Here is a 122,689-nt window from a genome sequence, read left to right as displayed (position 1 = left end):
TGCTGCTTACACATTGATGCATCAGTGTATAAATTAATAACGGAGGACTTTCGTTTTGGTACTTTGAGCACATTCATAACACTTCTTACCTAATTGGTGAGTAATCCTCAATCTGAGAAGGAAGAACCCTGCAGATACAGTTAAACGATGTGAAGCTTATTCAGCACAAATCTACACACAAGTGAGTCTGCAGACTCAGTTCTTACAGTTTTACAGTCATTTTGCGTGGCTGAATAATAGAAATTACTTTAGTTTCAAAATGTGGCTGAAAGTGCGACAATATCCGATGTATTAGTTTAGGAAAAAGAACATAAAGTCATGGTTTTACATCTAGGATTTAATGTATAAATTAGCAATTAGGAATTAAGTGATCTTATATCTTTAAAAAAAAAAAAAATACAGTGGACATTGAAAGAGTGTTTGCAGTTGATGTTTAAATAAAAATCCACAAATTTAAGCACGATTGTCACTTACCCCAAATAAAAATGAATTTCCAACTCCAGTCCATGGTCTGTTTTTAATTTCCCATCACAGCATAACACACAGCATGTTTTAAAACCTCTATTAGAAATGACCTTAAGCACAAAACGTGTTTATGATGTCTAGACTTTAATTTACAAAACGGCTTAAGTTGCTGATGTCCGGAGTTCCTGATCCTTCCTGTGATGTGCATTTGAATTGACCTGTAGACAAATAAATGCAAACTCTGTTTACATTATAATATGCATGAGTGTGGCCCTGGTAAACCTAATGATTTGGGTGGCGGCAGCTTGCCTGTGGATGTGTGCTGCCCCGCTCAGCACAATCAGTATGCAGACTAAGATGCACTAAATGTTCTAAAATGATGTACAATCTCTTCCCATAATCCAGTGCACAAAAGAAACAGTGCTGCTCACTGTGGGAAAACAGTTGTAATAACAGTGGAAGGTGGTGAAAAAACACCAGTAGCTCTTAAACAAAAGAGGCATTTTAATTAGAATTGCAGTTGTGTCGGGGTAACGTGTCACTAAAGTAACTGGTCACAGTAATAAATTACTTTTTTGATGTAACATTATCACTTTTACTGCAGTGTTACTCCTCCAACAGAAGTGTTCATCAGCTCTAAACGAGTGCAGCCTTTTAATCACATTTCAAATTAACACAAAAATCTCCAACAAATCCTAAAAAACTGCAGTAAAAATTTTAAATACATCACGATACCATGAGGACAGACCAGGATTGGTTCATTTCTTCTTTCATGTGTGTATGTGTGTGTCAGAGATCTGTGATGGTATGTTTGGTTTTGTTCGACCTTTTCATGAAATGCTTTCAGGTCAGTTTGTGTTTTTAGGACATGACGTGTGCCTGAACTGGTCTGTCTGTCGTACAATATGTGTTATACATTTAATGCATGCGTCATGGATTTGGCTGTCAGCTCAGGTGACAGATGACACGACGTTTGGTCCGTGATTTGATTCTCTTGCCGTGAGGACACTGGATTTTCTCGGCCGGATGTCCTTCATCTTGACTTTTCTGCTCAGAAGGTCGAATTTGGTTAATTCATTTGATTAACCAAATTTGCTCATGAACGTCAAATTAATTGGAAGCAAATTAATGGGCGGGTGTCTTGATGTGTGCATACCGACACACACCAGCTTGGACAAATGGAGCAATGAGAGAAGCAGATCATCATGCGGCAGTGGAATGTAACTTAAGTACAAATTCAAGGTATTTGTAGAGGCAAGTACTGCGTTTGACTGACATTACATTTCAGATTAAAAAATTCACACCCTTCCTGTCCAGTGAAAACCATGTATCTCCAAATTTGTGGATTTTTTTGGGTGAATGTGTCATAACCTGAAAGATGAAGTGTTCCTTTATAGGTTAAGAAACCTCTCCTGCTTCTTCAGCTGAATAAACTGTTTAAAAGGCCTCTTAGATCAGGTGGAAAATGCATCGCCTGCAAACTTTTTGGAGGTTATGGATATGATGATCTTATAGATTATGATGCATTGCTGAAGATTGAACCAGCCAACAGTATATAAAGTAGATCAAATGAGCTCAACCTGAAACATCTACAGCAGTAAAATGCAACATACACATTAATGCAGCAGTAATTGTCACAGTTCATTCAGCCTCCTACCTGCTGCCATTGTCCTCTCATCTGTTCACCTGTTCAGTCAGTACTTTTCCACACTCAGCCACGCCTACCTGCCCACTCACTTGATCACACACCTGAGACTCATCCCAGTCAGTCCAGTACTTAGGCTGCTCTCCCACACTCAATCAGTGCCAGATTGTTCTTTGCACCACGCAAGACTTCGCAGCCTTTATTATCGGATTGGTCTCTCGTTACCGGACCTGCCTGCCTTTGACTTTGCGTCAGTGTGTGTCGCCCTGCACATCCTGGATCTAATCCTGTTTGTGAGTGTTAAATGTTTGGTTCGGCAAACATTTCCTGAGGCATTTGCTATCCACATCCCGCCGTCCGGAAATCACCACGAGACCATCCAGTTTCACATCCTGAGATCCTACATTCCTCTCGTCCTGGGGTACCCCTGGTTCCGTCGTCATAACCCCCACATTGTCTGGACTACAGGTTCATGCTAGGATGGAGTGCTTCATGTCACCAAACCTTCCTCAAACAAGCCACAGCCCCACAGCAGTCCCCTATCCCGGGCTTCGTTCCTGGCCTGTCAGCAGTTCTGCCAGAGTATCACAACTACAGGGAGGTTTTCAGTAAGGTGAAGGCCACCTCTCTGCCTCCATACTGCACCATCAACCTGCAGCCCAGCATGTCCCCAACTAAGGGACGCTTGTACTCGCTGTCAGCTCCTGAGAGAGAGGCCATGGAAATAGGTTAATAGTCAAGCAGGCAGCGATTAAGGTTATGGTTAGGGTAAGTCTCCATGAAATGAATGTAAAGTCCTCTGAAGTGATGGAAATATGGCTGTGTGGAATGTTCTTATGTTATTTCTTCTATTAAACTGTATGTTTCTTGTCAGCAAGGCAAATTTCCCAGGAAATCAATTATGCTGTGAGCGCCATAAATGTAATTCCATTGACCTCCACTGTATTCTCGTCAGGGTGCACATGACCAGGTCGAAGTGCTTGGCATTAAAGGTTAAAGGTAGGTTAAATGGACCAAAATAGACACAAAGGTAATTATTATAACATTAATCGTTCCTGCATCACATTGAAAACCTCATTGGAGCATCATTCAGTCATCATTTCTGGTATCAGTTCCACGGACTATGAGCCTAATCAATTTGGGAGCGATAAGCTGTGATGCTTCAGCAAGGTTAAGACTCAGTCACTCACATTTACCTTTAACCTGACGTGTTCCCCACGTTAAATTTCATGCGGTTCCCAAACATAAAAATACACATACTGGAATACAGCTACGACACATCGTGACACGCTGCGCTCAACTGTACACTTTCATTCAAATCTTTATTATTGTTGGAAGCAGACACTTCAAAATTTCTTGTTGTGTCATCTCTGTACTGCACATTGGATTTAAAATTAAACAATGAGAGTGAGGTTGCTGACTATTCACCAAGCACCATAGTAACTGTCGCTGCGCCTGTCAATCTTGCCAATTTATGCATTTTACTGTGATGACAGTAGATTTAGCCTTTATTCTTCAAACAAAGGGTCTAGACAGATGCAGACACATGTCGGTGGAGGTAACAAACGTCAGTTTTTTCCCGCTGAAATGACGATTGCCACTGGTAGAGTTTGTAGCTTAATGAACTAGCTAGCTGTACCTAGTTGCTAATTAAGCTAATGCTAGCTCCATGAGTTGATTGAAAAAGCTGTCTCTGGGTGACTTTTTTCATGCTTCCAGGTGACTCATTTTAAAACTTAAAACACTTGATGGCCGCATACATGTTACAGAGGCAGTGGCTAAAGCTAACTGGACATGGAAGATAACAACACTGTGTTTAGCTAGTCAGACCGACAATTATAAATCTCACAAACTAAAATGAAACAGATGTTTAGTTTAAATAGACAAGCAAGACAGTCAGATTTATTCTTTGTTATTTGTATTTTCTAACAATATGTTTGACGGTAGAAGAGAAAAAGCTTTTGATGAGATGTGTTTGTTATCATGGATAACAGGTTTTGGATGGGATTGTTGGACTGTGCGCTCTCCCAAATCTAAAGCAGGACAGAGCCACTGATGTTTGCTTTGCCAACTAACGGCTGCTTAGCTGATGATTGGAAACACGCTGTTCGGGTTCAGGGCTAAGCAAATGTTCAATTATAGACAAAAAACAAAACATTAAAATAAGTTAAAATTCAATGAAAGTGATGCCAATATTTATAAAATATAGACATTGTTTTTTCGTCTTGAAGACAAGAATCCATCATTTGCAATTGTGATGTAAAATCATAACAATTTTCATGATGGTTCACGCAAATATTTCAGATTAGGTTTTTACATTTACAACAGTATCATAGCTTGGGGGGGGGTCCAAACTCTGCTGTAGTTGTAGTTGTAGTTGTAGTTGTAGTTGTAGTTGTTGTTGTTCTTGTTCTTGTGGTTGTTGTTCCTCTCCAACAGGCAGCCTCAGGATAAAATGCCACAGGAGCGCATCCAAAACGACATTGAAGTTTGTGCAAAACAGAACATTTGTGTAAATTATGAAATAGATATCATTTGAGTCCCCATAGTTGCTTAAACTCATCACTAAGCACTGAAGAACAAAAGTAGGGACATAAGTAGTTAAGAATGTGATCATGGCGACAAGAACAATTCGTTTCTTCCAAAGAGCAGTGGAGGGCAACGCGGTTGGTGTTGTACATTTCACAATGATGGCCAAAGCTAATCCAAAGATCATAGCTGCCAGCATGACTACCCCAAGGATGCTGATGAATACATAAAGAGGTAGAGACACGATAGCCAACGCAATCAGCACCGTGACAATACAGCGCATTTTGTTTCCCCATTGTAGGTGGCAAAGGAAAAGGACAGACCACAGGGCCACTAGGAGATGAAGAAATATTCCAATGTGTCTCAATAGGAACCATATCACGACAACAGTGACACATGTGGATACGTAGGTGCAAGTGGAAGTAAGTAACATGATTGCCAAAAAGACTGCTGTGAATAAAACCGCACCATCTACCAAGATCACGACAGGAAGAAGGTTGTACATGTTTTGAACACTAGTGTGGCCCTGCTGGCCTGAACTGCAGAAGCCGATGCTTTCTTTTAAATCTTTAATCCTGCTTTGATGGAGCCGTAAGACCCCCATGAAGCTGGCAAGCCCCAGCAGGGAGTAGCCCAGAAGAAGACCTGCAGTCAAATTAGGGTCTCCAGCAACACCTGCTGACATGAGGAAGTCTGTGTTGTTCTCCATGATATGGTGGTCTGACTACTTTTGTCCACCTGTTGAAGGAGAGAGAGAAGACTTGATTTAATCTTGTCACTCGGAGAACACCTTCCATATCAACACAGTCTATGACAACTATAATTTCAATTCACAATTAGATTGATTGGATTATGTTCACACATCCTACAAAGGTGGTAATGGAGGATGTTGGCCAGACATACGGCAGGACATGCAAAGCTCCACAGTGAATTCGATAAAGGTTAACGGCGGCGGTGAACACGTGATGTGCTTCAACTCACTGCAGACCTTTTCAGTAATTCATCAAGACCACGTTTCCCTTACCTGAACCAACTGCTTTGAGTGCTTAAACAGAACCACATCCCTTTTCAGATACCATAAAATGGATCTAACATTGAGGGAGTCACTGAATTTAAATATATTGACATTTGGCTTGGTGAAATTTACATTTAAATATCATATAAACAGTTTCGTCAGCAAACTGCATCCAAAAATTTACCTCAAACAGAAACAGAACCAGCTTCCTTATGTTGATAGATGATTGTTTATCAGTTGTGGACTATGGACATGTCGTTTATATAAATGGTACTCCTTCCACCTTGAATGCCATGAGATTGGTTATTCTGCATTCAGATTTATTACTGGTGATAGCTATGGTCCTCACCAGTGTATCTTGCATGAGGCATAATAAAATGGTATTTGTTGATTAATAAAGACCTTGGTGGAAAGATAGCACCCTACATGTTAACGATACTGACTGAAATATTGAACCCTATCAAACTCGCTCAATAGACTGGCTTATGCTTAAGGTTCCCTTCAGGTCCATGGTCTGAATTTGGAGTCAGCCTTTTCCTTCACGTCAACAAATTGTTGAATGACCTTCAGCACAGAATAAAAATCAATCCTCTACTAACCTATGGACAACTTCAAACCATGATCACGAACCTCCCTGCTTCACTTCAACATGGTAAATGGTGACAGTGGTTCTTCAAGTTTAAATAAAGGTTTGAATGAAATGACATAAAACGTTGTCCTTCTTGGAAGATGCAGCCAAAGATGCCAAGTCTGTCCCTCCAGTCTACACGTCTGTGATGGAACAAATGCACAAATGGTTTGATGTTTTTGGGGCCCAAGGAAGAAGAAACAAGGTTCAGTTTTGAGAAGGCTGCCATGATGGGATCACTGTTGAATTTCTGGAGAAAATAAGGCTGGAAATTCTGGGATCTCACTTCCCAGGGGGGCTTGTCATTGACCAGACACATCACACTCAGGCCCACATTAACATAACAGCGAGGGCTATCATGATCCAACACGCTCTCTGGACTTTATCAACAAGCTGTGACTACCTGACCATGCACTTGGCGAGCGGAACTGAAGATTTTAACGATCTTTTCAGGAGAAATATAATGGTCAAACCATGTGTCTTACCTGTGTAGTCTGAATCCTCAGAAGAGGTGAGTTGAAAACGTCCAGGTGCGTCTCTCTGTTTCTGAACTTGGATTTATACGAGCAGCACCTCACCCCCATCACCCATGCGTCTGTCCTTGTTTCATCTCTTCCAGAGGGGGCAGGGCTGCCTGTGTGTTTGATGCGACGCCCTCAATTAACCATTAAACAGATCATTGTGCAACTTTATTGCACAGCATTGTACTTTATGATCATTGCTCTGAGCTATTCCAGCCTCTCTTTTTCCTATTGGTGTGCTGATACTGATGCCAGTGTCGGGTCGGATACTGTACTCATAATTGTAACATAAAACTGCTCCAATACAACCACACCTGATTTCACTTTACGGCAATGTGGTGTCCAGATAACCATGGCAGGAGCATGGCATCAAAACAGTGAAGTGGATCTTAACTGCAGCTGAGATACACTTCACAGACACAGACTGCAAGTGTTCATGATCTGAGGTAAAACGTTTATGTGCGTGTGCCTGAATCCCACTCACAGTATGGAGTCTGACAACTTCATGGGAACGAAAATGACTGACCCCATCACATAAATCATTACATTTGAATGTAAAACTTATATTAGGGTAAGGGTGGGGGTTAGGCAAGAAGAGGTAATGGACTATGAACCTAATTAATTTGGGAGCGATAAGGAAACAAGTGTTAAGTGTGCAAACACACTCACAGTGATGGGCTCAGAGAGAACACAGGAGGACAGGCAGGTTGAAAAAAATCAAAAGGTTTATTAATCAAGGATGTCCACAAAAACTGGAAACAAAAGGCGAGAGCAAAAAACACTCTAGCAGGTTGCGAACAAACTCCTCTCACAGGCGAGGCTGGGCTGGGATGAGGGCTTACCGACAGGTGGAAGCTCCTGAAAAAATAAGAGTCTAAGTCAGCATGGACACAAAATACAGGAGAGCAGAGAATAGGTAGAGGGACGACAGGTGTACCACTGAGACAAGCAGACGATCGGACGAATACTGGTGGACTGAGCTGGGGTTAAACTGCTGATTAGGTCGTAGATGAGGTGATGACTTGCAGGTGTGAGAGGAGGCAGAGCTGGAGGAGCTGGGCAGGCAGGCAAAAATAAACATTTACACATACTGGAATACAAGTACGACTACAACTTCATTAAAATCTTTATTATTGTTGTTTAACCAGACACTTTAAAATTACTTTCCAACAAGGAAGAGGAAACTAAGCAGAAAATGTTGACAGTAGATTTAGCCTTTATTTTGGAAAGAAATGGTCCTGACAGATGCAGACACAATCAGGCTTCTCATGCCGACGGAGGTAACAAACGTCAGTTTTGCCCGCTGAAATGACGACTGCCACTGGCAGATTTTGTAGCTTAACAAATTAGCTAGCTGTACCTAATTAAGCTAATTTAGCTAGCTCCATGAGTTGGTTGAAAAAGCTGTCTCTGGCTGACTGTTTTAGTGTTTCCAGCTGACTCGTTTTAAAACTTAAAATACGCTCTTCATGGCCACATACATGTTACAAAGGCAAAGGCTAACATACTTGATGATCCATGTAGAAGACATGTGTCTGTGTAGAGCAAGTTAGACATAGTATTATAAATGTCATACGTTAGATGCTCAGCTTACCTGGACAAGCAAGACAGAGGTCAGGTTTCTTTTTTGTTATTTGTATTTTCAAATGTGTTCAACAGCAGAAGAGAAAAGGTACGTAATGCATCTTACTACTCTCTGTCCCTTGAGACCAATTCACCTTTGCAGACCCTACTAGGAGTCACTGCCCTCGTGTACATAGATTTGAGGGTTTCAGGGACACACAGACCCCTCCACCAACACAAGGTGGTGATTCTCTTTCTATACAGAGTGTAGGTCTTAATACAGCACGAAGAGGAAATCCAAAGCTTGACTGGCTCCTTGTGCGTACTTGCAGTTGTTTAGCTGATGATTGGATACATGCTGTCCGGGTCCTGGGTGAAGCAAATGGGCAATTGAAGGGGGCCACAAGTTAAAAAAAAAGTGATGCTAATATTCAACAGTTACACATTGTTTTGTCATTGAAGACAAGAATCCATTATTTGTATCAAATAATGACAATTTTCATATTGTTACACACAAATATTTCAGGTTAGGTTTTTATATTTATAGAAATATCATAGCTTGGGGGATCCAAACTCTCTTATCGATGTTGTCGCTGCTGTCGTTGTAGTTGTTGTTGTTCCTCTCCAGCAGGCAGCTTCAGGATAAAAAAACACAGGAGTGCATCCAAAACGACATTTAAGTTTGTGCCAAGGAGAATATTTGCGTAAATTACGGAATAGATATCATTTTGACCTCCGAGGCTGCCGAAATTCAATATTAGGCACTGAAGAACAAAAGTAGGGATGAAGGTAATAAACAATGTGAGCATGGCCACGAGAACAATCAGTTTCTTCCAAAGAGCAGTAGAGGGTATCACGGTTGGCATTGCGCATTTTACAATGATGCCCAAAGACAATGCAAAGATGAAAACTGCCACCACGAATATCGAAATCATACCGATTACTACAGAAAGAGAGAGAAACACTATAACCAAAACAATCAGCACTGTGGGCGCAATGCGCAGTTTGTTAGCCCATTGTGGGGGGCTCAGGAACACGATGGAGCACAGGGCCACTAGGAGATGGAAAACAATTCCTAAGTATCTCAACAGGAACCATATCATGAAGACAATGACACAGCTGAGTTCAGGGCTGCAGGTGGAAGTAAGGCCCTGGATTGCCATGACAACTGCTGTGATTACAATCAGAGCATCGGTGAAGATCAGAGCACAAAGGACGTCGTGCGTGTTTTTTACATAGTAGCGAAAGCAGGACGAGATGATGCTTTCTTGTAAAACACTGAGCCTGCTGCGCTGGAACCAGAAGACCAAGCTGAAGCTGACGAGCCCCAGCAGGGAGTAGCCCAGGAGAAGACCTGCAAACAAATTAGGGTCTCCAGCAACACCTGCTGACTTGAGACGGCCCGCTTGCCGGATGTAGGGCCAGCTGTTGTCGAGATCGATGTTGTTGTCCATGATGTGGTGGTCTGACTACTTTTGTCACCTGTTGAAGGAAACAGAGAAGACTTGTTTTAATCTTGGCACTCAGAGACCACCTTCTATACCAACATAGTCTACTACAAGTACGATTTCAACTCACAATTAGATTGTTGCAAGAAACACAGTTCCCGCCTGGATTATGTTCACACATCCTACAAAGGTGGTCATGGAGGATGTTGGGCAGACACGTGGCAGGACATGCGAAGTCCCACAGTGAATTCGGTAAAAGTTAACGGCCAGGAATGAATGTATTTTCAATTAAAAGTTAGGAAAGTGAACACATCATGTGCTTCAACTCACTGCAGACCTTTTCAGTATTTCATCAAGACCACGTTTCCCTTACCTAAACCAACTGCTTTGAGTGCTTAGACAGAACCACATCCCTTTTCAGATACCATACAATGGATCTAACATTGAGGGAGTTACTGAATTTGAATATATCTCAGGGCTATCGTTTCAAAGTTCCTGTGTTTTGAAGATCTCTCTGATCCAACACGCTCTCTGGACTTTATCAACAAGCTGTGGCTACCTGACCATGCACTTGGCGATTTGAAGATTTGAACGATCTTTTCAGGAAAAATATAAGGGTCAAACCATTATTGGGACAGGGCAGTACAAGTGATGCTTAGTTTTATTTTCCTTTTCATATATTTAATTGAAACTAAATTCATAGCGCAGCATTATTTCAGTTTAAAAACCAGTGGTTGAAAGTAAGTACATTGACTCAAGTCCTGTGTTTTCTTCCGTTTTATGTTGCGTTATACATCTTCTCCACTACATTTCAGAGACAAACATTCCACTTTTTACTCCAGTTATGTGATAACATTAGTTAGCAGTGACTTTGCAGATTCAGATTATCTATAAAACATGTAATCAACAGAGCAATTATGGGTTAAGATAAGTTAAAGTAGGTTTGGGCAAGTATAAAAGAATAAAGTCTGATGTTTTGTCTTACCTGTGTAGTCTGAATCCTCAGCAGAGGTGAGCTGAAAACGTCCAGGTGCGTCTCTCTGTTTCTGAACTTGGATTTATACCAGCAGCACCTCACACCTGTTTCTGCGTCTGTCCTTGTTTTCATCTCTTCCAGAGGGGGCAGGGCTGCCTGTGTGTTTAATGTGACGTCTTCATTTAACCATTAAACAGATCATTGTGCAAATTTATTGCACAGCATTGTACTTTATGATCATTGCTCTGAGCTATTCCAGCCTCTCTGTTTCCTATTGGTGCGCTGATACTGATGCCAGTGTCGGGTCGGATACTGTGCTTATGTACTCACAATGGTAACATAAAACTACTCCAATACAACCGCACCTGATTTCGCTTTACAGCAACGTGGTGTCCAGATAACCATGGCAGGAGCACGGCATCAAAACAGTGAAGTGAATCTTAACTGCAGCTGAGATACACTTCACGGACACAGACTGCAAGTGTTCATGATCTGAGGTAAAACGTTTGTGTGCGTGTGCCTGAATCCCACTCACAGTATGGAGTCTGACAACTTCATGGGAACGAAAATGATTGACCCCATCACATAAATCATTACATTTCAGTGTAAAACTTACATTAGGGTAAGGGTGGGGGTTAGGCAAGAAGAGGTCATGGACTATGAACCTAATTCATTTGGGAGTGCTGTGATGCGACTGCAAGGTTAAGACTCACACATTTACTGTCAATTTTAACCTGTTTCTTTCCCAACGTGAAGTTTCATCTGGGCCCCAAACATAAAAAATAAACATTTACAGATACTGGAATACAAGTATGTCATTTCATGACACGCTACACTCAACTGTACACTTTCATTAAAATCTGTATTATAGTTGTTTAATCAGACACTGTTTAAAATTTCTTTCCAACAAGGAAGAGGAAAGTAAGTAGAAAATGTTGACAGTAGATTTAGCCTTTATTCTTCGAACAGAGGGTCCAGACAGATGCAGACACAATCAGGCTTCTCATGTCGACAGAGGTAACAAACAGCAGTTTTTCCCGCTGAAATCATGACTGCCACTGGCAGAGTTTGTAGCTTAATGAACTAGCTAGCTGTACCTATGTGCTAATTCCTAAACCTTAAAATTTGCACTTGATGGCCACATACATGTTACAGAGACAGAGACAGAAACTAACATAGACAAGCAAGACAGAGGTCTCATTTAGTCTTTGTATTTTCAAACAATAGAGGAGAAAAAGCTTTTGATGAGATGTGTTTGTTATCACAGATGACAAGTTTGTCTTTGTTGGACCGACACTTTCCCAAATCTAAAGCAGGACAGAGCCACTGATGTTACTCCAAACTCTGATCCCATCCAGGTGCAGCTTTCACACAATGGGGGAAACTAAACTGTGGATACACAATCAGGAGTTTGTGATTTTCTCATGAAACGAACAAATGCATGTTGCGACGCTGCATGATGTAAAATCATGACAATTTTCATGTTGTTACACACAAATATTTCTGATTACAGTTTTACATTTACAGCACTATCATAGCTTGGGGGTTCCAAACTCTGTTGTAGTTGTTGTAGTTGCAGTTGCTGTTGTACTTGTAGCTGTAGTTGTAGTTGTGGTGGTTGTGACGGCTCTAGTTGCTGTTGTTGTCGCTGTAGTTGTTGTTGTGGTGATTGCAAAGGTTGTAGTTGTTGTAGTTGTTGTAGTTGCTGTTGTTGTGGTTGTTGTTGCTGTTGTAGCTGTTGTTGTTGCAGTTGTTGTAGTTGTTGCTTTTATTGTAGTTGTAGTTGTTGCAGTTGTTGTAGTTGTAGTTCTTGTAGTTGTAGTACCCCTGCAGCAGGCAGCTTCAGGATAATTAAACACAGGACTGCATCCAAAATAACATTTAGGTTTGTGCCAAGCAGAACGTACATGTGCATAGTGACATAGACGTCATGTGGAGCTGCAAGGCTGCCTGAACTCATCAACATGCACTGAAGAACAAAAGTAGGCATGAAGGGAATAAACAATGTGAGCGTGGCGACAAGAACAGTCAGTTTCTTCCAAAGAGCAGTAGAGGGCATCATGGTTGGCGTTGCACATTTTTCAATGATGGCCAAAGACAATCCAAAGATGAAAACTGAGACCACGAATATCGAAATCATACCGATTACTATAAAAAGAGAGAAACACTGCGACCAAGATAATTAGCACTGTGGACGCAATGCGCAGTTTGTTACCCAGTTGTGGGGGGCTCAGGAACACGATGGAGCACAGGGCCGCTAGGAGATGGAAAACAATTCCTAAGTATCTCAACAGGAACCATATCATGAAGACAATGACACAGATGAGTTCAGGGCTGCAGGTGAAAGTAAGGCCCTGGATTGCCATGACAACTGCAGTGATTACAATCAGAGCATCGGTGAAGATCAGAGCACAAAGGACGTCGTACACGTTTTTTACATAGTTGCGAAAGCAGGACGAGATGATGCTTTCTTGTAAAACACTGAGCCTGCTGCGCTGGAACCAGAAGACCAAGCTGAAGCTGACGAGCCCCAGCAGGGAGTAGCCCAGGAGAAGACCTGCAGACGAATAAGTTTGTCCAGCAAAACCTGTTGACATGAGAGGGTTTGTTTGCGGGATGTGGGGCCAGCTGCTGCCGTGATCGTTGTGGTTCTCCTTGATGTAGTGGTCTGACTACTTTTGTCGACCTGTTGAAGGAGAGAAAAAAGACTTGATTTAATCTGGGTTCCTCTTTTACATGACATGACATTCACATGATGTGACAGAACCACCACTGATAAAAATATAAAGAATTTTACTCACCAGTCATGGGTCTTGATTGGTCCACATGTGGGGTTGAATGCCGTTCAGATGAGGTCATCTCTGTATTGGCATGACCAGTGGTTGATTTTATCTCAGTGGGGGTTCTGCTTGTGGGGGTCACTGCGGTGGTGGACATGTACGAGTTGCTGGGAGTTTCTTTTGTAAAACAAAGACATTGATAATAAACATGTATGTATAAAAGGTTTGGGGACAATTGTTCGTTGGACTAATTTCATATATGACTCCTATAAACTGGATAAACTAGGTAACCTGGCTGGTTTCATATGGGAAATGCAGATACAGAATTTGCAAGGCCTGAAATTACCACCACCAAATAAACATAAAAGTAATTAAACTCACTGGACATGGGTTTTGTTTGGTCAACCTCTGGTTCTTTTATTTGGAGTTGTTGTGATGGTGGACAAGAACAAGAGGAAAAACAATGGATACAGCAGTATCAAAATGTTGGTAAGCTGATTTTTCTTGTGTTTTATCTGTTGGCTGTATCTAAACACACATGCTAAAAACTGTTAGCCAATGTTATCCTGCCAAGTTGCATTCATGTGACATGCTAACAGGACATTTTAGATGTTTTGGAGGTATTGATGAAGAAAGATCCAGCAAACTTTAGCTGGTTTCTTTTATGGCTCCCAACAACATACTGGAGGTGATCTCTGAAGTGGCTGAATGTCCCTCAGGGGTGGTTACAGGCAGTTGGTTAAATGATGATTGGATACATGCCGTTCGGGTTCAGGGTGAAGCAAATGTTCAACTGAAGGGGACCACAATTAAAAAAGCATTCAAATAAATGTAACGATAGTGAAAGCGATGCTAAGATTCACATTTACACATTCTTTTGTCCTTGAAGAAAGAAACCATCATTTGCAATTGTGATGTAAAATCATGACAATTTTTTTTCATGTTGTTACGCACAAACATTTCAGATTAGTCTTTTGCATTCACGGCACTTTCATAGCTTGGGGGTTCCACAGCCTGTTGTAGTTGTTGTAGTTGTTGTTGTTGTTGTTGTAGTTGTAGTTGTTGTAGTTGTAGTTGTAGTTGTAGTTGTTGTTGTTGTTGTGGTTGTGGTTGTGGTTGTTGTTGTAGCTGTAGTTGCAGTTGTTGTGGTGGTTGCGATGGTTGCAGTTGTAGTTGTTGTTGTAGTTGTTGTAGTTGTTGTAGTTGTAGTTGTTGTATTTGTTGTAGTTGTAGTTGTCGTTGTTGTCGTTCCTCTGAAGCAGGCAGCTTCAGGATAATTAAACACAGTAGTGCATCCAAAATAACATTCATGTTTGTGCCAAGCAGAACGTACATGTGTATAGTGACATCTGCAGCTGCAAGGCTGCCTGAACTAATTATCATGCACTGAATAACAAAAGTAGGGAAGAAGGTAATAAAAAATGTGAGCGCGGCGACAAGAACAGTCAGTTTCTTCCAAAGATCAGCAGAGGGCATCGTTTTTGTCGTTGTAAATTTTACAATGATGGCCAAAGCCAATAGAAAGATGAAAGCTGAGACCACGAATATCGAAATCAAACCAAGCACCACAAAAAGAGGGAGAAACACTATAACTATCATAATCAGCACTGTGCACGCAATGCGCAGTTTGTTAGCCAGTTGTGTGCTCAGGAACACGATGGACCACAGGGCCGCTAGGAGATGTAAAAAAATTCCGAAGTATTTCAACAAGAACCATATCGCAACGACAGGGACACAAACGAGTGTAGAGTCGCAGGTGGCAGTAAACAGCATGATTGCCACGGCGACTGCTGCGAGTACAATCAGAGCATCGGTGAAGACCAGAGCACAAAAGACGTCGTACACGTTTTTTTCATTGTAGCGAATCCAGGACAACATGAGGCTTTCTTTAACAACTCTGAGCCTGCTGCGCTGGAACCAGAAGACCAAGATGAAGATGAAGAGCCCCAGCAGGGAGTAGCCCAGGAGAAGACCTGCAGACAAATTAGGGCTTATAATAATATCTGTTGACATGTCTGTGTCCGGGACGTGAGGCCCGCTGCTGCCGTGATGGTTGTGGTTCTCCATGATGTGGTGGTCTGACTACTTTTGTCGACCTGTTGAAGGAGAGAAAAAAGACTTGATTTAATGTGGGTTCCTCTTTTGCAGAAACAGAACCAGCTTCCCTGTGTTAATAGAAAGAGGACTGTCCATCAGGTGGACTATGGACAGTCAGTTGTATAAACACTACTCTTTCCACCTTTAATGCCCTGGGCTTTGTCACTCTGACCTCAGATTTATTACTGGTGATAACAATGATACTCACCAGTGAATCTAATCACGTTGACTTATAAAGGCCTTGGTGGAAAGGTACCGCCCCACATATGGATTATACTGACTGGAACTTTGGACCCTGTCAAACTCGCTCAATAAACTGGCTTATGCTTCAGGTTCCCTTCAGGTGCATGATCTAAATTAGGAAAGTCAGCCTTTTCTTTTACTTCCCTAAATTCTTGACCTTCAACGCACAATAAAAATCAGTTCTCTACTAACCTATGGACAATTTAAAACCATGATCACAAACCTCCCTGCTTCAGCGTGTAACTGTTTTAACTGGATTCTGAAGTTCTTTGCTGTGTTTTGCCCCAAATCTTTTGTCTGTAACTGACAACTTGGTAAATGTGGGCAGTGGTTCTTCAAGTTTAAATAAAGGTTTGAATGAAATGACATGAAACGTTGTCTTTCTTGGACGACGAGGCCAACGATGCCAAGGCTGACCCTCCAGTCCATACGTCTCAAGTGGAACAAATGCATAAATGGTTTGATGTTGACTTTACAGTTTCAGATCATTTATAAAAATATAATCAACAAATTAGTTATGGGTTAAGATAAGTTAAGGCAGGTTGAGATCTGAGAAAATGAAACTACAGAGATAAGTCTGAGGTTTTGTCTTACCTGTGTGGTCTGAATCCTGAGAAGACGTGAGCTGAAAACGTCCAGATGTGTCTCTCTGTTTCTGAACTTGGATTTATACCAGCAGCACCTCACACCTGTCTCTGCCACCCTCGTCACCCAAGCGTCTGTCCTTGTTTTCGTCACTTCCACAGGGGGCAGGGCTGCCTGTGTGTTTAATGTGACGTCTTCATGTAAGCATTAAACAAATCATTGTGCAAAATTTATTGCACAGCGGTTTATGATCATGATTTGCCCACATGGATATTCCAGCCTCTGTCCTTTCAAGAGATGTACTGATACTGATGCCAGTGTCGGGTCAGATACACGTGCTCGTAATTGTGAGGTAAAATTACTCTGATACAACCGCACTCAGTATCACTTTGCGGCAATGTGGTGTTAACCTCTCGTCGGTTGAACAGGTAGGCGGTAAAGCAATGGGGAAATTTAGGATAACTGACAAAAAGTGATGACAAATGTTGGAATGTGTGCCATTAGTCAACTAGTTGTTCTAGCTAATCTCACTAGCTGGCACCAGAAGTATGAGTTGGTTACACATTACAGGACAATGTATTCAGTTTCTGTTGTCTAGTAATTACTGTTACACCTTTACCAGGGAAATCTGTTGAAGACTGACATATTTAAATGGCAGCGGTTGAGTTAATGTGAAAATATGTTGGCACGCTGTTTTCCCGATGCTTCTCTGATGTCCACCCACTCTCTCGCTTTTCTCCCAATTCAGTGAATTAAGGGTTTACTTCAAGCAAACCAGAGTTCATGATGATTGCCGCAACAGTGGAAAGACAGACCAAGAAGGTTTTGGTGAATTTTATTTTGTTTCTGTTGAGTTTGAATGAAGTGTGTGATCAACCTCCTCCTAGAGCCTCATAGCAAACAAACTGACCTCAATAACTCTCTTCACGTCACCAAGTCCTGAACGACTGCAAACTTTCTTCAGCTCAGTGAGAACAAAACTGAGTGAACATTTATTGATTACTGAACTCCTGTACCCACATCACGCCATCAGAGAACCGAGACCACAGATTTCTGTCTCTCCTGAGAACCAGGACTGTTATGGGGATAAGAATTTCAACATTGTTGCCCCAAAACTACAGAATTCTCTTCTCCCCACCATCCGCCAGCTGGAAAGATTATATCATATCACCTGACTAGGAAACACCTCAAGGCACTTGAAGAATGCAATTTTACATTCTTGGTATTTATTATAAGGTTGATGCAACATCTAACTGGCTATCTGCATTTCTGCTCCATTCCTCTCTTGGCTATGCTTGCTGTAAGATGTTCAGACACATTAGACTGTAAGTAGCCCTGTAAAATATCATCTACCAGTCAGTGGCAATAATTACCTTCATTTTAAAAAGGTATAATCAACATAAAAATGGTAAAGATTGATTATTACCTGATTTAGGTGTTGACGTCTTGCTGCAAGGAGAAATCTGCTGAGTGACTAAATTCCTCTCTTTGGGCTCCACATTTATGGCCATACAATATCTTGTAAAACTACTGCATTCCACATGCCCTCTTTTATGTTCTACTATCAAACAATCCTAACCTCATTTGACAGAGCACAAGACAAACCGTCACAATCCATGAAAAGACGCGGTTTGTTCGACTCTGATTCTACTTTAATTGCAAATGTACTGTGGGTGCAAGGTAGAAAGATGTTGTCTGTTTAAATCATCATCATTTATTTACGCCCTCATTTAGCCCATTCAGCAAGGCTGTATTAGTATTACCAGTGGTCCCTTGGCAAAATATTCCATCGCAGAGGGTCCTTTGGTGCTCAGGTTGCCCATATGGTAAATCCACCATGTACTGCATTTGTGTTATTTTAAGTCAAATATCATTTGGAGCCGTGATGGATGATGTGAATCATTTGAAGCAATCAAACTTGTTTATTGTTTTATTAAAGATAATAACAGTCTGCTGACACATTATGAGAGGAAAAGTACAGCTGGGTTTTATTCAAGATTAATCTGACCTGTGTTTAACCCTTCGCTCACAGTGTTTACTCGTTTACAGTCAGTAAACGGGTAAACACACTCTTAATGTACTGCAAGTCATTGGTGGTCCTGCACATGAGCCTCCATAAACTTCAAGTCTTCAAGGCAGATTAATCAAAAGGAGGTAGAACGTGTTTAGTTAGTTATGGCAGGTGTAATTTCTTATGTTTGGAAAGAGACAGACAAGCTGTTTCCACCTGTTTCCACTCATTATGCTAAGCTAAGCTAACCGGCTGCTAGCTGCAACTACAGTGCATATTGACTGTACAGGTGTGAGCATTGCATCAATCATCTTTTCTAATTCTCTGCAAGAAAGCAAAGAGGTGGTTTTATAAAATGCTGAACTATTTCTATAATGTTTTAACTGCAACTGTTTTGTACTTTACATACAAAAATACAAGGCCAACACTGTAATGTTGAGCACAGAAGGCATGGAGAGCAATAACAGTAAAACGTGTTGTTTATACTAACTTAGTACAATAAAAAAAATCAGTTGTGTTTTCTGGAGAGAAATAACCAGCAGAGTAATTTTCAGGTTCTTAAATCAAAAGGTGAAACTGGCTGAAACCTCAGAAAAAGCATGTACACACATGGGGAAATTGAAAACGTTCATCGTGCTGCACTCAACTGTACACTTACATTAAAATCTTTATTATTGTTGTTTAATCAGACACTGTTTAAAATTTCTTTCCATCAAGGAAGAGGACACTAAGCAGAAAATGTTGATAGTAGATTTAGCCTTTATTTTTAAAACAGAGGGTCCAGACAGATGCAGACACAATCAGGCTTCTCATGTCGACAGAGGTAACAAACAGCAGTTTTTCCCGCCGAAATGATGACTGCCACTGGCAGAGTTTGTAGTTTAATGAACTAGCTAGCTGTACCTAGTTGCTAATTAAGCTAATGCTAGCTAAACTTTAAAATTTGCACTTGATGGCCACATACATGTTGCAGAGACAGAGACAGGACATGGAAAATAACACTGTGTTAAGCTAGTCAGATCAGCTATTGTATATGTCAGAAATTAATATGAAACAGATGTGTAGCTCAAATAGACAAGCAAGACAGATTTAGTCTTTGTATTTTCAAACAACATGTCTGACGGTAGAGGAGAAAAAGCTTTTGATGAGATGTGTTTGTTATCACGGATAACAGGTTTGACTGGGGTTGTTAGACTGACACTTTCCCAAATCTAAAGCAGGACAGAGACACTGATGTTACTCCAAACTCTGATCCCATCCAGGTGCAGCTTTCACACAATGGGGGAAACTACACTGTGGATACACGATCGGGAGTTTGTGATTTTCTCATGAAACAAAGAAATGTATGTTGTGACTCTCTGTTCCTTTGGACGAGTTCACCTTTGCAGACCCTACCAGGAGTTACTGCCCTCAGGGACACAAAAAAACCCTCCACCAACACAAGGTGGTGATTCTCTTTCTATACAGAGTGTAGGTTTTAATACAGCCTGAAGGGGAAATCCAAAGCTTGACTGGCTCCTTGTGCCTACTTGCAGTTGTTTAGCTGGTGATTGGATACATGCTGTTTGGTTTCAGGGTGAAGCAAATGTTCAACTGAAGGGGACCACAATTAAAAAAGCATTCAAATAAATGTAACGATAGTGAAAGCGATGCTAAGATTCACAGTTACAACATTGTTTTGTCCTTGAAGACAAGAAACCATCATTTGCAATTGTGATGTAAAATCATGACAATTTTCATGTTGTTACACACAAACATTTCAGATTAGAGTTTGACATTTAAAGCACTATCATAGCTTGGGGGTTCCAAACTCTGTTGTAGCTGTTGTAGTTGTTGTAATTGTAGCTGTAGTTGTTGTTGTAGTTGTTGTACTTGTAGCTGTAGTTGTAGTTGTTGTTGTTGTGGCAGTTGTGATGGTTGTAGTTGTTGTAGTTGCTGTTGTTGTTGTTGTAGTTGTAGTTGTTGTTGTTGCAGTTGTAGTTGTAGTTGTTGCTGTAGTTGTAGTTGTCGTAGTTGTTGGTCCTCTGCAGCAGGCAGCTTTAGGATGACTGAACACAGGAGTGCATCCAAAAAAACATTTAGGTTTGTACAAAGTAGAATGTACAAGTGTGTATCGTCATAGAAGTTATCTGGAGCTGCAAGGCTGCCTGAACTTATCATTTTGCACTGAATAACAAAAGTAGGCATGAAGGTAATAAAAAATGTGAGCGTGGCGACAAGAACAGTCAGTTTCTTCCAAAGAGCAGCAGAGGGCATGGTTCTTGTCGTTGTAAATTTTACAATGATGGCCAAAGCCAATACAAAGATGAAAGCTGAGACCACGAGTATCGAAATCATACCGAGCACCATAAGAACAAGGAGAAACACTGCAACCAACATAATCAGCACTGTGGACGCATGGCGCAGTTTGTTACCCAGTTGCTGGGGGCTCAGGAACATGATGGACCACAGGGCCGCTAGGAGATGTAAAACAATTCCGAAGTATCTCAAAAGGAACCATATCATGAAGAAAATGACACAAACGAGTTCAGAGTTGCAGGTGGAAGTAAGGAGCATGATTGCCACGGCGACTGCTGTGATTACAATCAGAGCATCAGTGAAGATCAGAGCACAAAGGACATCATACACGTTTTTTTCATAGTAGCGAAAGCAGGACGAGATGATGCTTTGTTTAACAACTCTGAGCCTGCTGCTCTGCAAGCAGAAGACCAAGCTGAAGCTGACCAACCCCAGCAGGGAGTAGCCCAGGAGAAAACCTTCCGTCACAAAAGGGTATATATCAAAACCACTTGACAGGAGAAAGTCTATGTTCTTCTCCATGATGTGGTGGCCTGAATACTTTTGTCAACCTGTTAAAGGAGAGAAAAAAGACTTGATTTAATCTGGGTTCCTCTTTTGCAGATACAGAACCAGCTTCCCTGTGTTGATAGAAAGAGGACTGTCCGTCAGGTGTGGACTATGGACAGTCAGTTGAATAAACGCTACTCTTTCTCTTTTAATGCCCTGGGCTTTGTCATTCTGACCTCAGATTTATTACTGGTGATAACAATGATACTCAACAGTGTATCTTACCATGTTGACTTGTAAAGGCCTTGGTGGAAAGGTACCGCCCCACATATGGATTATACTGACTGGAACATTGGACCCTGTCAAACTCGCTCAATAAACTGGCTTATGCTTCAGGTTCCCTTCAGGTGCATGATCTGAATTTGGAAAATCAGCCTTTTCTTTTACTTCCCTAAATTCTTGACCTTCAACGCACAATAAAAATCAGTTCTCTACTAACCTATGGACAATTTAAAACCATGATCACAAACCTCCCTGCTTCAGCGTGTAACTGTTTTAACTGGATTCTGAAGTTCTTTGCTGTGTTTTGTCCCAAATCTTTTGTCTGTAACTGACAACTTGGTAAATGAGGGCAGTGGTTCTTCAAGTTTAAATAAAGGTTTGAATGAAATGACATGAAACGTTGTCTTTCTTGGAAAATGCAGCCGGAGATGCCGAGACTGACCCTCCAGTCCACACGTCTCAAGTGGAACAAATGCAAATAAAACTACAGAGATAAGTCTGAGGTTTTGTCTTACCTGTGTAGTCTGAATCCTGAGAAGACGTGAGCTGAAAATGTCCAGATGTGTCTCTCTGTTTCTGAACTTGGATTTATACCAGCAGCACCTCACACCTGTCTCTGCCACCCTCGTCACCCAAGCGTCTGTCCTTGTTTTCGTCACTTCCACAGGGGGCAGGGCTGCCTGTGTGCTTGATGTGACATCTTCATGTAACCATTAAACAGATCATTGTGCAACTTTATTGCACAGCAGTTTATGATCATGATTTGCCCACATGGATATTCCAGCCTCTCTCCTTTCAAAAGATGTACTGACACTGATGCCAGTGTCGGGTCAGACACACATACTCATAATTGTGAGGTAAAGTTACTCTGATACAACCACACTCAGTATCACTTTGCAGCAATGTGGTGTTAACCTCTCGTCAGTTGAACAGGTAGGCGGTAAAGCAATGGGGAAATTTAGAATAACTGACAAAAAGTGATGACAAATGTTGGAATGTGTGCCATTAGTCAACTAGTTGTTTAAGCATTGCTAACCTCGCTAGCTGGCACCAGAAGTATGAGTTGGTTACACATTACAGGACAATGTATTCAGTTTCTGTTCAGAAATCAGAATCAGAAATCAGAAAAAGCTTTATTGCCAAGTACGATTTTACACATACGAGGAATTTGTTTTGGTGAAGTTGGTGCATGACACATCTACTAAAAATAAGCCATTAAGGAAGTAAAAAATTTAACAATATAAATGTAGTCTGTTTGGGGTTTTTTTGTTTTGTTTTGGTTTTTTTTTTCAAAAACACAGTCTGTTTTTTCAGAAAGAAGTCCAAGCTGAGCATTAATGTAACACATAGAGTTATGTCAATGTCATTGTGACAAGATGAGGCAGAGGTGGAGTGTGAGGAGTGTCAGGGGGGGTTCCGGGCCTTGTTGATAAGGCTGACAGCAGATGGGAAAAAACTGTTCTTGTGGCGTGAGGTTTTGGTCCTGATGGACCGCAGCCTCCTGCCAGAGGGGAGTGTCTCAAAGAGTTTGTGTCCGGGGTGAGAGGGATCAGCCACAATCTTTTCTGCACGCCTCAGGGTCCTGGAGGTGTACAGGTCCTGGAGAGACGGGAGATTACAGCCAATCACCTTCTCTGCAGACCAGATGACACGCTGCAGTCTGCCCTTGTCCTTGGCGGTGGCAGCAACGTACCAGATGGTGATGGAGGAGATGAGGATGGACTCAATGATGGCTGTGTAGAAGTGCACCATCATTGTCTTTGGCAGGCTGAATTTCTTCAGCTGCCGTAGGAAGTACATCCTCTGCTGTGCTTTCTTGATGAGGGAGCTGATGTTCGGCTCCCACTTGAGGTCCTGGGAGATGATAGTTCCCAGGAAGCAGAAAGACTCCACAGTGTCAATAGTGGAGTCACAGAGGGTGATGGGGGCGGGTGAGGCTGAGTTCTTCCTGTAGTCCACAACCATCTCCACTGTCTTTAGAGCATTGAGCTCCAGGTTGTTCTGGTAGCACCAGGTCACCAGATGGTCAACCTCCCACCTGTAGGCGGACTCGTCGCCATCAGAGATGAGTCCGATGAGGGTGGTGTCGTCCGCAAACTTCAGGAGCTTGACGGACTGGTGACTGGAGGTGCAACTGTTTGTATACAGGAAGAAGAGCAGAGGAGAAAGAACACAGCCCTGGGGGGATCCGGTGCCGATGGTCTTTGCGTCTGAGACGTGTTTCCCAAGCTTCACACACTGTTTCCTGTCAGACAGGAAGTCTGTAATCCACCTGCAGGTGGAGTCAGGCACGCTCAGCTGGGAGAGCTTTTACTGTTTCTGTAAAAGGAGTCTGGTGGTTTTAGCTATAGCAATGTAGCACCTGTTTCTGGTTAAACAAAACCAGATCTACCTCCTCCTAGAGCCTCATAACAAACAAACTGACCTCAATTACTGTCTTCATGTCACCAAGTCCTGAATGACGGCAAACTTTCTACAGCTCAGTGAGAACAAAACTGAGTGAACATTGATTGAGGGATCAATCGCTTACATTACTGAACTCCTGTACCCACATCACGCCATCAGAGAACCGAGACCACAGATTTCTGTCTCTCCTGAGAACCAGGACTAAGTGTTATGGGGATAGGACCTTCTCCATTGTTGCCCCAAAACTACAGAATTCTCTTCTTCCCACCATCCGCCAGCTGGAAAGATTGTATAATCTCACCTGACTAGGAAACACCTCAGGACACTTGAAGAATGCAATATTACATTCTTGGTATTTATTCTAAGGTTGATGCAACATCTAACTGGCTATCTGCATTTCTGCTCCATTCCTCTCTTGGCTATGCTTGCTGTAGATGTTCAGACACATTAGACTGTAAGTAGCCCTGTAAAATATCATCTACCAGTCAGTGGCAATAATTACCTTCATTTTAAAAAGGTATAATCAACATAAAAATGGTAAAGATTGGTTATTACCTGATTTAGGTGTTGACGTCTTGCTGCAAGGAGAAATCTGCTGAGTGACTAACGTTGAAATGTACTGTGGGTGCAAGGTTTGAAAGATGTTGTCTGTTTAAATCGTTGGGCAAACTAACCAAATCTGATTGAATTCACACGGGATGATTTCCTAATCAAGTCAAGCTAAATCCATCTTTATTGCCACAAGAAGTCAACTCTGTTCACCAGTTCAAACCTTTAATGGATTTAAGTGCTGACTGTTTAAATAGATGCAAAAAAGGCACTTCACTATTTACCCTCATTTAGCCCATTCAGCAAGGCTGTATTGGTATTACCAGGGGCCCCTTGGCAAAATATTCCATCGCAGAGGGTCCTTTGGTGCTCAGGTTGCCCAGATGGTAGATCCAGCATGTACTGCATTTGTGTTATTTTAACTCAAATATCATTTGGAGCCATGATGATGTGAATCATTTGAAGCAATCAAACTTGTTTATTGTTTTATTAAAGATTATAACAATCTGCTGACACATTATGAGAGGAAAAGTACAGCTGGGTTTTATTCAAGATTAATCTGACCTGTGTTTAACCCTTCGCTCACAGTGTTTACTCGTTTACAGTCAGTAAATGGGTAAACACACTCTTAATGTACTGCAAGTCATTGGTGGTCCTGCACATGAGCCTCCATAAACTTCAAGTCTTCAAGGCAGATTAATCAAAAGGAGGTATAACGTGTTTAGTTAGTTATGGCAGGTGTAATTACTTATGTTTGGACAAAGACAGACTAGCTGTTTCCACCTGTTTCCACTCATTATGCTAAGCTAAGCTTAAGCTTAATGCATAAGCATTGCATCAATCATCTTTTCTAATTCTCTGCAAGAAAGCAAAGAGGTGGTTTTATAAAATGTTGAACTATTTTCTATAATGTTTTAACTGTAACTGTTTGGTACTTTACATACAAAAATACAAGGCCAACACAGTAATGTTGAGCACAGAGGATAAAGGCCATAAAACACCCTCAACTACAAGAATGTAACCTGCAGCATACAGCAGTGTCAACGCCATTGAGTCCTGCATCTGACTAAGCTGCAAGCAACAAGGAACAGCAGCAACAGTAAAACCTGTTGCTTATACTAACATAGCACAATAAAAATATTTATTGTGTTTTATGGAGAGTAAAAACCAGCAGAGTAATTTTCAAGTCCTTAAATCAAAAGTGAAACTGGCTGAAACCTCAGAAAAAGCATGTACACACATGGGGAAATTGAAAATACCTTCATCGCCGTTAGGTCGCAGAAATTCCATCAATCTGTTGTTAAACGGGGAGCAATGCTGTCTTGAATCAACTTCTGCGCTGCCAAAGTAGAACAATACAAAAGCTCAACTTCAACACCCTTTCAGGACTTCAGCCTCTCCCTTCTTCATCTCTTCAGTGGTCCTTCATATACCCCCCCGTCTCGTATCATTTCAGTGGTGTCTTCAAGCCCACTTTGATGCTCGTAGGAAGTCCCATTTCTATCAGTAGATTGTGAAGCTGGCAAAGTAAATTTTCAATTAGTGATTTTAGTGCATTTTCGTAACAAATGCCACAAAATCCTACACACTGGACCTTTAAGGGAGAGGTCATCTTTATACATTTGCTCACAAAATATTAGAATTTTGAATAAAGAATGAAATTGGACATTTAGTGTTTTGGACACATATCTCACCTGCACTAACACCAGCTCATTGACGTCGTCTTCACTGAGATCTGTCTCAGAGGTGAATTTCACTCGCAGGGCAATCACGTGTTCTGCTCGGAACAAACAACGTTAATTGCATTGACTTTGAAAACACACGTACATACACTTTAACTGTGAAGTGTGACGTCGCACGAAGGTTTGTGATGAAGGTTTGGAGCCTGGAAGTGAGTTTACGTTTGACAACCTTTGCAAGATACCAGAATCACAGCATTAACACAATAACTCTCAATATCACCACCAGACACATGGAAGAAAAAGTCATATCAGGGGTGGATGTGAGCGTTTCTTGATGTAGCCTATTGAATCGTAAATTCCCTCACCAGGAACACTCCCTGGATCCACTGTTGGAGTTGAATACTGCTGAGACGAAACCTCTGTACTGGTTGGACCACCCTCAATGGTGGTCATTGTGGTGGTAGACAGAGTTGGCTGGTTTGACGTTTCAGCTGCAAAACAGAGACATGACATTCACATGATGTGACAGAACCACCACTGATAAAAATATAAAGAATTTTACTCACCAGTCATGGGTCTTGATTGGTCCACATGTTGGGTTGAATGCCGTTCAGATGAGGTCATCTCTGTATTGGCATGACCAGTGGTTGATTTTATCTCAGTGGGGGTTCTGCTTGTGGGGGTCACTGCGGTGGTGGACATGTACGAGTTGTTGGGAGTTTCTTTTGTAAAACAAAGACATTGATAATAAACATGTATGTATAAAAGGTTTGGGGACAATTGTTCGTTGAACTAATTTCATATATGACTCCTATAAACTGGATAAACTAGGTAACCTGGCTGATTTCATATGGGAAATGCAGATACAGAATTTGTATGGGCTGAAATTACCACCACCAAATAAACATAAAAGTACTTAAACTCACTGGACATGGGTTTTGTTTGGTAAACCTCTGCAGTTGACGGCTGCTCAGATGAGGTCATCCCTGCAGTGAGATAACCGCTGGTTGATTCGGTGTTGGTGGTGGTTCTTTTATTTGGGGTCACTGTGATCGTGGACAAAAGAGGAAAAACAATGGATACAGCAGTATCAAAATGTTGGTAAGTTGATTTTTCTTGTTTTATCTGTTGACTGTATCTAAACACACATGCTAAATAATGTTAGCCAATGTTAGCCTGCCAAGTTTCATTCATGTGAAATGCCAACAGGACATTTTAGATGTCTTGAAGGTATTGATGAAGAAAGATCCAGCAAACTTTAGCTGGTTTCTTTTATGGCTCCCAACAACATACTGGAGGTGAGCTCTGAAGTGGTTGAATGTCCCTCAGGGGTGGTTATTTTGTTTGGGGTCATTGTGGTGGTGGTGGACACAACTGGCTTGCCTGGAGCTTCGTCTGCAACGTAGAAAAAAGACCTTTCTGTGAACAGATTTCATTGGAACAACTTCTTAAGGGCAAACTATCCCCCCAGAAACCTGTTAGCAATGTGGATTATTCAGAGTAACACGCCTCTTTAAAGATCTTGAACTCTGTCATAGTTGAGCCTCTCTTAGTGGTGGTGCTGGTGGACAAACCTGGCTGGTTACATTTCGAAAATGCAGATACAGAATTTGTACGGGCTGAAATTACCACCACCAAATAAAAAAAGTAATTAAACTCACTGGACATGGGTTTTGTTTGGTAAACCTCTGCAGTTGACAGCTCCTCAGATGAGGTCATCCCTGCAGTGAGATAACCGCTGGTTGATTCAGAGTTGGTGGTGGTTCTTTTATTTGGGGTCGCTGTGATGGCGGATGAGAACAAGAGGAAGAACAATGGATGCAGCAGTATAAAAATGTTGGTAAGCTGATTTTTCTTGTGTTTTATCTGTTGACTGTATCTAAACACACGTGCCAAAAAATGTTAGCCAATGTTAGCCTGCCAAGTTGCATTCATGTGAAATGCTAACAGGACATTTTAGATGTCTTGGAGGCACTGATGAAGAAAGATCCAGCAAACGTTAGCTGGTTTCTTTTATGGCTCCCAACAACATACTGGAGGTGATCTCTGAAGTGGTTGAATGTCCCTCAGGGGTGGTTATTTTGTTTGGAGTCATTGTGGTGGTGGTGGACACAACTGGCTCGCCTGGAGCTTCGTCTGCAACGTAGAAAAAAGAAAAACAAACCTTGCTGTGAACAGATTTCATTGGAACAACTTCTTAAAATCCCCAAAAATTCATCCATTATCCAGATTATCCAGAGTAGCACAAGCCTTTAAAGATCTTGAACTCACTGATCGTCTCCACTCATGAAAAATCTATCCACCGATTTTGTCAACATTATTTATGTGGTTTGTGTAGAATAAAATGAAGAATAGCTTAGCATGAGCAGTGGTCGCCACCAAGGCTTTCGCCAAAACTGAGAAGGACCTGCTCACTTTTTTCTCCATAGCAAATAAAAACAAGCTCCCTTCCACAGACTTCATCTGACCAAAGGCCGGCGTTGCCCAGATCAGTGGCAGTGCAGTGCTGCTCCCCTCCGACATTGTCAGGCTGTCCTTGCTTCCAGTAGCGGTAGCTGGAGACACTTTGATCTGACCATTCCCGCGTCCTGCACAGAATCACATTTTGTTATTTTCACAATCTAAAACGGGATGAATAAAAATATGATGTGAGGATTGTTGGGTGGTTCTCTTATGAGGCCAAGTAAGTAACCATCCATCAACCATACTCCAGACCTGTAGAGGCCAATCCAGACGCCCCTGTTTTTGGCCAAATGCTGGACTTCCTGGTTCTCTTTCTCATCTCTAATACTGGCCAGGTCTGTGTAGTGCTTCCTGCAATACAGCTGAGCGTCAGACCACTTCAACTCCTCCTCAACAAAAATGAAAGGCTGATTGGTGCCGGTTGTCCCTGATGAAGAAAAGAAAGAGAGATCGGGAACGACCATTACGAATCTTGTTTGATATCTGTCACTGTGGAGGGGCAATTTATGTGTCCCTCTACAAATCTATTTAGAAAATCTGAACTGAGACCATCATAGCAGATGAAGGGGTTTCTCAGGAAGCACCGTGAGTCCTCCCACACTCCTCCACTCCACATCTTCACACACATCTGGTCTCCAAGGAAATTATCAGGCTGTCCAACATCCCAGTTCCCAGTGTAGTTGCCCTCTAGTCGTCTGTCTGAGAAAGACCACCTCCAGCTGGTGAGGTTATCGTGCAGCCCGATCCAGGCCTTCCCCGTAAAGCCTCCAGTGGAGTCCTGAGCAGTGTTCACCAGCCGGTTCATGTCCTCTATGTTGAAGACGGTGGCCAGGTCAGTGTACTGCTCTCTGCAGTACCTCTGGGCCTTCAACCAGGGCAAGGTGGTACCAATGAAGTGGTACTGACGAGGAAGGCAGTAGGTATGAGAACAAAGTCCTGTGGATGGAGGACATAAACCACTTTCAGAAGAGGTCCCAAGATCAGGCTGAGGGTTCATCAAGAAACATGACAAAAAGGTCCCATACTGAGAAAGTATAAAGTAGGTCTAGATGATACATAAACACAGTGAAAGGATCAAAATGTCCAATCCACTAAGAAATGCACAAGCCTGTATTCAGACACTGCGCCTTTAAATGAGATTGTAAAAACACCAGCAGAGCTAATAGGGAAACATGGTCAGGGGTGCCTGCTCAGGCCTGTGAGAGCTGACCAATCAGAGCAGACGAGGCCTCTCAGCAGGAACCTGAAAATGTGCATAATATGGGACCATTTCTCAAGTCCTAGTGAAATCAACATATTGTTTGAATGTATCATTAACAGTTTCTTCATTATTATAAAGATTCAATTGGGTCTTTAGGGAAATATCAGAAATGCTTTTTCATGCTTCAGCCCACTGGAGAGGCCTGTCACTGTTTGACTGACAGCAGACTGCCGGAGGACCAGTGGTATACTATGGGAAAGACGAACCGGTGCTTTAGTCTACATGTCCTCGGCAGACAGCTTGTTGTTTGCGGTATTTGAGACTAAGGACCACACCTGTATCTAACCTGAACCAAGTGACAGTTGCAGGCACGTTTGCAGCTCAGCAGCTAATTACCCCGGAGCTAATTAGCTGGTATCTAGTAGTTAAACTGACATTAGCAGTGCACTTTTCCCCCGTCAACATTTGTTTGGTCGCTTGTTCAACAAGCTAAAGTGCTGGATGAGACGTCTGTCCATGTGTGTAAGTTGGCTACAAAGGAGACTTTTTTTTTAACCACTTTGTGACAATAAAAATTCTTTGAATTAAAAAAAGGCTTGTGGTGACCTCTCACAGGTCACCACAAGTAGAAATGATGTTCAGAGGCTGACAGCTCAAAAAGCCCCAACCCTGTTCTAGTCCTCCTCTACCTGAGGCCTAAAAGCCAAAGAACCAGCAGGACAACATCTGTGAGTGACGACGATGCTCAAGTCAGTGAGTTCACACGTAATCCAGCAGGGGAGAAAGAACACTATCAAATGTTCCTGTTATCGTTTCATTTTAATGTTGATACATGAACATTTCAAGGCCGAAGTGGCTCATTGTCAGATACATCCTGTAGTTCACTGATGTCATGAATACCAATAAATTCACTGTGAGTCTTTTGAAAGACATAACTAATACTCACCTGTGAGGAACAGGACAGCCAGCTTCCACATCATGCCCGGTCAGCTTTCGTCACTTTTTGTTTTCCTGCACACACACATCAACATTTAGCTTGTTTCCAGACATGAAACATAATTTTAATACAATATAATCTAAGCAAACTTAGATTTCTGGAAGAAGATAAAAGATTTTAGTTGGAATTTGAGCAGATAGTATCTATAATAATTGATAGTAGGAATTGTAAGAATGAACTTGTATCGATGTATCACTAAAGCACATGCGTAAAGCTTATTAGACTTAAACTGAGCAAACGTCTTCACTTACCCAGAGCTGCGTCTTTGTGTTGTCCTCGTCTCGGGATTTTTTACTCTTCTATCTCTCCGATCACAAAGACGCGCTGTCGTCACTAAACAGTGTTTACGCGAGCAGTATGGAACGCCAGAGAAGGTATTTTTTGCTAAAGTGGGAGACACATTCTTACCAGACAAGTTTCCCTGAGTGACACGATGACGACTTACCAGAGAAGAACAGGTTTTGGTTGTATGGCACAAGCTCTGGAGTTCATAAAGACTCAGGTCACTTCGAACACTCAGAGGATGAGCTAGAATCTGAAATAACTCACATTAAAAGCAGCTTTTTCTGCAAAGGTATTTGGTGTCAAAAGGTCAAATCCACCCGTGCAGTGACTCAAGTGAATAATGAGTTTATGGCTTTGAGCTTCTCCACCAAGGCTCATCTCATACTGCAAATTATGCACATGGCTGTTATTGCTATAAATACAATACAAAGCTTCTGTTGAGCAATATGTAATACAGATTTCAAACCGTAAAACTCAACTGAAAAACATACGAACAAGCACAAGAGTGATGACATTCCCCACTGGTGAGGTGTCCCGAAGCTTATTATCCAATATTTGGGCAGCAGGATGTTTACTATTGATTGTGATTGCTAGACGTCTCCTGACAGTCGTTGGCGGCATCAGACAGCATTTGGGCCAGACTGAGGCCGGCAGGACTGTTCAGCTGCCGGAGGTGAAGGGGTTCAGGTGGTAGCTCGCTGCGTCTCCAAGTGTGGTCAGCCGACTATGGAGGCCACCAAGAGGCTGGTCAGGGCAGCTGGAAACAAGGTCAAGGTCGCTCGCACAGCTCGAGCCTCGTAGGTTGACTTCCAGTTGACTTCCATGCAACTGGACTGTTGGGACGCCATGACAGATGACCGGTCATGAGCCCTGTTGTCTGCAGAACAAGACCAAGCTTTGCACACAAACACGAGACTGGAGACCGTTGAACACGTGCAGAGCGGGTTTAAGATGGAGCCTGCTGTCAGACTGTTAGCAGGTGCTGCTGGTGATGATTTCCCCTTGATGCAAGACAACACCTGCAAAGTTAGGAAAAGCCTGTCGCTGCCCGATCGTAGCGGAAACCCGATACGCTCTATGCACATTTGAACATGTGGCCTAAGAACACAGCCGGTTGCAGAACGGTCTGCAATCGAAACATGTCCCGGCCGCGTCCGTCGATTTTTATCATCCGCGCTGCCTGCAGCTCCTAAAGTCTCCGGAGGTTTACGTGAACACAAGTTTAACTGAAAACGGCGTGACGACGTCCGAATGTGCAGACAGAAGAAGAAAAGACACCATTCAAAACAAACTACAGTTCCTTTTAATTTTATTACAAAAACAGGATTTTCAGAATTAACAATACAACAACGTATCTACTCAGAATGAACAAAAAAAGGGAACAGAGAGGAGAGGTGTGTTCGTGTGTGTGTGTGCATTTACAAACCCCGTTTTAAAAAAAGAAATCGTCAGAAAATGTATCTCGCCCGCCCCCCCCTCAAAAAAGACAAACGCTCCATCTTATTAGCACAATTGAACAAACAAGGAGGAAAACATGAGGGGAAAGAGAAACGCAGGAGAGGACAGACGATCGGCGTCAATCAGAAGGTTTTATATAAAACTCTTGGCAGAGCACGTGTCAAGACTTTTATTATCCATTAGTTAAGAAACTCTTGTTTGTTTTTTTTTAACAGAAAATAAACAATGCTTGCAATAAAAACTCATCTAAACACACATGCACACACACACAGACACAAACGTGAAACCCTGATGGATGGATGGAGGTGGAAACAGAAGAGAATGAGGAAGGAAAAGAGGAAAAACAGCTAATGAATGAAGTGTGTGTGCGTGTGTGTGTGTGTGTGTGTGTGTGTGTGACCGTCCTGCTGGTTCTTTCTTAGCATTCAACATGACACTTCACTGACCAACACCAAAATAAGGGGCTTCTACATCTATATACACAGTGTGTATGTGTGTGTGTGTGTGTGTTTGTGTTTGTGTGACACGAGTCAAAAGAGCCAGTTGGGGTAGGAGGAGAGGTCAAGGGTCAACTAGGTTCGGCAGTGTGTGTGTGTGTGTGTGTGTGTGTGTGTGTGTGTGTGAGAGACATTTAGGACCGTCGCTTCTTCTTGCTGGGCGGGGCTACTGACCGGACCTTTCTCTTCTTGGAGGAGGTGTCCTCGTCCTCGTAGTGGCTCTCTCTGTCAGCTAGAGGGCGACAGAGGAGGAAATTAAACCTTTCATGTTCTGCCTCACAGGATGCATTTGCAGAATATAATAAAATCTGCTGAAACCACACAGACGATACGAAGCAGGAACTAAAGTTTAGGTCGACTTGAGGAAAATTAGGGTTCTGAATCACTGAGTTTGGTTAAAAAACGCACTTGTGGATTGGTAACGTGCAGCAGACCCCAGTGAATTTTGGGATACATGAAGCTGTGAAGCGAAGTGTGCATCAAGTGCAGGTTCAGTGTGTCCCGGCTGGCATGTGTTTCAAGCACACCCTGTCCTGAAAGCCGTTAAAGTCAATATTAGGACCCACAGAACTTACATGTGGACCTCATTACAGCTGAAATTTGACTTTCATTCACACGGTGTCCTTATTATTTTGTAAAGTTGCAGCACTATTCAAACATAAAGCGTTACTTTTGCCATAAATCTGACTGCTCCTCCTCTGGATGTGCACCAGCTCCAGATACAAACCTTTCCTGGCTTCCTCCTCCAGCTCGTCCCAGTCTTTGCCGCTCTCCTCCTCGCTGCCCACCGATGCGCTGTAATCTACCAAACACAGGACGACAGGCCGTGAGAGCGGTGTGTGCACGAGAGGAGAAGCTAGACAAAAAAAAAAAAAGCAGCAAAATGGCTAAAATCGTACCAGAGTCCTCCGTCTCCGAGTCGTAGTCCTCATCACTGTCCTCCTCCTCCTCCTCCTCTTCATCTGCAGACGGGTTGAACGTTTCGTCCTCCATTTCGGACTCCGAATCCTCCTCGGCGCCGCTTCCCTGAGACAAAAACAAGACAGCTGATTGTTTAAGCTACGGCTGAGAGGAACTTCTTCTTTAGCGAGAACACAGAGAGCAGAAACTGGGTCCACTTCGCTGAACGTGCCTCGCTCTCCGGGTCCAAGAAAGACCAGCCCCCCTGCTCGAAGAAGCCCTCGGGATCGTCGACGATGGTCTTCATGATCTTGGTCCAGTTCAGGGACTGGACTCCCTCTGTGTACTTGATGTCGCACGAGCTGGGAGAAGAAACAGAGCATTTTGACACACGAGAAACCAGCATGGTGTTATTTGTAAAGAAGCACTTCGACCTCAGACTCTGAATCCACGTAACATCAGGAAGCTGATTGTCTTACTTCAGCCACTCCTTGATGGGGTCGAGGGAGTTGACGGGCACGGCGTTGATCATGGTGACCTTCTTGTTGTAGTCCTTGTAGACGATGACAACGTCGAAGTTCTTCAGGTGGAACTGGACACGCTCGAAGTGGACCAACTCCACCTCGTCCAGAGTCACCACAAACGGCGGCTGCAGACAAAGACGACAAAAGAAACGTTCAGGGCGACTACAAAGCCGAGGACACGGAGAGAGTTTGGATGGAAAAACGTTCATGAATGAAGTCATGTTTAATATTTTAAGACATCGACCGATGGGCTCTGCGGGTTCACTCACCCACTCAGTAACATTGACAAGGGAACTGGACGTGGGTTGTAGAAGGCAGGTGCTCCTGTAGGGGGCGCCCTGGAACCTGTAAACAAAGCCACAGCAGTCAGTCCACCTGCTCATAGAGCTTTCCAGACTGGATCTCACCGGCTCGAAGCGCAGCGGGATCTGCTCACCCCAGGTCTCTGAAGGGCACCTCGAACTCCAGCTCCTCCTTAGTCAGCGTCTCCACCTTCTCGATGAAGTTCTTGAAGGCCGACTTGAGCTTGTGCCTCATCTCGCGCTCCATCTGCTCGGCGTACAGGTCGTCCCGGTCGTGCATGTGTTGGTGTTTGCCCAAGTCTGTGGTGATCTCCCCGACCTCGGTGTAGAACTGGACGTCTGTGTGGCGCCGCTTACCGAACATGATGGCGTTCTGGGGGGAAAGAGCGAAGCAGGAAATGAAACGCTGACTTAAGTTATAACTGACTGCTGTATTTTCCTTATACGAAGTTTCTGCGGGGTTCAGGATTAAACTTAAGACTTTAAGATCTTTTTAAAACCACAATGAATACAATTTAATACCCGTTTGATGATCGCACTGACCAAAATAAAATCAAAGTCAAACAAACCGGGTCAAAGAGGCGAATTTCCCAAAAAGCGTACCTTGAGGTGGAAGTGCAGGACGATGATCATCTCCCCGTCACACGGCTGGAAGATGGCGTGTTTGATGTTGTTGTAAAGAATGTCCACTTTATCGCCGCGGACTGATGTGAAGCGGAAACCTGTGAAGAACCAGCAGCGAGATTTAGGCGTCGCACTCGTATCTATCGCAGTAAAAACTTCAATCCCGCCTTCTCACCATTAGTATGTGCCTCCAGCGAGCCCTGCATCCTCTTCTGTGCGATGTTGGGTCTGATGTAGAGGTCTTTCAGCTTGGGGTTGCTGCGGTTGAGGTTGATGACCAGCGAGTCTTGCTTGACGATGCCCTCCTTCTCCTTCTCCTCGGCCTCTCGCGTCTTGTAGCGCTTCTGTACCTCCTTGATGATGCGGAAGGCGTTCTGCAGGTTGGTGGAGGGCACCGACGTGTCGCCGGGGGCTTTCAGGTTGGACGCTCGGTACGTGCTGACGGGGGTTCAGGGAGGTTCAGAGGGTACGATTGTGAGTGAGGAGGAAGAGGGAAAAAACAAGCTTTAACATAAAGACTCAAACAGAAAATCTTTACTGATCACGTCAGGAATCGTTAAGACTCACATTTCTTTAACGAACGTGGCGTCGGGGTTGGGGAAGATGTTTCCCTCCTGCCGTCCCAGAGAGCTGCCGGGGACGTAGAAGTTGATCCTCAGGTAGGTGTAGTCTCCTTCTACAGACATACTGATGTTCTAGCCAGGTGGAGGCAAGAAAGGCCAAAAACATCAGTCAACGTGAAGAGACGAGCCGGGAATAAACCAACAAACCAGGATTTTAAAGACGGCGGACAGTCAAGTTGACCCCGGCGTACCTTGATGGTGGCGATGTGGAACGGTGTGGCGATCCCGAAAACGGGCATGACGACGGTCTCGTACTTCTTGTCGATGAAGATCTTCATATCTCTGATGTCCTTTTCTCTGGGCATCTGAGAGACGTTCTTATAGGACACGTTGGATTTTCTGGCCCTGAGGGGGGAAAAAAAAAAGAAGAAGAATGGACTCAATTAACGAGCACAAATTTAACTACATGTGTGAATCCACGGCTTTGTAGCCAGAAACAGTCGGGCGCTCGTTAAATCATTTACAATTCAGGAATATTGACTTGAATCTAGAGCAGGATTACAGACAGAAACGCTGGAAGTGTTTCCACTCACTTCTGAATCTGCTGCTCTCCTTTCTGCTCCGTCAGACGACGCCGGGCTTCCTCGTTCAGGTGATTGGCCAGCTCCTTCTGGTGGGCTCGCCTCTTCTCCTCCGCCGTCATCTCGTTCTGCGTTCAACAAAAAACACAACTGAGTGATCACGCAGAGACACCAGAGCGGAGGAGACAAAGCATGTGGAGGGCGGGCGGGCGGGGGGGGATAAAACACATGCAGATATGGATGTGTGTCACATGGCTCTGGATGGTCCAAAGAACAAAAAGCAACTGAAAACACACACAAAAAAAAAAAAAAATCACTGAAATTAAACAAAAAGGACGACAACTTTTTCCCATCAGCAAGTGGATTTTAACAACTGAACCAGTTCAGCCGATGAGATTTTAGAAGAAACGATGAATACTTACCTTCCCAAGTAGCTGGTAGAGCACAAAAACATTCACACTCTTAGTTATTAACACTCTGTGAAGGTGCAAATTAACACTGATCACCAGTCACATATTTAACCCCACACACACACACACACGTCTGTACACACTCACTCTGGTTCTGTCGGCCAGCAGGGCGGCGCTGCGAGCTCCCTTCCCCAGCAGCTCCTCGGCGTCGTCCCCTTCCTCCTCGTCATCCTCCTCGTCGTCGTTCTGGGAAACACGAAGATGAAGAAAGGTTAAAAAAAAGAGTCGTGTTGACTTCACCGAGCAGAGAGGACAGCGAGAGCTGACACTGAAGCGCTAAACGTGGTCGCGCACGGCGGCGGTGGCGGCGGCTGCTGCTCGGGTGCCGCTGGACAACCTCGCCTCACATTCGGCGAGATGATTCCTCTTCTGTGTTCTCCTCATTGAGGGCACAAGTATCGACATGCGAACGGCTGTTTAAGGGCTGTAAAATTACTTAAGAGCAGAGACGCCTACCTTCAAGAAGATTCCCACATTTTTGATCTTTTTCTTGACCGGTGTGAGTATCGTGGCAGCTTCTTCCTGTTACACAAACATTTCAGGTTGTAATGAGATGAAATGAAGTAGGCACTTCTTTCTGCTGCATCAATCACATTATGTGATGGAGAATATGCAAAATAAAATCCTGTTTCTGTTCGACTCTCTGCACACAAAGCAGGAGCCCTGTGAGCGGCTCTGATTTAGGAGGCAATGCATTCAAGTGTCTTAGCTGTGTGGCGTCTTCAGCAGGGGGGGGCGGCGTCTTACCTCGTTGATCTGTACTGTGTCACCGATGAACAAGGCGTACTTCTTCTGCTCGTCCTTCTTGCCGTCTTTATTGACGAGGTCAGAAAAACCCAAACTGATACTGAGCACCATGCCTGGAGGAGGCGCACACAAGCTTTGGTTATTCTCTATGAGATGTGTTTCGGAGCTGTGATGGCAAAGCAGCACTGATTATTGCCAGTAATGTCACAAATGCAGAGAAATCCGCACCTTTTTTCAGTTTGTACTGGTTTTTAGCGTTCAAAACCAAGGAGCCTTCTCTGAACTCGATCCCCATCGCAAAGCTACAAAAGAAAAACAAAACATATGAGCCATGTGTGTAAATGCATCAGAGAGGAATAAAAAAAAAAAAAAACAGATGGCACTTGTGCACATTTACCCGAGGTTTTTGGTCAGCTTGGCCACGAGGTCAGCCTTCTCTTTCTTCACGTACTCCAGGACAGTGCTGTAGGCGTCGCTGATTTTTACGCCTGTGGAGGACAGAGGAGACGTTTAGAAACCCTGACAAGCACCCGATGCTCCCACGCTCCCGGCGTGCTCCTGAACCCACCGTGTTTGAGCTGTTTGAGAAGCTCCTCTTCCACCTGCAGCAGGAAGTTGTAGTTGTCCTGCATCTCCTGAGGGGGGTCCACCATGAGGGTGCGCACCAGGTTCGAGCAGTACGACTTGTAGCGGATCCCCATGGCGCACGTGATGGCGCCGAAGTGCATGTGGTTCTTATCGCTGGGACGGAAAAGGAAGAGCGTCAGTAACAGTGACGCTCAGGGTAAAAAAAAGTATGATTGTCTGAGACTGTCTTGTCTCTTTGATTGCTTCATGTCTTCATGCTAAGCTAAGCTAAGCTCTCCGCCTTGTGGCTGCAGCTTCACGTTCAACGGGCAGACATGACAGCAGCATCGATCTCATCTTAATCACATTTCTCCAAATTGTTTTGCAGCATTTCATGAGCTTTTCAGAAAACTTTCATCAAGCTGTGTAAAGCTGAAATGGTTATTATTTGATTAAGCAATTAGTGGATGCGCCGCAAAAACTACCAAAAATGAACCAGTTCTACATTCAGCGTGAAACTTTCATGCTTTTCATCTAAAGAAATAATAAACTGAATATGTTTGAATGGACGTCCGCTACCTGACGACGCTGAACTTGAGGTTGTAGTTCCCTCCGCTCTGGATGATGGGAGGGTAACACATCTCCACCGTGGAGGGATCCGCACCGCCCAGGTACTTCTTCTCCTCAATGGCCTTCTCCACCGACTCCGCCAGCTTGCTGTGACGCACTTTCTGTTGGGCGGAGGAGGAACGAGACGGGGACAGGTCAGCGCAAGAGGAGACCAAAAAACAAAACAAAACAAAAAAAAAACAGGAAATCCTCCCATTATCCTGAGTTAGATGGCTAACCCGCTGTTAAGCTTGTAGTCCTGCAAGAACGAGGACGCATGTTTTATGTCAAGCATGTGAAGTAAAATGGATCATTTAAGGAATTGCTGCTATTGAGGCTGACGTGGACTGTTTGTCCAACTCCGGCTGCTCGTGTTTACGTCTAAATGAACGGACTTAATGCAGCGAAAGAGTAATCTAACAGTGTGAAGGTGACCAGACGCGCAACATTTAGCACAAAGGTCGGTGCAGCAGCAGTACAGACGAGAGGCACATGCAGATCAGGCCATAAAAACATGAATGCACGTCCCACCTCGTCTGCGTCAACGATCTCCATGACGCGCTCCTTGAAGAACTTGGAGTAAACCTCGCTGGTGATGGCCGCTGCCTTCTTCATCAGGCCCAGCTCTCCGTCTTCCTTCACCGCCATCGTGTACGCGACCACGGCGCTGATGTCCACCTGCAGACGGGACGCAATGCAAAGGGACGGGTGTTACAAGACGCCTGCTCTTCATTCCAGCTTTCAGGTCTTAAAAACTCTGGGCTGCGTCTTACTTTCTCCAGGCCCTCGGCGGTGATCGTGTCGTTCCAGCTCTTCATGTACTCTCCGGGGAACTTGTCCTTGCTGAACACTCCCACCGTCTTGCCTTCTCGGCTGCCTCTGATGGCCTCGATCATCTTGTCAAAGTTGGCCTTGTTGCTTTCATTCTGAGACACAGCAAAGACGAGAAATCTGCGTTTAATTCTGGAACATTTAACAGCTCAGTATAGCATGCCAAGTGCATGATGGGAAACGGTGGCCGTTACTAACAACGCCACGCAAGGTATGCACACCTGTCCTGGAGACGCAGACAGTGTCTCTACGTCTGCGGCTGCTAGCTGAGGATGCTAATGCTAAACTGGCTACATAATCAGATTAAATAATGGTCATTCATACCCAACATGCAGACTTTTTTTTAACTTTATTGACAACACAGTAATGCTGCATGTACAAGGATTACATTTTAATGGTAATTCCTGTTAATTCTTTTTTTTACCAAAGTGTAATTATTTTAATAATAATTAACAGTTCCGTAAAGTTTATCTCTGTATTTATTTATTACATTGTGTTAAAGTGAAGCCTGGTGTTAACTTCAACATCACAGAATAATTATAATAATACAGATAATTGTACCAGTGTATTCAGCCATCACGTCCGTCTTTACGCCGCTTACCTTTTCTCTGGTGAGCAGAGTGATGGGCGGCACACCGTTGGCGTTCTCGTTGCCTTTCGTTACAGCCACCTGCTTGAGGAAATCCACCTTCTTCTTGCTGGCGAGGAAGATGATTTTGGTGTCGCAAAACACCATGATGGTGTCCGTCAACTCGTAGCCAAACAGCCATGTCTGCGAGAAAAGGAAGGGGGAAAACAAAGAGGCGAATTCAACCAAAACCGGCGCACGGTGAATAATTCATCCTGAGCATCTCCACAGATGTTTAGTTTTGAGAGCAATAGAGTCATACTGCTTGCAAAATAAATGCCAGTCAGTTGACTGTGCATTGAACATGAAGTGCTGTTATGAAAAATCAATCAGCCTGTGCTCGGGCATCCTCGGTCATCCCCCCACGCCGCTGCGGCTCGGATGTGGCCCTACCTGTATGGCTGTGGATTTGGCATACACGATTTCCTCGTCCACTCCCACAGACACCACAATGGCATCGACTCTGCCAAACTCATCTTCTCCTTTCTGGAAAGCACAGAAAAAACAAGCACGCATAATTTACTGTTCATGCACGAGAGAACAAATTACAACACCAGGCTGAGGTGCTCCTCTTCAGGAAGATTCTGGTAGTTAGACAAAGAGTGCTGGTCTCAGTTGCTGCATGCTTAAACCTGCTGAGTGAAGACAGGCAGCTAGTTTTGTTAGCATCACAGAAAAGTTGATTTGTAACACTCATGGCTTCGTCAGCCACATCAGCACCTGATGCTGTATCACTTGGCAGCACGTAGGAGGAGGCTGCCAGTCTAAAAGCTGTTTTAAAGTCTTTTAATGTCAGTTAAAACGCACATGAAGCGGTCTTTCGTAGCAGTTAACGCTGCTTTACCGTTAATGGGAACCATTTCTCGGGCTGCTGAGTGACTGGGCTGCAACAGCAAGAGTGGGAAAAACTCACCAAGCAACACCAAAATAAAATTTCTGATACTGAGTTAAGACATAAAAACTTGCCACGAGGTTGTGCAAAGCACTCTGAAAAATGTAAGACTTCATATGAAGTAATTTCCAGAAGCTGCGGGCATCCTGCACATGTTACTGGGATGCTTGCGTTATTCTGATGCTAATTAGCAAGCTAAGATTAGCATATAGCGAACGTTACAAGTGCAAACTGACAGTAACGTTTAACAGCTTGGCAGGCAAATGTCAAGCAAACATACGTGGTAAAATATGCTTCTGTGATCACTTTTAAGACGACTTTTTTAGTCAAAGTAGCAGACGCTGGTCCACTACACGTTTAGCTACTTGGCTAGTAAGTTAGCTCGGTAGCAAACTTACTAGCTAACAGGCTCGCTAACGTGGTGAATGGGATGGCTGGTGCGCTAACGGGAGTTAGCTAGCTTGTTTGTTTGATGCGATATACTAGTGATACATACGAGTGGACCAAACAAGTCCAGCTGGAAAAGAGTTTCAGAGCAACAACAGCAGCCACATCGTGGCGACTGAGGCCTGTCCTCCGCCTCGTTGTCGGCGCTGGAAGCAGGCATGGACACATCACCGCTCACGCCGACAACAGAGCCAACTCGCTCGGCAGAAAAACGCGGCTAACTCAGCGGCTGGCATCTTCCAGCAGCCCACTTTCTCCACATTAAAATACGCTGCAGTGCTCGTGTTAACTCCAAAACTCGCTTCATATCCCCCAAATTTTACCTTCCAGTTGCTGTATAATCTCTTGATCCGGCGGTAGTACGCTTCCTTGTCCAGGTTTACCGCCATGGTGAGTCCTGCGATGCAAACTCCAGCTCCCGGCTTCGCTTCTCAGCAGGCCGGAAGATGATGATGATCAGTGTCAACTAACAATAACGCACTTTTCTTTCCACGCCTGCTGGGATCTACAAACCACTACGAGATGCTGCTGCCTCTCTTATGTCACCACAGAGGCCTTTTCCACTGAGGAGTCATGTAAAAACAAACCACGCAATAATCCCAATAAACAATTACTCGATTAAAATACGCTGTATTTTTAAAATGTAATGTAATTTGGCCACACTCACAACCACGCACACACCAATCTGTTATAATTAAGTCCTGAGCACCCCCCCTCCTTTCCTTCCTCCTGTGCTTCTTTTTCCTCTCCCTCCCCCTCCGTGTCTTCACATGCAGCTTTTATAATAAACAAACGTTATTTAAAACCATTGGTGCAGAACACAACCGTCTTACTCGACGTTGATAAAAATGTTTGACGGAAAAGAGAAATAAATCAGCGGTTTAATGTTTGGTGACTTCCTGTTTACCTTTTTTTGTTACTTTATAGCTAATTTTATTTGATGGCTTGTGGCGCATTTTAGTGGATTTATAGCGCTGCACCGCGGAACAGCGCCCCCTGTCTTATGTCGAACACGCTGCCTTTTCCCGCCATGGTGGGTTTTCCCGCCACCGTCATCAAACGTTTGGACTGACGTCAATCTCGCGATAGAAATTGCAGCAATGAGATCACCCGTGTAAACTCGCGTTTTTCTGCCTCTTAGTGACACTTTCTCGTGAAACTTTAATGTTTTTATCAACAGCCGTACTGATGGACATTTATTATTATTATTATTATTATTATTATTATTATTATATTTTTTACTATTTGGCATCTCAGACCATAACACATACTCGAATTTGAAACTATTTCTAATCTTACTAAATGCATTCATCAATGCAAATTTACAAAAAATTATAATACATATATACATAGTAGTGTGATTTGTTCTGTTCCTGTTCTGAGGGAAAAAAGAAATAAATGGTAACATCGTGAGATTAATCAAATAAATATCACTTCAGCTGTAAACTATGAGGCCAAAATGTGCGTCACCAAATGTATAATAAAACATAAAATATTTTATTTCACCATTAAAAACATTTCCAGGATATCTACAATAAACCAGTTCGACCACTGCATCGTTTCATCCAACTGGGAACAGTTTTTCTTTTTTTTGGAAGCCGCCTTTGATTTTCCAACAGACCTGAAAGCAATTTGTTAAATGTAACACTGATGTTAAAAAGTAAAGCTTTTATACTGTTTTCCCTTTCCCCTTACAGTAGTGCTGTCAGAGCTGGTGTGTTTATTTCATTCCAATACATTCCCTCAAACACCAAATTTCACCATAAATGCTCATAAAAAAAAAAGGTACCACGTATTTAAAAAGCTCTTATGTTACCAGGATTTCAGCAGGAGAGGAGAACAGAACACTAGAGCCATCTTTTCCTGAATTTTAGCACCTGTTTTGAACGTTTGAAGTTAAATCCTTTGCGTGATGTTTTTTTTCCCCCTTGACAAACGACATTCGGCAGGTGGCAGATTCGCTGCCGCCTTGTCTAAAAATGGCTTCTCACACACATTTTAACCTCCTGCCTGACTTCAAACTACCTTTAAGACTGTTTGTGCTTTGCCCAGTTGTTGCTCGTTTGCACATTAAATCTCTAAAGTCGCCGCTGGGGCCCGAAACGCCAAAGCGCCTGCACTTTTTTGGGAAAAACAACTGAGTAAAAACCACTTCTGATTCCATTTGCATCGATCTGTCCTCAGTGTAACAGTAAAGGGAAGAGCATACACATAGAAAGTGGGATTTTTTGAAATGAACTGAATTCGTCTGCAGGATCATGATTTCCTTCCTGCACTTTTTTTTCTCTTTTCAAAACAATTAAAAACATCATGAGTCCATATAAAATGTTCTTTTATCACGTCCATATTTCAGATTCACAAGAGATGACCAAGAGCGAAGTCTTTAGTTTCTTCTTCTGTGTTTCATCCATCCGTCCTCACCGCTGGCCGTCACTCCTGCTGCAGGGTTTGAGTTTTATTCTGCCGGAGAGCCGTGATGTCGATCACAGAAAAACAGACCGTACCCGCTTTCAAACGCTTTCCTGCGCCTGTCTCGTCTTTGTTCTTGCCATTGAGATGACGTGATGAAACAGACTGTGATACCTGAGCCTATCGTGCAGTCATTCATTCCTCTGTTCGTTTGCATTTCGTGTGTTTATCCTTTGTCCTTTTCTCTTTGTGGAGCCCCCTCCTCCCCCTCCGTCAGATGGGTCCTATGTGACGGTGGTGGAGTTCTGCCCTCGGATGGCGCACCAGGCCATGAACACGTCCCTGTGGAGGAGGAAAGATGGAAGAAAAAGATCATTTTCACTCTATTTTAGGCCATTTGTGATATGAGGGTGTAACATCCAGACAAGATGCTCTTAAATTGAGCTCTGCAGTAAGTTTGTTAATTGTCTTTGTGTGTAGATCCTTGTTTTTACTCTTTATTTTGCTCGGATGATCTAAAAAAAATATATCTGCAGGTCTTTTGTTGGTTTTTGTACACACCTGCAGTGTGTGGCGACACACTCGTTACTACAGTACTCCTTGTCCCAGTCTTTGCTCTCCACAGCCGGGTTGGTGCAGCCGGCACGTACGCATATGTTGGGGCTGGCGGCGGGGGTCACGCTCGGGACAGAGGCGACGTTCACCTCGACCTCCATCTGAGAGACAAACATTTCCATTTCAAAGTATTCATTGAATGTCAGCAAGTCAAAATATGCAACAAACACTGAGCGAGCGAGCGAGCAGCGTGAGTTTACCCCTTCCTCTCCCTCGGCCACTTCCTCTCCGCCCGTCACCACTTCGGCCGACTGTCCCACCTCCACCGTCAGACCGGAGGAGGAGGACACCGAGGTGGGCGTCTCGCCGCCTGACGTCACGATGATCGGCGCGCTCGAGTCCGACTGCCGGGACGAAGGGACAACCTTGATCTGCAGCGGAGGTGGAGCGGTGGCGGCACCTCGTGGTTTGGCCTGCAGCGGCGGGGGGGCCTGGGCGTGCACCATCTGTTGCAGCCGAGGCGGAGGAGGGGTGCTCTGCATCTGCTGCAGCGGTGGCGGCTGGCGCGGCGAGGAGGCGGCCGTCGCCGTGACAGACACGCCACCGGATGGCAGCGGCGTCTGCTTGATGATGATCTTTGTGACGGTGGGTGGGTTCGGAGAGGTGGTGGCGGGCGGAGGTTGCGGCTTGATGGCGCCGGTGCGGGAGCGCGTGGTGACCTGAGGCAGGTCCAGGATGATGTTGGAGGTACAGATGTTGGTGATGGTGTTCTCCTCGGGGTTGTAATGCTGTGACCTGGTGGAGCGAGAGGCTGCGGTGGCGGTGAGCGTGGCTGTGACAGCGGGAGCCGGGGCTGGAGGCGGGGGTGACGGGGCGGTGTCCATGACTTCAATAGGAGCCTGAAGAGAGCATGTTTGGACGGTTACATAGAAATGGTTACATAGAACATAATTACATACTAACTGATGATGTGTCATGAATGTTTGCCTGGTGCAGATGGTGACAGCCAATCACAGCCCAGTAATGAAGCTATTTCCAACCAATCAATCACAATCTTTTAGGAGAGCACTTGCCAAAAACAGGCCAAAGGGCTGGTTGCATTCACTAAACACACCTCAGGAGAGGCGCTCCTGTCACGCTGTGCAGCGGTCAGCTGTTACAAACCGAGGACGTCTCGTCAATCGGAGGCTCTCACCTGAGAAATGTGGCCGGCTCTGTACTCTGCCAGCGCCTTCAAATAATCCTTCTTCGCAGCTTCGTTTTTCCTCTTGTACACCTGAAAACAGGCAGAAATTAAGCGCCGAAGTCTGCTTTCATACAGCTGACTGATGGAGGACACCGTCAGTCAGGCACAGTAAACAAATCACCAGTTCACAAACTGGAAACTCCCTGACTGCAGGAAAGACTTTCCTCCGTCCTCGTCTCACCTGTTTCTGCTCCTCCCCCAGGCTGTCCCACATGGACGCCACAATCTTCGAAACTTCCCCAAATGTGGCGTTGGGATTTTGTCCCTTAATAGCTGCCTGCGTGTCCCTGAAGAACAGAGCGTAGGCCGACACGGGCTTCTGAGGCTCGTTGGGGTCTTTCTTCTTCTTCCCCTTCTTTCCTCCTCCGGCTCCTCCTTTCCGTCCAACGGCCGGAGAGATGCTGGAGGCGGGGGCCGAGAGCGGGGACTCGGACAGGGAGGGATCCAGGGAGATGACGCCGGGAGAGACGGCCAGGGACACCGGAGATTCCACCAGCACGCTCTGATTGGACGAGAACAGAGTAAGAATAAAGACATCAGGTATTTCTCTCAGTCTGCGTCGTTTTGATCGTGTGGCTGCACTTCCTGCTTCAAACCAGCGAGAAGAGCACAGACTCACCCTCCTGAAGTCGTCCATGTCGTCGTCCTGGAGCGAGCTGGTGGGCGACGCCGTGGCTGACAGCGGGTGTTCGGGCGACTGGGGGCGTTGCAGAATGTTCCCGCCTCCCAAGCCGAGCCCCAGTTGCGCGCTGAGCTCTGACTGGTCGATGGTGGTCAGCTGGTTGGACCCCAGCAGGCCCTGGCTCATGTCGCCCAGCGGGACGTCGATGGTGACCGGGGACGAGCTGCTGAACTGAGAGCCGATGGGATGGCCGAGGTCCTGGAGGACGGAAAGAAGACGAGAGCAGAGAAGGTGAGTGAATGACATCTGATCTGGAGACAACTTGAGACAAACGTCCCGCAGTCCTCACCATTCCCAGAGACGACCCCAACAGAGCACTTCCTCCTGACTGGTTGATGACGCCCAGACTCAGGTGCTCCAGCCCCTGCGAGGGGGCGTTGACGAAAGTGGAGGCGAACGAGGGGTCGTCCCCTTCCACCACAGCGTTCCCGGGCACCACCACGCTGTCGGAGGGGCCCGTGTCCGACAGCTCCCCGAAATGGGACACCACATCGGACACGGTGAGCGCAGAGTCTGGATCCAGAGAGATGGGAGGGATCTCGAACTCCTCATCGCCGAGGCTGGGAGTGTGGAACGTCTGGAGAGCAGATGGAGACAGAAAAGAGGGAAAAGAAGAAGGAATAAAAGAATGGAGGAGGACAAAAGAAAACAAGTTTGTCAGAAATCAGGGTGGAGAGGAGTAAACAACAATTTGGAAAGGAAGGAAAGAGAGCCACAAGGAGGTCGAGAGAAGATGAAGCAGTGAGTACAGCTTTATTTTAAAACATCAGAAGAGTCATTTTCTAAAATCCTAAATGCTGATAAGTATTAAAATACTCCAAAGGGGTCGAGTCAGGTGTGGAAAACTGTTTTCAGTGTTCAGGAGTCTGCGTCCCAAAGCGAGCTTAGCGGGTTAGCGAGCGATCGTTGAGCTTCACTCTGGTTTTCTGGCTCGCTTTTCGACCACCACGGTATCCTACGCTGTACAGTTAGCAGGTTAGCAGCCCAACTACTGACCAATCAGATCACTGGGGAAAAAAACTGTTTCTACAGGATCCTGACAAGGACAAAAAGCAGGGATGACCATTTCATCTCGTGTCATATTCATCCTTCCATTATTAGCATCTTTCACACGAACACGCTCACAGCTGGACAGGAAAACCCGAGTGACTGAAGCCAGTTGATGAACAGGCTTCACGATACCAAGGATCACGGGTGGCTTGGCGAGGCGAGGCGAGGCGGCTCAAAGAGGGCAAGAGCGTGTTGATTTGTGCTACAGGCCCCAAAAAAACAGCTTGAAACTGTCAAAGCACGTCATCGCTTGCAGCCGAAGGCAGCAAGACAAAAGCACACCGAAAACACGCATGTGATGCTTCTCTCTGGCCAATCAGTGGCTTCCGCTCCACCGATTCTGGAACCTCAGCTGAGGCGTTACCGAAAAACAAATACCAGGTATCAGGTCGTACGCACAACTTTTGCCAATGAAAAACCAAATGAATAACGTTTCAAGCTCTGGCTGGTGGGTGATGTTAGACTGCTGTCATGCACCGCGTGGCCTGATATCCCCCTCTTCATAGAAAACGACCCACCAGCGATCCAGTGCACCTGCACCATGAGAGTCTGGGTCGGTGAACGCTCTCAAACCTGATCAGGCCTGCTTGTGTTTGTGTTTTGCTCCTACATTTCTATCACGAACATTCCTCTGCAGCTGATTCACTCCTCTTTGTTAGCACTTTGCTCGTCCTTGTCTAATGTTTCTGTTGTTCCTGATGGCCAAACAGCTCCTGCAAGCAACAGGTTGGCCACAAAAACGCAGCGTCTCCATGTGCACGTCACGCGTCTGCAGCTGCTTCACATTAAATCCATCAGACCGACTGACTATGAAAAGTTTGCTTCCTCGGCCTTGTTTGAAAAAGAGGCTGCCTGGATTTAAGCAGGAGGGGTGTAAAATATAAAGTATTTATAAATAATTCATACTCCACCAGCAGATCCAGCGAGGTTGAAGAGGTCAATGGGTTTAGTGGCACACTAAAAAATGCGAGTATGTCAGTAAGTGCACGTTGAAGTAGATTATAAATGTCATTCGTGGCAGTAAAACTGTTTCTATATGCACTCATGGCACTGGCATTAAAGGGCTCATACACACAGTACAAAGGCCTGACTTTGTGTGACTCACACATCATACACCCTCAGCGTGGCTGCAGTGAGGTTAATGCTGATTTGTGCCTCTAATGCGCACCATTACCCTGAAGTCACAGAGCTAAGCGTCCAATTTCCTGGGAGATAAAAGACCTGGTGATGATTGAAAAAGCTGAAAGGGTCATTTAACAACACTTTGAAGCTATTTCCAGAAACTCTTTTAACATCTGGATCAAAGAATATTCAGTCCGCTGCACAAAAGCCACAAGTTGAGACTTTCTTCCGAACCCCCGAAGCCAGAAATACCCTGAAGTTTCTTTGGATTAGGAAATAAGAGTCGCAATTTAGGAAAATGGTTAAATAGATTTTCATTTTGCAGCAGGTGTAACTTTTCCAATATCATGAAAGATTCAGGGAGCATCTTCGGAGCGACAGCGAGTGTTGTTGAACAACTTTCTGGGTTTTTATCTCTCAGGAAAAACAAACGTTTAGGACACGTTCACGCCATCGAGACGATTTAAGAGTTGAGCAAATTTATGATAAAATTTGGGTTTGAACAATGGACTTGGGCTTACGTCGGGGATCCATAGCTGGAAACAATGGAGCACTAATGAAAATCTGAGTTTCAAAGCTGTAATCATGGCTCGGATGTTGGCGCGAGGCCTGTCAGAAACTCCCAGCACTGTGACTCAGACGTGACTTTGAAAGCAGCATCAGCTCTGTGACTGCATTGCATGGTGAGTGTAAGACAAAACATCTGTCCACTGAGGGGGAAATACCTGGCAGGCAGCAATTCAATGGCACACAAATCAAAGTGTGAAGGCCTACCTCTGAGGAGGACAGGAAGGGATGGCCGGACCCTGATATCGTCAGGTAGTTGTCGCTGCCTCCAGGGAACTGAAACATAAAGGTGGGAAAAGGACGATTGACAACAGTGATACAGAGAGGAGACAAACCCCAACAATTACTCGGTATCCACACACTGAGACGCGTTCACTGACAGCCTTCAGTCAGTGCAAACACAAAGCTTATGCAAACGAGCAGCACTGAGACGAGTCACCTTGTTGTCCGAGTCAAATCCATTGAAGGACTGCGGATCCAGGAACTCTGGATCACCGTCGTGCTGCCCGGCGCCGTCCGTTAAATCCGAGTAAAAATTCAGATCCATCTTCTCAACCGAGCCTCATATGTTAGCTATGAGGCCCTTCTTCGGTTCAAGATGCCACGCAGTTAACCGAGATTTCCTTTATCGCAGCAAAGCTTGAAAACGTGTAGTTAAAGTCGTTTCTGAGTGAACCGAGATGAGCTGCGGCGTTGTGTCTTTTGTATCCGCCGACACTGACAGCTCCTCCACAGATGTGAGGCTAGCACGCACGACTGACGTTAGCTAACACCCGAGCATGTGTACGCCGGCGACCGTGCCAAAAATAACCTGTCTGCCGGCCGGCTGGCTAGCTACCGAGGTAACGTGGCTGGTACCGGTCTTTAATGCTGACTTGTCCTACCGCGGTTTAGCTTTAGCTGGCTTTGACGCAAGGCTGCAGCGCTCCTCGCTCCACGGCCAGCCTGGCGCCCGTTAGTCTGTCGGACCTCGAACGTGACATCCAGTCAATGGTGGCGGTTAGCAGACACGGCTACATTTAACGGACTGTTAACGCTGCCCGAGAGGTCCGGAAACAGACGGTGAACGTTTTCAAGGTGTCTGACAGGGAAGGGAGGCTGAGCGAGTCCCCCGTTTTTCGCTTTCCTTCGTGTTGGCCCGGGCCAGGCTGTTCAATGGAACCCGAGCCACGGATCGCGGATGAGACAAGCGGAAAGCGTCAAGCTACACGAGTTGATCGCCGGATGTTGAGCAATAAGGGTTTCAAAATAAGCTAACTTGGTATTTGTTGCTACTGAATGCAGTAAAAAAAAACACAAAATGATTGGAAAACAGTAAAATACTTCCTGTAAGACGAAACCCACCACAAAATGAGTATCAGGTCCCACGACCTGATAAACCTGTTAGGGGACCAGCCCACACACACTCACACCCCCAATAAAAGTGAGCGATACTTAAAACTAGGTTTTGATCTGACAAGTAACACCAGGACCGCCAACTACAACAATACCACTATGTTTTATTGCTAAAGCAGCGAGTGTTTTGTCATGTACTGAAGAACCAAATGTCCTATTTATGAAGTGTGAGCATTTGTACTGAACGAGCTTAAAGTATTTCAAGGTGACAGGTGTTGGCCTCACAGTTGAGTTGCTCTTTATACTAAGTGTTGGAGTTTTGACCCTTAAAGACTCGCTCATTTCCTGTCGCTATGCACTTTAGAAGTATTATTATTCGCCCAGAGACGCGGATCTCCTATGCTGGAATAACACTAAATGACACCTGCTTTTCCGTGTCAGTTAATTTGGTTTAATTTGACTACACGCAAATTTAGGAAAAGACACCATAGGAGCACAATATCAACTGAAGTCTTACGACTAGATTTTTTCCACAAAGGGCTCGAGTACCTTAACGTATAGCTGACGTGTGACCTGAGGTTTGTTGAGGCCCTCAGAGTTCTGGGGGCCTGGGGCTGTTTCCTGCTTTTTGCGGATGCTAATGCTGCCATAAGCAAAGCCTAATCAATACATCAGGAGGACTTTGTATAGCAATTAATTTCCAGATTTTAATTCCAGTCCTGATTTTATTTTGAAAGCCTTAATAGGAAGCCGATTGTCATTATGTTCTCAACAAATCAGTCACATTTGCTTCAGTAATTATTGTACCTTAAGCAAGATATGTCGTGTCTGACGTGGTGTACAGCTGCGAAAAAACACAAAATATATATCGTCGAACAGATTGTGTGTAATGTTTTAGCGAATAAAAACTTATTATTTTAGCTTTTAACGGCCGCCTGGCAGCTTATCTTCTTATTTTACCCCTCTACTTTTCAAATGGTTCGGTCCAGTTCAATCCTCTTTCTAATCGGAGGAACACACAACGTTATTACTAAAGAACAAATTTACCGATAAAACTACAAACTTTAAAACGTGTTGGCTAATGTTTAACGTCTAAACAAGCTGCTTGAAAGCCGGGTGCTAACTTTAAACATTTTACATTAGCGTATGATTATAAACTTAAACATCCGAAGCAGTAAGTTTGACTCACAAACCAGGCTTATAGGATTAAACGCCTCAAAAAAAGTGGAAATGGGTGTTAGATTAATCGCTTTTAAGGGATGATAGATGAGACAACCGGGTAGTGCGCTCGTAACAAGGCCATCATTGTTGTGTTTGTGACAACCAGAAATCGTGTGCTGTAGTTGATCGACATATGAAGACAAAGGTGACTCTTTTATTATGTCACAAGTTTCTAAAACCAACTACTCTTACCTCCATGGTCACCCCCGAAATCTGATTATTGTTTTGTTTTTATCCCACTTTTGCAAGTGAACTTCGCCCAGAATTGATTTCCTGAAATATTACAAGGTACGGCTTCCGGATTGTACGTACAAGTGGAAGTGACCTCATCACGCTGAAACGGAACTTCGGCGAACCTTCCAAAATAAGAGCCAGTTAATTTGACATAGCTCTCCTCCCTGAGTTATTAAATTAAATATGTTTGGACTATTGGTCAGACAACATAAATAATTTGTGGATGTTACCTATAGGAGGCATTCACTATTTTCTGTCATTTTCAAGATTTAACAACTAATAAAAGATCAACAATAAGTCCACGTTTTGTTCTCTTTGGTTAATGTTCTGAGACGCGTTTCTCTGAAAGTTAAAGATTTTTTGGGGGTATACTTACAGTCCCATTTTCAGACACACTTCGTCATTATCATGACATAAAACAAAAGGGACCACGAGTATTGTAACTTTTCCTTCAAAATTGCTTTATTTATTTCCATATTTTTTCCAAGCAAAGTTTTTTTTTTTTAGAATTCCTTTTTATATTAATGTAATTAAAAAAAGATAAAACTTGGAATCTTTTTTTGTCTTTATGAACAAGCAAGAAAACAATGTTTAGGAAATAACAACGAACATAAAAGAATCCCTGCACGATAACACTGTAAAAAAAAAAAAAAAAAAAAACCAAAGCATTAGAGTGGAATCAAACACCTCTAGTTTACAGCTCCGCACTTAAGCAACAAGCTCGCTCTCTCTCGCTCTCTCTCTCTCTCACACTCTCACACACACACACACACACACACACACACACACACACACACACACACACACACACACACACACAGAGCAGGGTGTCATCAGGTTTAATTTAGGTGTGAGGTGAGGTGGAGAGTTTCAGGGTGTAAGCTCACACTACACGGCGCAGCCAATATTCTCATTTGAAGGAATGGGAAACACCATATAGTGTGCCATTCATACATCTCACACATACACACACAGATTTCATTCAAAGTGACGTTTTGACAGCATGCAGTGCAGTGGTCCTCTCCACGACGGTCCAGTGTGTCAACAATACTGATTTCCAAATTCCTCCACTCGTTCCAGTCAAACAGATGTTTCATCTACGCCGCCATCGTCTGCTCTGACACACTAACATGACGACTCAGAGAAGATCTCTCTCCTCGAGTAATTCCCACTGGCGTTTCACTGGTTAGCAGATATGTGTCAGTAGGTCGTCGTAAATAATTTGTGTTCGTATGGAAGCCCATTTTACTAAGAAAGACAAAAAGATGATGGCTTAAAATAAAAAGTCATACTTAATATTCCATACTATTACTTAAAAAACGTGACTTTTTATGTCATGTTTTGCTCATAATTTTGATCATTTAAATTTGCCTTAGTAAGTTAAAAACAACTTTATCTAATGATAAGTTCAACTTAGCAGGTCAAATTTGAGATATTTGACCTACTAATCACTCACTATCTCATATTTTTGACTTTTTCTGCCATAATTTTAACTTTGGAAATCAAAATTAGCGTCAAAACTAAGAGATCAGGCAGAATTAAAAGCAACAGCAGCAGTGAGTAAAACGTTTGAGCATTTTTATTTTGATCACCACCGACTTTTCATTTATCTTTTTTTTTTTACTTTGCCTGGCGCAAATGGGCCTCCGTACAGAAGAGCAGATTCTGAGAAACAGCAGCACGTTCGGACAAACACACGAGAATTCGCAAACAATACGGTGTCGCGTTGAACTTCACTGTGGATGAAACAAATTCTGAGGTCAGAAAGGAGACCGATATTGATATGCAATTAAAAGAAAGCCATGTTTTTTCCTTTCATCTCAGCGCAGGAACCGAAAGTCACTTCCTCTGATGCCGCGCTACTTTTCCAGTTTTCATGGAGTGTTGGAATAAACTTAACTGCGTCTTCAAGGACAAACAACAACAATAAAAGCACTGGACTCAGACATTCAGCCGCCTCTCAGACACTCACACCTGCTTCCAGAATACATTCTGTACAAAAAGCAACCCTGAGTCTCGTCAGTGGAACTGCTCACAGCCTCTCCTGCTCTGTGTGGGATCTTCGCTCTCATTCGCTGGTCCACCGCCCAAACACACAACACTGGTCCCTTTCTCCAACAAACTCCTTCAGGTGGATGACTTTCACACACACACACACACACAAACACACACACACACAGGTGATCACTCTTTTTTTTTTGTTTTTTTGCTTATTCGTGGAATCGTGTTGGCGTTTCTGTAGCTTGACATAAGGAAGGTGGAATGGAAACCCTCGTCATGACAGAAGAGCGTAAAGATGAAAGGAAGGGGGCTGAAGCGGGGGGTGTTGGGCGTGACGACTGACGCTGCAGCCAATGATAGTCTCTCTCGTTTTGGGGCCCGTGTCCCCCCCCCCCCCGCAGAGCTCACAGGTCCCCCCACCCGCCGCCGCCGTCTCCCTTCACTTCTGCATGATCAGTTGCGTCTTTAACGCTGCGCTTGTCCCATCAGGAGTAGATGGTGATGACTTCGCTTCCTCCACCTCTGACCAACAGGACGCGCTCCAATCCTTCAGTCAGAACCTCGAGGAACTCCATGTCTGGACGGCACGTTCAGGAGGTTTCTTTATGCAAACGTATCGTCGCTACATGTGATCGTCGTGTCTGTTTGCTGCTGTGTTGTTGCAGAATGAGAGTTTGAATGAAGCGTGTTTTATGATGGTAAAATTACTGTTTTTTAAATGGAGTCTGGTGGCTTTGCCGAGAGCGATGCAGCAGCTGTTTCTGGTTAAATACAAAGGATCTTACCCTTAAACAAAAAGGTTTATCTCTGTATGGAACCTTTCCACAATGATGTGAAACATTTATTTTATCTGAGTCTCAGAGGCAAAAACAAGCGAGGCGCAAAGTGCCACAGATTTCAGCAGCATTTAAGATGGTTATCAATGAACATGATTAACAGTTTAAAACAGCTCTTAATTGCAATATTTTGATTAAACTGTGCTCATTTTTGACTTTTTCTGACTCTTAAACTCGTCGACTAGTCGAACTTTAAACTGTAATTTTCTGTTTTGTGTCTAATTGCTCTTGTACAGTATATTTTATTCTACTCGACTCTTAATTTGATGTCATACACGTGTTTTCTTTGAGTTTATCTGTACTTCTTTCTGTTCTTGCGCTGCTGTAACCTCGTGTTTCTAAAGCTATCCGAGCATCAGACGAGCACTTCTGCTGACGCACGCTGGCAGAATTTGGTGGAACCGAGTGAAAAAGCGAAGTGAAGGATACAGTTCTCGTCTCCCTCCGTGTTCCTGGGGGGTCCGGGCATGTTGAGCAGGACGAGCCGGGCGTCGTGGGACTTGTTGACGATGACCTCGTTGAGCTTGACGGCGGTGTGCATCCGCCTGACGTTGGAGTGGTCCCTGGAGGAAAACGAGACGTATTTAAAAAAAACCAAAAAAAGACCAATCAGAGAGGACCCCGCCCTCCCCCACGTGAGTGTTGTTTCCGCTCACGGCCTGATGCTGAGCATGTCTCTGAAGCCTTCGGGCGTGGAGCAGCCGGAGTGCGTGGCTCTGTACTGCGACGTCTTCTCTTTGGTCCAGGTCATCTGAACTCGTCGGTGGTGCTCCGAGCTGCCGCCGCCGCCGCTGCTGCTCACCGCCCTGTCTCGCTCTCCGGCGTCAGTGTCGTCGTCATCGTCGGAGCCGATGCTCGTCAGCCGCAGCATGGAGTTGCGGTCTTTCACCAGCTGGGCCTGGTTTGATACAAAAGCAAAGGAAGCATGTTCTTTCTCATCTCACCCTGTTTTCTACTGTATTTCGAGGCCTCCCTCTTCTACACCACTGCTCTCCCTTCCCAGACTCCTTCCTCCTGTCCCTCCTGTCCCTCTTTCTCTCTGTACCTGTCTGTCTCTGTTCCCTTTGGAGGAGTTGGAAGTGTGGACTCCGGTACTCCTGTACCTGGGGGAAAGATACACCTACAGACAACACAAGGTCACCTGACCTGCTAATACAAACACAGGCTGCATCTACGCTAGCAGAAGCACTGGAGGTGAACTAGAGGGGCACGACGCCATTAGTGGTTAAGTTCCTGGAGGGGACCCGAGTCAAATGGCAACAGAAAAGCCAGTTTCATGATTGAAAAACAGCACATTTGACCCAGATCAGCATGGATTAACTTGATTACTGGACAAACTCTTAACTGAATCCCTCAGATAAAGAACAGACGTCTTCAGATAAGAGTGAGTGTCAGATCTGAACTTCTTGATCCTTTAGCTCGTCCTTTTCGCCAGAAAGGTCAAAGGTCAGCTACTATTTGAAGAGCACTGCCTGGCGACAGTGAAGATTCTCCCTGTTCGCTGCACTCATTCATTGAAGTTTAAAATCTGTCTTTTTCTGAAGGATTCAGGAGTTACTCACTGATCTACGGTCACTATGTCTAAGCCACTCTACATCAGACCGCTGATGCTTTACTACTGTGCACCCAGTAAACTTACATCATCAAAACTCCAGCGTACCCGCTGAGGAGACCGGTGGGAGAGGAGAAGACAAGGAACTCAACAACAAAACAAAGCTGAACGAGGTTCATGTCTTCTCAGGTTCCACTTGGGTGTAAATTCTGAGCATTAATGGCCAATTTCATCATGGACTCTTGTCCTGGACACTCTGAAATCTACCATCTGGTTTCATGTCTGAAGGATCTTTAAAGACAGATCATCTCCAGTTCGCTCACACTTCTGATTCCAGACCACCTCGGTCGTTTCTCCACTCGCACAATTTGCCCAAAACAAGAGTTCGATGATTTCTTTTCCTTTGATTTTCAGGAACTTTTAGCCACATTGTTTTTGTACATACATCTGAGACAACAGTGCAATTTGCATAAAACAGATGAACACACAGAACTTTGCACAGCTATCTTTAAAACGGTCTCAACAACATCGTCCACAGTTTAAATCAAACTCATGAACTTACAGCTGGCCATAACCACTGACCTCACCTGAGACCTTGTAGCTCCACCTGTCTGTGGCCTACTGCTGCTGCTACCAGGGTTTCCCTGATAAAATGACGCATGACAATCATAAGCAGATCAGACGGGTAATGTCACGGCTGACTTTGTACACAGCTGATGTTAATGATGACCCAAATACTGCAGGCGGATCGCTTAAAGCAACATTATGCAATATTTTTGCGACTTCTCAAGTCCTGACAGGCCTTTGAAAAGAAGTTAAAATAGTTACATATTGTTGCTTTAACACCACTTTTAATCCAGACTAGGAATATTAAACATCAAGTGGAAGCTTAAAAGTGATTTTAGGTCTCTGACGGTCTACATGCAACTCTACGCCCTGCCTTCAAACACCACCTGAGCTCACCTCTCTCTCCCGGTCTGATTTAGAGAGTCGCATCTGTCTGAGCATCTGAGACCTCTGCTCCATCATCAGGGTCCTTTCGTAGGTGTACGCGCTGATATCGCTGTCGTGCTGAGAGGAGACGAGAGAGACGTGTTCAGAGAGCAGACAAGAAACACAAAGATGAGCATAAAGAGGATCAGCTACAGAGAATGTCAGCGTGAATGTGAACGCAGCGTACCATCTCGACCACTTCCACCTCGGCTTCGATGCGCAGGTGATAGAGGAAGGTTGCCAGATCTTTCTTCATCTGGATGGAATTATCCTCCATCTGGGCCACCGTGAAGATTCGCATCCCACACTTGCGCCACACCTGAGCAGGAGAGCATATTCAGGCAAAGCAATTAGCGATGCAGCGATGAGGGAGAGACATTAAAAACTGGGCTGAAATGCAGGAAAAAGCCTGCCCGTGCCTTGTGTTGGCGCAGCAGGAAGGGCAGCAGCATGAGCATCCCTCCGTCGTGGACGATCCACCAGACGTCGATGTAGCCCTCTGTGCAGGGCTCACTGTTGCTGGGGAACAGAGAGATGTTTTTGGGCACCAGCAGGGCCAGGTGGGCCGCCGTGGTCACCCGCACTGTGTCTGGAAGGAAGAGAGGGGGCGCCGTTAGCCTGCGAGCTCTGAACTCATGCGATCAGGGAAAGAAAACATTTCCGCTCTCTAACAAATTTGACAGTTCTTGGACTCACTGATGAAGGTCTTCCAGGCCTGGGGGTCCTCGCTTTGCCTCCAGGCGTGAGGCCAGCCCATCACCACGGTGTTGGGTTTCATTCCTCCGAGGCCGCTGGACTGGATCATGTGGCTGATACCTTCACGCGGCTTCTGAGCCACGATACACTGACAGAAGCCCTTCACACGCTCCTTATCCATCAGGTGCTTCAGAGTCTGAAATGGGACAAACAGGGCAGTAATCTGTGAGTAATGCCTGGGCCAAGACACTGCAAACACACGTGAACTGGGCCTGACAGCATGTCCTGTCATCACTGACACTGCTCCAAAACCTGGAGCCTCCACACGAAACACAAACTCATCCGTTTGCACAAAAACGCTGCCAAGACAGAAGCTCCCACCTGCTCGGCAGCGAGGGCCTCGCCGTAGCTTTGCAGGAAGTTGCCCGAGACGACCGTGCCAACGATGGTCAGGCCCTTTCCCGCCTTCAGCTGGCTGGCGAATGTCAGCAGGCGAGGAGACTTGACGTGGGCGTCCTCGTCCAGCTTTAGTAAGACCAACACCTGGGGCCTGGAGAGGAGCGGGCGAGAAGAATCATATGAAAGAATCAGATTTTATACATGTTTACAGTCTTTGGCTGTATAATAAGGCCATTAAAATAAAAGAAGTAGTAGGAGTCGTTGTAGCTAACGAATGGCATGTGTGCTGAGGTTTATCATGGCGGTGCAGTCATGATGAATTTGGTGGCAGAGGCAGGCTTCAGCACCGTACCTCCAGTTTTTGGTGTGTGGTGGTCCCTCCTCCAACCTGAGGAGGGCATAGCGGGCAGCGCTGAGCGAGAGACCGCGGATCCCATCCCCCCACTCCTTCTCCGCTCTGATACACACATACACACACATGGAAACATGGACTATATAAAGATATATACTGTGCACAGTGTGGCCTCCCTAACACACACACACACACACACACACACACACACACCCAAAACACAGATGACTCACACCAAAAATAGACGCAGATGCTTGCAAAAATACTAAACACACACTTTTACACACATCACTCTTGACCATGCTGTACATGTAAGGCATGCGGGGGGAATACATCTCCATGGCAACATACCCGTGGTACTCAATGTACTTGTAGATCATGCCGGCGATCACCATGGCAACGATTGCGTAGTACCAAGAGGATATGAACATGAGCGCCAGGCAGATAGTCATCCCCAAAAATGACAAGGTCCTGGACACACCAGAGGCAAAGATCAGGGTTTATACACGTGTGTGTGTGGGTGTGTGTGCGTGCGTGCATGCATGTGCGTGTGTGTGGTGGTACCAGTGGTAGTAGGAGAAGCGCGGCCTCCAGTTGGGCGTCCTCAGGAGGGTCTGCAGGGCACAGGCCAGGTTCACAAACAGATAACACATCAGGAAGAACCTAAAGACAGGAAGTGAATTAAAACTGGAGTCCAGCACAAATTCCAACAGTGAGATATGCCCTAAACACACACACACACACACACACACACACACACACACACACACACACACACACACACACAGGTTGCTATGTCTCACATTGTGAGGATGGGGGCCACCAGGTCCAGAGAGGCGATGAGAATCCCGAGCTCGGCTATCAGCGCCGTCAGCAGCAGGGCCCAGGTGGGCTCCCCGTTATCCTTCCCGTGGCCGAACACCTGGCAGAAACACACACACACACACACACACACACAGAGGAGGGTAAAAATAAATACAGAACTTAAACAGTGTGTATGACGTCAAATGTTTCTCACTCTAAACTAAAAGCAGGCACAGTTCCAATCCAGTTATGGATCGTTTGTAAGTTCTTTTGTCAGTTTGAGTCCCTGTGATCAAAATGTGTGCAGCTCTAACCCGCAGGAAGGGGATGATGTTGTCCTTGGCGATGGCCTGCAGCAGCCGAGGAGCGCCGGTCAGCGACTGGAGGCCTGCGCCACATGTTGAGAAGAAGGAGCCAATCACGATGACCCAGGGGGAGGGCCAAGCCAGAGTCCCCACCACCAGATTCCCTTTGACGGAGTCTCCAAACCTGCAGGAGGCAAAAATATGAAGACTCAGAGCTTTAACTACTCCCTTTCTCTCACACACAACACACGTATGTAGAGTCAGACAGGGCAGAGGTACTGACTTGTCTCTGAGGACCACCCCGTCGATGCAGGCGCCGAACAGAACGACGCTGCTCAGGTCTGGATGGACGGCACTCAGGAAAACAACACACAGCAGCCCAGTCAAATCAAATCAGACGCGTCCTCAGTAACTTTCAGGGAAAAAAATGAGCAAACAAATCATAAAACGAGGCCAAAAAAAAAAAACGAAATTAACTCCCCAACACTTTGTTTGGCAGATAGTTTGGAACACTGTGGTGAGATCATAAACCCGTGTGGGACAAAAATGTGCGAACGGTCCTTTGAGCTGAATTCGAGCGGCTGGAAACTGAATCGCGAACATATCGCGGAAGGATACAGACGATGGAGGTGGTGAGGATGGCGAGAATGGTTCCAATTGGGATGGAGCGCTGGGCGTCTTTCAGATCTCCCGACCGGTTGGAGCCAGCCATGATTCCTGAGGAGAAGAAGAAAATCAGATTATAACAGAAGCATCACCAGGAGTATTATAGCGGTGTTGTTATTTGTTATTTACATATCTAACCAGTGCTTAGACGTGACAATATTCTTCAAATCTTGTAGGAGAATCCACCTGTTTTGAAGTGAAATCAAACCAAATTGTGCAGAGCTTCATGTCTTTGTACTGAGCTATGATGCAGCGGATCCAGAAGCCACAGCTCGAACATGAGCAGGAATCAATATCACTGTGCTCCTGCTATGTTTACGTTTCTTACGTGTTCCTATTTCTGAGCCGGAGCGCTCCAGGGAGGGCCAAAAATAAGTGCGTACCTGTGACAGAGGGGAAGAAGATGCCCACCAGCAGCGTGAAGGAGGTGGTGATGTCAGCGAACACATAAGGCTGATGAGTGGACGCCGGATGTGCAACGAGAGACGAGTTCAGGGAGCCTTTCTCCACCACGTCCCCTTTGCTGAGGTAGGCGCTCCACAGGTTCTCTGTGAGGAGGAGATCCAACGAGTGAGCGAGTGAACATAGGGCTCTACTTCACGATGGTCATACATAGGAGTATCACACGCTCCACTGGGGTTGAGCAATGTGTTAAAATCGCCCGGACAGCCACCATGTTAGGCCGCTGAACGAGAGTCTGCTGCCAATGGACTCCATGTCCAGTCGACAACTCTCTGCCCACATCACACCAACACACGCTCTACCTGAAATGATCCCGCTGGCCAGGCCGGGAATCCCTTGAATCCGGGAAAAATTGTTGGATGCGAAGTATTTGTCGCAGGAGGCGTTGAGTTCAGGGCCCTCGCAGAACTGCTTCCAAAGATATGTGGTCTTCTCCACCAGAGCAGGAGCAAGGCTGGGGTCAAAGGTCGGGCCCACGGTGACGTTCTCTAACGGGAGGAATGCGGTTTGTTAAGAAAAGCGAGCGGGTGGAACCGAGAAGGCCGACGGGAGCAGAGTACACTCCTACCGTAAACAATCGTGAGGTTGGCGTCGGCGCTCTCCGCCGGCTCTTTGATCTGCAGCAGGACGGTTTTCGCGCACTGGTCGTTGTCGTCAATTTCATGGCCGCTGATGGTTCTGTTTCCCAGCATGCACACGCTGCGGAAGGAAAAGCCCATCAGTCAGTTGAAAGCGCCACAGTTAAAAGGATCGGGATCGGAAACGCTCGATCGGCACTCACGGGAAATTCGGCGGCTTGAAGGCGGAGACGAGCGCTCCGATGTAGATGGAGATGATGGAGACGATGACGCAGGCCAAGAATATGGAGGCCAGCTTGTTGACGTACTTCACGCCCACGAAGACCAGCAAGGACATCAGGAGGAGGCAGATGGAGCCGTAGACCCGCATGTTGTTCAACATGGCCGCCCCTTCGCCTTCAGGCTGCTTGGACTCAAAAATGGCTGCCTTGGGTGCGATGTACATCTGGAGAGGGGAGGGAGACGTGAGACAAAATGCGACAGAGACGATGGAAAGATTTTGGTTTGATTTTTGACCTGCAGACATGTAACAGGCCTGATTTCATATATCACGATATATATACATATATATGAAAGAAAGAGGCGAAAATAAACCCACCAGAAGGATCTCGATGGCTCCCAGGATGTACATGGCTCCGGCGAAGGTGGTGCCCAAGTAGAAACACAGGCCCACCGCCCCCCCAAACTCCGGACCCAGAGAGCGACTGATCATGAAGTAGGCGCCTCCCGCTGGAGGGGGAGGAGAGGGAAGGAGGAGGAGGAGAGAGAGAGAGAGAGAGAGAGAGAGAGAGAGCGGGGCGGGTTGTATATCAGGGGAAGAAGTGGAAATGGAGAAGGAAGGAGGGGAAAGTGGAAGAATAACAAAGGGGGAAAATTAAGGACAGATCGTAAAGGATGGAGGAAGAGACAGATGATGGACAACAAGAGGAGATGGGACACAAAAAGGGGGGGGGGGTGGATGTTAGTAACATGTTAGGAGGTAAAGAGAGAGAAAAGAGGACAGATGATGAGAGAAGTCATCCTATGCTTGAAGGAATAAGCATATTGTTCTACACGACACACTGGAGCAAGAAGACAGAGGCAGTATCTGCAAATGACTCGCTGCTGTTTCCCGCCTCACTCGAAGTACAAGTACTGCATCCCAGGGAAAGCCTGGACTGTCTTTGGGGTTGGAATCAGAGCTCAGCACGAGCTTCAAACGCCCGAATGCTGCAATTTTTAAGAGGTTTTATTCAGGCAAAGTTCTGCAGCAGCTGCTTGTGTTTCGGCGCCATTTAACATTTAAGAACTTTGGCTTCTTTTGTCTTAAATATAGATCAAAAAAGTCAGTAAGGTATCAACGAAAAAGCCAGATAAATAGACCGAATTAAGTACAAGCTGCAGCAGCTGGTGGCACAAGAAGTTAACTTATTAATCAAAGAAATCTGTCGATTTATGGGCTGTTAAATCAACCCGTGTCTCATCAATGCGTGCTGCTGTTCTTCTGCTGCTGCAGGAAAATGAAATGAGACAAACAGCCCGAAATGCGCTGGACTTCCCGGTGCACACGGCTCGTTCTCCGAGTGAGCTTCAAACAAACAGTGAACTCTCTTTGCTGATACAGTTTGAACCCGGTTTTAAACAGAGCACATGAGGGAATCACACAGTGAAGAAACTACGAATTCACTACCGACGGTGAGCTCAGGACTCAGTGTTTGGTTTCCAAAATGCAACCCGTTTAACAAAATCAAGGTTAATTATGCAGAAAAATGGCCGTATGAATGTGATGTTGCAGGTTTAAACACATGTAAAACTGCTGTGGAAAGCTTTCTACACGTCACAAACAGTTCTTCTGAGCTGTATTCAGGAAGCCAAACACTTCTGATTACTCCTTCACGTCAACTACATCCAGACAGTATCCACTACCATCTGAGGCTAGATGGTGAGAGAGCACGAGAGCTCGAAGCTGCTCGGGTGAGAAAAAGACAGCATGGAATGAAATGTCTGATGCCAAACAAGACGTGTTAGCTTAACTCTCTATGTTACCGAGGGTTTTTCATTCTACGCTCAGCTACCGAAATGTCACATGCCGGTGGAGAAGCCACACTACTTTGACATTTGGGATAATCGTCAAGAGGCGCTCCAGTGAAAGGTAAAGTCAATGGTGGATAAATATCCTGGGTTTTTTTTTTAAAATGCGTGTACAGACAGACAGGGAGAGGTGGACAGAGGGGGAGACAGGACAAACAGAAATGACACTCATTAGAAAAACATGGATTTTATCAGAGCTGCCGCAGCTGGAAGGTGAGCAGGACAAACTACGGGGAGAACGACCTGGAAACTCACATGAACGGGCTACAGAGCGACATCTGGAGCGACAGACAGAGCCGGACTCTGGCGTGCTCTTTGCCACCGAAATCAAGCACTGAACCAGTCATTTCATATCTGAGCAGAGTCAAAATGTGCTCTGCACGCCGTTTTCCTCTCACACCTAAATCTGTGAATTAAAGGTTCATTTCGACCAAACCAGAGTCGATCGTTGGAACAGTGGAAAGACAAAACCAGGAGGTTCCGGTGACTTTTATTTTGTTTCTGTGGAGTTTGAATAAAGCTCGTTTTACAGTGCTAAAATTATCGTTTCTGTGAATGGAGTCTGGTGGCTTTGCTAGAGCGATACGGTGACAAATAGGTCCATCTATGTGGGGATGCTCTCAGACTCCTTCAGTGGCTGTTCACTGAGAGCGATGGGAAACATGGGAAGCTAGGGTCCATAAACACAGATAACATTTGACCGGGACGCGTGGACAGGCACCGGAAACTCCACTTCAGCTCAGCAACAAAATGCTGCTCTGCTGCATGTTCACCTACACTTTGCACACCTGCACAAACGTCGGATTTATCACATTTAAGAAAAGGCCTAGCGTGGCTCCCTCACTCCCTGCGTCACTGACAGCATCGCCGGCAGGTGCGTTTATCACAGTGATGATAACTTCTAACCGATAGCTCACAGTCTGCAGCACTGAGAGACAACTAGAACGTCGATCAATCAGGATCGGTGTGATGACAGTCAGCGTGATGACATCCTGTCATTTGTCAGCTATTTATTTCAGCGCAGTAACCAAAAACACACATCGCCCTCCGCTGACTCTCCTCTGTGCAGTTAACTACTGCAGAATGAGCAACACTGGATTTCTTAATTTAAAGCTGAAGATAAACTAATAACTAACTTCAACCATCGACTAATCCATCTTGTTTGGATTATTTGATCAAATTAAAAATAAAGACAAACGTCACCACAGAATCTTTTGCTCAGTATGTTCAGCGACCAGAAAAGAAAATGACAAAATATTAATTTAATGAAGACATGAAGCAAAGAAAAGCAGCCAGAAGTTGCTTGATAGGTTGATAATAAACCTAATAGTCCATTAAATATCAGTTAGCTCTCTAATCCTTTGCTCATAATTACTTACTCCCAAGCTATTACACTGAGGGTACCTACTCCAGCTGTGTTCAGCAGCTGATGTTTAAGATTATTTTTTAGATTATTATTATTTAATCCACCTGTGTGGAAAGAATACACAGGAACGAGTGAAGGTGAATACCTGGTACAACTCCATTAGTGGCGATAGCACTCATGGATATTGCCGTCAACATGGTCTGCAGAGAGACAGACAGACAGATTTTAGTCAGTTTCATCGTTTCACTCATAGCGTCATCGTGTCTGTCTGCTAACGGAGCCGGCCAATCAAATACTCACACAGCAGCAGCATATGAAGACGATGCAGAGGCCCTGCAGGATCCCAGCACTTCCCACCACCCAGGTCAACCGCAGGAAGAGGATGACGCCGAAGATGTTCTGGAGGCAGGGCAGGTAGACGCCCATGAACGTGCCCATCTGTGGCGACTGGAGGGCAGAAGGAGCAAAGATTCAACCGACGATCAGCGGACGACAGCAGCGCCGTCCACACCACCACCACCACCACCACCACCATCATCATCATCCACGTTAATCTGCACCGATTTTAAACTGAATTCATTCACAGAAAAGTGTGAGTGAAACAGCTTTCAATACAACTGAGTTATGTCACACTTATAAGCTGCTGACTGTATTTAAATAACTGTTAAATTACATTTAATTATCTGTAGCAACCTTGTATCCATTAAACTAATTATTTCAATCACTTTAAGCAAACTAACCTCCTGTCTAATCCAACCAATTACTCATTACCTTCAAATGACTTTCAGCTACGCTTTTCAGCGGTTCACTGAAAACCATTTTAACACTGTTTATAATCACCTGTGGCTAATTACACCTGCTCTTTAAAAATCATCCATTAGCTTCTGCAGACTGGTTGACTTCTCTGTTTGCCTGCAGCTTAATTCCACCTCCACTCTCACACTGTCCACTGAGCTCAGAGCGCATCAGCTGTGGTCTGACAAGGATTTAGCCTCTGGGGACCAAGGCCAGTGTTTCTGGGCTTCCAGTGATATCTGGACCAACACTTCCCTTCCATGCAGCAGTCAACGCTTACAGTCCAGTTAGCAACTTCAGACGACATGTTGGCTAATTTCTACAGGCAGATATGTGCATATGAATGCAGACACATTTTTAAAAAAGGACTATAAAAAGCTGAATCATCATCAGCCGGTGGGGTTTTGATCTTTCATTTCGGGCAAAGCGTTACGCCTCTTACTCTCCACGCTGACTGTTAGCATGCAACCAAAGCCTGCTTGAACGTGATTGGTCAATAACAGAACAGAACAATGCCGCATTCTTGTCCCTTGCCTCCAGATTACGCATTCATATCTGTTTATAGAGATTATCTGTGGTGTTACAGGTGCTTCAGGGTGTAAGGCCATTTCCTTAACAGAAAAATGTAAAAACGTCTGTTTAAATATACATTTTTTCAATTTAGACGAGCTACTCCACACACACACACCCCCCCCCGCCGCTGCAGATGCACCTCGGATGGGAATCGCTGCACTTCACCACCCTGAGGCACCACACTTATGCTAATGCTTACACCGCGTGGCCAGAAGGGAAGATTAAAAATGTTTTGGTTTCCCGGCCGTCTGCTGGCAAATGTGTCCGATCCTGCAAGCGTGCACTCGGAGCGGGGAGGAAATGGTGAATTACTCTGAACCACCGCAACAGACTGTCTTATCTAGGCCAGCTGGCTCCTTATCAGCGAGGATTGCAGGGCAGATCGGGGTCACATTCCACTGTACGTTCACTTCCAGACACTGAGTCAAGAGGAGGACAGCGCGAGATAAAATGTGTCTATGACAGTTAGAGGATTTGTTAAAAGGATGGATGATGAATGAAAGCGCCCGTTTCTTTCATCCCTTTTTATTCCTTCATGAAAACACGCCCACTGGTAACCATTTAGAAGTCACACAGAGGCATTTCTTACAGCGATCATGCTGAGCGTGCAGCTGTTACGCCACCATTGTACCCGCAATCACCATCTCAGCTATGATTGCTATGGAATAAGAACAGTGAACAACAAGACAAAGTGCATTTGGGATCGTGTACTGTGCTACATATGGGAGCTGTCAAATGACTGCATGTTTCAGCTTTGTGCAGGCGGCTCGAGGAGGCTTCTTCTAGAGAAGTATTTAATTTCACCGGAAAGGATCATTGTGAGTTCTGAGAGTTGGATCAGCAAAGATTCTTATGTAACAGACGCTGTGGGGGGGCCCTCTGTGTGTTATGTGCTGCTTCTTTTTACACCAAAACCCCTTTCATCACTTCCTAAAGAGACAGCCTGGCGTACCTTGCTGGCTTTCTTCTTCTCGCCGATGCTCTCGGCCTCCTCGTGTTCCTTCGCCCCCTGCGTCAGGTTGGTGTAGTTGGCCAGGCGGCTGAGCAGAGACGACACCTTCGGCCGAGTGTCCATCTCCTCCTGTGGTACGAAAAGAAGGGAGGAACGGGGTGGAAAGAGATAAAGAATAGAGGCGGACAGTAGGCGAAGGAAAGCGGAGGAACGAGATAGCCAGGGGATATGGAGGGAGGGGGTAATTAGAGGGGAACAGAGAGAAGGACGGGAGCAAAGAAGAGAAAGAACAGGGACAGGGTATAGAAACGACAAGGAGGAATAAAGACGGGAGAGTAAGTGGAGCGAAGAAGAGCAGAGATGGAGGAAAAAAGGGACGGCAAGCACAGAGCAAGGAAGATAAAACATAAAAGAGGAGGAAAATGAAGGCAGAGAGAGGCATTTTGAATGACTCGTTGAAGAAGTGGGAGAAGACAGGGGACTTAAAAACCTATAAAAAACTGAAATGATCTGCACCCACCAGCCAAGCGCTGGTTTATTTCTGGCTCTGGTTTAGCAGACACCATTTGGAGGGTCTGTTTTTAGCCTTGCACAATACAAAATGAGAAAAGCTGCAAATATGGCCACAAGTGATTTCCACCTTTGATGGAGCGTCTTTCTAATGAACAACAGTTTCGAAAAACTACTTTGAGTTTCGAACCTCAAACAAAGCCAAGTTTCTGTCGTAGAAGTCATCGTCGTCCACCCCGTGAGTGTTGTTGATGTACACGCTGGAGATTTTGGAGTTTCCATCACCTAGACACAGAGGAAGGGATAATTAATGAGCGTGAAAGCTGGAAATCGTCTTTAAAGAACGGCTTCACAGGTTTTCCCATTTGGGCCAAGGGAATGAACCCTGAAGCCATCAGTCCTGCTCAGCGAGCCTCTCTTAACGCACCTCATTGTTCCCCACACACAGACTTCACTTGGGCGCGCAGCCCGGGCACATGAACGCCCGCCAAAGTCTATCTGGCAACACATTTTAGCATTTTTTATTTTTATCATCTTATCTATCCGAGAGAGCGACACCACCCGCGGACAGCCTCCCCTCGCGCTGCCTCTCCCGTCCACTGACAATTTGGCATTCCCTCCTGTAAACGCACTCATTGTGTCTGCCGTTTAACGCAGAACCTACTTTGTAAAGAAACAGAGAAGGGGAGCAGAAAGAGGCGAGACACGTCGGCGTGGATGCAGCGCGAGGGAAAAGCAAGGTGAGCAGATTAAAGCAGTTTGGGAGGAAACACTGGAGTAAGGTGGAAAACCAGGAAGTGCTAAAATGCTGACATGAGAAACAACCTGCGACAAATACAGTAACACAACTCAAAGCTCATACAGGCACCTGACTGTTTAAGGCACCAAGTTTTGTCTCACTCACACACACACACACACACACACACACACACAGTTTGATGTCACGGCCACCGTGTCGCCAGCTCAGTTCCGCTTCAGTCAGCACAGAGCACTGCATCAGCAGCCCCTGAGTCAGCAACATCGCTTCCCTCCTGCTCCGCCGCCCTCACACCGACAGCAGCAAAGGGCCACATGCGGCGTCACGCTCGGCGCAAGGACACTTCTAACACGGCAGGACTGGACCCACACGAAGCACGGCTCGTTTTCTTAAAAGAATATTTATATGTGTATATGTGATATGGATAGATTGGCACAACAATCCTGCAATGCTGTTAAAATCAAACCCTTTGTTGCAGTGCTATCTCATCTAAAGCCATTAAAAGTGAAAATTAGCCTCATGCAGTGCAAAGACAGACTGACTCCTTTTTCATTTCACTGCTGCAAGCCTGTAAAAAATGAGTTGAACTGCTCTACAACCTGTGCTGACAGGGGACAAGCGTGCTTTTTCTTATACGTTTCAAGCCTCTGGGAAAGCTGGTAAATCCCAAACTGCATCGGCCAACTTTCAGGATCTCAGCAGCAAACAGCGGCCGGTTACACCCTGAAAAAAGTCAACAGCCACGTAAAGAAGAAAAGAAATAAATAACAGCATTCGGCTCGTGGGTGGCAACGTCCCGTCCTGTTTGCAGTCCTTCGTTTGGCCAAAGATAGCGAGTGTGAAACTGACTCCACACCAGAGAAAACGACGTGCCTGTTAATATTCAGAGGCTGAAGCTGCCGTGGTGGGAAAAGATTAACTCACAAGCTACCTTTGCTAATTTGTTCTTCAAAACTTTGTGACTGGCTGATCTGACGACATGTTTACCGCCTGTCCTTCGTCAACACATGCTCCATTAACGCTTACCGTAATACCAACAGAGCTCTTTGCACATTAAAAACCAAAAAACAAAGGTGTTTTGGGGTAAACACAGATACACATCACTGCATGTAAACAAGCAGATAAACACATGGGATCTCCCACAGCTACGTTCAAGGCCTACTCTGCTGATCAGGACGGCCAGGAATCAGACAGATGACGACAGCATTTTAAGGATGTCAGCAGTTAGTAACTGCTCAGACTGTCTGCGCTCAGCCGGTCTGACCGGACGGCTGCCTGGTCACACCGGCTTCCCCACCACGCCGTGCAGGCTGAGAGCTGACGCATTGGCCTCTGAGCTAAATTTGCCGACTTGAAGCAGAGCTCTGGTCGCAGCACAGGTCTTGAAAATACCCGGGACACTACCCACAGTCGACTCTGAGTCGTTACTGCAGAGGAAATGAGCGTCCTGTCCTCTGTAAATACCTCAGCTTTAACTCAGGGGAGCGCAGCTGTCTGTTTGTGTTTGTGTTCCCTGAGAGAAGCCCCCCACCTGAGATTACCACAGCTGAGCACGATGCCTTTTTATGAGTGTGTGAGCGACCAGTGAAGCAGAAAGCTACTGGAACCAGGTGTGTGTGTGGACTATAAACTGTAAGCACATCAAATTCAATATCTAACTTTATTGGTGTCCAAAAAATGACGGATCACAGAGCATTCGACCTTTCTGAAAATAACCCTCCACTCTTCCGGCCTCCTTTTTCCACCTCATCGCCTTTTGGGATCTTGACTCATTCACTTCAACAGCAGCACTTCTCCTGTCAGCGGGCTGTTCTTCTATTTCAGCTGAGGCGACGGCTGTGCGGTCGTGTCTCTGCATAAACAGCCGCAGTATCACACGGCCTGATCGAAACTCAATCGGATTAACCGGCTCCATTTCTATTTATGGAGGCTTATTAAACAACATGGGGCATCCTCACTACTATGCAAGCACTTGAGTGGATCAGCGTAGCTAATGCAGTTACATCTCTCCACGGTTATATCCCCCTTGTTGATCCTGTGAATCAGCGCAGCTATTCTTGAACGCTTCCAGAAAGTGAATTACCGCACGACAACTGCACCGTCGCAGCAAGTCAGAAGGAAACTATTTACAGCTTTCCTCCGATTGATCATCTGGATTCCCGCATCACGTCAAACTGGACTTACTAGCTGTACATCTGTACCTGTAAGTCCACGTGAAAAGGTCGCTGCTGTCAGCTCTCGTGATATAAAGGACTGAATGGGTGTATCCACCACGTGGGCGGGCTGATGACAGCAGCGGGGGAAGTGAAACCTCCATCATGATCACAACAGGCTTACATGACACTCCTCTTATTGTTCTCACCGTCTGCAGAGTGCAGTCGGTTGAGCTGTTGCTCCTCTTGCTGCGAACCCCCCCGAAGGAGCAAAGCTATCACTAAGACAACAAATGGAGAGCTTTATGCCCCAGACGGCCATAAAACACATTTACAAACACACTGTTAAAGTTGAGACGTGCATGTGGACGAGTCTAAAAATAGCACTTCTCTTTTTCTGTGCGGAGCGAGAAAGTGAACGGCGACTTGTCACTCAAAACGCAGCCCGTCTGAAAAAAGGAGGAACAGATTCAGCTGTTCAGGAAGGCGTGACGTGACAGGCTGACAGGTCTCTAACACGTTAAAACGGTGGATTCACTGTCTGCACTCCGAGTAGCGGGATCAGAGTGACAGCTTGGTATGCAGACTGGGTGTGTGATCTGCTTTTCCAGTCGCTTTAAAAAGCAGGAGCGCGCCGAATGGAGCACATTTCCAACATGTTACCTCTTGTTAAAGTACACCTTAACATCATAACACATTACGTCTACGTGGATGTGTGTGTTCCTCACCTTGGTCCACGCTGCTGTGCTCCGGCGTGTCGGCCCCTCCTCCCGTCGTCACGCCCCCCGACGCCTCGCTGAGCGGGTCACTTCGATTGACGCTCTCCCTGGAGCCGAAGCGCACGCGGGCGCCGGAGCGGGAGCTGATGTCAGGCGACGTGTCAGACAGCCCCGGGAGGTCCTCCGCCTTGGTGGGCGTCACCGTGAAGCGCACCGATGCCATCGCAACTCGCTTGGAAGAAGTAGAAGGGGAGGGGCGTTGCGTGGGATGCAGGGAGATAAGGATGGGGTTGGGTGGCGGTCAAGGACTAGCTAGCGGGGCTGTGCTGACCTGAGCTAAGCTAGGCTAGGCTAGCTGACGCTGAGGTGACAGCGGCCTCTACAATTTGTTCTTTTGCTGCTGCACTTCTCCATTGAAGCAAAGCCGACGGCCGCCACCGGGCATGTGAAAGAAGATCTACAGCAGGCCTCTGTGTGCCGACCGGTGGCAACAATCTCTCTGATTCAGTCTGAAATATAGTGGATTTATAAGTGATGCATACACAGAAATATAGATGTCCTTTAGATAAATATGTGAATATGGAGAGTACCACTTTCAAGCAGCTATCAGAGAGGATAAGTACACATGCACAAACAGCTGAGGATGTCTCTTTCAAGATAAATCTCTTCCCTTCTTCCCATCAAACTGCACTGAAATCTTTTCTACCTACTACATGTGTCAATACGGACTATGGCTCAGAATAGCAGTCACATAACGTGTTAAACTCGTTTTCCTCTCTGCCGTTTCTCAAGTAAACACGACCAAAATTTGTCCCGACTGCACTCGGAGATAACAACGTCTCTCTGCTTGTACCACCCATCCATCGGTGGTCACAGTCACGGTGGGGAGCAAAGTGAGGGAGAGGATGGGAGAGAGACGAGAGAGAGGGAGGAAAAATGAAGATGAAATTAGTTATACAGCAAATAACTGGCTTAAATGTTTACAGTATCACCACACAGTATTAAGATGTAAGTACAACACATGCATGGTGAAGTTAAAATTAGGAAATGCAGCACTAATCTCCATATAATTGTATCGACCACATGTCGTCTGCATTTCACAATTTCAACACATCTTATGAGATCTTCTGGTCACACGGTCGTAGTTATCAACAACAACAAGCCACATTTGCGTAATGTGGTTATTTGTAAAGGGAATCAGTTTAACGCGGTACCATAAAAAAATGCATGCACAGTAGAAAAGTGAACGAGGAGCTCTGTAACTCCAGCTGATGGCTAAAAGCTTTGCCTCTTTAAGTCCAATCGTGCTCTAAAATCAACAAATGCAGGGTCCAACACGCCTTTCTGCACAGAAAAAAAGGGTCACCTAAAAGTGACTCCTCTGATTACACCTTAGATTTCATTCACTTTTCTGCCCAAATATTCATTGTTTAATGTCCCGTTAAGTACGGATCTTCTTACAGCAAACTAACCGAGCTGAACTAAGTCTAGGGACATTCTGACAGGGGCGTTATCCTTCAGCAACACGAAAACGAAGGAGGTGTAAAACAATAACCAGTATGAAGCACACTGCAGGTGCAAAGTCAACTACGCAATCCGCTCCCGTCATCCTGGAGACAGAAGTGACATGGCAGGTGGATGCAGCCGAATTGTTGTTTTACCTCAGTTCATAATTTAATTATTAAAAGGAGAGCGGTTCCAACCGGTTGTGCCAGTAGCTGCTGGCTGTTTTCTCCCACTGTGCATGCAGAGACACGGCACAGTTCTCCGCTCTACAATGCCGCCCCCCCCCCTCGCACGCCCTGTCTGTCCACATTCACAGATGGACAGGGGACAGACAGCTTACTCGTCCTCCACATTCAACAAGGGCAGCCTCTCCCTTATTTTCTCCACGAAGTTCAAGCCACGTCTGGCCCGACTCGGCGGGGGAGCCGAGGCCTATCCCAGCATGCATTGTGTAAAAGGCTTGGGAAACACCCCAGAGAGGTTATTAGTCTAGACAAACACATTCACAATTACAGCCAATTAGGAATCTCTTAGACAATTTGATGGGATTTCTTTGGAATGAGCGAGGAATCCAAGTACTGACACGAGGAGAAAATGGAAAACAGCTCAGATGTATAACCACACTGCTCTCGTCACATGTAGTAATTTATCCTGGTGCAGTTAAACATAGCACGCTATCAATAAACCGGCACAGAGATCGCAGCACAGTGATACTGAGACGAGGGTGTTTCCTTTTCTTGACTGCAGACATTTGCTCCCTTCATCCTGCCACTTATGTGCTATTTCAGCAGATTTGGTTACTATAAAATCTGCGTTTCCACTTCTGTCCACTTCCAGTCTAAGCAGCGATATCAGAGCATAACGCGGCGCAGAACACTTTGTTCTCCCTTCTGGCAGTCCAGCTCTGATTTTTGCTTTTTTAGGCGGTCCTTTTTGCATCCAAGAGGAGAGTTTTTCTCCTCCGTTACACAGACGTCATGCTGTATTACTAACTGTTGTTTTCTGAGCAGCTGCAGAGCTGAAAACAGCACGGTGTGATGTGTTTCTCTGATTCTCAAGGGTTCACTTCCCCAGATCTCTTTAATAAACACCCCACTGTCCTTAGTTGATGTAGAAATCAATATCAGTGATATGCAGGTGATATCACCTGTCACAAGGTGTTCAAGCACTACCTGTCACATTTCCTAAAGGCTGTTTTATTGATGAAGGTGCTATGATTGTCTGGATTCTCTGAAGTTTTATCTGAATCTAATCATCAATAAATGGCTCATTTAACACTGAGTTTACAGCGTTTCAACCTCAGATATCAGAGGGGAAGAACCAGCTCCTATAATTGAAACTACCGCATCAAAGCATCAGGATTCACAGCCAAAACAAGGCTGCAATTATCATCAATAACGAAGTAATAAGTCAAAGTAAGGAAGCAACGTGCTGCTGCCGGCCATGGGGGCTCACGTGAATGCAGCTGTAATCAATACGATACAGGCAGAAGATGTAGCCAAACACGCCTTAATCAATTAGGACAAATATCGTTTAATTAGTGGCAACCGGCAACTTAAGGAGAGCTCAGCTGATGGTGATGCTCGCTTGCTAACAGCCGCTATGATGCCATCTAAGCCAATTAAGCTAGCCATAATAATTCTGGCTTGAACCGGTCGGTAAACACCTCCCGATATTAATACACAGACAGAGCTGGCGTTGTAATAAAATTATGAGCTGATGTTGTTTCGACCTAACCTCAGACAGCGCTTTTCGTGACAAAAGGAATGCGGCATCTGTCGGAAGCTGCGGTTTCGGGGCTCAATTAAACGCATTTTGAGACCGGCTAAAATCAGAAAGGCGCGCAGTTTGGGATAAACCGGCGGAGTCATTAGCCTGTTATTGACAAAGTTGTGGTTTCCGTTTGAATTAATCATCACATGATGAAGGGCGGCGTATCAAACCCTGAGCCATCAGTCGGGTGGCTACAGGTACACGGAGGTTGTATCTTGTGGGGTGGTCGCTGCCGTTTCGCTGCGCTCGGCGCGGCTAGCCGAAGCTAGCATTAGCCAGAGGTTAGCCATGCCGCTGATTAACTCCGCGGAACCTCCAGCTATTTCACTGACAGCGACGAACGCGCACTGAAAACCTCACGCCCCGCGTATTAGTCACATAAAGCGCATACCTGGCTCAAGTTTCCTTTGAAGAATGCTTCCACCATATGGCTGTTTTCCGTTACATCTGGAAAGATTTGGCTCCTCTCCCAGTTTCCCTCGGCACTTTATTTTGTCCAAACGACCCAACAAAAAACATGCGACTGAGCCTGATAGGTCCTATCTCCCTTGCCGTCGGTTGAACGGTTTACGCATGCGTAATGGTGAAAAAGTTGACAACGCTGAGTGGGAACTGTAGTCTTTAAAGATCACAAAGACCGATTTAAAATTTATCACTGTAATACGTTAAAAAAAAAAACTGCACTTAAGTACAATTTTGACATATTTGTACTTAACTTGAGCATTTCCATTAAAATCTATATTATAGTTCTACTCCATTTCAGAGTATTGAGTTTTGTGCTCCAGTAATCTAATTAATTACTATCTAATTTTCAATCAAGTGGTACTTTGATTTTTAATAGTTTAATCATATTTTGCTTATAATACTTTTGTACTTTTACTTGTATGGAGTATCTTTTCATTGCTGTATTGGTACTTTGACTTAAGGATTTGTGTCCTTCTCTCATTACTGTGACATCCACAAAATCTAAATGTGTACATAACGTGTATTCACAGTATTGCTTGTTTTGAGATACCGTTTCTTCTTGCAGACTTTTGTGACATTGGTTTTTAATATGAAAAAAATATTTAGTTTGACTTTTGGATGTGCACTGACTGTGTCATTCAGGAATGCAGTAGTTTTGTGGTCAAGCAGGACGATGTCACATGTTTAAAAAACTTCCTCATGATTTTTGAGTCATTTCATATCATTCAATTGAGTCAACACACATCAAAAAATCTGATGATTTTCTAAATGTAACACCATTTTCCCCCTTTTATCATAAATTAATGTAGACTTTAGTGATGGTGGCGGAGAGCACTGCTGGAAAATCTCCCATAGGTGTTAATTTGGGTTGCAATCTGGTGACTGTGAAGGCCACAGTATTTAATTCATACTACTGTCAAACACAATTCATTGAGCTCTCATGCTCCGAATGGAAGCATCTACAATTGTTGTCTTTCTCCACTCATTTTTTTCTTGTTTTAAGCTTCTCATCTGGATTTTATACATAGAGACAACCAACTACAAGCCATCAACCAAACATTTATTAACTAAACATTTATTTAGCATGAAAACACAACTGGAACATTAACCTTAAATGAAAAACCATGAATGTCAAGAAATTACAGTACATAAGAAGAAGACCAACAGTTGATGTCCTGCGCATGAACAGTCCCCTAAATGTGAGCCAGGAGCTTTGGGTCCTCACTGCACTTTCGTAAGCTGGGATCCTGAATGTGTGTTTTACTTTCTGCTTCACAGTCCCATCTTCGCCATCATCCCTCCATCTCTCGCCTCTTTCTCCACCTCACTCTCACAGAACAGGTCTGGGCTGCTGGGTGAGCAGAAGGCCGAAGCGTTTCTTCACCGTCACCCGGTGTCGGGAGAACTTGTCGTCTGGGGAGAAACGGGCCGGGTGGGCCGAGCTGGTGGGCTGCTCATCAGGACCAACCTTCTGTGGTGACAAAGAAGGAAAAAGAAAGCCACACGGCTCAGTTGATTTCAGTGCTGGGAGATTTTAATATGATAAAAGGCAATTTTAGATAATATCTCCAACACCTGCTGGGTTTCACACCCATGCAAAAACACTGTCAAAAGTGACTGCAGAAATCGTTCAGCAGCTGACTGGACAACCTCTTTGTGGTGTTAACTGAATTTTTAAAAAAGGCTGTAGAACAATTCCTACCTTTAAAAAAAGCAATCAGTGAGTGAGTCAGTGTATGCACTATTTGGATATTGGAGAACTGAAACTAACAGTTATTTTCATTAGCATTTAATCCAGTATCTTCCGGAGGGATAGTTTAGTGTACTGACGTCCTGACGCAACGAGAGGCTTAACAATAGCAGCACACGTTAATAATTAATTTCACAAATTCATACTAAGTTTTTGTGGTGTTAGCAAATATCATTTCAGCTGACGCGGTTTGCCTCAGGTCTAAAACCCTGCAAGGCACCCTGGTGTGCTACAAGTCATGATTACAGAGCGGAGGACAAATCAGAAAGGACTAAGTGGTTCTACATGAAGGCAATGACAGTGAAATCACTTTGAAACTGGACTGATCACATTTTTAAACAAGCTGCAGCCTCAGTTATCTGACTGTCTGAGATTATTTCATCTGACGTTAACACTTTCTGCCATCTGAAAGAGATTAAAGAGAACTGGTGATGAGCTTTAAATGGCTGATAAAGGTCTTACTTAAGCTGCACGTTTTGTGTAAGGAATTAGCTACAAGCTAGTTTAAAAATAACGTGTATCAACGTTGAATTAGAGCTTAAAGGGTTAGATTCTTTGCCTCGAATAAACCATAACATACACTGCACTAAAATTCTGCAAATACAATAAATAAATAAGTCTAATCAGAGGGAAGGATGTTAGCCATGGATAATGTAAACACAACATTATCGTTACCTTCAGGGTGTAGACTCTGTCCCCGTTCTCATTCAGGTAAAACTGCAGAAACATGTCGACGAAAACTTGTTTTAAAGCTTCAAAAAGCAACAAAAAATGTCTCTATTTCGACAAAAACTTCAAAGGTTGCGAGTTTCACGCTATCTCTCCTAAGGCCTCCACGTGCGGCGAAGTTCCTCGTCGTTCAGAAAGTAGGGGGGATATCCGGTTTAGAAATCAGGGCGCACAGCATCCTGGGAAATGGGGTTTCTTAACATAACAACCAGCGCAAATCTCCGAATTGGATTTTCGAAGTAGTATCTAATAAAAACTGAAACGCATCTGAAGTAGCTGTCATTTATAAAACTCACTCACTCATAAAAAATAAGATATTTAAAATTATTTCTGGCCTAATTTGTGTGTATAATCAATTTTTAAAAAAAGATTACTGAGCACATGCACAAGAAGGAAATGTTGATTTCTTCATGATGCAGCTGCAAATACCGTATTTAAATCAGTGCACAGACTATAAAATATAGTACAATTATACTGTAAAATAAATACATATAAACATATATATGCTGTATATAATCCAGTACATTATATTTTAGTGTATGGGAGTTTATGAAGTTTAGAATGTTTGTATGTACAGAACTTTTAGTTGGAAGAACACAAATCAACCTGAATCAAGTTTATTTTTAAAACGTACAGCAGATGCAAACTGATTTCAGTTGCAATTGTTGAAGACTAAACATCTCTGTCAAGAAAGGTAGGCCCTGTGAGACGTACTTGACCAACCTATACAGCGTGTATTATCCACTGTCATCAAATATAGCAGATACTGCATGAATCCAGCTGTCATTTCATGGCAGTGTACTATATGCTGTTATGTACTGTTACATGTTAGTGTGAGCATCCTGCAGCAGACATGTATGGCTGCATGCAACACTCTATCTATTTGCATTTTCTATTGCATTTTTATGTCTTCTGTATTTTTATTAGTTGTATTATTTGGAACTGCAGAGCAGAGCCCATGACACATTTCTCTGCAGGTGCATTAAAGTATATTCTACACTCGTCTATGATAAGTGATAATAAACACGGGAGCATTTCTTGCAGTTGTTTGGCTGGTCCTCCAGGTTTGCACATTTTCAGATATGACTGTTATGTTCAGTATGCTCTCGGGTAAAAGAAAGCCTTTGTTTCTTTGTCTTGGAGCACTGTGCCCTTTACGCCCTTACCAGTAAGCATCTGGACTGGAGAGAAGAGAAAAGCACAATGGCAGGTGGGAACATATTGTGAAATACTCAGACCAGTGAAGGCGTGTTAAATCAACATGCTGAGATAACTGCTCAAACTTGCTGCTGGAATTGGTCAAAATGTCATTGACCTTCATTATATTCTCACTTTCTTTGAACAGTTACAAGCAGCAGAGGTAAAAGATGAATCCAGTGCCGCCGAGTTGATCCAAAATGAAGGGGAAGAGCCTGATTGCACTCAGTGGGGACTTTCTTATTCGTCCCCACATCATCATCCGCTGTTTTCTGCTTCACAAGAAGACACCCACCAAGCGTCAGAGCTGTCCCTTCAGACCAGCCATGGCGCTCTACAAATAAAAAAAATGAATTGAAGCCATCAGCCGGGTCGGACAGTTTCATGCATCACAACCTCGTCTTGTGATGGATAATTCTGATCAAAGAGGTGACACGCCGACTTGGCCACAACGGGACTCAAACCAGCAGTTTGTGCAACATCTGATCCTGACGGGCTCCATCCAACCGCAGATACAAGCTCAGGGCAGTCTCGTTCCAGTCGGCGTCCAGGCTTTATCTCCATTTGCCACGCGGCAGCCCATGCTGACGCCACTTTTACCACAGCTCATACGTACACCCCACCGTCCTCCAGACTGCTGGATGAGCCCCATCGCCTTCACAGCAAACGGCACACTTGGTTTTAGTCCTGATGTGTTTATGCCCGTCAGCAGTCCATGTTTACCTCCCAGTTCTTTGGTCCTCCTGCCTGTGGAACATCCCAGGTGGTGCTGCTGTCCACAGACGGTGTCCATCCACCAGTCCTACACAGCAGGCCTGTAGGTCATATGCAGCAGAAAAGTTAATACTTGAATTATAAGCAAAATTGAATTCTGATTGCGATACTGTATCTGACTTCAGGGTCTCGAGAAGAGCAGCTCAGCAGGTCAGCGAGCAGTTTAGCATAATGCCAGAGTCTGCGTTGTCAGGGATGAACCAGAACGAAGAGCAGGACCAGTCAGAAGGTCAGAGGTCAAGGGTTTAGATGAAAGGGCAAGGAGGTGACGTAAAAGTGCAAGTCTATTTTTAACCACGCTAGCTGGCAATATTGGCTGGTCCACCACTTTGGTCCAGATTGAAATATGTCAACACCTATTTGATGGATTACCATGAAATTTAGTTCATTCATTGTCTCCAGATGATGGATCCTACTGACTTTTCTTTTGGCACCAACATGAGCTGAAATATAATATAAATATCTGTTTCTCAGTTTGTCCAAGACTTTAATTTATGGTCAAACATCTGCATAAGTAATGACGTTCCCATCAGCATCAGCTGTAGACTTTGTATAGTGCTAATTATCAAATGCTAGCATGCTAACACCTGCTGAATTTTGAGATCTTAGAAAAAATGCATTTCCATTAAATGAAAATCGTTAAAAGTTAAAGTGATGTTTTAGTTCCTGTTCTCTGCCTTTTTTAAGTTCTCCACTGTCTTTCCTCACAGAAACAGAGCAGAAAAATGACGCACCTAATGAGGACAAACCCCAAGCAAACACCACAGACCATGAAACTCTGCCATCTCTGCCCTCATTGGACGAAGACTCGCTGGCTGAACGAGCCTTTGAGGAATACATGACCATCATGGACTCCCTCGGCCTCGAGGTCCCCGACTACAAGTTACAAAATTTAGGAAATCTTATCAATTAGTCGTCTATGGAGGGTTTTCACACCATAAAAATTTTAAAATATATTTACAAAAATGTACATTTTATACATTTTTATATGAAATTGTGTTAATAATTTATTATATTTCATTATGGAACAAAACGACGATATTCAATGCTCTGAAAACACCGTCAACGCCTAAATCTGTCTGACCTCGCTCAGATCCAAGAGGACGTGAAGGCCAATGGCAATCAAAATGAGGAAGAAGAGGATGAAGAGGATGAAGAGAAGAAAAAAATGAAGACAGAAAACGGCTCGTTTCTGGAGTATCTGGACGAACTGTGCAGTGACGAGGACTTTATCAAAAATGTGAGTCATTAGTGGCATTAATATAACGTCTAAACCAGGATATTCTTCATTCTGGAAGATTACTGGTAAGTTTGGGGAAACAGTTGTTAAAACCATCTTATACTGTATACTAAATCAAGTAAAAGGATTTTTTTTGTCTTTGTTTCAATCTGTGCTCATGTCTTTCTTGCAGGTGGAGTCAATGCTGGATATGGAGTACCTGAATTCCCTCCTTTCTGCAGACCCAGAGCCCATTGACCTTCTAGCACTAGAAAAACAAGAACAGGAGGTAACATATGAAGTGCTGTAAAAGCTTTAGTGCCTTGTGAGCAGGGGGTTGATCTTAGACCTCTTTGACTTTGCAGGCGATGCTGCAGGAACATCAACCCTCTGCTGACGTCAGTATCGATCCTGCGCCTGAAGAAACATCGCCGGTGCGTCGCAGACCACTTGTGTCATTATTCATCTGATTTTATTGGAGTGGAGTTTAGAAGACATGGGCGTTTATCAGGCAGGGAGGGTTTCACAATGCAGAGTTGCATTATGGGAAATGTAGGATAGTGGGTTTTGGGGGCGTGGCTCATTCTAGAGCCTAAACATCAGGCTGTCTCTGCCTGTTCGATTATTCTTTTTTAAATCTGTTGCTCACAAAATTTATGGAAGTGCAACGATAAAATGCTGTCGTACCCCTTTAATTTCTTTCTTTCATACCTTCCTCTCAGGTGTGGTCGACACTGAACGCTGAGTTCTTGGATTCCCTACCTTCTTCAGATCCAGAGCCTAATGACCCTCCTCCACTACAGGAACTTATGCACCAGGTAAAAAAAAAAAAAAAAAAAATCCCAGTTTTGTGGCTGTGATTTGTTGCTTTGATCTGAGCTGCTTTGAGCTGTTAGGAAAAATGATGTTAATTTTCAGGCCAATGATGTTTTCCCTCTCTTGATCAGCAGCCTTTTGAGGACCTCCTGCAGCAGTATTTACGTCCACCTCCTGCCAACTTGAGGAACCCTGGGTCGGAGGAAGGCTGGACTAAATGTTCCCCTCTCCTTCCTTCAGTCCTTCTTGAAGTACCACTACCAACAGATGCCACGACAACAAACGACCCTGTCAATGCTGTGTCTCCTCTTTACCATGGTTCCCTCTTCACAGACTCCGGTTTTAATTTGTTTCAGCAGCTGCTCATGAGTCTTACTTCTGATTTTGAGACAAGAGACAATGATGCATTGGTAGAGGAACATGCAGTCACATTTCCCACTGACGATGTGTCAGAAGAAGCCTCAACATCCCTCTCAAACCTTGCGGACACACAGTCAGCTCAAACGTCCCAGAAGCCTCAGGGAGGAACTCTACCTGGGGATCCTCCTGCCTCCGAGCCCCCCTCAACCTCCAGTGTTTCAGGGCCAGGCGAGGACCCTCATGCCATTGCCGTGAATGATCCCGGGACCATCTTCAGAGCTTGTCTGTTGACTGTCAGCCCACCAGCTCAGAGCGTCCTGCTTCCAACACCAGCTCAGATAAGGGAGCCTGAGGAACCCCACAGCCCCAACAACTTGAACCCAAAGTCCTCTTGTCTCAAGGACTACGCAGTTCCTGTGCCAGCTAATTTGCCTTTGGTAGCAGATTCCAATTTATCAGATGCTGCGCCTGAAAAACAGACAGAGACGCCAAAAGGACTGCAAGCCACTTCGTCTGGAGAGTGGGGTGAAACGGAGAGAAAATGTGGAGAAAATCTGGGAATAAGTGCTGGAACGACAACACGAAATCAAAAAGCTATGGGAGGAGGAGAAGAAGGGACTAGAAAGAGTTGTGAACGGAAGAAGCAGAACAAAGAGGATGAGGTCAAACTCAAGGGAACGACAAATGAAGGCCTGATCCGATGCAGTCAGAGGCTGATGGGTCAAACTGAGAGAGGTGACTTCATGAGGGAGGGAGCAGAGAAGAGGAAACCATGTGCCAAGAGCATCAAGAAGACAGGTGCATTCAACCAAGAGAGGGACAGGGTGATGGATGAAAAGCAGAAGAGACGGTCCTCCAGAGGACGCCAGTTATTTAAGAGAGATGAGAGTCATTTCAACGAGCGGAGCCAGGCAGCAAAAACAGCCAAAGAATTTTCAGCAGTCGGAGAGCTGGAAGATCAAATGCTCACAAAGGGGATGCAGAAAGTCAAGGTGGAGGGAAGACAACTGTGTGAGGCCAAGACCCCCGAGGTGAGCACTGAAGCCGGGGCAGAAAATGCTCTTTTCTCCAAAGTGACACAAGAGGAGAAAGAGTTGGGCGAGGGGAGGGTTAAAAGGAAAGAGGAGGAGATTCAAACGTCCAGGAGACACACTAGGAGCATGACTGAGGAAAGAGTGCAGCAGACTCCTCTTCCTGCCGCCAGAGCTAGAGGCAAAATCAAACACTCAGAGAGAAGAGAGATAAAATCCTCACCTAACAGAGAAATGCAGGATGACCACAAAGAGAGCGCAGTTGAACCACAGACTCTGCTGGTTTCAAGTCAAGTTTCCAACGAGCACAAGGCGTCTCTACCCGAACCTTCTCCGGGGGACAACTTAAGGTCACAGACTCAAAAGCCTGATGTGTCAAAAGGAACAGTGAAGAGGAGAGAGGTTCAAGAGGATCAGGCAGCAGAGGAAACGCATCACTCATCTAACCCCGAACCAAGTCCTGACCGGACAGCAGCTGTGAACGACGAAGAGGAAAGAATGAGCGAAGAGGCAGAACACTCAAACCTAACATCGAGTCCAATGAAAAGACACCGGCATGAAGGTGGAGAGACGAGGGTACACGAAACAGAACTGATGAGCTTAAGTCCAATGAAAAGGTGGAAGACAAGACTGAGGACAAACTCAGAGAGACACGAAGAGCAGATGTCAACATGGAACAAGAAAGATGAGGCACAGCACAGGGAGGACGCTTCAGGCTGCAAACCAAGTGACAGAGAGGTGAAGGATGAAAAGATCTCAGATCCATCAGCTGGACAGGAAACTTCAGGAGGTGGAAAAAGCAGCGCGATGGAAACCAGAGCGAGCTGTAAGGGAACCCACATCCCACATCTTCCTTCTACGAGACAAACACGGACTTCCAGAGGGTTACCCACAAAGTATAAAGACTTCATCTTGAGCAGAACAAACAGACTCAGACAGCGGCTCGATGAGGAGAAAGGGAAACTGCTCCGAGGTGGAAAGAAGAGGAATCACTAATGTGCACTTTGTCCTGTAGTTACATCTCTACCATGAAGAAGGTGCAGCCGCAAAGAGCGTGATGCACACGTCCAAGATACCGAAAGAAATGAAGTCCAGAAATGTGACAGTGGGAAGTAAAACACATCAAAACCTCCTTAAAAGAATTCACAGTTTAATTGATAGTTAAATATAAACAATATTCATACAAAAAAAATGTAAGAAGGGTTCATTTACATAAATGTTTTCATTTACAGAGTGTTTGGTTTCTTTCTGCACAGACCGCTGTCCCCTGGAACAAAACGTGAATATCATACAAAATGAGTGTCATTAAAAGGTAAACACGAACACAACTTCAAGACCTCCACACCTGGTCTTGGACCTGGTCTCAGACAAACCCACACACACACATACATACACACACTGTAGTCATTATTTAAGTCACTTGATGGCTTTCTTATGTTGGCATGGTCGACTGGTAAAAATAATCCATACATCCAAACACACACACACACACACACCCCCACACACACACACACAGGCACCAAACTTTAAAAAAATACAATCCTTTGTCGACGGTTATTCTGGTTCAGTTTACAACGTTCGGATGCAAAGTACAGAACCAACTTGACTGAACGACGTGTAAAAAAAACAAGAAAAGAAGAAGGAGAGTCTGGAAAAATAAAAATCTTCATTCTGACTTTTTGTTGTAACAGGGGGTCCCGTTGCTGTCGTGCATGTTTCCGTTGTTGTTCACAGCCTTCCCATTGGCCAGCCGAGAGCCCGCCTCCTCGGGCTGCAGGTACTCGTTCACCACTCTCTGATAGGTCGGGTGGCTCGTCAGCACTCGCAGCAGACATTCTGTGGAAAACAAAGCGGGTGAGACGAGGAGGTTCAGTCGAGTGTCACACAAGTTTCCGTCATTCTGGTGTCACAGAATTATGTTCAGGTGTTCTGTTCATCTCTTTGTGCTACACACTGATTTGTTACTGAAGAGACAGAAGTGTGAAACTGGCCATTTCAGGTTGTTTTGAAAATCTTTTGACAGATTGTGAGCAGCCTATAAAAAAAAAAAAAAAACAGTCCGTGTTTGAATAGCATGAGTCAACCTAAATAAACCTGAAACTTAAAGACTTCTCACTGTGAAGAGACAACAATTCAGCATCCTTAAATCAAACAAAACCCTCATGGAGGCTGGTGCATCACGTGTCCAGTAACAGATACCGGGTGACAGGTGGAAAGGTGACGTTTGTGCCTAAATACTCCAAAATAACTAAACGAGAGGTGTCTGAGCTGCGTGTTGTCCCATTAGCATTAAACTTAGCTTCCCTGCCAGACTCACCTTCAGTAAGCTGGCCTTGACTGGAGGCCTGAGCGTAAAGCTCAGCAGTGTTGTGTTGGGGAAAACCCAGCAGCGCCCCCATGAGGTCGGACAGCTCCTCTGCACTCAGGCTGCCTCTGCCCTCCCTGTCGAACAGCTGGAAAACAAAGACAGTGCGTTTGGAGAAGACAATGGAAAAACACTGGACTTTTTAAGACAACAGCAAACAGCAGAGCTCTGAGACCAAATGACTGACATGTTGGATTTGGTTTGAGAGGGTATCCTTAATCCCGAGTCAGGAAAAAAATAAACCAACAGGACTTACAGTAAAAGCTGTGTGAAGAAGCGACTTGAAGCTGACAAAGCCCGACAGAGCAGCGACGCTCACAAAGATCTGTCTGAGGTCCACAGATTCATCCTGGAAAAACAGGTGTGAGCAGAAAATGTCACATCAAACTGGTTTGCTAATCAACAAACCACTAAAAAAAAGTGTCCGCTCACAGCAGTTACACCAAAACCATGACACTCCAGAGGACGTTTAATACTTTACTTCAGCTGTTAGTTATCTACAAAACCACAGACGTGAACGCCAGTGAAAAATGTCTCCGTCAGTTAATCTAAGCAGACAAACACAGAAAAAACTGCTCCTACCTTGGAGTAGAAGCCACAGATAGTGACAGCTGTCCGTCCATCTGTCAGCCCGAGAACAGAGGCGAGCTCCTCCACGCTGGCCTTTGACCCCTGAGCTCCTGACTGACACCTGTCAATCATTCTGTCCAGCGCTGCTTCCACCTCATGAGGCCCCAGACTGAGAGAGAGATGAAGATGATGAGAAAAAGAAAAAAAAAAAAAAACGGAGACCAGGAGCCAAACAACAGACCTTTCCTTACCCGTTTCTGTCTAACAGTGAGAGTGTTTCCCTGGCAGGTGACTCCAGTGGAAGAGAGAGACCCCCCAGTTTATTGACAGGAACTCGGCCCTCCATCACATAATCTGTGGCTGGGACTCCGAGGGCCCTGAAGGACAGCAGACGAGTGCATCATGAGGGACATCAGACATCACAATATGTAGTCGAAGCGAGAGGTTTAAGCTCACAACCATCAAAACAAGGCCATGGTGTTTAGCTAAAAATACGGCAGTTGCGTTCAGAGTCAGGAGGTGGAGGGATGACACGGCTTTGTCCAAATCACAAGCTTTGCCGTAAGCAAAGTGATGCTGGTTCACTTGTAATGTGGGCCGACAAAAATAAGCCATGCACGTCAGTGAAGTGTACTAAATCATACTGCATGCACACTTAAACTTAAAAATGCACACTCCTCCTCAACTCCTCAGTGCACATTCAAACACAGACAGAGGCAGAATAAAATGTGGAAAACACACGTTATGAACATCTAGTGGCAGATGTGGGGAACTACAACAACATTGAAAAACTGGACTCAAGAACTCCCAATGTTTGTTTTATTTCCTCCAGATTGAGAGATTACACGTTGGGTTACCAGAGCACTGCTCGGCCAGCATGTTAGCAGCCACGAACGCGACGGATGAAAGGCCGACATCGCACAAAATAACGAGCAGAGAGGGTCGTCTTCACTGTCGATCCAGCAGCCAATAAAGTATTACTGACTGTGCCCGACGGTGTTAGAAATCATGAACTGCACATTGGGCTGACTTACTTGGCCATGAGCTTCTGGACGTTGTCTGCGTACAGGTTGGGGTCATTCCTCTCCTCCTGGGAGGGGCTGTAAACTGGCAGGAACTGCAGCACAATAACAGACATTTTTAGTCTCAGCAGCAGGCGAAGGTGGAGCAGGATGAAGTTTTAAACATCGGACTGGGATTTTAATATTCACACGTTTAATAAGTGACTAAGACAGAGGTCAAAAACGAGGTTTGGAGCGTGTGTTAAGTTACTCTTTAAAGACACGTTTGAACAAAATGTGCCACAAGTTGTGAGGTGGATGATCTGCTCAACCTCTGGTCTCACCTCAATAGTCATGTTGGTGTAGAGCTGTGAGGTTGTGTGCCACAGCGCCTCAACCCTAATGCACAAAGAGTCAACATCAGATTTCATGCAGAAAAATCAATACAGTCATTGTATTACTACAGTATATCACAATTTTCCACAATCCTGGCAAGCTACAGCTGGTCACGAAAAGCACAACGCAGTAAAGTGTAAAACTACCGGACTAAATGCACGAGAGCAAATCTGATACGGCTGCGTATAAACTGCATCATGACAGAGTGCATTCTCTGGAGAAACTGTTGAGAAAATGTTAAAAGTGTGAAAAAACCAGTGAGAAATGGTTGTATTTGGCTAATCCAGCACAGCGCTGCTCAAAAAGAATCGCTACCGCAAAATAAACGGTGCCACAGGATCTCTGAGGTGTTAAAATAATTTCCCAGGCTCACTCAGCTTCCTGCCTTTGTGGGATTCCAGTGCGGAAATGAAATGAAACCAACACTCTCACAGTAACCTGATGGTTAGACTGGAGACGGCAGGTGGAGGAACTCACCAGGTCGTTCCTTTGTATGTCCAGCGAACAGTATCCTGAGGAAGAGTCATAAAAAGGCTGATCAAACAGTGGACAACACGACGGGCTGGAGCATCCATGGTAGAAGAGAGGGTGGAGAGTTTATATGGCATGTGTATTCTAGACATTTTCCTCTACTACACACCCTAACAGCAACCAATATGCAAACACACCAGCCTGGACAAACATTACAGCATGTTTATGAGCACAGCCACAGCCTGATAAAATGTGTGCAGTGCTGTGCACACTGATCTGTGGACAGATACAAATGAGCAAAACAGGCTGCAGCAACAGAACAAAGCGTCTCTCTCAGGTGTGCATCTCTGAGCATCCTGCATGCAGGCTGCTCAGCTTCGACAGAGGACAGCTGTTCTAATGACGGCTTCCTAAACGTCTTCTAACTCATATCTGCATGGACGAAACCTCTGACCTTTAACCCTTTGCTTTAACACACACACAGAGTTAAAGGGCTGAGTCTCTGCTTCCTTAAACCCCTCAACCTGTGCAGCTTTGAGCTGTGAGAAGCAAACTCAGCCATCTTTAAAACAAGGGTGGACATGCATGAATGATGCAGCGGTTCACCTCCAAACTCATATTCAGTGCATGTTTCATATACAATGAGATGTTTTCTGTTCCTTAAGTTGTGGAAGTTTGCAGCTTTATAAGCTTTTATGAGCTCTGTGTGAATCACTGATTAAATAACTGCCAGAAAGGATTTACTCTAATGTTAAATAAATGTTTGCTTACAACCACGAATCAACTTCAAAAAGGGACCTTGCGAGAGCCCAATTCTTCCTCTTTAAACAGCACAAATGGCAGCAGCAAGTTATCAAATCCGTGGTGTTCACAAGCAGATCAACCTGACTTCACTCACCAGTTTGTTGGGGTAACGCAACAGAACAGGTTGGACTGGGACTCCGGCGAGGAAGGCACCTGATGACAGGATGTAAAAAAAAAAAAAAAAAAAGACAGAGCGGAGGGACCGAAATGAGAAGGGGCAACATTGTAGAGGACAAAGTTAAAGCTAGAGTTGGTCACGTTGGAGAAACCAGTGAACGTAAGCTGGATTTTTATAGCACACGACCAGAACACCCCATCCCCTCCCTTCATGCCACTCATTCATTCATTAGTACAAACAATGAGCTGGCGTGTGCGCCGTCGTTCTTCAAGAAAAACCAGACGGGACTCGCTGCCTGCTGCTCACCGGGTTTGAATTTGATGAGAGCGCTGCCATTGGTCGTGGTTCCCTCAGGAAACATCAGCATCTAGTCAAGAATGAAAAATGCGACACAGGAGTTAAGACACCGTGCACGTGCAGCAGGTGAATTAAGAGGTTTCCCAGCAGCCCGAATCAAAGACGCCGCCTGCTACTGACAATGACCTTCAGGCCAGTCTGGCTTCTTATGCATCGAGGGACTGGTTTCAATTATGCCCAAAATTTCTTCTGTTCGCACTCAGTGAAATGTGCATCAGGCCTGATCTGAGGTTACTTTTGCAGTTTCCAGACTGTAATTAAGGATGCGATGAGGAATGTGTTCTCTGGAGGCAGCAGAGAGTGTTGTTCCCATCCCAAACACTTCATCTAATCTTCATCATCTGTTTGCTTACGCTGAAGGAAAGATCCAGGAGGCCATCATGAGCAGAGACTCAGCTCTCTCTGTGAGGCTCACCGTGTTCTTTTCCTAATTGTCTCCAAGTGAGATTGCATCATATAGTAGTAATTGTCAGTCTGGTAAACAAGATGTAGCCAAGATGCTAGCAGATCATTTCTTTTAAATACCCAAAAAGGTGCAGTGGAGCTCACCTGAGGCCAGTAGCCATCTGAGGTCAGCCTCTCTGTGACCTGGGCGACAGCCTTCCTCCTCGACTCCGGGTCCTTTCTGCTCACGAGCACGGATTGGTTGAACTCGAGCAGAGCTGAAACACACACAGAAACGAAACGGTCACACAAGAAGAAAAATCAGAACCAGAACCGAGGGAGGAGTCCAGAGCGAGACAGCCAAGAGAGCGAGACAGGAAGTGCCAAAGCAGGCAGAGCAGATTAGAAGCCAAACGAGTGACTCATTTGTTTATCTTTGGACTTCCTTAAATACTTTTATTTTCCTTGACCGGTCTATGCCAGATATTACTCCTGGCTGCTTGCATAATAGGTGGCCGGCACACTGCACTCTGCCCTTCCAGCTAAGCACGGAACGACGATTTTTCCAGCTGGCATTAAAAACAAATTTGGTGAACCATTAAATCACGCAGGCATGCTGAAAGTTGTCATGTTCGATGTGACTAAGTGATAAAATCCTGTCTGATTGGAGCTACGTTTTTCAGGCTCTGTGAATACTCCATTTCCTCGTATTTCTCACTTTACACTTTCCTCCGCCTGCCTTCTATCATGTCTGCCCAAACTGATTTTCCATTTCTCTTTTTCCACGGTTACCCTTCCAGACTTTCACTCTCCCGTCTCCTCTGTGCAGTTTTGATGCTTTTAAGTGGACTGAACTTCTAAATAAACACCATCAAAACTTACAGGGCCACTTAATTTGCATTTACATGCATGTCTGTCCACACTCTTGATATACGCAGTGAAGATTATGCAGGAATTTGATTAAAAGTCAGAGTGTTTTTTAAGTGTATATTAAGTTATTGACAAGTGTGATTCCAGTCCTTTTGGATGTAAAATGTCGTCACTGAAAACGTGATTTGACCACCAGTTCGTCCTCGAGCGAATACATTAAAACATCTGATCACCATTTTTGCTGATTAACTTTCCGTCATCTGCAGTTTAAGAAGCTGTAAACAGCCAAAGAAGAGTCCTCAGCGTGTGTCTGACGATCCAAATCACAGCCCCTCACCTCCTATGACCGGCAGGCTGGTGTTCTCCGACCGCGACACCACTGTTGCCAGCTGGGCCGGGCACAGAACCAGCATGTCCAGAAAGCCGCTGTGAGGCGCCACCACCAGCACCGGCGCCTCCTTCAGGTTTGCCCTGCGACCTTTGACCTCCACCCACAGGAAGCCCAGGGAGACGAAGACGGCTCGGCTCAGGAGCAAGATGATCGGGTGGAAGAACCAGCGCCGCCAGCCCTCGACGGGCCGAGAGCGTTCCTCTTCGGACAGGCCGGCCAATCGCAGCCGGGCAATAGGCCAGATGATGAGGAAGAAGAGAGTCGCCAGGGTGATGCGGAGAGGGAAGAGGATGCTGCCCAGGATGATGCCCTGCGGATCAGAAGAGGAACATTTAAATCAGCATTCAAGTCTGCAGGGGCAAAGACGCTGTCCAATCACATGGCTCATACTGAACTTTCTAATTATCTTCTGTGGCTTTAACACTGTGTACAAACTAAAGCGTCTGATGTATATTCAGTTTGCCTGTACATCCATGTCAAAAACAAAACAGTCGTAGGACACCTGGCTGCAGTCTGATGAGGTGTAGAACAGCGGAGCACAGTTCACCGCCTTCATTCACCATCAGTCCGGGCGGTTTCAAACACTCTTATCAACACGATGACACAAATTTCTGCCGTGCTGCCAACCACCACTGATGTCACACAGTTACAAAACTCTGCGGTATGCGGTTATCATCTGTCATGCCTGTCTATGACAAATATTTACGACTCGTCTGTTTTGCTTAGCACCAAAGTCAGATGGAGGACTGTCAGAGACACTTTGTTCTCTTACGGGACACCTCCGGAGGGGTGAAGGCTCATACGAGAAGCATGGAACACATGAAGAAGAAGAAAGTGGCAGAAGGGAACTTGAGGGTAAAGACAAAACTTTATAAACACAGCATTATTTCCTCACAGGCTCCCGGCCAGGCTAATTAGTACCTGATTAGTTTCAGGTGGCAGCTTTTGGCGGCTTAATGAAGCCCTTCAAATCATCTAACACAGCTTGTTTGGCTCCCGTCGCTATCAAATCAAAGCTTTTGTGAATTACTGCCAGCTGTCTTGGCCCCTCTGGCCCGTTTGAACCGTGAAATCAAACATGGAGACGTTAATGTTGGACGTTACCCTGATCCTCTGCGCCCTGGTCAGCTTCACCTCGTGAACGAACGGATGTGGATACTCGCGCGACGCTGACGGACGGTCGTAGCTCTCCATGGCGACGGGGCAAACCTGACTAACGACTAAAAAATATATATATTTTAAAAATTAATTTGCACTCCCTTATCGGTTACAGAGAGAAAAAAGTTTTTTAAAAAAGTGAAGTTCGTGTGTGTTGACAGCTCCACACTTTTTTCCTTTTTTTTTTCTTTTCTTTTTTTGAAAAACCGTTTAAGTGTCTCGCGCAGTCCGATTTAAAAATTGTACGTTCGCTAAAACAGCTCCTTCCGGTCACAACACACGACGATAACAAGCTAAAAAAAAAAAAAAAAAAAAACGACCTTACATGGCCTCTTGCCTCCACATCACGAAACACACACGCTGTGAGAAACTGTCCATCCTTTCTTTCTTGTACACTGTCCTCACCTGTCCCGCCCCTTCACGGTCTCACAGGCCGGCCCACAGCGATTCAGGGGTGGGTCAGGCAGGCGAGTCAAACCGGTCCCTGAAACTAAGGCTGCTCAGACTCATTGCTCACAACAAGAAGCTAAGTAAGCTACGTATGGATACCCAATTGATTTTGAAGCCCACCCCATTAAACGTCAAATGACAAAGAAGACAAATAAACCCACGTTAAGTCAAAAATCAAAGATACCAAGTGAAAGTTATGACAATTAGCCTGTACTTGCTACCTGTGGCCACATCTGATATATCAGACTAGTTACTTTGTCAAAATTAAATTAAATCTATGCTATAATTACCAGTGATACAAGCAGTATTCACACCTTTTATTTAAATAAAAGCAATAACACTTTACAAGAAAAAGCCCTGCATTTAAAATACATACGTATGAAATTACTGGATTGTAATAATAATGATGTGTTAGCATCACCACAATATATCATAATGTATTAGTAAATTTATATTTAGTATTAACAATCTGAATCTGCAAAGTAAGTTATCAAATAAATATAGTGGTGTAAAAAGTACATTAACTGCCTTTAAAAGCAGAAAAGGAGCATAAAGTTTGTCACAACCTTTTTCATGATTATGATCATTTTGGCCTTAATATTTTGACCTTGAGTATCTCTTCTTCTTTTTTTTTTCTTTTTCCTGAATCTACATCCTTCTACATGTATTATACACTGAAATACTAAAATACAGACTAACTTCCTAAATGGATTATTTATCAGGAAAATAACAAGTCATAAATAGCACCTGAATGTAGTCATCACTTAGCTTCTCTTGAAGTTGAAGCCTGTAAAGTTTTTTTTTAAAAGCAACAAAATGCAGTATTTTCATATAGTCAAATTTCTGTTTTATTAATGTGCCATCAGCTGACATAAACCTTTATAACACGGATTCTATCTATATATGAGAACCATTCATATTTACCAAGACCTGCACAGTGCAAGAGCTGTGTTTCATCATATTATAGATGGTGTCTATGGGGAAATTTTTGGGTGTCACTCTTTGGAGAGTCGAGCTGGCATAAGAGAGGAAAACAAAGGGAAGAAGTGCCAGTGTTATTGCTGCACACCCTGCATACATTGCACATACAGAATAGAGAGATATAGGTTGGATACCTACATATTCTTGTAACTTGGGTGGAGTAATAAAGCAATCAGGTGTTGGACATGCAAAATCTATCCAAATGAAATTCAGACTGCATGAACGTTCACCCTGTCACACACCTATTCATCCATGACTGGAACAAAAACCGTTTAAGCTCTCTGCTACTCGCCTCTCAAGTTTTCCCTCTGCCCTACCTCACTGCTTTTGTTCTCCAGGGTGTTGCTGCTGATACCAAGACCAAACACACACCCACAACAAAGAACATGGGATTTGTTTGTATGGAAACCCAGTATGGAAGCCCAGAGGTGCCATGCTTTTTCATAACTTTTTTAATTTTTTATTTCCAAGTCATGTCTTTGCCAATGATTTTATGTTCTCAAGAAACACGTCACAACTTTGTAGTGCTCCCACAATAATTTTACAGTTATGCTGAAATCAGAAGATAAACTATGGATAGAAATACAAAATGTATTCTGTGAACTTCTGGCTAGAAATGTCTAATTTTGGATACTCCAGCAAACTATATACCTGAAAAACATAACACTGGTGCAACATTACCCATAAAATGACTGTACAGCAAAATCAGTGAATGGTGGAAATGTCCCAGTCAGCCATGACTCATGGTATGTTTTGTCATGTTGCACAATCAGACATGAAAATGCTTTATCATGTTGTTATCTTGCGACATCAAACCTGGTTTTCTTGTGAATATAATCTTGAGCAAACAAATTCATGAGTTCAACACGACTGTTCCATCAGTGTTGCTGAGGACTCGCTGAGGATGCATGTTGGCTTAGCCAGATTACTGCCAACGTTACTGTGAGTTCACAACAGATGAACAGACCAGAATGTACTTTTACGTGCTGTATTTTCCTAAGTTGTTTGGTTTGCACTTCTCCACACCCAGTTTGAATGAAAACAAGCTCCTGTGTCAATTAATACAGCACATACAACAACAGACCAGCTGAGTTTCTTAATTTGACCTCACCATGCATGTCTTACGCAACAGCAGCTTCCTAGAATAATAAATAGATTAAAGACCTCTGCCACACTTTTTTCATTCAACGTATTTATTGACATAGTTAAAGGATAATCAGGATTTATTTTATAGAACATTTTCATAGAGCAAATCAGTATAAATTAAACAGACCTATAAATTAAACAGGTTAGTAAATGTTGCTGGCTAGCGTGCTGAACTCGTGTTGACAGAATGAAGTTTTTCACTACAAACTGAGAAACAAAGAAATAAAGAATGGAAAAAAAAGGAAAACTCTACTGTTATACAACCTATCAAAATGAAAACATTTTATTGACTGTTACCTCCATTTTTAGGAGTTATAGATCGGGAAAGTTCTGCTTTGATGAAGTTTGCCCCCCAAGACTTGGGTATAACTCTGTAAGCTGTAAAATAACCTCAAATTGTGTTGAAAATTTCAACTGGAAAGAAAAATACAGTAGTCCAACAGTAGTCAACACGATGATCTGCTGGCCTTTAAATCTTTATTAACAGAATCAAAAAAAATATGAACGAGGAACAACAAAGACATGAAGCAGATCAGCAGGCTGAAGTCACGTTAGATTGTTTCTGTCAACAAAGGCAAACAAATGTGTGTGTGTGTGTGTGGCGGACGAGGCACGGGTCGAAAGCCGCTCCGCACATCCTGCTGCTGATCGAACGACGTCTCGCCTGTTGTGACTGCCCCTGCGGAGGTCGAATGTGTTGTGGACGAGCGCTGCACAGCTTCGAGCGGGTCGGCGGGCTGCGCGGCGCAGGTGGAGAATGAACAGTATATAACCTCTGTAAATATCTGAATCTGGTATGTGCACGCTCCACCCCTCTTCACAACACCATCCCTCCACCCAGGATCTCCATCCTCTGTTGGGAAGAAACAAAATGCTTCGGTTAGGTCTGTTTGTTCGTTGCTACAAAGTGGCTTAAATGACATGAAATGAGTCGACCAGCAGAATATTTACATGATGGAAAGAAGTTTCTTCATAAGAATACAGCAGGATAAACAAAGAAATCACATAGACAGACAGGATTTGTTTAATACGAATCCTGTTTTGTCCCCTCTGACGAAGCATCACTTGACAACACACACTGTTAACTGTCATGCGTGTAGGTGGTGTGTACATAGTTACAGTATGTGCATATACATGTGGATGAATTTCATGTAAATGTGCTGCTGTGGTGTAAAATGTACATATTTATGCATTTGTGTGAGGCTCTGTAAAGACTGTGGCACAAATTTCATTAGAATTTCATTAGAAAAAGGACAATAACTTATCTATCTTTATATATGTGTATTGAGATATGATTGGTTTTTATGAATCATAAGATAAGACAGGACTTTATTGATCCCACACTGGGGAAATTTAGTAAAGGTGATGTCAGAAGTGGGATTCGAACCCACGCCTCCAGGGGAGACTGCGACCTGAACGCAGTGCCTTCCCTGTTAGCTTCCTCAAAGAGGATGCTCGTCTTCCTGCGGTCCACACGCGCTGTCAAATTGGTGACACTGTTTCCCTCAGTTGCAGCATCTTTATCCAACAAAACTTTAGTCTTTAGGGAACACCAGCAGATGTGCTCTTTCAAACAGCAAATGCAGCATATATCTAAAGATTGTGGTTATCTCTAAGGCTGTCATCTGGTGGCTAAACTGATCATGAGATGAGACGTGTGAAGATTTGAGTTGAGTCTCCACCTCTGCTAAACAGCAGCTGGAAATACTGGATTGCATATTATTAACGTGCCACAGTCGACATATATAAAGGGCTGTCAGTCAGGAGAGCTGCTGCAGGTTTCTGTTTTACTGTTTTACGATGAAACTCGCCCGCCTTTCTCCCAAATCTACCTGACGAGGTCATCTGACAAACATGCACTAGATTATTGCTATAAATCACTTACCACCATTACAGTGTTTCTGTAGACTGAACACATTTATAGGTGTAATGACAACATGGGCTGATTCTGCCCTCTACTGGTCTAAACATGAGCGAACAGCACATGTAAGGATTTAAGAGGATCAGAGACCAGAGATGAGTCAAAACCCCAGAAATTGAAAAGTTTGATTTGGTTAAAGGTTTGGATCAACTTTAAAGAACCATTTAAGTTGATTTTAGGGTCCAGCACTAAGATGAGAACTCATGAAGGACACCAGAAATATCATTTTTTCTACATTTACCTGAGGCGGCTCTATGAAAGCCAGCCAATCAGATGAGTGTGTCGGGAGCAGTCCCATCGACTGGCACTTGTAGATGGCCAGTGCCGAGCCCAGGAGGTTCCCGATCAGGTAGACGAGGCCCTGAAGCCACTGCTGACTGGAGCTCTCCAACAGCTTGAAGGCTGAGACACAAGAGAACGAAGGAGTGAACGAAAGGCTGGAAATGACCTCGATGTGAGCGGACCGTAAAACTGATCCCATAACAGCCAGGACACAAAACACGCCGTGTGACTGCTGGATACTCACTGGCAGACATGGACATGAGCGCCTGTATGGGCCTCCAGGCCATCATGCACACCATCATGATGGGGAAGATGGAGATGGTGTTGCCCGACATGTACATGATGAACAGGTTCATGGGGATCTGCTTCAGGGGCCCGAGAGCCACGTCCCAGCAGCGCTGCACATCGAGGGAAGAAGAGACAGAGGGACAAACTCTGCATGAGCAGATATGTCTTTGGAAAAGCTGTCAAAGAAGAGAATATATCCAAAGAAGAGAAGTGAAGGAGGAAAGGAGCTCCTCCCTGCTTACCTTCTCCACCAGGTTCTTGTCCGTCTCCTGGATGCTGGTGTCAGGGACGGGTTTCTCAGAGTAGCCAATGGGGTAGACGACGTCTCCCTGACCGCCCTGACGGTCACCACGACTCCTGCAGCACAGAGGCGACACAGAGTTCAGCGTTTACCCCAGACGACCGACCGTGACGCCGTCAAACGATTCGTGCTGTTTCACTGTCGGCGACGGACGAGCGTTAAAGCCCGGACAGCCATCAACGTTTTCTGTTTACCTGGTGCTGCCCAAGCTCAGCTCCAGAGCCCACTTCATCCTCCGGGCCCCGCTGCCTCCTCTCGTCGACAGAGCTCCTCCTCCTCCTCCTCCTCCCCCTCCTCCCCCTTGTCTCCCTGGAGACGCCATGGCAACTGGCTGCTCTACTGGACCTCAGAGGCAGAAATCACCTACAGGGATAAAAAAACAACACAAATCAGGCAGGTAGAGTCTTTCCTTCTTGTTCAGCTCTCTACCAGCGTCCTCTGGTCTTCGTGTCGATGAACAGTCAATAAACCATCAACATATGACGCATACGGTGTCTCAGAAGAACCAAAATAAAACCTGACAGCTTCAAAACCAGGTTAACGGTCAAAAAAGGAGCACAATCTTTATGTTTTTACCTTTTATGTAATCTTAAGGCAGGTTTTTTATACCCTGATGCTGACAGAAACAACAGTCCAGCATTAATTATGGCTGAATTGACAAATACACTTAAATCTTTCAGGATTAGTATTGAGGAAATGCTTCAGTCCTTGCACCTGACTTCATCCATGACAAGGTCGAATCAGCGCATGCCTTCCAAAACCATGAGTAGATAAAGTAGAGACGGTGCAGTTTCCCCTTTTTAACGCCATCTGTAACGTTAACGGTTAGTGTGAATCTCGCCCAGTTAAACGCCATAAAAAGCCGGAGCGAGGCGGTTTTTAGCAGATGTTACTGACTGCTAACAAAGTCGCTTTGATTGCAGCAACGAGGAACACCGAACAGGCTCTCTCGTGCGAGTTTAACAGCGGCACCAGCACCAAAGTTCACACAGAAAAGCAGAAAATGAGCACGAGCCGACACGAAGCCAAGCGGGCGCTGTTAGCATCACTTGACGTCGCTGCCGTTCAGCGGCTCAAACGGAACGTTTCATCTAAACACGCCGTCAGAAACATTCAGCTGACCTCACAGAAACATCCAAACGACGGCTGCCTGCTTTCCTTTTTGATAGTTTTTCTGTCGAAATGCGAGGAAATCAAGTCGTTGTGCCGAGGTCGGTAACTACTCGACCCCTCGTCGCTCCCAGTTTTCCGGGGCCCGCAATGATGACGCAGTTACGCTGCCGATGCGGATATTGCGTCACGGCCAGCGCTTGAGGAGAAACACGTCACTTCCCCTAAGAAAAATAATTGTATTTATTTATCTATTTATTTATTTGGCATGCTGTCCTCCATAAACATTTTAGCGAGAAATTCTGAGTCCACCTACAGAATATTATTTATTTTTATTTAGATTTCTTAAAAAAAAACTGTTTGGATTTACTGAACATGACAGATTTGTTATACTGACCAAATTTCATATTCATAAATAAAAATCTATAAGCAGGAAGACAAACTTTTCTTTAAAACTAATGACAACCAAGTTGGTTTTACTTGTACTCACTGCTATTTGGTGAATGTTTGAATATTATTTCAAAGCCTTTATTATTTATTCATATATTTGATGCAATGCTTGGATTTATGATAACGTGGCTTGTATCTAGCTACTGAATGATATCTGGACACCTTTCAATAAAGAAAAGAAAAACACAAATATAAACAAAGTGGGAGTATCAAAAGATTTATTAGCTGGGACATTGTCCCCAGTGTGTGCAGCTGCATCATATTAAACAACCCGTAAGCAGTACAATAGTTTAAACATCTGTGTGCAGTCTTCACAGTCAGTTTAAGGCAATGACTCTATCTGTACACATACTGACGTGTAAATGAAGCAGTGCAAAATGAATGGTAAAGTGTACATGTGTTATATGTTACAGGCACAGTGGTTTTGTACAGTGTGAGCATTACTATCATTAGCTCAGGTAAACTCAGGTGTGAAGACAAGTGCTGTCATTCATCAGACTAGTTTACCACCAAGTTCATGAGTGTACAAAGAACTTCAGGCTGTTTGTTCATTGGGTACATTAGACATCATGGGTCACACCGCTGTCCTCACATTTAGCTGATTGTCACATTTGAAATTACACTGTAGTTCTCAGGCACTGTTCAGCTGTTTTAAGGCAGACCAGATGTGGTCTTGGTCCAGGTCAAACTGGCGCAGCACACCTGAGTTCAGAAAATGTCTCAAATGCATCTCGAGTGTGATCAGATCTTACATCTTCCTCACATTTGTTTGTATCTAACATTTCATCTGGGCTATGAAAGCCCTCAGTTTGTGCCTCTCATGTGTTGTTATTGCATTTGAGGCCCAGAGCAAAGATTTACTGAAAAATACTGTGCAACCTTTGAAACAGCCAGAAGGTTGTTTATGATTCTCAGACGAGTTAAGACTCTGTTTTCTATCCAGGAAGTCAAAACTGACACGTCTCCCTGCTCTTTTTCTACAACACAAGAAAAACATTAACGCATTATTATATCTGAAAACAGAAAATACTACAAAGTAACACGAAGATACAAAGAAATAAATGATAACAAAACTCCTTAAAGGTTTATATTGTACAAACTGAGCTTGACAAATTCAGTTGGCAGCCTTCAGAAAATCGGATGTTTGGCTCTGTGACTTGAATGTATTGGTAACGCATGAGAAGCACAAACTGAGGCTACGATCACCCAAGATGCATTTCACTGCCAGTGTGAGGCTGAGAACACACTGTTGTCCAGATGAACATTTCATATTCTACCGGACACCTGGTAACTTAACCTGACAGGTAAGACTCAGACTCTGAGGGCAACATGTCCGGCGTCCTGCTTCACGCTGTGTGTGTCCGCTTCACTTGTAGAGGCTGAGCTCGGGGCTGTGGTACAGACACATGTAGGCGTCACACAGCAGGCGGCGGGCCGGCTCCCGTAAGGAGGTGGGCTCGACTCTGCTCAGCTCCTCCTCCGACAGGCTGAGGTAGCGGCCCACCTCCGGACACGCCTTCACCTGCGGGATGTTGAAGCCGTTCTCGCCGCCTGGGGAGGAGCACGCAGAGAAACACGGAGCGATTCAATAACTGTGCCTGTTTTTGGGTTTTGATCGTGCAGCTGCAGCGAGGGGCTCTCACCTTCCCGGTCCGCCATGCTGTCAAAGAACAGCCAGTCGGTGGGGAGGGGCCCGTGCTTCACGAAGCTCACGTAATGGCTGGTCTCGATGCACGTCACGGCAAAGAGGGACATCCGCTGGCGGGTGCAGTGCAGAGGGCCGGTCCACGGTCCCCCTGGGACAGCAATGTTCACCGGGCTGTGGGACGCCCGCTTCCTGTGACTGTGGACCTGACGATGGGTAGAAAAGATGGACGGCGTCGATAAGCAGAGCAGACGTAGATTCTTAAGACGCAGAAAATGAAGCTTTTCTCTCTAAATTCTGTTAAAATTTGTGACATACTTGGAAGGAAACCCAACACACGACAACATTAGGTGAAGTCTGTTGAAAAACAAATTAGTGCAGAGTAAGGAGTGGCTACCTGTGTGTTGCAGGTCTGGCAGTACTGTTTGAGTTGACCTGGAGTGATGTCTAAGTCCTCATAACACTGGAAACACTCCCACTCAGCTACAGCCTGACAGATGCTGCACTGCCTCAGAGCTGCAAAGACAAAGAGACAGAAAATACACTTCACACTGCAGTAACAGCCAAAGTACACGAAACCGAGCCAGAAACGAAGTAAAATGCTGCTAACATGTCGACTGAGTGCGCTTACTGTCGTCCAGCAGGTCTGTGATGTCGAGGCTGAGGGTCGGCAAGATGGCGTCAAACATTTTGAAGTCCTTTCCAAAGCGAGGCATGAGCAGCAAGAGGCAGGAGGGAGCCTGGAGGGGCGATGGAAGCACGATGTGATGATCATTTATCACAACATGCTGAGTTTAGCACCAAAATCACCACAAGCTCCTTTCTGTTACCTCGACAAACTTGAGGCCGGAGTGGAGGAAGGAGGACTCCAGCAGCGCCTGGACGCTGGCGACCCTCATCCGGCTGGACGACAGCGAGGCGAGAGGGATGGGAGAGTCAGCTGGGGAGAGGGGTAAGGGCGAGGAGGGAGAGGGAGGGAGGGTAGGAGGGAAGAGCTGGTAGAGGTGACACTCCTGAGGCTGCTGGGTCATCGATCTGAAAGAGAGGAGGAGAGGAGAAGAAGACATTTTAGATTTGAGAGGTGGAAGAGAGCAGTGTACAAGGAAACACTCAACAACTAAAGCACTAAAATACACAAAGGTTAACTTCCTGATGGTTTAGAGTGAAGAAAGCTACCTGCAGGTCATATCATTATCATTAACAACCTTTACACATGAGGATGCAGGAAAAGGCTGAGAACTGAATTCAACTCCCAGCATGTATCCTTTATACCAAAGAACAAGGTCAGGGTGTGTGTGTGTGTGTGTGTGTGTGTGTCTGGATGCAGGTAAGAGCCCAACAATCAAAGCGTGAGCTGGAGCCTCGTGAGACACCGTGTGACACACACGCCACCGACCGGCTTCCTTTGAGCAGACAGCAGTGAGGTTACCTGATCTTGAGGAGCGGCTCCACTCGGAGGAGCTGGAAAAGCTTGTTGAGGAACTCTTCAGGGTCTGAAGGGAAGAAAAAAACAGTAGCATGACAGCATTCCTCAGTCACACACACACACAGAGACACATGCAGGTCATGGCAGCTGCAGAGTGATAAAGGAGGGGATCCAGAGGCATGCGCACACACACACCTTTCTCCTGGTTGGTGAAGCCCATGTCGCTGTTTGCAGCCTCCAGCAGTCGCCTCAAGGCCATGGTCTTACTGGCACACACGTAGCCATACCTTGGAAACATAACAGTACACAAACACTTATGCAGAAGTCCTCAAGGTGCAGTAAAATCGTCCCTGTCAGTGTTTTTCTATCTGCTGCTTTCATGTGTTTGCTGCGGTTTACTGCTGTAGGTTTTCAGGTTGAGCTCATTTGAGCTACTTTATATCCTGTTGGCTGCTTTAATCTACAGCAAAGCATCATTTCTATAAGATCATCATATGTTTGTAGTGTGGTCGTCCTATGAGAACCATGTATCTCCAAAATGTGCAAGGAGCTCAGAAAAACCAGCCTGTTTTCAGCTTTGTGACGATGCACTTTCAGCTGATCCAAGAGGCTTTTAAAGAGTTATTTTAGCTGAAGAAGGAGGAGAAGTTTCTCAACTCAGTTTAACACAAACATTCAAATTCATCTCCAAATTTGGAGAAACGTGTTTTTTTAACCAGTAACTAAAGCTGTCAGACGAATATAGAGGAGTTAAAAGTAGAATATTTGCCTCTGAGCCAAAGTAAACTTGCCTTGCGAGGCAGCTGGAGATAATGTGATGTAAGAATTCATCTTGTCGGCCTTCTAGTTCTGCACTTGTGGCTGAACCACAGTGGGTCAAACCAATCAGAGTCCTGTGAGGAACATGTGGCAGCTACAGCACGACCGCCGGCTGGAGGACAGCAACGGCGACTCCTAAAGAGGTTAGCATAGATGCTCTTCACTGGAAGAAGAGCAAAGAGCAAGACTGCTCTCCTTCTACATCAAATGGTTCATTGATCTGATTGGTTGAAGTCACCCGCCAAGAATTGTTCAAAGCCCTTTCCCGAAAAGTTTCCAAGAACGATTACGAGTATTTCTGCACACACACATTTCCACACCTTCGCAGGGGGTTGACGATCTCACAGCGCAGCAGGTCCTGAGCCTGACTGGAGTTCTGGTCTGTTTCCGTGTCAGAGGGCCAAAACAACACCCAGTCTGCTGAGCTGCAGCAGGAGAACAGACTGCAGAGGACGACACCGGGAATGAAAGAAGAAGCCACACACATGCGTTGAGTAATATGAGATCTGACACTCGCTCTAATTTCTAACTTTAAATCCACATTTTTGACCTTCTTTTTGACGCATCAGTCAGCTGTGGTGTTGGGTGGTTTTCTGCACCCACAGCTGTGTTTTCATGTCGATATATTGAACATCCTGTGACACACTCTGTGACTGCGGAGCACGCCAACAGCCTCAGATGTTACCTGAACAGCGTAGCGTCCAGGTAGCAGGAGTTGAGGTGACCCTGGATGCCCCTCTTCCAGCCCTGGTACAGCTCACTGGCCTCGTCCCCGTCCACGGGGGGAGTGTGGTCCTCCACGCGCTCGCTGCCCCACTCTGCGAAGGCTGGGGGCCACAGAGACACAGGAGGCGGCGTTGCATATTAAAACTGTACGGTTATGTTTAGAAACACAACGAGCGATAATCCAAACTACCGCAGCGTTTTCCTACCGATAGAGTTGCATCGCTCCACTTGATTGACGGGCGTCTCGGGGGCGGGAAACCTGGAGTCTCGCCTGCAGTTGCGAAGCTTGACAAACAGCCCCTTGTTGGCCGGGCAACGGAAGTGACGTTCACCGAGGTAACTGCCGTCTGTCCCCGCAGACAGCTCCTGGTCCTGACACACACAGACAGGTCCTTTTTAGTCATTTACAGTATGATGAGTCAGAACTGTAGCACACTAATACCAGAACCAGTGGTAATAATAACGGCAATTTGTGACAAAAACGTCCCAGTTCTGGTTTTCAGCTCACCAGCTCAATTCCTGCCACTTGCTCTGGAATCCCCTTGATCCGTCCGATCCAGCGAATGACCCCAAAAAGCGGCGGGTCGTTCACTTCGACCATCGACCCCACCTCCAGCTCATCCAGGCCCGCCTCTCCGTCCTCGCCTGCAGCTTCTCCACAGTCCAGCGACCTCAGCGGCGAAGGAGGGCCGTGCACGCCGTTGGTGTGCTGCAGCTGGTCGGCGGTGGTCGGTGACGTCGGGCTGCGGGGTTTGGGAGGCGGGAGAGGGGGAGGAGGCAGGGGTTTGTGGCCGGGCTTCGGCGGCGGCAGCGGAGGGGGTCCGAGTGCTTGTTTGGTGGGCGGCATCAGGGCGACCTTGGGGGCAGGGGCGGGTGGTGACGCGGGGCCTGGTTTAGAGACGGAGAGCGGCACTGGCTTCAGGATGGATTTGGAAATTTGGAGAGGAGGGTTGTGACGGTGGGATTTAGGCTCTGAGAGGAAAGAACAAAAGTGTTTATTTAGGTTCACTGTCAACTCAACACATTCTGCGAGCGTCTGAGGCCGTGTTGTGTCGACCTGTGCCGTACCTGAGGAAACCCTGGAGACTGGCAGAAGTTGTCCATACAGAGGGGAAGGAATGTGGCAGAGCTTCTCTCCTTTATAAAACCCGTCCCAGTTACCCACAGGAACGTCCTGTAACGTGTGACACAGAGTCAAACACAAAGAGAAGACGTTCACGTTCAGAGGAAACTGATCTGATAAACAGGAATTTAGCTGAACGGTTCAGATGAAATTTGCTCTGTACAAGCTTTTATACCTTAAGATAAAGTATTTTCAATTAAATAAGCTAAACGATGACGTACGGCAACGGTTCAATTGATTTTATGCTTCTGTAGAAGTAGCTGTCAATGTTTACGACGATATAATCAAAGTTTTGTCGTACTGACCAGCACAACTCCGACATACATCCCTGACGAGGATCGGCCAGGCAGGAGACCGCAGAAGTGCACCTCCCCTCCATAGACGTTGTCCTCCAGGGGGAAACACACCCTCTGGCCGACGTGGAACGGTGGAGGTGACGCGGGGCCTCGGACCTGGATCTGGCTCTGAGCTGGCACCGACTCGGCTGTGCGAGGGAGGATGCCGCTGGCGAGCGGCTGAGGAGGGCTGCTGGGACGATGCTGGTGGAAGCTAATGTGACGACTGGGATGCTGGTTCGGACGGTCGTTGTTGCTGTGGTGCCCATTGCTGGGGTGATTACTGCCGCTGCGGTGGTGGTGGTCTCGCTCGCGGGCGCGCTCGTGCGCGTCGGAGCCGTTGCTGCGAGACCAGTGGCGGAGCCTGATGTGGCTGACCGGGAGGAAGAGGGCGCAGGCTTCTGGGCAGCTGAAGAGCCGATGGCCCTTATAGGAACCGCTGCTCGTCCCTTTTCCTACAGCTGAACCCTGCAGACGAGACGCATTGGTATTTTCAATTTCCTGTCACTGATGTGAGCCTCACGAGGCTCTCTGCTCTCCTCGCTTTGTATCAGAGCTGCGTTACGTTGCTGCTCCTCCGTCCAAGCTCACCTTGAGCTGTACTCCAAACACCACAGCGCTGCTCCCTCTGGTCAGCGGCCCGATGTATTTGAGGTCTGCCTCTGCCAGCTCGTCCTGCTGGCCTATTTGTACCCACAGAGGAGCGTCAACAGGCAAAGAGGCCAACTGCTGCAGCCTCCCGGGATTGCCTGAAAAATACAAATGAAAGCCTTATTTCAGTGGGAGGGAATGACAGAGGAGTTCGAGTGAGTACACACACAACAGTATTTAGCTACTACTTAGCAACCAAACAGCTACTTGTTATTACTACCCTTCAGACTTACAACACTAGCTCTGCTAACTAACTATCAATGCATTACTCAGCAGTCTCAGGCGGGCCTCCGGATCAGACACAGGCTCCAACAGGCCGCTCAGCTCAGCCGGGACTTCGTGCAGGAACTTCCTCTCCAGTTTTAACATGATGTCATTGTCCAACACCTGCAGGAGAACAATGGGTAGAGAGAGAGAAATGTGTGGGAGGGAAACACAAAGTCGTGTTTACCAGAAACAGTTCTGAGTCCATGAAGTAATCGCCTTTATCCAATCATGTGTTCACAAAGCGGTGAACCTCGCTCCATCCTCGCTTGTGAACGACTGAGCCTTTCCAGGATGCCCCTTTCAGACCCAATCATGATACTCTCACCTGTTACCAATGAGCCTGTTCACCTGTGGAATGTTCCAAACAGGTGTTTTTGGAGCATTCCACATCTTTCCCTGTCTGTTGTTGCTCCTGTCCAACTTATTGAAACGTGTTGCTGCATCATATTCATAATAAGCATATATTTACAAAAATTAATGAAGCTGATGAGGTCAAATATTAAATATATTGTCTTTGTGCTGTCTTCAACTAAGTATTTGTCAAAAAGGATTTGAAAGTTCTCACATTCTGTTTATATTTTACACAGCTTCCCAACAGCTCATCAGTTCATCCTCCTGACTTGATAACCTGGTCCTGGACTCTCTGTTTCTCCTTGCAGTTTACAGAAAGTTGTGGTTTCTCCAGCCAGGTATTAAAATGTCCCTGTTCCCTGAATGATAAGGCCACGTTCTGACTCTGATCATGTAAAAGTACTTCATGTCAATGTGTGTTCATACCTTGACCCAAAGGCTGTCGCCTCGGCTCTTATCCTGCTCCTGGCACATGAACCCCCGCTGCAGCCGAATGGGACCATCCAGCTGGTCCTGGACCTTCAGGTCGGTCGAGATCAAAAACATTTTGGGGGGGCGGCGCTTCCTATGCGGCTCGTGGCCCCCTGACATCTTACTCGTGTCTTTGTATGTAGTTATTTCACAGAGGTTTGAAACCCTTCATTTCTCTGTAAAATTAAGAAATATAATCATTTTCAAGCAAACGCCGATAGGGTATCGAAGTGTGGCCGTCTACCTCGAGCGGCGGTAACGCCAGGTAACGACAATAAGTTCACTTTAAAACTTTATTCACTAAACTGAACTGAATTCAAATTGTGGATAAAAAACAACGCAAGTTACATTTCCACCATACTCTCGACTAGCAAAGCTTGAAGTAAACGCTGATAAGAACAGTAGGCGTTCATTAAACACTCACCTACTTCGTCCACTCACAGCGTCAACGTTTCCCGTCACTTTCAACGGGGCAACGCTTTAATAACAAACCGCACCGTCAAACAGGAAGCGGAGTGACTGACACCAGTGGGAGCCAATAGCAAGTGAGATAAGTTCGGCATGAGTAGCTTCAGCCAATCAGGGCGCAGGTGGGCGTTGCGGGGGAAATTCCACAGTTCTTCATATGCAAGGTACTCTCGATGCATGGAGGAAGCTGATACACAGAAACACACCACTACTTCATTTTTTTTTTAATTAGTTTATAAATAGAATAGAAAAATATTTTCCTCTACTGAACGTACTCCAGCTTTGTTTTTACATCCACACTTCACATCATCCCTCACAGAATACATACTCAAAAGAAACGGAGATATACTATGTGTGCAATCAACACTGGATCGTAATGCAGAACTCCCTTTAAAAAACACAACATATTAGAAAGTGCTATGTCAAATGTGCTTCATCTGACTTTTCATGGCACATCATCATGCCTGGGTGCAAACGTGTTTCAGCATCAAGTGTCAGTTCTGGGCAGCAGTTAATAGCGGAACAATTAAAATCAACATGGAGACAGTAAATCTCTCTGGCTCCAGCAGTGACCGACACTATCCAGTGTTTTTTTGTGACATCTTAAATAAACCAGTGTCTACGTGAACATGTCGATGAGGTGTGAGACCTTTGAGCTGAGTTAGTTTTCCTTCCCAGACTCATTTTCATCAGGCTTAACAAGTAAAGCTATCTGGAATTTCACAATAAAAGCACACATTTGTACAGTACAAGCTTGTTTTTTCTCTTTCCTGTGCTATGAACCTTCATTGACCCCTCAGATTTATCTTGTCCTCTTGCGAGGGTTGGAAACACTTGGAGAACCAACTAGTATCACAGAGCTGTTTCAAGTACACGAATGGCCCTATTTTTCCTACATTTAAAGACACAGAAACGTCTGTATACTGTGACAGAAAACATTTAAAGATGAAAAAAATGTAAATGCTGTTTTGTAACTCAGTGAAACAACAATGGAGTGAAAAAATGTAAATAACCTAAAAAAAAACCATCCAACAATGATCTGCTTGTTTCTACAACATCCTTCATAAAACAACAGTAATCTCTGGTACAGCTAAGATGGATCCCTTATCTCTCCCAATAAATTAACCATGCATGAACACTGTTCCACAGTGCATGAGATTCAGCCATGTTAAGTGTACCAAAAAATAATAATTCCAATTATATGTTTCCAGAACAATACAGTAAAAAATGTGACATGTGGACTTCGGCCACCAAACACAGTTTCACATGAGAACCCAGATACAGATACAATAAACAACACGGTTTTCCATGAAGTGGTCCATGAGTAGAAAGCTCTCTGCTTCCACTTCTAGTCTTAGTCTTCATTTAACTGGTCCGGATTGTATTTAGTGTCTCATCCGAAAGACAGAGGCAGTTGCTCCATGGATGTAAATGATTAACAGGTGACATCCTGTATTGCTACATCTCTGTTTCAGAGTGAAGTCAGTGCAGATGCTCATGATAATTACAGTAAACATACAGTCGTATTTTCAAGTCCTTGCCAGTGATTGTGTCTTCCTCCGTTGACAACAGTGACTCCTGAAGCGTCAGTTTAGTTGCTCAAAAAGACCGACGCATCTGACACACCGGACAGCAGCAAACATTTGCAGCTGATGTTTGGACGCGGGTCCGCGCGATGACTTTAAGTGTTCAAGATTTGACGGTGGAGGTCAGAAATGAGGGGACGTCTGGTCCGTGTTAACGAAGTAGGTGGTGAGGTCCCCTTTGCCCTTGACGTTGACCACTCCTCTGAGCGTGACGCTGTATCCCACGCTCTCCACCATCTGGGCTGTTTCCTCCGTCACCTGGGAGCAGAAGGAGAAGAATTACAGAGGGAGTGCGTATTAATAATTGGTTTGGTGTCTGTGTGTCAATACGTCTACCAACAACATGTGTTTTTTCATATTAGATCGTTATAAACTGGAGGAAAAGTTATTTAAGTTATTTTAAATTGTATTTCTTATTGAGACAGGATGTAGGATATGTGTCACCATGTAGACCACCTCTGTCCTTCTTCTGGCTCTTTCTCTCTCACCTGGATCTTGTCCAGCACTCCTGTGCTGTCCATCCTGCTGGCCACGTTCACAGAGTTCCCCCAGATATCATACTGTGGTTTATGAGCTCCAATCACTCCTGCAATCACTGGACCGTGGTTTATTCCTGCAAGTAAACAGCAGCGAGGGATGATGAAAGGTTCATAAACACAGAACATACATTTCTCTTTCTTAAGGTGGGAGGTTTATTCCCAGTCTTTCACAGCCAAAGCGGTTTTTACCTTAAAGATAGCAGACTGCGATTTGAGGACAAAGAAATAAGGCTTAGGCACCTGGCTTCTGCCCTGTCTGTATTAACCTAGAGTAAACTCACCGATCCTGAGCTTGAAGCTGTTAAAAGAGTGTGTGTTGATAAGCTCCAGTTTGCCCATCAGAGCTATGGCAAACTCCACCATGGAGCGCACGTGACTGTAGGACATCTCAACTTTCTGCAGAGGGAGCCAGAGATCACGTTAATGTAGACAGGGTATTTTACCTGAAGTATTTGCTTTTAAAACATCTCGTAAAGTCCTTTTGGATGAATGGATGAAAACACTGAATTATGAGAGAGTGAGCAAACCTTTCTTTCGTCCCCCAGAGGCGAGTGTGTTAGCCCCGCAGCAGCCATGTACGTACTGCCAATAGTCTTAATCTTCTCCACTGAGGAGAATTTGGGCTTCGAGAGAAGCTGCATGACAAAGACATGATAATGAGGAGACGGAGAAAGTCAGAGACAGGAAAATGTTCCAACACAGTGATGCTGACAGTGATAGTACATAAATAGCATCCTCTTCCTCATACCTCATCAAAGTCTGATATGATCTCGTTGAGGAAGCGCAAACACTCCAGACCGTCCCTGTTGGCGCTGCTCTCACTGTAAAACTCTTTGAACTGCGGCACCGAGGCGAACATCACACACACGCAGTCATATGACTGACTGTACAGGTCCTGAAACACAGTTTGTAGGAGTAAAGGACTTAACTTGCTTAACTGCAAATGTGGCAGCCACGAGAGGCCAACCTGTTCAGCTGCTTTTTGTACATGAACGTCCATGAGCTCAGTGCCAAGCTTCATGTCTAAGTGTCAGTCTCCTCTAAATGTGGATGCCTACTCTTGGAATGAATCTTGTCAAACAGGTTAATGGTTGAGATAGTACAGAAACATATTCTCATATAAAAACAGGCATTAAAATGCCCCCCAAAAATCAATATTTCTGTGTAAATTGATTGATTCTTTCAAGCCTCATTGTTTTACGATGGATAATCTGCTGTACATCTGTGCTGTGTTTAGTTTTCTTCACCTGGTTGCGGACAGTTTTGCCCATGAAGGAGGCGGCGACATGGAGCGGCAGCACGTTCTGAAGGAGGAGCTTGTTGACGTTCTCCATAGTCTCCATCTCCTCTCTCTCCATCTGGAAACAACGCTCCAACAGGAAGTCTACGCGGCAACCCAGCTCGTCCTGAGAGACAGACAGAGTACAAACATGTGTGAACAGATCTGGATGTAATTTCAAAATGAGTAAAATGAGCAAAAACACTCTTTAAATAGCAGAAGATATGTCCTGTACCTGTCTGGCTAGTATGAGGCACACGATGTAAAAGATGACCAGCCACACCCCGGACATGATCTGAGGGTCCTTCAGCACTCCAGGCCTGTAGAAAAACACAAACATATTTAGAGCCACACTGTCACATAATCTGGACTACTGAACTACCGTCACTCTTTTCTTCTTTCCATTACATGGTTCCTCAGACAAGAGTGTCTTGTATCTCACAGTCAATGGGGCCTCACCCCCAGGCAGGCCTCTAGCTATAGAAAGCTCTTGAATAAATGATGGTGATCTGAAACTCCAGACAAGGTTTCACAATCTGGACTTCTGAGTGTCGGACAAAAAGCAGGAAATTTACCACCTTTGGCTGAGCAAGACAGACAGTGTGATGACAGTGAATTAATGTAGATGAGTGGAAAGTGGACTTTATCAGGATTACTTAGAGTCTGTGTGGGCTGAAGCTTGCAAGTTAGAACACTTACACATAAGGCTACCTTGAACTGCACCTGTGGAGTCACTCACTTGGTGTCATTATAAAGCAGGTCAACAAGGCAGCGGGACCTCGGGGCGTAAACATGGAGGAAGAGGGCCAGGTAAACCACCACAGCGAGGGTGAGCAGCAGCGCCTTCACAGACATGCACGTCCTGACGAACACGATCACTCCTAGCATGGCCAGCAGGCAGCAGTACAGGTAGTACTGGATGGTTGAAGAAAGAGGTAGGTGAGAGGAGAACAAATGTGGGCTTATGACAAACCTGATTTATGAGCCATGTTCACAACCAGACATAACACAGCGTCAGTAAACAAGCAGGGATTAATGTTCATTTGCAGGTACTTACAGGCACAGTGTAGAGTTTGAGATCCTCCAGCTCTGTCCTGTTGGTAATGGACCTGCAGTCGTTTCCTGGGAGGAATAACTGAAAGAAGAACAAGAGGACAACAACAAAGAGACACTGATTTATGGAACAAATTCACAGATAAATGACAGGAAATATAAAAAGAAAGACAAAAAAATTCTGATAAAATTACTGCGAGGGTCGAGAGGAACTCACAAAGTTGAGGATGGCCATGAGCAGGGTGATGAGCACACAGAGAGTGACCACGAACAGTCGCAGCGCCGCCCTGGTGGAGACGCCGCGGGACAGCCCTGATATCCACTGGACGCTCAACGGCATCTTGGAACGCCACTTCTGAAAACAAACACACATTCAAACATTTAACTACACACTACCCTGCTCAAATTATGCACTGAATAAAATTATACTAGAATGGAAACACCTGCAGTACAATACAAAAAGCATCTGACACAGATAGTGTAGATCACCTGGTGATATGAAACTCTGCACCGATACTGTTCAGTGTTACTGCAATCAGACCACCAAGCGTTCATTTACCTCCAAGTATCCAGTGCAAGCGATGGACAGGAGCAGCACCAGCACAGGGAAGGTTGCACCGTAGGACACAGCCATCTCAAAGTTACTGAGGGGGGGTGCAAACAAATCATTTACACTGATTAACCCTCATTCAAGAATGAGCAAATAAAGATGTTAAGTTCTGCATCGGTGGGACTCTTTTATTCAATTCTAAGCAAAATAAGTATGAACGTGTGAAACTTTAGCAGGTTTACGTGTGTGTGAATGTGACTGCCACTCACTTCTTAGAGACAAGCATCTGGACGGCGAAAAGCGTGACGAAGATCAAGGCGATGCAGCTCATCGACTGGTGTAAACCCTTTACTTCTGAGAGGCGGAACTGGAACACAAACACACCGTTAGTTGACAAATACAGGAGAAATAACTGATCTGCAAGCACACACAGGCACACATCACGCTCGCTTCTGCTCTTTCGTGCATGCGTACTACTGCATGTATGACCCTATTTACTTTTCCAAAGGAAAATCAGAGAATGAAGCTACCTGTCTCTCCAGGCTCAGGTCGTTAAACAGCAGAGTCAAACAGTTGAGCTTCTTCAATCTCCTCCTTAACGAAAAATAAAAATCAAAGAAAAATAGAATCAGAAGGGAAAATATCACAAAAGTCTGAGAGTAAAATAAGGAAGAAATCAATCTAAATATCTGTTTTTACAAAGATCAGAATGGTCTAATGTTACAACTTCCAATCACAAATTCAGCCTTAACAAGCAATGGTTCAATGTATTTCACATTACAGCAGCAGAGTCAAAGAAGTATTACAACAGAATTTAGGTGAAAACTTACCCTGCAATGTCCATCGTGTCCAGTGATCCCCTAATACCATTATCCACAACCAAACTGGGACAAAACAAGAACAAGATAACAACAACTTCAACTACAACAATATACTTACTTTCATATTTTTTCTCAAGTGCTTTAATATATCTGGGAACTCACCAGGAGGGGCTGTTCTGGTAAGGTGGTCCTTCCTGAAACAAATACACACACACAAACACACACATTGGCAACAGAATGCATGACCTATCTTCACCTCTCTCAAATATGTATTTTCACTTCTATGCACAGCTCAATCTGTGGAAAAAAACTGAGCAACAAGTAGGGGAGTGGCACAAGTACATACTGCAGAGAGATGTGATTGGTTCTTGACAGCATTAGAGGGGATGATTGGCTTCTTGGATGGCTTGGCATCAGGGTTGCTTAGGTCTGCGAAGGGGTGGATAGTCCGCCAGGACTGCAGGTACTGAGACATCCGGACGGACGCCCGCTGCCTGGTCTCCCCTGACGCAAGAGTGTTCACCTGAAATTAAGAAGGAGATTATCTAATTACCTTTAATTTTTTCACTCAGGAACTGTAATGTCTGTTTCTGTACGAAACGTCTTCTGTGTGAAATTACAGTTCACGTAAATGGACTCAAACCACGATGTTCTTGTCATTACTGTTCTTCTTCTTTCATAAGGTTTCATTTTTGGAAGCACAAGTTCAAGTAAACAAATAAATAATGCTGCATAGAGAACACGCTGGAAACTACAAACCACAAATATACTCTGTAACATAAGCATGTGAAGACAGCGGCTTTCAGGTTCAAGCCTGAAGACGTGTGCAGACGAGACACCACAGACTAAAACGCATGCACTCCACATATGTGCACACCTACCACTTTAGGTCTCCTGGAAATGCTGTCCGACTTGTGGGGGTCAATTACCAGGTAGGTTTTTCTTCCTGTGAGAAGAGGATCCCGACTCCCCCCATCCCCCTCCTCCACTTGATACGCTCCATTCAAGTGCTGCAGCGTCTCCTCTGTGATGTGGACACGTCTGTTAACAAAAACAGCATGAAGACCAAAATGGGTTTAAAAAAAAAAAACAAGAAAAAAACTTATCCTCTAACATCTCCACCAACTCTGAATTTTATCATCATCTTTATCAGTAGATTTTAAGATTTTCTCACCCAGGAAGACCTCCAGACTCCATGTGATTGGCCAGCGTAACGTCATGTGACCACACGTCGTACTGCCACTTCTGCAAGCCAATCACACCACAGAGCACGTTGCCAGTGTGGACGCCGACCCGCATGCTGATCTCAACCCCTGTCGCCTCCTGAAGTTTACTGCAGGAGACAAAAGTGTTATATATCAACATGTGCTACTTTTAAACCACCTATAATAAAACTGTGCATCTCACACTGTTTCAAGTGTCATATCTAAGTGACAGATGACAACAGACATCTGTTCAAAATTCCATAAAACTGAGCACTAAAATCCCCACTAACATGCTCTAAACACAACAAGACCTCACTGAAAATGTGCAGTTTGAGAATATGATGGTCAAAACAGATGCTTGAGGTATAATAGTGTGCTCTGAGGTGTAATACACAGCATATAGTGTGGTTTCAGTTGAGGAAAGACTAGTGGAACAAAAGGCCATGAGGAAGCTGTACAGAGAAGAGTAACGTCAGATGCAAATTAAGAGCACTGAATGGCTTTTATTCGTGAGGCTAGAAAAACACAGCAAATAATGCTGGGGGAGAAAACTTCAGATGCATTCAGATAAACTGACCTGATGGCGGTGCACATGTCCAGCCCCATCTGAACACAGTTCCTGGCGTGGGTGGGAATGGGGTCAGGTAGACCAGACACACAGTAGTAGCAGTCACCCAAGATCTTAATACGAAGACACCCATTCTTCTACAGATAGAAAGAAAGAGGGGGAGATGGAGAGTTAGCTGGTTCATAACCAGCACAAAGAAATGTTGAAGGAGTGAGATGTGCAGGTATTTCCACCTTAGCGATGTCATCGAATCTTCCAAAGAGCTTATTGAGCACAGCGACCAGCTCTTCCGGTGAGCAGGTACTCGCCAGTTTTGTGAAGCCCACAATGTCTGCATACAGGATGCTACACAAACCCACACAGACAGACAGAACTATAAGGAACGTAATCATATGATAATAGCTAAGGATTAAATACAGTAAACGTGAAACAAACAGACAAATTTCCCTGATTTAAATGCTTACAATGATCTCAGGAACACAATAAAGTTAATGGGGAGGAGGAAGGAGAGACTAATGTACAATAAGAACAGTTTGATCATCACCTGACGTCTTTGTGCTGCCGTATGTACAGGCTGTGAAAGTTGTGGAAGTTGGGTTCATTCTCCTCCTTGCTCTTGGGCTTGGAAAGCCTCTTTATCACCTCTGTTTTCAGCTCCATGGCAATGTACCGTGGCAACACCGACAGGAGGAGCTGCTCCTGTTGTCAAGGACGCAGACAGGATGGGGGTAAAAATGCATGTGGAGACGGTGGGTCATTAGTTTTGAGACCTTGTAGACTGGGTCACTGGATTTCTATCTTACAGAAGTGACAATACGTTCAGAAAGGCTGTAACAGAAATAGGCCACCATCAAAAGCCTCTTTGAAGCGATGCCATGTTTGCTCAGTGGTTCACGTTTCATCTATTTGTTTACTTGCTGTGAATAGTGTCCATTTGGGTTTGCCTATTCTATTGCTGCTAGGCTTCAGAAAAGTGAATCATTAATCTATTGACTTAATAGCCAGAAAAGCATACAGTAACCAAACCAGGTGAAGCTGTCCAGGCAAAGAGCCCTTTAATGAGAGCGATTGCACTTAACGATTTTAAATTCACAGCAGCTGAAAGCACGAGACACAGACTGAATTTCTGCACTGCGAAGGTATCCACACGATCGAATCGTTTGAATGAACTCTGAACTGCCTGATGTCCTAACCTGCTGATATTTCTTTATTTCCTTCTGGGAGCGTATGGCGCTGAACTTCTCTCTCTTCCGATTGGAGATCCTGAGATCGTGCTCGGTCGTCCACAGGTGGAAAATCCCGACGCAGTTCACACATCCAAACAGCACTGCATTCGCCACCAGCTGAGCAGGACGTCAGATGAGAGGAAATGAGATTATTGATCGTTAATTATGCACAATAACAGCAAAGTAGCCGGGCCGCTACTGTGATACATCAATAAATCAGTGTCAGAGAGTTATTCATTGGAGACTGAATTTGTGTACATTATCAATGTATTTTATTACTCACTGAAAACCACCCTCTGTTATGTACCATAAGACAAACAACATGACGTAAGACCAGGTTTAGGACTTCTCTGTTAACTAAACAAAGAGTGATGCAGATCATTTAGATATTTTCCAGAGTAACTGTAAACCCTGCTGGTCACAAACCACAAAACAGTCTGGTACAGGCTAAATGTTACACACATTTGCATTTGGATGGTATTTTACAAAGAGGCTGTTTACAAAGGCTGGTCATTTGCAAATGTTTGCCTGCATATACTGTAAGTACAATGTAAGTTTCACAAAGTGTCAAACTTTTCACTTGTATATATTCAAATACAGCAAATCTTTACCTGGAAAACCAGGTCGGGTGTCTCTGGGCTTGTGACAGGGACGTAGACACTGATGATGATGATGTGCGAAACACTGGTCCCAATCCCAACCATGATGGCCCAGGCCATGGAGAGAGGCAGCACTGTGTACACGCTCAAGGACAGGAAGAGGAAAAACGCTACCTGAGAAGGCAAGTCAGGGACAGTGAAGGAGAAGAAGAAGAAACGTGAAGAAACATGCAGCAAGTTAGAGGTTAAAAACATTTAAAAACTGCTAACTAAAATAAAACTTGTCATTTATTTATCGTTCTGCTTCCTTCTCACCTGCTCCCACGTAGTGACAGGTCCTCCAGTGAAGATGAAGACTATGGCAGTGACGTACAATGTTCCCCAGACGAAGAGGGCCAGGGCTCCTCCACAGCGCCTCACTGTGGCCAGCCAGGGCAGGCAGACGAGCAGCATGGTACTCAGACAGAGAACCACGCACACCACAGACAGAGCAGCTACATGGACATCAATGTTCTATACAGAGGTGGGCGAAAAATGCAAATTAGCGCTTTAACGGCTGCTGAATGATGCTGCACTTGAGCTATCCCAAAAGATAATACAGAAAAAGTTCAACTTAAAGGCAGTAATCTCTTCAAAGGTTTTCTCTACCGCTGCGTAGATGCTGTGACAATCAGTGTTAAACCTAAAATTCAGTTAGCAGACACAGAGGCGATGGAGCACTTTGTGCTCACATGCATTTGCAAAGACCTGCCTTGCATCGCCTGATTTTGACTCAGCTGTTTACCATATTCAAGAAGCACTTGTCTGCTCTACACTGAAATTAAAATGCCTTTATTCATCAGACATGAAAGCCAGGCTGAGCTTTAAACAGCTGGTGCAATGTTTTTAATCTGCGCCTGCCATGTGAAGTAAAGGTATTTTCATTTTTCAATGGGACATGATGTGTCATACTTTTTTATCTTTTTGATTCAGGAAATTAAAACCGTTGTTGATGAATTCCAAAGTCCCAGCATATTAACAAATTCATTCCACTGATGCATGAAATCCAGAAAACGTAGAAGACAGAGCTGAATAACTGAATGCATTTAAACATAGCAAATATTTGCATAAAATACTGACAAAGCTTGAACAGAAAAGCTATTTAATTTCAATGGTTCAACAAATAAAGGACACAACTTTGTTTGATTGGCTGGAAAACTAACAGCACACTGGTCTTCTGTACTTTATGATTAGTAATTTAGACTGTCTTCTTCACTGCAGGCTGACACAGATGACCTATGTATCCACCGTTTCCATGTGTGCCATTGTTGACACAGGAATGACACACAGTGTCCTAAAAGTGTGCAAAATATCACAAATACCCAGTCAATTCCAGGATTAGTAAGGTTTTCCTGAACAAACACCTTCTAGTTTAGGACTTTTGGTGAGACAAAACTAAATATCTGTTACATTGATTATCAAAACCTATATGTGTTTGTCAAGCACACACAGAAGTTTGTGAAGTAAATGTGAAGTTTAAAAGTCTGTGTGTGCACATACATATACAGCACACCCCTCACAATCGCACAAACACACACACAGACACACACACTCCATGTCTCACCCTTTTTGTGGCGGGGATGAGGACGATGATGGCCACACAGAATGCTAAAGACAGCACCAGTCCAGACAGCATGGCCGGAGTCTCCTCCACACACTGCAGAAAGGCCCTGTGGAACGCCTGATAGCAGCAACACATCCCCTCTTTCACAGTCCGTCTGGACTGGGTGCTTTGCCTGTCCTCATCTCTGTCCTCCTCATCCCATCGGACATCAATGCTGTCCCTTGCTTGGCAGACTTTGAATGAAGCGTCAGGGAATGTGGGCAAACTGCCACTGAATGAGTTTCCTGCTTTTGGTCCAGCAGTCAAGTCTGTTTTGGAATCGTCTCTGTCATCGTCTGGACTATTTTTGGTGTTTTTGTTAGACTGAGAAGCATCTAAACTGGGTCCAGAGAAATTGACAGGAGAGATACAACTTGTCTTTTCAAAGGAGGCTAAATCGAGCTCAGGTGACACTTCATCACAGAGGTCAGTGCTGAAACTGGTGCAAACGTAACCAGGGCTGGATTTTGTGCTGCTGTAGTCAGAGTCGCTGCAGCCGTTCGTTTGCAGTGAAGTACTGTGATTAGTTTGTAGTGTATCACAGGATGAGCTGACTGGAGCATCATGGTCCATAGTCTGCAGAGTTACATCTTTTCCCTTCAACAAAGATTTGGCTTTGAGAGGTTCAGGGGCTGCCACTGTTTTCGCCAGACCCACCTCTACGGAAACCTGGGATTCACTGAGTCCCGACTGCAAAATGTTAATGTCACTGCTATGTGCTGCTTGTTTTATGCTGTCTGTTGTTTGACTGAAGTCGTCAAGCTCCAGGACATCGCCTCCAGTGATTTCGCCCTTCCCATCACTGGAGACAACCATAATGTCTGGCACCAAAGACACCTGTGATGCTTCTTCTCCAGGCCTCCCCTTTTCCTGAAGACCTCGTGACTCGTCTGGCATTGTGACCTGTGCGAGTGTGAGGGACCTCACCCGTCTATCAACTTGTCACTTTGCTTTTTCTGGCTGTCTGTCTCCCTGTCTGCTTACCTACATGATAAGCGCACACTGGAACAGTGTTTACTCCTTTATCTCTTTCTTGTCAGGTGTTGTTTAGGTCTGTGCAGCAGGGAGAATTTCCTGCCTATGTCTGTGTGTCAGATTACATGAATGACAACAACAACAAAAAAAAAAAAATCTGTCAATTTTGACGCTGTTCCAGGGAGAGTCCAGCTCCTCTGTTTTGAATATGTTCCTTCACGATGATGACAATGACGAAGATCATGACAAACTCTTTCTGAGGTTACATAGATCCACTAAGGTCCAAGAGATCGCTGATAAGGAATCTTGAACCATTGCGTAATCTCCTTCGATGACTGCTGGTCCATACTGAATTGAAGAAGAGTCTCACTGCCAAAAAAACAACAATAAAAAAATTAGCTAATTAAAAGTTACAGCAGATTTAGCATAGAGCAAAGAATAAACACACAAATTCGCTGCTGAACTTTCTTTTCTGCCACGAGCAAAGTCCAATAATGACAACAAGGAAGTCATACCTGCACATGGTTTTAATGCCAGTTCAATGACAAACTCACTCCCCATTATGCAAAAAACTTGTTCGGCTAGCTGCGAGCTCTTCCCCAGTTACACATGCTCATGCACGACACATGTACACACTGTTCAGGTGTGTGCTAGAACGACATTTCAGCGACGCACCCAGTGCACATTAAAAACATTTTTTCCATTCAACACCTACATTCAGTGTTTCGCTCTGACCTGCATCAGTGTCACTTTCCTTTTAAGCTTCTTCTTCCCCATCATATGACTCTGTCACAAACACCACCGGATCTCACAGCACTGTACAGACTGGGTCAGTGTGCAAAATATCATGGCTATCCTTCTCTGTCTGCTCCAATGTCAACGTTAAGTCCAGGATTTAAAATCTCCCTTTAATCTGGCTCTTCTGCTACAGGTACACATCTGATTTAATAGCAAAGTCATGGAGGGATTAAACAGTAATTCATCTGATTCATCCGTTCACTGTTCCGATTGACCTCATGCTGTGCCCTTTCACGTTAAATGACAACAATCTGGTTCCTTTTCTACACTCTTACAAATGAGGTACTGTGTGTCTTGTCTAATGCCAACACACCTCTGTAGCACTGTGTGGTAAAGACAGTACATTTATTGTTCTGACTTGTGTGAACTGCTGCTCCACTGGTGTCCTTTTTCCCTGCCTGGTGGTTTCACTACTCTGTTCTGTTTGTCCGTAAAGCCCTTTTCAAGAAGACGAGGGGTTTTCCAACTCTAAATCAGAACTCTTACCAGGAACATCGTATTTTCACCATAGAGTATTGTTAAAAAGGTCCAGCGTCTTCAGTGCTTTCCCAATTAAGGTCAAGGTGGACCCAGTTAATTTGACTCTGCTTTTGCTTTTGGATGAGTGACATGTTTTCAAATTACAGACACTGACTAACATCTCCTATCGTACTTTAATCTAGAGCTACAATTTCATTGGTATTATTGATTAATCTGTCTATTATTTTCTCAATCAATCCATTTTCCTAAGTCCTCCAATTTTTTTAGTAACATTTTGAAACCCCCAATATATTAAGGCTATACAAAACCAGAAAATCCTCATATTTGAGAGGGTGCAACTAGCAAATGTTTGACATTTTTGATTGAAAAGGTAATTTTCTGTTGATCAATTAATGAAGTAATTGACTATTTGTCTCTGTCTCTATTTGTTTATGTTGATTGTTGCACACATGATCCAGTTTATTCCGTGATTCTGGTGATAAAACATGTATTTTCCATGCATGATGTCTTCCAATTCAGGGTAAACACAGTTATGTGTTTCATTAGGTCAAAGTGGACCAAGAGCATTTTAAAAAGAAATAATAACAAATTATAATAACAGAATCGAGTTAAGGCAAAAGGTGCTTTCACCGTTTACTCTGAATGACTGTTTTAACAAAGCTATCTTTAAAATCTTACTAGCTTTATCTGCGGCGTAACGGATGATGGAGCAGCAGGTGTAACTATGCCTCCGTAAGTCACTTAAATAATCAGATCACCTTAAGATAGCCTAAAGACATCTCTCATAATGAAGAAAAATCACATTTATTGCTCATATAGGACTTAAAACTCAAGCATTTAAAGTTTTTTTTTTTGTCTAAGTTATCGTTTATTGCCTACCTTTGTATGACAACACTACCACGTTACCAAACAGTTAGCTTTAGCTAGCTTAACTGTTCTTTTAGTTTTATATCGATTTTATCGCTTCAGTCACTTTTTTAAAACTTAATTAAAGTGTTCAAGGGGCCAAAGTGACAGGACAGGAAAAACTACCGGGTTTGTACATTAACATAAAAGCCGAAGCACGAAAACTAATTTAGAGGAACCTGATGTTTGTAAAGATAGCGTTAAATAATTTTCTTAACGTTACCTCATAGTTTAATAACGCTAGCGTCTCTCTCGTCGCTCCCTTTACCGTCGGTCAGCTCACACACACGGTGTTCAGGTTAATTTCCCTCCGCGTCTTTGTCCTCCGACATCCTTTAATAGCTGCCACCAACACCTACAACCTTCAAAAAAGTCGAAAAATATCCCCTTTAAATCGTCTTTTCTTTTAAAAACAGACGTTAGAAAGTCTCCGTCTGGCTCTGCGCACGACAGCGTGAGGCACGCGCGCGAGGCAACTGAGTGCGGGGGCGTGCGCACACGGGCACGAGCACTCTGGTCCAGCTATGCAAATAGGAGGCAGAGAGATGGAGAGGAAGGACAGGTCAAAGGTCAGACTGCAGCAGGGCTTGAGGAAGTATTTAGATATTCATTTTGTGTAAATACTCTAATTACATAAAATTATGTAAATATAACCACAAAGGGAATCATTTTCAGCACAGACTGAACATTGGGCTGAACTGAATTGCCTTAAAATGAATAAGGATAGAAGAAGAAGAGGAAGAAAGTAGTGATATGAATGTGATGAAAACAGCATCTGACTGGTAGCAATGAAAAAGAGGGCACACTCTTTTTATTACAGCAGATAAAAATGGAGAAATAAAAATGTCCCAAAGAGGAAACAGGTCCAGATTTAGACAAATGAAACAAAGTTCTGCCATGTGACCAGTTTCACCAGCGAGAGACTGAACGAGTTAAAAACAAAGGGGCATTATTCCCAAAGAGCATACACTCTACAGTATGTTTAACC

General features: G+C 44.8%; 9 protein-coding genes across 25 annotated transcripts; all 9 read right to left on the bottom strand.

Moving 5' to 3' along the window:
* Nucleotides 1-25,865: 25,865 nt before the first annotated feature.
* LOC143317440 (uncharacterized) lies at nt 25,866-30,853 on the bottom strand. Its single transcript, XM_076725594.1, has 12 exons — nt 30,823-30,853; nt 29,225-29,611; nt 28,928-29,102; nt 28,628-28,800; nt 28,247-28,348; nt 27,874-27,993; nt 27,506-27,607; nt 27,139-27,258; nt 26,779-26,898; nt 26,578-26,703; nt 26,225-26,307; nt 25,866-26,049 (listed from the first exon to the last, which is right to left on the bottom strand). The coding sequence occupies exons 1-12, from the start codon at nt 30,851-30,853 to the stop codon at nt 25,978-25,980; spliced, it is 1,611 nt and encodes a 536-aa protein (XP_076581709.1). The 3' UTR covers nt 25,866-25,977.
* A 1,597-nt stretch (nt 30,854-32,450) lies between these two features.
* On the bottom strand, nt 32,451-42,565 carry supt16h (SPT16 homolog, facilitates chromatin remodeling subunit). Of its 3 annotated transcripts, XM_076724564.1 has the most exons (25): nt 42,122-42,565; nt 40,853-40,945; nt 40,433-40,603; nt 39,774-39,926; nt 39,532-39,678; nt 38,971-39,122; nt 38,393-38,565; nt 38,222-38,312; nt 38,053-38,126; nt 37,825-37,937; nt 37,534-37,599; nt 37,165-37,263; nt 37,030-37,041; nt 36,620-36,735; nt 36,278-36,431; nt 36,031-36,158; nt 35,639-35,901; nt 35,443-35,561; nt 34,974-35,212; nt 34,807-34,882; nt 34,493-34,662; nt 34,246-34,375; nt 34,013-34,139; nt 33,841-33,915; nt 32,451-33,345 (listed from the first exon to the last, which is right to left on the bottom strand). In XM_076724564.1, the coding sequence occupies exons 1-25, from the start codon at nt 42,185-42,187 to the stop codon at nt 33,248-33,250; spliced, it is 3,105 nt and encodes a 1,034-aa protein (XP_076580679.1). In that variant the 5' UTR covers nt 42,188-42,565; the 3' UTR covers nt 32,451-33,247. The 3 variants fall into 3 exon arrangements, with proteins under 3 accessions (XP_076580679.1, XP_076580678.1, XP_076580680.1); XM_076724563.1 differs by lacking the exon at nt 37,030-37,041 and having other exon boundaries at nt 36,620-36,729; nt 37,147-37,263; XM_076724565.1 differs by lacking the exon at nt 37,030-37,041.
* A 709-nt stretch (nt 42,566-43,274) lies between these two features.
* On the bottom strand, nt 43,275-52,279 carry tox4b (TOX high mobility group box family member 4 b). 4 transcript variants are annotated; one of them, XM_076724574.1, is made up of 10 exons: nt 52,178-52,279; nt 49,637-49,705; nt 48,647-48,697; nt 46,980-47,267; nt 46,628-46,888; nt 46,190-46,510; nt 45,958-46,038; nt 45,023-45,661; nt 44,769-44,923; nt 43,275-44,549 (listed from the first exon to the last, which is right to left on the bottom strand). In XM_076724574.1, exons 1-10 carry the CDS (start codon nt 52,181-52,183, stop codon nt 44,492-44,494), a joined length of 1,929 nt encoding a protein of 642 aa, XP_076580689.1. In that variant the 5' UTR covers nt 52,184-52,279; the 3' UTR covers nt 43,275-44,491. The 4 variants fall into 4 exon arrangements, with proteins under 4 accessions (XP_076580689.1, XP_076580687.1, XP_076580690.1 ...); XM_076724572.1 differs by lacking the exon at nt 52,178-52,279 and adding an exon at nt 49,869-50,636; XM_076724575.1 differs by lacking the exon at nt 48,647-48,697.
* A 384-nt stretch (nt 52,280-52,663) lies between these two features.
* On the bottom strand, nt 52,664-75,606 carry slc12a6 (solute carrier family 12 member 6). Of its 11 annotated transcripts, none has more exons than XR_013076628.1 (29): nt 75,429-75,606; nt 71,768-72,601; nt 68,320-68,414; nt 67,620-67,748; nt 65,600-65,746; nt 65,445-65,499; nt 62,462-62,592; nt 62,067-62,308; nt 61,854-61,984; nt 61,588-61,773; nt 61,207-61,371; nt 60,776-60,874; nt 60,441-60,498; nt 60,167-60,341; nt 59,852-59,970; nt 59,613-59,711; nt 59,400-59,519; nt 59,049-59,153; nt 58,679-58,847; nt 58,298-58,493; nt 58,021-58,190; nt 57,789-57,920; nt 57,572-57,679; nt 57,191-57,252; nt 56,696-56,719; nt 56,102-56,176; nt 55,713-55,954; nt 55,486-55,619; nt 52,664-54,797 (listed from the first exon to the last, which is right to left on the bottom strand). XR_013076628.1 is itself a non-coding variant. In XM_076724552.1 (29 exons), the coding sequence occupies exons 2-29, from the start codon at nt 71,979-71,981 to the stop codon at nt 54,706-54,708; spliced, it is 3,669 nt and encodes a 1,222-aa protein (XP_076580667.1). In that variant the 5' UTR covers nt 71,982-72,601; nt 75,429-75,606; the 3' UTR covers nt 52,664-54,705. The 11 variants fall into 11 exon arrangements, 9 of the variants coding, with proteins under 9 accessions (XP_076580667.1, XP_076580669.1, XP_076580670.1 ...); XM_076724552.1 differs by having other exon boundaries at nt 57,196-57,252; XM_076724554.1 differs by having other exon boundaries at nt 57,196-57,252; nt 71,768-72,604; nt 75,429-75,570.
* A 935-nt stretch (nt 75,607-76,541) lies between these two features.
* On the bottom strand, nt 76,542-78,117 carry nop10 (NOP10 ribonucleoprotein homolog (yeast)). The gene is made up of 2 exons (XM_076724597.1): nt 77,928-78,117; nt 76,542-76,973 (listed from the first exon to the last, which is right to left on the bottom strand). The coding sequence occupies exons 1-2, from the start codon at nt 77,979-77,981 to the stop codon at nt 76,833-76,835; spliced, it is 195 nt and encodes a 64-aa protein (XP_076580712.1). The 5' UTR covers nt 77,982-78,117; the 3' UTR covers nt 76,542-76,832.
* A 6,397-nt stretch (nt 78,118-84,514) lies between these two features.
* On the bottom strand, nt 84,515-92,352 carry lpcat4 (lysophosphatidylcholine acyltransferase 4). Its single transcript, XM_076724589.1, has 13 exons — nt 92,210-92,352; nt 91,052-91,415; nt 90,010-90,122; nt 89,410-89,470; nt 89,080-89,138; nt 88,188-88,222; nt 87,659-87,713; nt 87,348-87,430; nt 86,565-86,690; nt 86,326-86,482; nt 86,000-86,092; nt 85,696-85,831; nt 84,515-85,214 (listed from the first exon to the last, which is right to left on the bottom strand). Exons 1-13 carry the CDS (start codon nt 92,297-92,299, stop codon nt 85,045-85,047), a joined length of 1,542 nt encoding a protein of 513 aa, XP_076580704.1. The 5' UTR covers nt 92,300-92,352; the 3' UTR covers nt 84,515-85,044.
* Nucleotides 92,353-95,140: 2,788 nt separating this feature from the next.
* On the bottom strand, nt 95,141-98,900 carry emc4 (ER membrane protein complex subunit 4). Its single transcript, XM_076724596.1, has 6 exons — nt 98,755-98,900; nt 97,827-97,995; nt 97,574-97,688; nt 97,288-97,441; nt 97,003-97,163; nt 95,141-95,693 (listed from the first exon to the last, which is right to left on the bottom strand). Exons 2-6 carry the CDS (start codon nt 97,952-97,954, stop codon nt 95,658-95,660), a joined length of 594 nt encoding a protein of 197 aa, XP_076580711.1. The 5' UTR covers nt 97,955-97,995; nt 98,755-98,900; the 3' UTR covers nt 95,141-95,657.
* A 1,419-nt stretch (nt 98,901-100,319) lies between these two features.
* On the bottom strand, nt 100,320-107,467 carry cyld3 (cylindromatosis (turban tumor syndrome) 3). 2 transcript variants are annotated; one of them, XM_076724569.1, is made up of 17 exons: nt 107,431-107,467; nt 106,962-107,182; nt 106,187-106,304; nt 105,858-106,015; nt 105,237-105,734; nt 104,877-104,982; nt 104,317-104,780; nt 104,015-104,180; nt 103,768-103,909; nt 103,403-103,525; nt 102,459-102,550; nt 102,267-102,330; nt 101,668-101,872; nt 101,469-101,577; nt 101,235-101,353; nt 100,836-101,043; nt 100,320-100,743 (listed from the first exon to the last, which is right to left on the bottom strand). In XM_076724569.1, exons 2-17 carry the CDS (start codon nt 107,124-107,126, stop codon nt 100,559-100,561), a joined length of 2,922 nt encoding a protein of 973 aa, XP_076580684.1. In that variant the 5' UTR covers nt 107,127-107,182; nt 107,431-107,467; the 3' UTR covers nt 100,320-100,558. The 2 variants fall into 2 exon arrangements, with proteins under 2 accessions (XP_076580684.1, XP_076580685.1); XM_076724570.1 differs by lacking the exon at nt 103,403-103,525.
* Nucleotides 107,468-107,757: 290 nt separating this feature from the next.
* On the bottom strand, nt 107,758-122,158 carry LOC143316836 (adenylate cyclase type 4). The gene is made up of 26 exons (XM_076724551.1): nt 121,925-122,158; nt 118,504-119,886; nt 117,216-117,413; nt 116,913-117,074; nt 116,269-116,418; nt 115,620-115,774; nt 115,309-115,420; nt 115,085-115,212; nt 114,477-114,635; nt 114,184-114,343; nt 113,649-113,825; nt 113,465-113,496; nt 113,312-113,365; nt 113,012-113,075; nt 112,751-112,848; nt 112,491-112,575; nt 112,149-112,286; nt 111,936-112,013; nt 111,618-111,793; nt 111,114-111,198; nt 110,847-111,005; nt 110,348-110,494; nt 110,127-110,234; nt 109,881-109,995; nt 109,549-109,673; nt 107,758-109,318 (listed from the first exon to the last, which is right to left on the bottom strand). The coding sequence occupies exons 2-26, from the start codon at nt 119,437-119,439 to the stop codon at nt 109,184-109,186; spliced, it is 3,936 nt and encodes a 1,311-aa protein (XP_076580666.1). The 5' UTR covers nt 119,440-119,886; nt 121,925-122,158; the 3' UTR covers nt 107,758-109,183.
* Between the last annotated feature and the right edge of the window lie 531 nt (nt 122,159-122,689).

This window comes from Chaetodon auriga, chromosome 24 (assembly GCF_051107435.1).
Source record: "Chaetodon auriga isolate fChaAug3 chromosome 24, fChaAug3.hap1, whole genome shotgun sequence".
NCBI classification, from domain to species: Eukaryota; Metazoa; Chordata; class Actinopteri; order Chaetodontiformes; family Chaetodontidae; genus Chaetodon; species Chaetodon auriga.
Note: the sequence above shows the minus strand (reverse complement) of the source record. Positions and strands in the feature narration are given on the sequence as shown.

Bases quoted from the DNA above. Each gene is read 5' to 3' on its own strand.
- LOC143317440 (XM_076725594.1), bottom strand. From the start codon at position 30,853: ATGTGGAAGCTGGCTGTCCTGTTCCTCACAG. The intron at 26,704-26,778 runs GTGAGTAAAATT...TCTGTTTTGCAG, and splicing joins CCAATCAAGACCCATGACTG to CTGAAACGTCAAACCAGCCA. The intron at 26,308-26,577 runs GTGAGGGAATTT...TGTTCCGAGCAG, and splicing joins GGATCCAGGGAGTGTTCCTG to AACACGTGATTGCCCTGCGA.
- supt16h (XM_076724563.1), bottom strand. From the start codon at position 42,187: ATGGCGGTAAACCTGGACAAGGAAGCGTACTACCGCCGGATCAAGAGA. The intron at 36,730-37,146 runs GTGTGTGTGTGT...ACGCAGAACGAG, and splicing joins GAGTGAGTGTGTACAGACGT to ATGACGGCGGAGGAGAAGAG. The intron at 36,432-36,619 runs GTGAGTGGAAAC...TTCCCCCCTCAG, and splicing joins GGAGAGCAGCAGATTCAGAA to GGCCAGAAAATCCAACGTGT.
- tox4b (XM_076724572.1), bottom strand. From the start codon at position 49,976: ATGGATCTGAATTTTTACTCGGATTTAACGGACGGCGCCGGGCAGCAC. The intron at 47,268-48,646 runs GTATGAATTATT...TCTGCTCTCCAG, and splicing joins TCGCTGGATCTGCTGGTGGA to ACGTTCCACACTCCCAGCCT. The intron at 46,511-46,627 runs GTGAGTCTGTGC...TCGTCCAATCAG, and splicing joins ACATGGACGACTTCAGGAGG to AGCGTGCTGGTGGAATCTCC.
- slc12a6 (XM_076724552.1), bottom strand. From the start codon at position 71,981: ATGGCATCGGTGCGCTTCACGGTGACGCCCACCAAGGCGGAGGACCTC. The intron at 59,154-59,399 runs GTATGTTGCCAT...TGTGTGTATCAG, and splicing joins AAGTACATTGAGTACCACGG to AGCGGAGAAGGAGTGGGGGG. The intron at 55,955-56,101 runs GTACAGAGAGAA...GTATCAAACCAG, and splicing joins AAGGGAACAGAGACAGACAG to GCCCAGCTGGTGAAAGACCG.
- nop10 (XM_076724597.1), bottom strand. From the start codon at position 77,981: ATGTTTCTGCAGTTTTACCTGAATGAGAACGGGGACAGAGTCTACACC. The intron at 76,974-77,927 runs GTAACGATAATG...TTGTCACCACAG, and splicing joins ACAGAGTCTACACCCTGAAG to AAGGTTGGTCCTGATGAGCA.
- lpcat4 (XM_076724589.1), bottom strand. From the start codon at position 92,299: ATGGAGAGCTACGACCGTCCGTCAGCGTCGCGCGAGTATCCACATCCG. The intron at 89,471-90,009 runs GTGAGCTCCACT...ATTCTTGACTAG, and splicing joins CAGATGGCTACTGGCCTCAG to ATGCTGATGTTTCCTGAGGG. The intron at 85,832-85,999 runs GTAAGTCCTGTT...TTTGTTTTCCAG, and splicing joins TTCTTCACACAGCTTTTACT to CTGTTCGACAGGGAGGGCAG.
- emc4 (XM_076724596.1), bottom strand. From the start codon at position 97,954: ATGGCGTCTCCAGGGAGACAAGGGGGAGGAGGGGGAGGAGGAGGAGGA. The intron at 97,689-97,826 runs GTAAACAGAAAA...TCTGTGCTGCAG, and splicing joins CTGAGCTTGGGCAGCACCAG to GAGTCGTGGTGACCGTCAGG. The intron at 97,164-97,287 runs GTGAGTATCCAG...CTTGTGTCTCAG, and splicing joins GCTCATGTCCATGTCTGCCA to CCTTCAAGCTGTTGGAGAGC.
- cyld3 (XM_076724569.1), bottom strand. From the start codon at position 107,126: ATGTCAGGGGGCCACGAGCCGCATAGGAAGCGCCGCCCCCCCAAAATG. The intron at 106,305-106,961 runs GTATGAACACAC...GTTCTCCTGCAG, and splicing joins GCGACAGCCTTTGGGTCAAG to GTGTTGGACAATGACATCAT. The intron at 104,781-104,876 runs GTACGGCACAGG...CTTTCCTCTCAG, and splicing joins AGTCTCCAGGGTTTCCTCAG to AGCCTAAATCCCACCGTCAC.
- LOC143316836 (XM_076724551.1), bottom strand. From the start codon at position 119,439: ATGCCAGACGAGTCACGAGGTCTTCAGGAAAAGGGGAGGCCTGGAGAA. The intron at 113,076-113,311 runs GTAAGTTTTCAC...TTTTTCGTTAAG, and splicing joins GACACGATGGACATTGCAGG to GAGGAGATTGAAGAAGCTCA. The intron at 111,006-111,113 runs GTACAGGACATA...TCTGTCTCTCAG, and splicing joins GCCTCATACTAGCCAGACAG to GACGAGCTGGGTTGCCGCGT.